This window comes from Sciurus vulgaris (genome assembly GCF_902686455.1).
Source record: "Sciurus vulgaris genome assembly, chromosome: 1".
Lineage (NCBI taxonomy): Eukaryota > Metazoa > Chordata > Mammalia > Rodentia > Sciuridae > Sciurus > Sciurus vulgaris.
This window is the reverse complement of record NC_136461.1, coordinates 100,095,613-100,238,472: the sequence shown is the minus strand read 5'-3', so window position 1 is coordinate 100,238,472 and position 142,860 is coordinate 100,095,613. Positions and strand designations below refer to the sequence as shown.

At 37.2% G+C, this 142,860-nt stretch overlaps 3 protein-coding genes across 11 annotated transcripts; 2 read left to right on the top strand and 1 right to left on the bottom strand.

The window, feature by feature from the left end:
- Positions 1 to 1,552: 1,552 nt before the first annotated feature.
- DENND2D (DENN domain containing 2D) lies at positions 1,553 to 19,066 on the top strand. Of its 2 annotated transcripts, none has more exons than XM_079147840.1 (12): positions 1,553 to 1,790; positions 6,191 to 6,366; positions 7,166 to 7,278; positions 8,135 to 8,204; positions 9,143 to 9,220; positions 10,265 to 10,405; positions 11,760 to 11,908; positions 14,219 to 14,396; positions 17,102 to 17,143; positions 17,549 to 17,633; positions 18,083 to 18,322; positions 18,568 to 19,066. In XM_079147840.1, exons 1-12 carry the CDS (start codon positions 1,733 to 1,735, stop codon positions 18,642 to 18,644), a joined length of 1,407 nt encoding a protein of 468 aa, XP_079003966.1. In that variant the 5' UTR covers positions 1,553 to 1,732; the 3' UTR covers positions 18,645 to 19,066. The 2 variants fall into 2 exon arrangements, with proteins under 2 accessions (XP_079003966.1, XP_079003965.1); XM_079147839.1 differs by lacking the exon at positions 1,553 to 1,790 and adding an exon at positions 2,451 to 5,613.
- A 2,118-nt stretch (positions 19,067 to 21,184) lies between these two features.
- Positions 21,185 to 58,277, bottom strand: CEPT1 (choline/ethanolamine phosphotransferase 1). Of its 5 annotated transcripts, none has more exons than XM_079147862.1 (9): positions 58,155 to 58,277; positions 50,777 to 51,186; positions 44,603 to 44,750; positions 42,730 to 42,871; positions 30,477 to 30,561; positions 23,780 to 23,911; positions 23,171 to 23,329; positions 22,538 to 22,663; positions 21,185 to 21,961 (listed from the first exon to the last, which is right to left on the bottom strand). In XM_079147862.1, exons 2-9 carry the CDS (start codon positions 51,113 to 51,115, stop codon positions 21,842 to 21,844), a joined length of 1,251 nt encoding a protein of 416 aa, XP_079003988.1. In that variant the 5' UTR covers positions 51,116 to 51,186; positions 58,155 to 58,277; the 3' UTR covers positions 21,185 to 21,841. The 5 variants fall into 5 exon arrangements, with proteins under 5 accessions (XP_079003988.1, XP_079003989.1, XP_079003990.1 ...); XM_079147863.1 differs by having other exon boundaries at positions 58,161 to 58,237; XM_079147864.1 differs by lacking the exon at positions 58,155 to 58,277 and adding an exon at positions 57,667 to 57,936.
- DRAM2 (DNA damage regulated autophagy modulator 2) lies at positions 58,262 to 80,916 on the top strand. Of its 4 annotated transcripts, XM_079147905.1 has the most exons (10): positions 58,328 to 58,396; positions 59,502 to 59,566; positions 60,446 to 60,516; positions 65,605 to 65,749; positions 71,039 to 71,106; positions 71,954 to 72,093; positions 78,566 to 78,743; positions 79,251 to 79,333; positions 79,946 to 80,038; positions 80,562 to 80,916. In XM_079147905.1, exons 4-10 carry the CDS (start codon positions 65,619 to 65,621, stop codon positions 80,667 to 80,669), a joined length of 801 nt encoding a protein of 266 aa, XP_079004031.1. In that variant the 5' UTR covers positions 58,328 to 58,396; positions 59,502 to 59,566; positions 60,446 to 60,516; positions 65,605 to 65,618; the 3' UTR covers positions 80,670 to 80,916. The 4 variants fall into 4 exon arrangements, with proteins under 4 accessions (XP_079004029.1, XP_079004031.1, XP_079004030.1 ...); XM_079147903.1 differs by lacking the exon at positions 59,502 to 59,566 and having other exon boundaries at positions 58,262 to 58,396; XM_079147904.1 differs by lacking the exon at positions 58,328 to 58,396 and having other exon boundaries at positions 58,430 to 59,566.
- The last annotated feature ends 61,944 nt before the right edge of the window (positions 80,917 to 142,860 follow it).

The window sequence follows — 142,860 nt, the reverse complement described above, 5'->3', positions numbered from 1 at the left end:
GGATGTATCTACTATCAGGTTAAAAATGTACATGACCACTCCCTGAAGCCCTGTGGTATACTGCATTACTTCCTTCTTCCTTCCTAAACGTAACACCATCTTGACTATACACTAGTTTTGTCTGTGTTAAATGCTATATAAATGGAATCTAGGACTCTTTGGTGTCTGGTTTCTTTTGCTCATTATGTTTGTGCAATGTAGCCATGTTAGTATACACAGTGGTGGTTTATTCATTTTAATCACTATATAGTACTCCATTATACGAATATACCACAATTCATCCATTTTACTTTTAATGGACATGTGAGGATTTTCCAGGTTGAGGCTATTTCAAATAAAGCTTTCACAGACATGCTTGTCCTTGTCTTCTTGGTGCACCCATGCACTTTTCTTCATCTGCTTTTAAGGAAAAAAAGTAGTTTGGTTGGGAAGATTGAGGGACAATAAAGTCAACCAATGGAACGAGTTTATCATGAGCAACTCCTGCTTTTACAGAGAAGCCCAAGACAAAGGTCTAGCCTAGAGAAGGTACTTAGGGAAGAGCTGTGTCCTTTCGTGCAGGAATCCAGAGAAAAGGGAACAGAAACGGACTGTGTAATTAAGTACAAAATTGCCTACGCCCAGAGTAAAGGGAACTTTTGGAGCCTCTGGGCTAAGAGTAGACAGTTTAATACTAGGGCTGGCTTCCCAACTTCTGCCTTCCCCTCCTCTTTGACTAGAGAGTCACCTTGAAGGAGAGGAAAGAGGGATGTTGGTCTGGGTGGGGGTCATTCCATGAATCCCAGACATCTGCCAAAGTCTCTTTCCCACTCTGGAAGCTGAGAGACTAGGACCTTGGTGAACAGAGAAACTTCAGATGGACTCCGCACTTCCTACTCCTACAGATGCATGTCCTGGGAAGGAATGGGGAGCCAAGGCAGATCCCCCCCCCCCCAGAACAAGTGGCACTTATCAAACTATCATGGTTGATAATTGGAGTTTGAAGTCTTGGTATATTTGAAAGACAGTGAAAGTGAGAAGAGAGAGGAGAGGCTGCAAGCCTGCACTGGGATTTGGGATTAGAGTGGAGATGGCTGCAATGATGATGGCAGTGTCCCTCGAATTTGAATCACATAACAGCTTGCAAAAAACTTTCCATTCCCTGACTTTTACATCTCTCTAGTAGGACAGATAGCACCCTCATTTCGTTAATCTGGAGATGGAAGGCAGGGTCAGGCCCCTAATCCACCTCTCCCGACAGCCTCCAGGGTGAGATGAAGAATATGGCAAGAGAAATGGCCCAGAGGCCAAAGCAGTTGCAAGGAGAGAAGTGGGGGGATTGAAAATTCTGCTCCCTTCTGGAGTTAGTTTGGTGCCATCTGGGAGCTGCACCTCCCAGCCCTGGTCCTGGAGGTCGGGGTGCCTTCAGCCAGGACCCTAAGCGTTCCGGGACTGCAGGGTTAGGAAATCGAGCTTCACTGGGGGGTGGAAGCGAGGTGGCACCGCCCCTCCCGGACGCGCGTCGAGCGCCCTCTGTCACCCCACACTGCCCTGCCAGGGGCCCAGGGAAGCGCGTCCCGCCCAGGTGCGCCGGGGGTTGGGCCGGAGCCCGGAAGGTGCGCCGCCCCGCCCCAGGCCTGTCCCCGCTGCCTCCCCCCCGCATGAAAGTGAAAGTGTCGGGGCCGCGGAGGTCCCGGACTGGGGGGCGGGGCCGGCGCGGACCTGGGAGCGGGCGCCGGGCACTCGAGGGGCCATGGATGGGCTCGGCCGCCGCCTTCGAGCCAGCCTGAGACTGAAGCGCGGCCACGGGGGTTAGTGCTGGCCAGGGCGCGCCGGGGAGAGGGTGCGGGGACCGAGCCAGGGCCCGGGAACCGGTTCTAGAGGCTGGCAGGAGTTGGGGACCAAGGAAGGAGGACGCGAGGGTCGAGACCCGGGAGCAGTTGGGCGAGATTCGGGAAGACAGGGTGATTGGACGGGATTAAGGGGTCATGTGAGCTGGGGACAGCGCAGGTAGAGGTGAAAAGGGTTAGGTGGGAGCAGGGTCAGAGGTCAGCGAGGTGGCCAGGTTTGCTGGGGCGAGGGGGAGGCGACCAGCCGTAGGAAACCGTTGTGGGGCCCCGGGGCCACGTGTCCTTTTATTCAGGAAGCTTGTGGTGCAACCGCAGTGTGCCTGAAGTGCCCGGGCTGCGGTGCCCTCGCGAGGCGCCGCCTCAGTCCCTCGTCTGCCAGCGCCGCGCCCCGCCTAGCAGCCCCGCGCCCGCCTGGAGCCTTTGCCCAGTTCCTGGGAGCCACCCTCCCCTGACCCTCCCAAGACTGCCGGTCACGAAAACTGCCCTTCCCGATGATCACGAACCCACCCCGTTTAGGGGCCCGAGTGCCCTGAAGACCGGCTGCGGGTAGGGAGAACTGTGCTGAAGCCTGTTCAGCTTCCTGAGTGACCCAGAGAAGTGGGACACTTCATCCCATCAGTAAGATGGGACTAATGCCCCTCTTCCAGATAGGGGGGATTACATTAGAAGTCAATGTTAGTTTTCTTTTCTTCTTAGAAGAGGGCTGGGCTTTGGAGGGAAGGCAATTAGGATTTCATTAGTTTGTTCATTCATTCAATAAACTTTTGTTGTTGCTTGTCCTACTGCTGAGCAGCCATAACCGTTTAGATTTTTTGCCTAAGGTCCTCTTCTGAGGAGAAACAAAGACTGGAAGGTGAGCAGGGGTCACTCGCAGACAGCCTACTCCTCCCAACTTTGACAAATGGACAGCCCAGTGAGTCCCTCTCCTGCTCCAAGCCTCAGAGTTGGGGAGACCCCAGGGTGAGGTCAAAGCCTCCTTCTCTGAGTTGCAGTATCTTCTGAGCAAGCTACTCTTTGTCCTGTTCCTTTTGATTCTGACACAGGTGCTTTTCCCCAGCATCCTTGCTGTTCTCTCCAGTATCTATTCCAGCCTGCACCATGAGGGAGAGGTCAGAAGCTGTAGACTGGAACAGAATGCAGTGTGAAACCTCTCTTCTCTGGAGAGCATTGGTCTGGGAAGTCTGAAGAATGGATAGGGTCTGCTTCTTGCAGCTCACATGAGACATTCCACTTGTTCCCACCCACTCACCCCAACATAGGTCTGGTGATTGTTTGGAAGAGGTTCCTAGCTATTGAGGAACTGGAAGATAATTAGTCTATATTATCTGTCCTGAAGTTGATCACCTGTCTGGCCAGTAGAGTGTGTCTTCTTCAGCTTCCAAATGGGACACTCCACCTTCCTGGGGATTTTCCCTTCCCTCTTTTGCCTTTCTGGCACCAAGGCAGTTGCAGATTAGAAGGATGTGTGTGTGTGTGTGTGTGTGTGTGTGTGTGTGTGTGTGTGTGAGAGAGAGAGAGAATTGCCTTGGTGGGGAGGAGTGTTGGTAGTAGTTCTAGGTTGAGCAGCTCAGTTTAAAGAGAAAGGTTCAGCTTTTCAGATCAAGGTCAGAAAATCCCCTTACCTATATCCTAAACAGTTCTGGGACTTTAGTCCTGTGGTTGTGGGAGGGGCTTCCTGGCGGAGAAACAAGTGTAACCAGCCTCCTGACTTCCCTGGAAAGGGTGACTCCCTCATCAACTAAAACTCAGAATGATAATCCGTTTCTAGGGCACTGGGAATTAAATGAGATGCTTTACAGGAAATGTGTGTGATGCATGCTAGTTTTCTCTCACATGTTTCTCTTGATAACCCCTTTTGAAAATGGGGAGGAAGAAAGCAGTCTTTTGATAGATTTTTTGCATGTCAGTCCAAAAGTCTAGTTACTTTTTATTGTCCAGGATTCCTGACTTTTTTGCTGTTCCCTTGGTCTCCTGGTAAAGCAGGAGAAAGGAGGCTTAAAATGCTGCTCGTGGGACTTAGGAAAGGGCATGATTTCTGTTCAGGAATGATCAGCGAGAATATTCTGGATCTCGAAGCCCTTGCAAACCTCTGCAGGTTGTTTGCCGTGGCATGCACATAGAAGGCAAGAGCCTGGACCTGGAGCTTTCATAATCCCCACCTTCAACAGATCCTGCTCATTTAAAACACTTTCTGAATTACTGTGTGCCTCAGTTTCCCCACCTATATCAGGAAGTTGCTTGTTCCATGCTCATACAGGCGATAAGGATTATTCAACAAGTCTGTGCAGGCTGTAGGTAAGGTGTGGCAATGTTCTGGTTCATGCTTCTCACCAATTATAACATTCGTAATATCCTTATTTACTGTGATTGGGGTTTCCCTCAGGAATCATGGCCACAAAAGCCCAGCTGATAGCTCTTAGGAGTAAGGCAGCCACGTCTCTTACCCCGGAATCCCACTCTCTCCCAGAGGGCTGCTCGTTCTTTGCGGGAGTGGCTGACACACCAAACCCCTCTGCCTGCTGCCTCTTCTTTGAGACAACTTCCTGACAAAAAGTTCTTCCTTCTTACCCTGTGCATTTCCTTATTCAAGGGTGTCTGTGAGAAGCCTAGGTGGTTTACTGCTATTTTTTTCCCTCTCTTCCTGGTTCTCTAGACACAGCTGTGGGCCTACAGTTCAGCCTTTGGCCTGACCCCACAGGGAGACAGGCTAAGCAGGACTGCGGCTGGGTGGAGATCACCCGGATGCTTTCTACTGCTACTAAGTGACCTTCAGGCTGCTGATGCAACCAGTCCCCTACTTTAGGCTGGGGACAATTTCCTGAGTCAGTGGTTCCTATTTGGAAAGAGGGAATTTGCTGGAGCCCTGGAATAGTCCTAGTGAGAGAATGCTCTGCCTTTGCATAGGACATGTTGCAGGGGGTGAAAGGGGGTTATTCCAAAAATAGCAAGAATTCCAAGCTCAGAGGTGGATTTTGTTCTCTACCTCATCAGGAGAGGAGGCTTTGGAGTCCATATTGGTTTCTAGGACTCCCTCTCCTGCTAGAGGAATTAATCCATTTACATCATTATTAGGCTAAGTGTGCCTTGATCTGGGAAAGGCAGAAGCATCATAGCTGCAGGGAATGCTTGGTTCTGTGAACTCATCTGAGGTCCTGAAGTCCTTGAAATTTGTAGCAGGTAACCTTGCAGGAGTTTTCAGCTGCTGTTGACCATGTTGAGAAGTGAAAGGTGAGCAACCAAAGCTATGGGGATGTAAGATACCTGTGCTGAGACCTGGAGGTTCCAGTGCCCACAGTCTGATGCTATCAGGCATTCCTCATGGCCCTGAGGTTGTAAATAAACTTGCTGTACAGTCTGCAGTCCAGAGTTACAAGCCCTTAGCCCAGAAGCAGCTGGGCTTTGGAGGTATTTGCTCATGACCTTTTCTTTCACCACACCCTGGGGCTTTTGGGAGGAGCCTGGAGCTGAGTTGCAGTGCCAGGATGCTGCCTCTGTCAGTGCCCACGTTCAGCTGCCTCCCGGGTCCCGTCACATCCTTCTTGCTCAACCACGGGGTGCACAGGATGGAAAGTGTTCTCCCTCTTTGGAAGATAGCGTGTGGCTTGCCTTTAGAGAGTTGTGGCTGGAGACCAAAGCAGTAGCCTTTCTTAATCAAGGCTCTGCTGGGGGAAAGGAGAGTACCCTATGCCCTGAAGGCACAGGGAGATGGAAGGACGACTGGTAAGCCGAGCTGTAGGCCGAGCTCTCAGGCGCTTCAGAAATCGACTGCCTCGACTCCGAGCAGGTCAGGATTGGATTGCCCACTTCCTATTTTTTCAGGAGAACCCTTTCAAATGGGGTTGTTTCTTTCTTGAAGTGCTCCTTCCTCTTTTTCCTTCATCTGTTGATCTCCACATGTTCCCCCATGTGACTGGGCCATGAGGTTTTCACTGCAGGTTTGTAGAGCTGATTGTGCCCTCTGTGATGGTTGGTGTGATCATAGCCATACGCCCCTTGGGCCTGTTCTGCTTATGTAGTACAAGTTCACTCAGGGCATATTGTTCCTTGACTCCTCAGGTAGGCAGAGACTCAGTGGTACCCCGGGGGATAGGGCCTCCATGAGCCTGTCCAGTATATTTCCTCGGCTTCTACCTCAGTGGTTTCTCTCCTCCTCTTGACTTATCCCAGTTTCAAACCTGCCAGGGTGTGTGTGGAAACTGCCCGCTTGGCTCTGGTTTTCTTTGGTGACTGGAGGTACTGGTCAGGCTCAGGTGTCTCAGTGTGGCAGGGCAGCCTTGAGGTGTGCAGGCTGCCCACATTCTCACAGGCTCCACAGAATGGATCAAAGAAATGCTGAAGGGACCTCTCTGTCTTGGTTTCAGGATCTCCCCAGGACAGTCTAGGGGAAGCTGCAAAGGAACCAGAAAGGACTCAAGATCACTCTCTGCCCAGCTTTGCTGGGGGACAACATTTCTTTGAATACCTTCTGGTGGTTTCTCTTAAAAAAAAGCGCTCAGGGAATGACTATGAACCCACCATCACCTACCAGTTTCCCAAGGTAAGGGCCGAAGGAGGGGGTTGGGGTTGAGAATTGGGGTGTTTGGAATGTGGCATGGGGGTTCCCTCTCGTTTTCCCCTCCCTGCCAGGGCTGAAGCTTTGGGGGGCTGCTCTTGTTTCCTTCTTTGCTCAGCCCTAGTTTTCTGTTATCACCCAGTGAATCTGGGTCTGCCTGCTTCATGAGGGACTGGCTGAGGCTCCCTGGAAGGGAAGCTAATGCTCTTGCCCCTTTTGGGACCTCAAAGTTGGCCCAGATTCTTCAGTCACCTTTCTGTGTAGAGAAGCTTACCTTCTAGAAGGAGTCCCTTCCTGCTGTGCGGGAAGGAGAGGGCGGGCTGCACAGAGTTAGTGGGAGGCCCAGGACTCCACCACAGCCCAAGCATCAGGTTGCTTCTTTTCTGATGCTGCTCTGGGGGAAGAGGTGAGAATACAGCATCTTTCTTGTTAACCCCTCTGTTAGCAGGTGTGACGAATGAGCTGGCTGCTTCTCTTTTCTGATGTGGTATCTCTGTGACATCACCCTCCCAGGGGCTTGGCCAGCTCAGTGCCTTTTAGTATGTGGTGTGGCCCCTGATCTGCTTCTTAACTATGTAGATCTTCAGGATACTAAAGTCCAACCCACACTTATGTTGATGTGGCCCAGAGACCTCTCTTGCCAGATCCAGAATTCAGACCATGCAGTGTGACAGACAGAGGTGCCCTTTGACCCCCTATGTCACTGGAAACACTTATCCTGAGATAACTTTAAAGCCTGCCATCCTTCCTGCTCTCACAGTTCATGCCTCCCTTTTCCTGACAGCGGGAGAACCTGCTTCGGGGCCAGCAGGAGGAGGAGGAGCGGCTTCTCAAAGCCATTCCCTTATTCTGCTTCCCAGATGGAAATGAATGGGCACCACTCACCGAATATCCCAGGTAACTGCTCCACCCTGGAGTATCAGATTGGGAGAGGAGGACGAGTATGGGCAATGTGTCCTCAGTGCCCCCCACCCCTTGGTGCGCATGCTGATTTCGTGCCAGGGTGTGGAGTTGATTCATTTATTAACATCTCGCCTGAGGGCCCTTAAGGCCAAGCATCTTAGCTGTGGTTCTACCTCTGTCCAAAGATGACTGGAATTCTCAGATGTTCAAGGAGCGATAATTGTATTTGACTGCCACTAGTGGAAGCTGGACTGGGCAGAAGGCCTGTGGCCTCCAAGAAGCAAAGGCCCTTATGACACCAGCCCTGGAAGTTGACTCCCTGGGTTTGAATTTGGCTTTACCACTTAGTATGGCCTTTGATAAGAAATACCCTCACAGGTCAGGTGTGGTGGTGCATGCCTGTAATCTCGGTGACTTGGGGATGTTAAGGTAGGAGGATTGCAAATTTGCAGTCAGTCTCAGCAACTTAGCAAGACCCTGTCTGAAAATAAAAAATAAAAAGGACTGGGGATATGACTCAGTGATAAAGTGCCCTGGGTTCACTCCTCAGTACCAAAAATAAAGCAAGCAAGCAATATTCTCTCACCCTCTCAGAGCCTCAGTCCTTCATCTTTAAAGTGGAAATAATAATTGAACCTACCTCAAAAGGTTTCTTTTAGAATGAGGTGATGCATTTAGGGCTTGACACCAAGGAGCACTTAATAAATTACTGGGGTTACTAACCCCAGTAATTTATATGACTAATCAGCAGCTCCCCTTTGACCTCCTCTCCATTTCTCTGATGATGACTACCTTTCCGTTTTAGAATCTAGTGAGTTATGCAAACCAAGTCTTGTTTGTTCTTTTGTAGGGAGACCTTCTCCTTTGTCCTGACCAATGTGGACGGCAGCAGGAAGATTGGATACTGCAGGCGCCTCTTGGTCTGTGTCACTCGGAACTGCCCCCTCCTCTCTGCAGCCTGCTCAGCTCCACAGCTGGGCTTGCTCAAGCCTCAGCTGGAAAAGCTCAGGCTCCCTGAAGTGGTGGTTGTAGAGACTCAGCCCAGCAGTTGCTGCTATATTAGTGCCCCTTCTGCAGCCCCTCGAGAGCGAGGACACTGCAACCCTTCTTTCCCACCTGTGATACCTTTGCTGGCCAGGTTCTGGACTGTGCTTTTCCTAACTTTTTTTTTTTTTTGCAGTGGGGCACTACCAGAGATTGAACTCAGGGGCATTCAACCACTGAGCCACATCCCCAGCCCTATTTTGTATTTTATTTAGAGGCAAGGTCTCACTGTGTTGCTTAGCACCTTGCTTTTGCTGAGGCTGGTGTTGAGCTTGTGATCCTCCTGTCTGTCTCCTGAACTGCTGGGATTATAGGTGTACGCCACCACACCTGGTGCCTCTTCCTAGCTTTTAACAGCTCCCTGCATTATGAGAGGCTCCACTTGACTCCTCTCCCTGTCTTATCCAGACTTGCTAACCTTGTTCCCAGGAGGTCCCCAGAGCAGAGGCTGGAATTCCAACAACTAGGTCCAATTCTTGGGCCTCCAGGATTCTCCAAGGCACCTTTACAGTGCTCTCCTCCTTATCCATTTCTTCTTCTTGAAAACATGCTTACTCCCTCATTTTGCTGACCTTCAGATTGTGTTGGCTTATGAACTCCAGCCCCCTGATGTCCATCTTCTTTTGACCTTGGTGACCATTCTGACCTCCCTGCTGCCTGTCCCATGAATGAAACCTCTGTCTAGCCAGGCCTTTCTCCATGTAGCCCACAGGTTCCCCTTAACCCCCACCCCCAGCCCTGCACCCTTCAGCCCCGGGTGGGAGAAGCCACTGGGAAGGCTGCAGCACTAAAGATGCCTCTTGCCCCTCTCCAGCCCGCTGGCCCTGGCCCTCGCCTTCCCAAAGTGTACTGCATCATCAGCTGCATCGGTTGCTTCGGCTTGTTCTCCAAGGTAGGGGTGGAACAGGATTCCTCAGGGCCTGTTAGGCCTGTTCAGCTTCTGGGTTTGGCCTGGCTGCCCACCCTTCCTGTGCCCTGAGTGGACCTCCTTCCCGACAGCTCAGCTTTCATCAAGGACATTTGGGAAAACTGAAGCAGAGAGGGGCTTGAGCCCAACTTGATTTTAGGCAAATCTAGAGAATTGTCTCCCCTGCAGAGAAAGAGTGCCACTGCTCCAGCTGTACTCAAGTCAGAAAGCAGAGGAGGCAGGACAAGGGAAGGGCCTCAGGAGTCTTCTGCCCTGAATTCCAATTTCTTCATCTGTCAGAGGATCTAAGGATCCTTTACTTTCCTTTCCCCTGGGATGCTATGAGAGGTCTCCTTATGAAAGAGGGCAGTAAACAAGTAGGAAGATAGTCATTGTACAGCAGGGACCCGAGTCTGGCTCTAACCCCTCGGAGGGGAGAAGTTGAGGTGCCCAGGTCTCTGTTGCTGGACTGATTGGAGCACCAGCAAACCGAGTCAGGATCAGAGAGGAGCCTTCAGAGTGCACCTATCTTGGTGGCCGTCAAGGGTTTCTTAGTGCTCTGCCCCAGCAAGACCCCTGGGGGACCAGGGGAGGACCTGTGTCAGCTTTGCTTGGGAGGAACTTTCATCTGAGCAGTGCTTTCGGGCTGGAAGCAGCCCCTGACCCTGACCTTGGAGATTTTCCAGTGGAACTGGAGGACAGAGTGACACTCAAGAGGTCACTGGCTTCATTCCAGTCACTGTTGTCATGGATGCTGAGTGCTCTAGGGTGACTTTCTGGGGACTGTAGTTTTATATTGGTGCGGGAAGGGAGGATTATGGATTGGTAGAGAGAGAATGAAAAGAAGGCTAGGAAATATCTGATTTTGTTCAGAAGATTGCAGATTATTTAGCCTGAGAGCAGGGAGGGAAAGAGCCCGTTGGTGGAAGGGCCTAGAAGATGCATGAGACTAAGCTGAACCAGCACGAGAGCCTTAGGATGACCAGTGGCATCCTCTGAGCCATGTCTCTTGTGGTCCTTTCTTGGCAGATTCTAGATGAAGTGGAAAAGAGGCATCAGATCTCCATGGCTGTCATCTACCCATTCATGCAGGGCCTCCGAGAGGCAGCCTTCCCTGCCCCTGGGAAAACTGTCACCCTCAAGAGCTTCATCCCTGACTCTGGCACGGAGGTGAGCTAGCAAATGGCTGAGACCCCTGGCTGGAGAGGGTGGGCTCCAGGGCTCCTCTCACTACTGTTCTTCTACTCACCAAGTTACAGTATAGGGAAACTGAGCCAGCCACGGACTGGAACTTGGTTAGAATTAATGGCAGAGCTGACAATCAAACTCAGATTTGCTGAACCTTACAGCCTGATGCCCACAAGCACCTAGTTATTGTTCAAGCCACTGAGATGTTTATCTGCGATCAGTAACCCATCTAGGTTGAGTTTTTTGGTGCTAGAAAGGACTTTGTTCCCAGCCTCCAAAGTGTTGCTTGCCCAGAACAACTCCCCTTTATTCTGTGTGTCTGTCCTATATTTCTATCTTACCTGCAGCCTTCACCTGCCTACTTCCTATCACCATCCCTGTCCCTGAGTCCCTGCCCATGCCACATGGGGATGCTGTTATTCTAAGGCACAAAATAGACTGAAGCAGCAAGTGGGACAGTGTTTGAAGAATTCTAGTCCTGACCCTTGGAATTCTAGTCTGGAACCATGGAGGGTCTATGTGCCCCTCTGAACTTTGCCTTCCCTACAGAAAAACATGGAAGCATCTAGGATTGTTCATTTACTTGAAAAATAAGTACTCAATGCTTTCTGTGTGCCAGTGTATGCAATTTTCTGCATACACAGTGGTGACCAAAGTGAATGTGGTCTCTTTCCTCAATGGAGCTAAAAGTCTGATAGGGAAAATAGACATTAAATAACTTAACTCTCAATGAATATATAATTAAAAAATCATATAATCAAAGAAAGAAAATACAGGGTGTTGCATGAGAAAAAGATGATGAAGTAATAGGTGGTCAAGGTGGGCCTCTGAGGCCTGATGGAGGGTAAAAGCAATGTGGGGCGAGGGAGGACCAACCTGTGAAGGGCTTAAGGTGAGAAAGTATGGTTTGCTCCTGGAATGGAGGTGGACAGATGTGGTGAAGCATGCTGAGAGAGGAGTATGCTCAAGGCAGGACCTCATGCACTATATTTTTTCTTAAAATTTTTATATGTATTTTTAGTTGTAGATGAGCATTTATTTTGCTTATTTATTTATATGCAGTGCTGAGGATTGAACCCAGTGCCTCACATATGCTAGGCAAGTGGTCTGCCACTGAGCCACAACCCCAGCCCCTTCATGTACCATGTTGAAGATTAGGTCCTGCCATCCTCAGAGCAGAGCAAAACCACCTGTGGGTTTTTAATAGGGGCAAAGAGACAGGATCAGATCTCTCCAGTTGGAGAGGAGCATGGAGTAGGGCTGGTAGAGGCTCAGCTTTCTGGGGTCTGAGGGATTTTGCAGTGTGATGACACCTCCTCTCTGATTTTCCCCACAGTTCATCTCACTGACACGGCCCCTGGACTCCCACCTCGAACATGTGGACTTTAGTTCTCTGTTGCACTGCCTCCGTTTTGAACAGATTATTCAGATCTTTGCCTCTGCAGTACTGGAGAGAAAAATCATTTTCCTGGCAGAAGGTCTCAGGTGAGCCCAGCCACTGAGTGGCAGCTCTGGCCTGCATCCCTAGGCCAGAGTGTTGCTCTGGCAACACTCTGTTGCCAGACAGACTAGAGGTTGTCGAAGGAAGTCAGACTGTAGGATCTGTGTTCCCACCCTCCCCTCCTGCTTCCTGTTCTTGAATCCTCATTTTAGACCTACAGAAACAGTTATTGCAACTCCCCTGCCCTGTCTCCAAACTCTGTTACTTCCTGGGTTTGAAGAAGTACCTGATTTAACTCTGAGAAGGACACAAAGTTCCTGGGAAAGCCTAGGCAAGACCTGTTAGGGTGGATGCAGGCATGATTATGCCTTTGCAAGGCTGAGTGAGAAGAGGGTGGAGAACAGTTCCGGGAAGGCATGGGATGCTATGAAGGATAAGCCTATCTATCCATTTATTCACTCATTCAACAAATATTTATTGTGTGTCAACTGTTACCAGATGAAAGCATTGGGAAGATACCAACAAGACATGGTTCTTGATCTTAAGGGGATGTAGGATTGTGTAGTGGTTGAAAGCAATGGTATTGAAATCAGCAGAATGAGTTTCAAATCTTGTTTTCCACCTGTAGCTATGAGGTTCCCCTCAGGTCCCCATCTTAACTTCCTAAAGACTTGATCTTCTTTTCTGTAGAATGGGAAATGATTGTTCCTACCATAATGTTGTGGAGAGAATGAAAAGAAATGTGCACATTATAAGCACCTAGCCCCAGGCCAGGTGATGAGGATTAGCTGCTATTAAGAAGTTCACAAGCAAGTATATCCCTGTGTGTAGTCAAAGAAGGGCATGGTCACATCTTGATTTCTACCTCTGAAGGGCTTCATACCTAAAAAGCACATGGGAGACATGTAACAGATGGAGAAAAAAAATCATAAAATAGGAAGAGTTTGACCTTCTATTTGTATCTAGACAGGGGGTGGGGGGACAGACCAGTGACATTGAGCTGACAGCCCTGGTTCTAACTTTTAGGGAAGAAGGAAAGGATGTTAGGGAAATAACAGAGGTCAGAGGTCTAGATGAGTGTCATGGGTTTCAGAGGAGAGGAAGCTTGGACAGGGGTTGGAGCTAAAGTAAACCAGTGACAACTAAAAAGGAACTAGTCTTAGTTTAATCCTTGTGGGAAGAGAATCATTTGCCTTAAAAAAAGTTCTTCCACTACTACACCTGTGTGGAAAGAAGTTTCTGTGGTGGCTGGATCTGGGGTTCTGGCCTTCCCCTCAGATCAGTGTTTGAGAAGTGAAGGAGGATTTACCTCTCAGATTGAACTGTCTCCAGGGAAATATCACCACTCCCCACTTCCTTCCCAGGTGGAGATTTTAGGCCTGGGAAGCTCCAACTGGGAGGGGACTTCCAGTCAGCCAGAGCTATAGCTACATGCTCAGAGACTCAAACTTTTCTCACTCAGGAAATTCTAGCTTGATACCAAGAATTGAAACAAGGTTTCCGCATCTGTGTTTTTATTGGCCTTGGCTTTGGGGCAATTTGGCTGGAGGAACGAAGAGCCATGAGAGCTAGTAAATAGAGAGGCCAGAGTGTGCACGTGTGTGTGCAAGGGGGGCGAGAAGGCTGACTGTGCTCGGGCAGTAACAACATGAGGGATGCTTTCTTGCATAGCTTAGAGGAGCTACCTCTGTGGGACTTTCCGTGTAGGAATTGTTGAGCCAGAGATTCCTGGAACCAAGGAATTTCCCAAGCTAACTCAGGCACTAACCTGGTAGCTTTTGCCCTCAAGTGGCCAGGGTGAGCCATGTGAGGTCAGGGTGGAGGATGAAGGTTTATAGACACAAGGACAAAAGGCTTTGCTCTGCACTGAGGCCCATGTTGACAGTTTGTCTCTTTACTACACTATGGGTTCCTTAAAAGCAGGCCTGGTGTCTAACTCTTCCTGGTATCTTCATCCTTAGCACAGCTGTCAGCACGTAGTTGTGGCTCCGTCACTTCTGTTTGATGACATCTCTTCTTCTCTTCCCTCTTCTGATCCATTTTTATTTTTGACCAGTAATGGGTTGAGAAGACTATTTGGAAAAAGAAAGATCAGTGAAGGCCCCACCCGGGGTTAGTGAAGCCTGGAGGGAGGCTTCTTGGTGAAGTGAGGCTCCTTAGTGGAGAGAGGGAGCCTCTCTTGGTTTCTGCCCTTTCCCTAGCAACAAGTGGTGGCAAGCTCTGTGATCTGTGTGGCTCCCAGACTTGCCTTTTTGCGCAGGTGCAGGCAGGACTTGTAGTAGCTGCTGTGGGTGCAGGGCAACGAGGGTGGAGGTGCAGGGGCCACTCTGACTCTCCTCTGTGCTCCATCCCAGTACCCTGTCTCAGTGCATCCATGCTGCTGCTGCGCTGCTCTACCCCTTCAGCTGGGCTCACACCTACATCCCTGTTGTGCCCGAGAGCCTCCTGGCCACCGTCTGCTGCCCCACACCCTTCATGGTTGGAGTACAAATGCGCTTTCAGCAGGAGGTTATGGACAGCCCCATGGAAGAGGTATGCTGCAGCCAGAAGAGTGCGTGATTTGGAGCCAGGTAGACCTGGATTTGGATACCGGTTCTGCTACTAACAGCTGTATGATTTGGGGCAAGTGACTTAATCTCTGTAAAATGGGGACAAGTGTTCCATTCTTAGAGATTCTGGGGGAAATATCCTGTGTAAAGCTTCTAGCCTGGTGCCTGCCACACAGTTGATGCTCAATAAGTGCTGGCTCTCTTCTCCTGAATGATTTCTCTTTGGGTCTAGGAGGCAGCATGTAGCTTATTCAGGGGTCATGAGACTGTCCTGTACAAGCTAGCCCTAATGAGCAATCTCTGGGGTGTCCCTTCTCTCAGCGCAGTGGATGATCACAGCTGGTCTATACAACACACACCCCACTGGAATTCATTCAAATTCCTTGGAAGGGAGCCCTCCTGCAAACTAAGTGTCTTGAGAATGCAGATTTCTGCAACAAGCACCATCTTTCTGAGTGGCTCAGAGCTCAGTTGGTTTATGAGGATATAGATTCAAATCTTGTTTGATTTTTTTTTAGTTTCTTCTTTCTTGGAAGTGCCACTGACATGGCAGAGGGCACCATTGTGAAAAAGGGCACTAATCACATAAATCTGTCTCCAATAGTTGGAAAATCCACTCAAAACATGTGTTCTGCTTTGAGTTGTCAGTAGGAACTTCAAAGATAGCATGTTACTGTATCTGAAGACAGGAGAGCTACTTGGGAATATCTACCCTGGCTAATTACTGATTCCTTCTGTGCAGAGAGAGGGCTACCAAGGGGAGAGGAGTCTAGAAGGAGGAAGCTATTGAAGAGGCCTGGAACCAGCCCTAGTGGGAGGACTTCCCCAATCTGCATAAGAGATAGCTGCAGTGCAGAGAACCCTGTGCTGAGGCCACACAGACACCTAGCACAGATAAGCCCAGTCCTTCTGTAGAGTGCATTGCTGGGAAGCTAAGAAGCAGTCTGCATTTCCTTTCTTTTTTCCCCCAGCTCTCCCACCCTTCCTCAGAGCTGCTGACTGAGTACACATGCCCTTTGAACCACCCTCAGCCTTGTGACTAACTGGGACAGAGTATTAGCCCTGTGTTTGGCAATAAAACCTAAACTGTCCCAACCCTAGAAGTTATGAAACTTCCTGACTCTGCAGCTCGAGCTCCTCGGAAGCTGTAGCTCCTCCCAAGCTGTAGCTCCTCCCTTCATGACCCAGCAGGAAGACACCCGAAAGCCAGTGGACTCTGCTCCTATGAGCCAAGAGCCTTGGCTTATTTCACTCCTCAGCATCTGCTCAGAGAAATGGGGGTGTGGAAGGAGGAGGGCTGTGTGGCCAGAGTACATATGGGGATCCCCTAAGTACCCAAATAGGCTCTAGGGAAGGGGTTAGTCCACAGACACCTATGTGCCTAAATACTGAACGGACTTCTAGGAGCAACTTCGAAAAAGAATTCTTCATATATACTCTTTCCTTCTAACCCCCCAAATGAACAGCTTTTCCTGCTGAAGGTGCCTGAGCCTATGTATACAAGTGGCTTCAGGCCTGGACTAGTTCAGCTTTTCTCCCCTGATGATGGATAATTATAGTGCAGGCTGTTTTCTGGTATACTTTTCAGTCCCTCTCTTTTCTTATATTTGGAAGAAGGGAGGATCCTTCACCTACTGTCAAGACTAAGGTCACAAACTAAAAAGAGGGGCCCAGTGCAGGATTTGGGGGGGAACTATGGTATACTGTTGACTGCATGTCCTGCCCAAAGGGGGCAGTTGCATGTTGCCCTTTAAAATTTGGGCAAGTTTAAGGACAATGTAAGTTCTTGACATTTTAGGAAGAGCCCCAAATCCAAATTTCAAGTAAAATATTACAATTTAAATATTGGGAACGAATCCAGGATTCCAACAGATCTTCTCATTGGAATCAGGCAGCAGCATGCCTGTTTGTTGTGCCTGATCTCCACTGCAGGCCCCTCAGGCCTCGATGGAGCTGGTTCTGGAACTAGAGTCCCCCATGTTCCAGCCCTATGCTTGATTCACCTGCAGCCACATGGTCTCCTCATTCCTGACCCTGCTGTTTTTTTGCTTTGGGGCCCAAAGTTCCTAGGTTATTGTTATTATTATTATTATTTTAAAGAACCTTAGGCAATTGTACATAAAGTTGCTGCGAGCATTAAGATGAAAACATGTCCACTCTGATTCTTAGGTTGACAAGTGAGGGGAGCATAGAGAGAGGAATGTAATCCCAAGGACAGCACAGTCTAGGCTTTGGAAGGGTCCTGCTGTTTGTCGGCAGTATGACCTCCAGCTTCTTTAGATCTGTTTCTTCATCTGTAAATGGAGGTAGTACCTGCTTCACAAGACTGTTGCCAGGATTAAATGAGAAAATGTGCAAAGTGCTTATGTACAGCAGGCACTAAAAGCTCCATATATAGAAGCAATTACTATGATCAATGTTTTATTCAGGCAGTGACTGGCTAGGATTTCCCCATATTGTACCCCCTTCTACCTGGGCTCTTTCCCTAACCCCTTTCTACATGTTCACCATTTCCCTAGGAAGAAAACTGAGAGGAAAATGGTAAGGAAGGAGAATGCCAGGCAGGAAATGAGATTTGAAGATGCCAATTTCATGGTCAACTAGGCCCAAAGGTGTAGCCAGAGGCAGAAATGTAGATGGTAAGTTCTCCTACGGTCTGTGAAGAAATAAAGCCATTGTTTCTTTCAGGTCCTGCTGGTGAATCTTTGTGAAGGAACCTTCTTATTGTCGGTAAGCATCTGAGTTCAGAGTCCCTGCAGACCCACCACCAGTGCAGCCACTCTAGCCTCAAATGGTTTTCCTTATTCTGACAAACATTTTGAGTGAGAACCTCTGGTAATAAGACCTCCCTGCTCTTGAGGAGATCACATAGAAACTGACCACTTCATTACCAGATCAGTGCTCATACCTCTTGAGTAATGGATATAAATCAAGTACCAAACTAGGGAATCCCTTGCTAATTTTAGAGCCAAACTGAAAGTCCAGAAGCAGCTTCTGTTGTTTCTCTATGTGAGTGATTTTTGTGGGTGGAGCAGGGGTGTGGAATTCATGATCCCCTCCTGGTCTTCTGCCACTTACTTCCTTCCACACCTCTTCTTTGACTGCTGGACCTCTGAGCTGACTATCCTCTTCTAGGTTGGAGATGAAAAAGACATCCTGCCACCAAAGCTTCAAGATGACATCTTAGACTCTCTTGGTCAGGGCATCAGTGAGTTAAAGAGTAAGTCCTGGGGCTGGGGAGATAGCTCAGTCGGCAGAGTGCTTGCCTTGCAAGCACAAGGCCCTGGGTTTGATCTCCAGCACCCAAAAAAAAAAAAAAAAAAAAAAAAAAAAAAAGAGTAAGTCCCAGGCCCCTCTTATTTGGGGGTTGTCCAAGGAGTTTAAGGGCAACTATCCCTTTTCAGAACTAAAATATACTCACTCAGCAGCCCTGGGCCAGTTCCAGAGGCCTAGATCTTGGGGAAAGTTGGAATGTGAGATTTCTCCTAAGCAATGGTAGAGAACCCATAATAGGGCTCTCACCTCAATCAGTCAATCAGTATCATGGATTGCTACCCCTCTGCTTTCTCTAGAAACTCTTGGCCTGAAATGAAAATTGTCCTTAGAGGAGAGATGGGTAATTTTATTCTTCTACCACCCTCTGAGATGGTCTTTGTATATCCCTGACAGCTTCAGAACAAATCAACGAGCATGTTTCAGGTCCTTTTGTGCAGTTCTTTGTCAAGACTGTGGGTCATTATGCTTCCTATATCAAACGAGAGACAAATGGGCAAGGCCATTTCCAAGAACGTTCCTTCTGTAAGGCTCTGACCTCCAAGGCCAACCGCCGATTTGTGAAGAAGTTTGTGAAGACGCAGCTCTTCTCCCTTTTCATCCAGGAGGCTGAGAAGAGCAAGAATCCTCCTGCAGGTAGTGACAGCCCCTACCAGCCTTGTCACCTGTAGGATAGAGGGGTGGGAAGAGCATTTCTTTCTAGAGGTCCATAAAAGAGCTGTAAATTTTAATAGTGGGGTTGGAAGGAAAAAACCTGAACCTAAGAAAATGCCTCATTGGCTGATATTTTGTAAGTTGGTTTGTGGTGTGTGTAGTGTGGGGTGCAGAGTTCATCAGTTTGCCTGACCACATGCCTCTAACACCTGTATCTGAACCCACAGGCTATTTTCAACAGAAAATACTTGAATATGAGGAACAGAAGAAACAGAAGAAATCAAGGGAAAAAACTGTGAAATAAGAGCTGTGGTGAACAGGAGTGACTTGACCTACAGGCCAGTTCTGGACTTTGGCCCCTGCCAGAGTGGTGGGGCTCAGCGAAGCTCAGCCCCCAGAACCCATGGCCTTCTCCAGAGTCCTGGTGACTAGGTCTTGCTTCATACTGGTATCTGAGTTTTGGGATCCCGGGTATGAGCTTTCTTGGCACTTTGAGGGCTCTTACCCCAAGCTCACAGAACTGGACTCAAAGCTGCCTTTTTTGTGGAGGTGATACAGAATGGGAAACTGTAGTACACATGTTGAAGGTGCTTGGTTAGAAGGTTGATGCAACTGATGCCTCCTGGGAACCACTACTACAAGATCCGGGACAGAGTTGAAAGAAGTTTGTGGCCCAAAGGTTCAGCTCTTCCACATGAGGATAATAAAGGTGAAAATCTCATTGTTTACATGAGTGTCAATATGTAAGGTAATATATGTGAGAAGAAACTGGATTAGAAGTGGAGGACTTGGTCATGGTGGTCTGTGATTAGAGTCACAGAATCACAGGGGTCAGCAGTATTCCACTTACTAAAACGGTAAGAGATCCAGGTAGAAAGCAGCAACACCACCAGACACAGGGCAGCGGAGTACAGGGCATCTTGAGTGGGGAATCTCAGTCAACAGAAGCCAATGAGGCACTACCTGACTTCCATAAATGCATCTGCCTGCCCATCACTTCCAATCTGGACTAGTACTTTACTTGCAGTCTTAAGCATCCCACCTCCAACTGCCTCTTCTTTTGAGAATCCCAGTGATTCTTTTACTAAAGGTGGAGGGATCTCTGCACTGACATTTTTTTGTTTGTTTGTTTTGGGAAAACAGAATCGCAACAGCAAGAGTCTAAAGGAGTTTAGTGGTTACCTAGTCCCTCCTCCCTCTATACTTCTACTGACAGCTTCTGTTTAAACATTGCAAGAGATGGGAAACATTTTTAGAAGCATCTTGTCTTTCAAAAATTCCACCTTTTTAATGTGTTTGAGAGTGGCCCTTGAATTTTATACAAAGAATACAAATTTTTGGAAGGTAGAATAGGGGGCAGGAACTACCAAATTGAAGTTAAAGCCAATGTAAATTGATTAGGAAAACAGAGACCCTATTGCAGGTGTCAGATGTTCCACTGTCCCCACAGTGCTAACTATGTTGCTATTCTTCTAAAATCACTACATCTTTTCAGGCAGTTTATGGCTTCTGTTCCTAAACTTAGTTGTACCTCAAAAGGATTCAGAGCAGGAAACAGTCCTGGGACGCTCATGAAAATACTGAGGCTTCATCCTAAATGTACCAAAATCTTCTTAGTGATAACATCTGGAAATCTATATATATTTTTAAAAGTTTCTTCAGGTGATTTTGATACTCTACTAGATAAATCAACACAAGAAGAATCAGAGCCAGTGGAGGTTTTCTACAAATGTACCCTTCATCTGATGACAATAATATCCAGGGCTGACGCACACACTGAATCTGAATGCTTTTCAGATTCCCTTTATGCTGAAAAAGACTCTAGGATATACATTTCAAGCCCTCAACATCTGAATTTACAGCTTTAGCTCACTAAAACTCAGTGTGGTGTAGGAAAAAACACTGAAGCAGGGTTCAGAAGACATGGATTCTAGTCTCCATTCTGAAGAATATCAATACAGTGTGCCATTGGTATAGCATTTAGGCTCGCCAGGCAATCAATGTCTCTCGATAATTAACACCTACTGTGCCTAGTGTGATCATCAACCAAGACAAGAGATATAACTGTGTCAAACAAGAGTTATCCTTTTTCCTGCTTTGTCCTAGCTTTCAAAACCTGCTGTGCCCCAGCACTTTTCTGTATGTTTCTCTATTCCAGATGTTGGAGAAGTTGCTAGCAAACGTAATGAGAAATTTCTTTCCTTATTACAGTTTAGGAAAGAAATTCAAGGTTTAACCTATATTGCTAATCCAGATCTACACTGAACTGATGGACTCATGAAGAGTGCAAGAAAATGCAGTTCTGGCTGCCAGTGAAGGCAGTGCAGCTACTGTTTATTCGGGATTATGGAACAAGGTATAAATAAAAGTCAATAATAAGATGGCTTATTTTAGCCCTAAAACATTTTTGCTGTCTCCCTCTTCATTTGAGCAACTGTACATCTATACACAATGGAAATAAATCTGGTTCACAAGGGTGCTTAGTTCCTATTCAAACTTTAATATAAACAAGGAAAAGGAGAGTGTCAGAAAAGGAGAGTGCAAAACGACCCTTAGAGAGACCCAGGCAATTACTGAAAATGGAGAGGAAAGGATTCCCAAATGACCCATAATTACAAGTGTAAGGTAATGACTGTAAAACAAAGAACCCATCAAAAGGGAAAATGAACGTAGTTCTCCTTCTATAAATAGTTTCTACAAGACAGGACTGTCACAGGACATAGTATGACAACACAGCTAACCAAATTTCCTTATTTATTAAAGAACAGAAATAAATTTTGCTTAAATTAAAAAAAAAAAAAACACATTAGTTTATCTTTCCACTGAATAAAACTGAGAAAAAGCTGGCTTTTAGATCATTTATTTATTTAAAAAAATAAAATGGATCGACAAAGTTACCACATTATTCTGCATGCTAATAAGATTTCCCAAGCCCACGAGAGATACCATTTCTTGAGCAATAAAAAAATTACATCCTCAACAATGTGAAGATAGGAAACCTTTCAACCCAAATTCCAGGTCTTTATCACTCATCTCACCTCACAAGCTAGTGGGATGTATCTGTGTCACAAGCTGAGCTCTTTAGTAAAGAAAGCTTGAGAAGACACTAAACAAGGGTGTTACTAAAAGATGATAATTTGTTAAAATTATAAAACAACCATCTTTTGGCCTGCAAATATTCTACATTAGAAATCTCCACCACTGGGGACCTGCTCTCCATGACAATATTTTTCTGAATCCAGGATAATTACAAACACATGGCATTTTTTCCTGCATGCTTTCTTGGGCCAAACCCTGTATGATGACATGTACAATTTACAGGATGGGACTTGAAATTCCCATTCTCACACAGGATAGTTAGGGAGTGTTACCAGTAACAAAGAATAAAAGTTACATAACATTGATTATAAATTATATTTGTTCTTATCCACCCCCATTCTCCTTAATATGTTCAGATTCTTTCCTGCAGAAACCATGAGTTTCCTACATAACATCAACTAATTAATGATGATTAGAATGAGCTGTAGAGACCTTGATTCTGAAGACATGTATGTGCAGATGAGATGCAATCTGATTGCAAACACTGACACAGTAGCGGATCAAATCAAAGAAAGAGAAGACCTGGAAAGAAAAGGAATTGTTAGATTCTCAGCACCTGCTTAGACACTCCCTAAGTTTACCAAAAGGAAAGAGGAGTGGCCTCTGACTTTTTTCTCTGTTCAAATTCACCTTCAATTCTATACAATTTTGTAACTCAGTTTCCCCATGCTCTTTCCTTTCCACTAAGGATCAACAAACTCTTCAAGAGGAAATATTTTAAGTTTCATGGGCCATGTTGTCTTTTGTCAAAACTCTTCTACTCTGTCACTACAGCATGAAAGCAGCCACAGACAATACATAAAAGAATGGCTATGGCTTGGGTAAACAGGTTGTGGGCCCACAAGATATAGTTTGAATTTCTGGCTTACAGTCAGAAATTTGGAACTTATGAGTCCCAACATAGGCAGAACTAATAAAAATAATGTAAAAACAACAACAAAAAAACCAACTCAAATACAAATTCACAAGGAATTTTCACTAGTAGATTTCTGGCATTCCCAATTATTATAATTCTATGATTCTATAATTCAGGAGTGGCCCACTAAAAACAAAAAACAAGGAGCTCCAAATCATGAAATAAGACAGTAGAATACCTACCAGGGCAATCCAAAGTACAATATATTCATCAATAAAGCTGTTAAAATACTGGTCCAGAAACAAAAGTGCTGGACCTATGAAAGCTGTATCATGCAAATGCATTTCACTTTTCGTCATGTGTGCAACCTATGAATAGAACAAAATGAATGATGTAGGCATTTTCATATTAGAGCAACTGGGAGCAACATGGTTAATCAGTACTGTGCTCACACAGAGTTTCAAAAATTATTTAGCAATAGTTGTTGAATTTCCAAAACTAAAAACTCATCAATGTGATGTGTGAGAAGGAAAGGAATTTACCATGTCAACTAAGCAAAAAATGCTTTTTCCAAAAAGACTTAACTTGAGCATCCAGATTGAAGACAATGCACTGCAGAGTGCAGATAAATTGACCAACTAAATTATAACAGTGCAGAGAACGGTGGGAAAGTTGTAGATGTTCTAAGAACTTCTAGTAATCTCAAATTGTAGCTTCACAAAAGAGCAAAAATAGCTTCCATAATGATGTCAAAAGAGGATTTTATTGTAAACTCTAATCTGCTTATTAGGAAGCTATAAAATAAAAACAAGGAACATAAAACCAAAGTAAGATGAAAGTTAAAAACAAAACAAATAAAAAGTTGAGGTGCTTACCACAAGCTTATTTGTAATTTTAGCTGATACAAAACCAAATGTCAATATATAAAGACAGGGATGCTTCTCAAAAAGCTGAACTGCTGATTTCTTGTAGATCATTACAGCTAATGCAATCACTGATCCAATATGGAGAAAAGGAGAAAGGACACTTGTTCCCTGTAAAGAGTGAAGAGAAGCATTAAGGGTAGTATTCAATGCTCATCAGATACCACATGGATCTATCATAAACAAGTTCATTTCAAACTTTCTAGGACTGCATGGTGCCTGACAGTCAATGATTTCTATAAACTGAACATTGGAAGAGCTAATGAAAAGCAGCAGCAAGAATGGTAAGGAATGAACTCAGGATTTCATTTAACAGGTCAGGCTTATTTTTTTTTAAAAGCAAGTCATACTTTCTAAAAGTGTGCATGCACAAAAACATGCACATATAAGCATTTAAATGTAAGTATGTATGTATAAAACTGAAAAATTTTGGACATTTTTTTAAGGCTAAGTAGAAATACTAAATTAACAAATGATTTTATGTACTTCAAATGAAAAACAAATTGACCACAAAACCAAGTCCTAGTTTGGAAATCAACAGAAATCTAAAGATATACTCACTGCTATGGTTGATCCATTTTTGCCAACACCACCTGTGAAGATTACACGGAAGTAATTTGTACAGGAAAATATGGTCCCTGCTACAGTACAAAGTGCAGGAAAAATTTTCATTTGAATATTCAGCACTGGAATCTTTAATAGGTAGAGAGAAAGAACAATTAAAATACATACAAACTAAAATAAACTACAAATATTTGATTCATATTCCCAAATATTCTTCATTCCCTCCAGTTTAGTTAATACTTAATGGGCATTTTCTTCTCTTCTTCATTATAAGCAATATGACACGTCTCAAGAGATGAGGGTGTATAAAAATTAACTTACTTCTGACACCCATAAAAATGGATTCAATTTTATTAATCTGTGTCATAGGCTAATGTTCCATAAAAGGGGTGTGCCTTGTCTTTTTCTTTGTGTATTTTTAAAATTCTTCCTTCAACCCGTAGTACATCCCTCATTATAGTAGGGACATATAGAGCATAAAAGAATAGAAATATTTGCAACTAGATTTTAAAATACACAAAGTAGAGAATGGAGGAGAAAGAGTTCTATTTGGAAGAGTTCCCAACTCCAAATTGTTAAGATATAGACAGGTAGTAAAAGCTGAGGGCAACTGAGATGGCATGCCTTTGCAGAAGAAAAACAAAAAACAAAAAACAAAACCTTGTCAAGCAAATCCAAAGAGGTATGGCTCTACAATCACATCTTAATTTTTAACATATTAGGTTTACTTTTCATAAAAGTAAATAACATTGTTATGGTACTGTATACTGAAAATGTGTATTGATTTACCTAAAGTGGGGGTTGCTGGGTAGATTGATAACACGCACTTAATCTTCCAAGAACAATATGTGTCATTTAAAAGGAAAGATATTTGCACTAAACTTTTAAAATCATTTAAGATTCTCTTTATTGCATTACTCCTTTAGTTCTCCTGGTTTCAAAATTTGTCTAATATTGATGAAAAAGAAACCAAGAGTAAGATAAATGATACATTTCAATAACAGAAACAAATGATTATGGGAAAAAGATTCCAAAAGCCCAATGGTTTGATAGGCAATGAGTTCTTAAAATAAAAACCTTTTTTTTTTTTGCAGTACTGGGGATTTAACCCAGGTGTCCTCTACTGCTGAGCTACATTCCTAACTCTTTTTATTTGATATTTAGACAGGTTCTTGCTAAGTTGCTGAGGCTGGCCTCTAATTTGCAATCTTCCTGCCTTGGCCTCCCCAGTAGCTGGGATTATAGGCACCTGGCTTAAAATATTTTAATTAAGGCTATTTATATCTTTCAGGGCTGTCATCTGCCTACACTTTTAAAATCAAATAGGAAATAGGACATTTTTCATTTATTTTTCTTTATTTTTGTATATGTAAAACCCTAGTAAAACTGACAAAAATAAATCTTAATGTTGGATACTCCATTTCTTTAAAACTCTGAAGAGCTCACTTTATTTACAATACTCTATTACTTCTTGCAAAACTACAGCACTAAAAAAAAATTGAAATGAACTGTTCAAATCTCAAGTTGTACCATAGCAGTGTTTAATTTTCTAAAATGAAATAGGTCAAGCTAAAATCAAGTCCAGAACTTTATTGTGCTTCCCAAGTGGTCCTATTCCTTCCCTAAATGATATCTAATCCCGACAGCTCAAGTTCAAAACTTGTTTCCAATAAAGGAGAAAACAACACCATGGTTGCTTTGAACTCTAAGGGATTTTTTTCTGCTCTTGTTCAGAAAACTGGGGACATTACGATCTAAATCTGATGCACCTGGATGTAACTCAGTACTTTGGCTAGACCCCTAATTCCCAGTATCTTCTGCACCCCTCCCACATTTTTCCTTCCATAGAGGCAAAGGACCTCTCTGGCAAAGGGGGAAATACTACACTTGGCCACATTCCAAAAGAAGCAGAGCATTTCTTCATTACAGGGGCATCCCTGCACTATGGCCAGAGTATCTGAGTGAGTGCCAGCTGTGTATAATAGTTATCTGTATCGCAATGGAACTGATAAAGCATCCTAACCGTATTTACAATTGGTGAACCTGCTTTAGGACCATGGAAATTGTTGCCCTTTGAAAGAAGAAAAGAAGAAATACAAACATTAGAAAAGCCACACAAATTAGTACATGGCTTGGATTGTAAAGTAAGCAAGCTAAGATGTAGGAGCAAAAAATCATAAACATTTTTAGGGTTCTCAATTACTTCTATTACATATGTTAGTTATATAACCAAAATATAAGCTCTTGAGTACAGGATTTTGTTTGAATTGATTTATGTACTCTCTCTAGAGCCCTAGTTATTGTAGATGCCTAATTTTTATTTGTTGAATGAAGATCAAGATCTTTTCCCTTTCTCTTATGTATGTAGAATTCCTGTTTTGGGAGTATATTATGAAACAACTTGCTTCCACATTAAAAATGAAAAAGGAAGTTAGCTATATGCATAGAAAAAAAGAGGCAAAATAATGGGAAAGATGGAGTCAGAGGAATCCCTAGTCTTACCAGGTAATTCTTTAAAAACTGGCACCAACTGAACCACTTCTAAAATATACTAGAGTTCCATGTTGCATTTTCACCCAACACTCAAGATTAAGGAGGGTGGGTACATTCTGTCTTTTCCTCCTGTCACAAAGGGTGGGGACATTCTGTCTTTCCCAATCTTTCTTTTTCTGTCATCATCTTACTGGAATTCATCAAAGGTGGCCAAGGTGCAGCTACTCCAGAAAAAGGCAAAGAGCTGTACTGGAAACCTTATCTCAGTCCTGCCTGAAGTTATGGCAGTCTTTAAGACTTGGGAAGATCAAGAACTCTCTTGGGCTATAGTGTCTGTTTAATAGCCAGGGGAAAATCTTCTGGACTCATGGCATGAAATAATGCACTCAAATTATATGAATCAAATGTAATTCACTTTTTAAAAGGTTAGAGATAAGAAAAAAAAACTTAAATTTTCAGCACCTTTAACAGATTACATGGACATGTTTAAGTTTGACAATTTGGATGAATACAGATTATTATCAGTTATTAACTATTAATCTTGTTTCCTTATAATAAAATGTTCTTATAGATTTTGTAGATTTCAGTAAAAATAGAAAAAGCATAATTTTTAGATACTTTCTTCCAAAGAATGTAGTAATGCCTGTTTGCAATTCACTTTAGTATTAGTGAGTTTCATCAAATACAGTCAATGTTAACATAATTGTTTAAGAAAAACTACCATGTCTGAATTATTTAAGTGGAAGGGTACTTTTTAAATTTTTAGTTGAAGAATGAGAAACAAATAATTTATACTACATATCAAGGCTTTTGGTCTTTCAGGATACCAAATGATCCTGAAACTTCACTTGTTGTAAAACCCAGTTGCTTAAACTGAATTCCAAAAGATTTACTGCATATTTAATCAACTATTACATTTAAGAGAATCAAAAATCAGTGAAAATAACCGTAAGTGGACTGTATTTAGGTCTTTTTCAAAGTGACGATTCTTTCTTTCTCTCCCTATCTCAAAGGATGAGATGATACAAGATAGTTCCAAGAGTTTCCCAAAAGAAATATTATTTTGGGAAGAATAAACAAGATTATTTTTTTTGTTGTTGTTTGTTTCTTACAATGCATAAACAAAGCACTAACTTGTTCATGAAAACAACTTCTTTCCTTAAAAAAAACAAACCATTTTCCCCACCAACATTTGTTGTTGCTCGTGTTCTTGATAATTGCCATTCTGAATGGAGATGAAATCTTAGTTTTGATTTGCATTTCTCTAATTGCTAGATATATTGAACATTTTTTCATATATTTGTTGACTGTATATCTTCTTCTATGAAGTGTCTGTTCAGTTCCTTAGCCCACTTATTGACTGGGTTATTTTGTTTTTTTGTGTGTGTTTTTTGAGTTCTGTATATATCTACTGTCAGGTACAACTAATTAGAATACATAAAAAAAAAAAAAAAAAAACCCAAAAAACCAAACCAAACAAAAAACCAGGAAACTAGCAACAACCTATACTAACTTCAAAGTTTAATAAAAACCCATCTTTTTGGAGAAAAAAAGCAGCAAGAAATAGGGAATCCAAATACAGTAGATATAAACTGCTTACCTTGGCAAAATAGCTGATCTTCAGGAGTGAGTTTATGAAGATATTTGTACTGTTTTTGTTTGCTTTTACAATAAATGTGCCTTCTAAATATAAGTAGGAGCTTCTTAATTTAATGAGAATTTGGAAATCAATTTTATTGCCTCAATCTCGAGAGATGAAAATCTCATGTCTGAATCCTAAATAAATATCTTTTCTCTACTTTGGCACATAAAATACACTACATGTAGTAACTGTTTCTGAGCTAACAACACATTTCAAAACAGTATATTTAGTAAAGAATCATAAGCCAAGAAAAAGAAAAGAAAAAACAGTTATACAGGTTGAGCATTCTTAACCATAATATCCAAAATTGATGCTCAAAAAGATTTGGATTTTGAAGCAGTCCAGATTTTCTACTTCTGGATTGGGGATGCTCAACTACTTGAGTCTATGAAAATATTTGCTAAATCCCAAATAATCCAAAATCTGAAACCTTTCAGGTCCCAAGCATTTTAGATACTCAACCGAAGGAGTGGTCTGAGGTCAATTATGGAAGTCTTTGCTAAGAGTTGCTCAAAGAACACAAAACATTTCACCAACCCTTCAAATACTACTTCAAATACTATTACAGAAAAGTCAGGTCCTTCCCCTTGAGTTGAAAGATGCTAACAGAAGTACTAATGAAGCTAATAGAACAGGGGCTTGGGAATCTGTTTTTCTGTTGCAATCTAACCTCATTAATTTTGTTTGCATTGCTTGGCCCGGGAATTGCATTTCAGTCTTAAATCTATGGGTTTCACAGATAACTTCTAAAAATATATGATAAAAAGGATGATTATATTAATTACAAGATAGAATAAAATATTTGACCTTTTAAATAAACTGTTACATACATATACAGATTATATGAATAAAGTGTATACCTGAAGCAATTTACTGTCAGATGTTCCCATAAAACATAAGGCTATGTATACAATATGTGTATAGATAACTTCATATTAATAATGCTTCATGCATTTCCATATTTAAGAATTAGGTATATAAACCAGATGTTGCCTTGTTTTCAAAATCCCATTTTTTGATACCAGTATGCTGAAACTTCATAGGCAATTTATATATGAAGATATAATTTATATATGAAGATATATTCAAGATGTTAAAAGTAGTTTTTTGGGAAAAATTCTGGTACAAAACGTCTATGAAAATAATAATGAATATAGTCAAGTGGGGGTTGAGGAAGATTTAGGATTTATGATTTCAGGAAACCAAAATTTATTCTTTCTTCTAATAAGATTAAATTATTAATAAAACCCTACTTAATCTACTAAAATATTACAGTAATAAAATTCATATCTCTACATATAATCTCATAAGCCTATAGGGGCTCTATAATGAAATCTAAGATTTATGAATGATAGTATGTACATGAATGGTTTTAGAATTTTCTTGGTTGATGGTGAATTATTTTTATATCTTTATCTCCTCTCTCCTCATAACCTTCCAACAAAAGGCATGAAATAATTATTTCTGGCAATTAATAATTAAGGAAATGTGTCAGTTATACGTCCTGAAGCCCCTCATTTACTTTCATAAAGTGAGTTCAGTAAGGGAAAGTCTTGTTCAATGTATTTTCCCATATACTTTAAAATTAATCTTATTATTAAGAATTATGTTCATTTCATTTAGGCTTAGTAAATCTTTTTAGTAAGATTACAGCAAATAAATGATACTATTCTGGAGGGGTGGTGGTGGTGGTAGCCAGCAATTAACTGAGGATCAGGAAGTACAAACTACTTTGACCCAAATATGGCAAACTGTAGTTTGTAGGAGCAGCATCAGCTTTCATAGAGTGAATTCTATTTGATAGGCACTATTTTAAGTGTTTAACACACTAACTCATTCAATCCACAAAATAACTTTATGAGAAGAATACTATTATTGTCCTCATTTTGCTGAGGAGCAAACTAAACCATAGAGTTCCAAAATAGATTAATTTCACATAGTATGCAGTGGAACCTGGATCAAATAAGGGTAGCTTGATTCTAGAGCTTGTGTCCTTCACCCTATTATTATATTCCTTCTCTCGGAGGTTCACGTAAAAAATTTATGTTTGAAGAGTGGCTGTTTTTCTGGTCAGTCTGAAAATCAAGGTCATGGTTGGTTAATCTTGTAACACTAACTTTATTCAATACATATTTGTCCTCTTTTTTAAGCCAAAGTCAATTTACATTCCCAAATTTGTTATCTGGTTTTAAGCACATGATAGAAAAACTAGTGGACTGACATAGTTCAGCAGAAACAAAATGTCTAATTTAATCTTGTCACTGGTTAACTTGTTGCATTACCTAGTCTTTCCTAATATACAAAATGGGATGACCATAATGATTCAGATTCTCAAAGGATTCAAAATTAAAGCCCTGGAATAGACCTAATGTACTATATAACCCCAAGTAGGAAAATTCACCCTGCTCTCAAAAGAAGTTTGTGTCCTACTGTGTGCTGTGAATTTTTATTTTCAGGAAAAATTATTTTAAACATTACCTTTATTGAATTATCCCATATTAGAAAACACAAGCAAAGACAGCATGCATCACATGGGATATACAATGTGAACAAAGTTACCATAGATTGCCAAAAAGGTGGTCCTCCAATCACTGCCAGCAAATGCATGATTATTATGAAGATTTGCACTTCAGTCACATCAATTCTGATTAGGTACAAAAAGCCAAAAAAAGCAGAATTACTCAAAACAATTTCATGTTAATTACTTGCAAGCATAGCAGCATTCCTCTATCATGCACAATAGAAAAAAAAACCTCAAATATTGAAGAAAGGAGAAAAGGAGGTGTCAAAAATTTGTTATGCGCAAAATCATATAAAATCCAGTCTTTTAATTTAACTTGATGAAATTCACAGAGCAATAAAAACCCCTCCTTTCCAAAGGAAATTTCTGACTCAGTAAATCACTGAAGCTGGGTTTATAACTGTAGTTTAACCTTTCCCACCAGAAATTAAAAAAAAAAAAAAAAAAAAAAAGGAAAAACAGTGTTTGTTTAAATTTTGAGTATCAAGCAGAAGATTATATTGCAGTACTATATGATATAAAATCTTAAGTGCTTTGTAGTATCAAATGAGAGAAATGGTGAGCTTTAAAATTACAAATCCCTAAGACCTTAAAAAAATGTACTGTTCTTCAGATACATTCATTTAATGCCTGCCATGTTATAGATGTGAAAAAAACTTTCATCCAATTCTCAAATTCTTATTCTCACTAGGTTAACGACCTTCACATTTCTGGAAAGAAGATACTGAAAGAAGCAAAGAAGTAGCTTTGAGATTGCTGAAAATGATCTTATAATCAAGAAGAAATAAACCTGGTGCAAAAAGAGGGTAGTAGAAATTAGAAGCCTAAAAGTATGGGGGGAAAAAAAAAAGAAATATGGGCAAAACAGTTGAGAAGCAAAGCATATGTTAGTGTTCTTTCCTTCTATAGACTAGCACTTTGTATAATCTTGATATTATTCTTAAGATTGCTGGATCCAAATGCTTTATGCCATTGAGAATTTATCCTACAGATATGCTTATTTATTAACCATGGTTATTCACTACAGATTTATAATAGCAAAAAGTTTTTTAAATTTCTCAATGAGGGAGTGGCTATATAAATTGATATTTCCATATAATAGAATACTTTGTAGCTTTCAGAGAATGGAGAAGAGCAGTTCCCTAAATATCCATATGGAAAAATAGCAAACATACATTAAGTGAAAGAAAGTTGCTGAATGTACGAGACAATTTTTTGTGTCAAAAAGGGAGAAAAATAATATTCTTTTATTTTTACCAGTAAATACATAAAACATTTCTGGGAGGATATATTACAAACTAAGAAAAGTGGTTACCTATTAGGTAGGACAGTATAGGAACTAGGCAGTTGAGAGATAAGGATGTGAAGGATATTTTTCACTGTATACCTTTTTATAGTGTTTGTTTTTCAACCAAGTGAATAATTAAGTTACTAAAAAAAGTAACTATTTTAAGTCTAAGAAAAGCAAGTATCAACAACAAGGGGGTTCAATTTCCACATTTCTAAAACTGATACTTAAAACAGATAACCTATAATGTGTACTTAAGATATGTAAGCTTTCAAGCCCATAAAAGATAGTTGGGTTGAAACCAGTCTCTTGAAACTAAAAAAAAACAAAAAACAAAAAACAAAAAAAATTACCTTTGATCAAAAATATTTTCAATAGTCTTATTTAGCTGCAAACAAATAGTGATGTAGTTATCTTGTTATACACACTTATTGAAAAAAAAAAAAGATGGACTGAATTAGGCTAAAAAGAATCTGTAGAGCTGACCTGGTGAGTGGTGTTGCCAATAAGGGAAATTACACTCAGTAGCAGACTCAGGAGACTAAGCAGGTAGGTGTCAAAGATGATCGATTCTGTCTTGGGTGGAGAAAGGCAGACATCTTACAACATTTTTTCTGGACATATGAAGCAGCCTTTTGGAAGGGGAAGGGCCAGAAGTATAGAATTATAAAATAAAAATGGAGGGAACCTCATGCAATTAATCTTTGTATTGTGGATGAATATAAAAGAGAAAAGGAAACATGAAAGATCTTTACAAAGTCTCAAATTGGGATTCTTAGGGAATGATCTGTGGACTAGCATGTTTCAAATTTTGGAAGACAGAATTTTATAAACTATTCAGATACTGTCCTGGTATTTAGTTCAACATGTCTTAATGTTAGGAAAGAGGGCCAAGGAAAACTTACCAGTTGGTAGATAGTTAGGAATATTTTTTCTTATTTGCTTATCAGAATTAGAGTAACCCTCTTAACTTCTAGGCTGAGCTCCTCTGCTCTGAATCAGGAGAGCTGCCTATCATCACTTCTGAAGTGTGGCTTTAATCTTTACTATGAATGAAAAAGAGTGCAGTGTGAAGCTATTCTCAGTGATGGGAACTGAAGCTAGCTGAGAGACAGGTGGAAGAAATGATGAATAGAAGAGCTAATGATTCTGTTTAGAAGAAAGTAGTAACCTGACAGTTTGTTTTGCCACCTGTCCACTAAGAAGTCTCTGAGTGTGGGCTCAATTTACTGTACTGCTTATTAGGAGCAGGTTCATTTTAATTTTTTTGGCCATGTGGGAAAAACATCTAGAAGGCAGAATATGATATGTAGGCAGGAATTTGGAATTTCTGTATTCACTTCCTTTTATTATTACAATTTAAAAAATAGAGAACCATGGGTGATAATATTCCCAAATGTTGGGATATTCTTTAAAAAAAAAAAATCAAAGAAGCTTACCACTACTACTACAACAAGGGAAGGGGAGAACTCTTCAAGACCTTAGGGGTATGTGGTATAAAGAACACCCCAAACAACTATGATTTAAAAACAAAAATGGAAAAAAAGGTCTTTCATCTACAGCATTCGATTTCTATAGCATAAAATTTTGGAGGGAAAAAGCATAATTTTCTTTACTTATGAAGATGTCTGAACTGCTTTAAAATAATTTCTTACTTCTACTTAATTTTAATGTGAGCTGTAAAAGGACAAAAATAATTCCTTCAATGGTTATAGACAACCCATAATTTAAATTCTGGTCAGAACATACTTAGATTACTACAAGCCAGAAATAAATATTGTTCTGGTTCTGATGGTTATCACAAGAATAAAAAAAGTAAAAAGCAAACCAATTGTGAAGCCTGAGCACTCCATCCTTCTAACAGGGAGGTTGTAAGTATGGCAGTCCAAGGTCAAAATAGCCTTGAAGATTGAACTTCTAAGATCAGCCATTCCTTAAAACAATACTACTGGTCTGCTGATTAAGATATAAAGAGAACAAACTGTCCTTAAATGAAGGAGTAATTTCAACTTCTAAACAAGGAATCTCAGGGGGCATTCATCACCACAGGAAGGTGGCTTAGAAATCTCACTGATGAAGACAGTGATTACATCAGAAGTATAAAATAGCCTTTAAAAGTGATATAGGAGGGGATGCAACAACTCCAAACTAAGTTAGCTAACTGTAAGATTTCTGTTTTTCTCAGTGCTGGGGACTGAGCAGGCAGGTGCTCTACCACTGAGGTATATACCCTGAGCCCCTGATTATTTTCCAAGTCTTATGTTCTGTGAGAACTAATAAGCACCTTAATCATCTTTTTGCAGAATTTTTAATGTCTTTTCCCTCTAAAAATTATGGGATAATCTACTCTTCTTCTACACCTGACACAAGCATTTAAAGATATACTAGCAGTTAATTTAGAAGCAAAAGAATTTCTGTTAAACTACATATAATAAACATAATTGTTATAATATGGATTGACTATTAGTTTGGTTAACATAAAATATGTTGTAGGGATAAATTCACAATGTCAAAGAAACCCTGGTTGGTACAATTTGACTTGTGAGTTTTTGTTAAAAAGAAGTCTTTTGCTTAAAAAGTCATTAGTTTTGAAGGCATCTAGGAGTGAATTCAAGGTTAAGACTACTATTAACTACAGCATTTGTTTATTTATAAATGGATCTGAATTTCCAGGCAATTTGTGAATAACCAGAGCATGGCATTCATTACATACTTTACCAGAAATACTATGGGCAGGGTGAAGTGTTAGCAACTGAAAAGAATATTAGTCTACAAATTCATCATACTGTCTTTCAATATTTTGTTTTCTATCCTTGATAAGGGATAAACTAGCAATGACTATCTTTGATCAGTGTTAATTAACCATACAGCTGAGTGGTAACTTAGTCTTTTTAATTCAAGTGTTTATAGAGAAAACAGACAAATCTAAGTGTCTGTTTTTGAAATAAGCTGAATTATTAAAAACCATATTATCTACCACAAGAATTACTTTATGGATCGTAAGATTTTTTGAAGACTAAAAGCAAAAGTCCATTGAATAACTTTGATAAAGAGGAGAAAAATATAGCCTAAAGCTAGAACAAGTTCTTGAACAGAAGGATTAGAGTGTAGGTCTAATTTAAGGGGCAGCTTATCCTCATCATTTTTGGAAACCACAAAAGGAGAGTACTCTCACCTCATTTAGTAACAATCCTGGAGTCAAAGGAATCATGAAGAAATATGCAAACTATTGGGAATTACTAACAAAGGTCTTTAAATTAATATAATAATAACAAAGACTTATTATGTACCAAACACTGTAGTCACCAGCATATTACATTTTCAGCACTTCTCATCTTCACAACTATCCTAGTAGGTAGGAAATATCATAGTTTATACATGAAGAAATTTAGTCAGAAAAATTAAAGACTTTTCCAATGTTACAGAGAAAATAAGAGGCAGGATCTTGAAAGACATTGGAAGTGCTGGTCCTAAGTTTTTAGTCTGCCAATCAACTGGGGCAAATATATATATATATATATATATATATATATATATATATATATTTTTTTTTTTTTTTTTTTTTTTTTTTTTACTTGCTATTGATAAGATATCTATACATTTCAGGATGATACTTCTGTATTCTAACACAATTTTACCAGAGGTGTTAGAATATAACAGGCAGTAGCTGATAGAAAGTTTAAATGCCAGTAAGTTAAATTCATTTAGAAACAAATTAGTAAGATAGGGTATTCTGTTATCATAAACAGGATAAAAATAATAGTCAACATTCTGGCAATCTCATTAAGATAACTGGTGAGCATAATCAACAAAAAACAAAACAATCTATCAAAAATTATAAATCTAGACAATTTTAATGAGCATAAAGCTGCAGGTCTTTGGAGAAAGTACTAGAGACAGGGTCAGGGTAAAGAGAGGATAAAGACACATATTGAACTATGTACATTATTTTACCCTATAAGTGAATCCCATAAATAAATATGTAAATATATTGAAAATTCAATTGGAAATGGCTTTGGTTTTGCTCCTAGAACGTCTATAGTAGTACTCAGTATTCTCCATATTCCAAGTTTATTTTGAAAAAAGATGTAGAATATCCCTCACTATTAAAGTGCTTGCATTTCTTTTTAGGGGAACCAGGGAACTTATGTAGGAAATTTAACAAAGTTCTGTATTGTGGGAACGATCTGTCAAGTTTTCATATGGATAATTCCTTAACATTCTCTGAAATGCAAAACAAATTGAATGTAGGCTCTTTGTTTTTACTTGTAAATAACCTTTCACACTAAAGTATGTAGGCTTCTGGATTTTTTTAATGAGAAAATATATCCTAACAAATATTTTTGAACTTCTAAAAGTCTGAAGGTCAAAAATTACATTTCTAATATGAGAGAAAAACAATATATTACACATAGCACTTCTTTAGGGAAATAAGTATTTACTAAAAAATAAATGAAAGAAGAAGATATTCAAAGGATGACTATAGTGACACGAAGAGCTAAGGCTATTTAATTTGAAAGCGCAACTAAGGGAGGAAAACATTAAATAAAACAAATAGAAATGAGAATAGTTTCTAGCAAAATTTTTTATAATACCAAGATCATTGTTAATATAAGCTGAAGAAACAGAATGCTTAAAGGATATGCTAAAGAAGTTAAGAAAATAAGCAGAATCTTTCCTACTTTAATATTGAGTTCTTTGAATTTATTTATCTAAGAAAAACTCTGCTTTGTTTTCAAAATAGAAATACCAAAAAAACCAAAAAACATAAACCCCCCTACACCCAAAATATATCTAATGGTGGAAAGGTATTTGTTTTAAAAAGTATTACATAGAGTAAAAATAACATTAGTCATAATAGGTAAGTGGAAGAGAGAACTGGGTTTAGCATCAAATCATCAGAAATATGATTTTCAAAATTTTTTTATATTAATAGGGTGGATTTTTATTGCCCTATTATGTATTAATATTATTTGATCTATAATAATTTGTAAAATATCACCAGGAAGATTTTTTATTTTTTAATTATCTGTGCATGACAAAGGTGCTGTCTTAATTATTGAGTTCACACATTGTTCATCAGACAGCATGAATATTCTAGCAGTTACCGTGATGTTCCAGAACCAAGGCCCCAGGGTTCCTGTGAGGAGCTGGCATGTTATAACTAGGATCTGGGACTCTGTAACATCAAATCTATGCATAGGGAAACAAACATTTCAAAATACTTTATTGAGAGCTTTTGCTAAAGAGCCTTACTAAAAGAGGTAACAAAACAGCATCCTCCTTATAAAGACACCTAAAAATTCAAGAATACAATTTACACTCTAGTGTACCATCCTTATGCAAAAATATTTCTTATCCAAATAAAATTAGTAGAAAAATTTAAAGAAATTAAAAGTGTAACACACTGAAAAAATGACTTGTAGGTTGGCAGTTGGAAATACTAGTCCTAAAAACAGTCAAATCACCATTACCTAGGAATAGCCAATACTACTTGCCAAATAATTACACTATGACACAAGTCCCTTCAGTGTCAGAACCTATCTAGACTTCCCTGTAGATAGCAGTTACATTCCCAGCCTCCAGTTTCATTTTTATTCTCAGGGTTCAGAGATACCCAACATTACACAAAAGCATTTGGATTTAGTTCTAATTCACTATTTAATGAGGGATATGAGGTAATTTAAATGACAGTCTATGAGAACTGGTAAGTGCATTAATCATCTTCCCCAAATTTCTAATGTGCTTTTCCTTTCCCAAAAAAAAAAAAAAAAAAACAAAAAAAAAACAAAAAAAAAAACCTCCGGAGAATAATCTAACCTATTTTCTTCCCAGAGGTCCCAGTACACATATGATAAAACACTAATCTTTTACTATACTGCCCCAAACTTTATCATACTCCTAACTCTGCTATCTCAAAAAATTAGCAGATGCATGTGAAAAAAGTTGGAAAGAATTCAGTCTAGTGATTTCTTATCTTTTTAAATAGTTTTTAGTTGTGGATGGACATAATACCATTTATTTATTTACTTACTTACTTATTTAATGTGGTGCTGAGGATTGAACCCACTGCCTCACGCATGCTAGGCAAGGGTACTACCACTGAGCTACAGCCTCATAGTGGAATGATTTGTTTTTGGATATTGATAGAACAAAAATCAAATTGGCCATTTTCTTATCTTATTCCCTGATAATCTTTAGTAGAAAATCTTTCACTTTTCCTCCTTCTCTTGGGGAATTCCACACCACCATTCTATCTCTTTACTACACTGGATTAATTATTAGTGGTTAAAAAAAAAATCCAGTTCAATCACTGTATTTTGCAACACAGGTGGTAACAGAAAAAGAGTAGTTTAGAACAGGCTTCAAATAAAAACTACAAAAACCAAAATTAAGAATACAGGAATACTAATGACATAGAAGGATGTTTGTGATTTTACCTGATGACCAGAGAGCCCAAACTGCAATCTAGGACTTATAATAATACAAAAGGTTCTTGTAGAATATTATATGTAACAATTGATAAGTTAAGTGGACAGAGTGGGGGTCCAAATGAATTAATCTTGGCAGAGAAAAAACCTCACGGGGAAACTAGAAACTCAAAGGAAGATTTTTAATATTTAATTATTCATGTGATGAATCTTAAAACACAAAAAGATATGCAGATTCTATACAGGTATTTGATAGCAGAGTTTCCTAATTCTTAAACAGAAAGTTATTACACAAGTTTTTTATTACAAGGAAGTCTTCAATTAATTATTCTTTAGAAAGTACTTGGATAAGAAGATAAACTATATTTGTTAAACTGCCAGTAGAATACACAGTTTACTGACTTTTTCAATTAACTATAGAAAGGAAAAAGTGGAATGTTATTTGCATAAATAGAAATAAATGTTCAGTGGTATGGTTTTTAGCTAATATGAAACCTTAGAGGCATGAATTGAAAAATTAAACATATTGTGAAGATCAATACACTACTATAAGCACACTAGAAAAAACATCTGTAAAATTAGTAGAGTCAGACTTATGAGGAGAAAGAAGCTCAGAGGTCATCTGCTTCAAAAATCTTATTTTAAAAATTAGGAAATGAAGCTTATGAAAGTTCTGAGCCTTGCTTAAGCTGACATAGACAAAATAATTTGCTGATAACATTTGAGTCAAGATACACTGAACTGAGTTCAATTTATCACAATTTCTTTTTTTCTCTTGAAAAGATAGAGTATTTTTCCTGAAATAATTTAAGCAAGAATTCTGCCTTTACAGTGTAGAAGATTTCTTAAGACCCATGTGTTAGTCTTATTAAAGGTTGCTTAGGGTTTCTAAGTATTTATTTATAAAAATGATTTTATATGTGCAAGTTATGAATTTAAAAATACCTAGATATAGAGGGTTTAGGACTTAAGTGTGGAAATGTGAACTCTCTCATTTTCTATACTCCACAATCACTTTTAAGAATATTTCATAAATGTTTAAAAATGAGCTTCGACTCATAATACTTATCTTCTTTTATCAACCCCATGCTTCCATAAGTTATCTAACCTCATTTCCCTCCCCAGTCTTTCACAGCTAGGTTAGGAAAGGCACTAAAGGCTAAATGAGATCTAGAAGACTCCAGTGAACAGTACTCATTTCTGTCAGGGCCCTACTTTTCAAACGTGTTAATATCAAATGAAAACAAGTGAAACAAAAATATTCTAAAATAAGATTCCTTATGTTCTTAAAGATATTTTCACTTTCCTCTAAGAAAGAGTAAGAAAAAGTGATTTTTAGAAATTTATTTAGTCAAGCTATATTTGAGAAATCATTTTGTTTCCTTTTTAATAAGTAAAATAAATTTTTACTTTATCCTCCATGTATATAAACTTTAGGTAAAATCAAAGTCTAAGCACATTTTAAAGACTTCTTAAGGAATATACTTATGTATTCTATAATCCTCCATTTCATTGATATTTTGATAAATATCTCCTTAAATGTAAAGCACTCACAGCATATTTCTATGAATGCTGTAGCCTGCTTTTAATTTAAAAAAGAAATTTAGTGTTGCTTTCTCTCTACCTGCTACTATAGAACTCCTTTGGTTTTGTTTCTTCAGCTATCTCACTCCCATAAATAATGCTCCTTCTCTCTGTTTTCAGTATTTTCCATCTCTTTTCTTATGTATGCTCAAAATATTTCATTGAAATTAAAAACCCTCCTTTCTTTCAGCTTATATTCTCTCCTCTAATCAATAGCTCTCTTCTTTTCATCACAGACACATATTACTAAGTAACATTATATTCTGTATAAGTAGTACTGTATTTATTTATTCTACTCACTACAATTTGGCTTCTACCCCACCATTATACAAAAACTACTATGGATGGCTCATACTGCCAAATTCAGTGTATATTTTCTGTCCTCATTTTGAGTCTTGCCAGCACTTAGAATTGTTCTTTTTTTTTGAATTGCATCCCTCTTCGTGTTTTTTCATTCTAGCATGCCTCCTACTCTGGCTATTCAATAATTTTCATGGGCTTCCTCTCTAAGTTTTCTGCTATTCTTATTCTCTTTGGATGCCTAACAACCACTACATACATTTTCTAGGTAGCTCATCCTTTATATAGTTCCTTTTCCTGGAGTCCCTTTTTCTACCTTCCATCCAATCACCCAAGGAGTCGTTCTAATTAATATCTGTGCTCTCATTCATTCCCTATACCCAGAGACTAAGTCTTACAGTTTCTACCTCTTAAGTCTTTCTCTAATATACTTATTCCTTTCTCTGCAAAAGCACTGATACTGTGTTAGTTCAGGCTTCGTCATCCTCATGTTAATTATGCTGAAGCCTTCTAATTGGTCTCTTTTTTTCTGTCACAGTCTACTCCAGTTTACTCTCTGCCATGTTGCCAGAGTGATCTTTCTAAAAGGTAGTTTTGTCATTTTCCACCTTTAGGCCTTGCAAAAGTTCCCTGCAGATTTGGGATAAAAGCCCACATTTCTTGGCAGAGCAGAGAAGGCCACCGATTTTCTGGATCTTTCCAGGTTTATCACCTGCTACTACCCCTGCAGGCATTTTATGATCCAACCATATGGATCTGTTTGCAGTTCTCTAAATACATAATTTCATCCTGGGAAAACAGAACAAGGGGAATTCTAAGTGTGATATCAAATTAATCCTACAAACACTATTTTTCTACTACTTTCATAGTTAATATTTTCTCCTTCCTTAAGTTCCCACACCATATGATTGGTGCTATGTTACTTAAAAGGGAAAGAGAATACATTAGGACTTGTTGGTAAATAAGCTTTCAAAATTAACTATGAGATTCAATTTGCAGTACCAAAAACCCGAAACAACAATGGTGTAAATAGGATCTATGACACTTAATTAAAATGGTTAACTATGAGATAATAATCAATGAAATATCAATTATGTGAAATCCAGATATAACAAATTCTACCATTTCTGAAAACAGTAGAAACACTAAAAATTAAAACTGAATTAAGACAAACCAATTGATCTTAGAGATCTACTATATTTGGTAGTTTTATCTAATGCAGAGAAAGACTATGAAAATATTATTTAAATAAATAAAGACTGGGAATAATACTGAGGAAAAAACAATTGTACATATTTTCAATTACTGATTCTTTTATATAAAAACTCTCCAATCTATTCCAAGCTCTGATCATTTTATAAACTGCTGATGGATACATACATAGATGTACTCTTCATCTGGATACTCATGTCTGCTGTCATATTTAATAATAAGGGTTCCACCTTAAGATGGGTCTTAAACACATTCTCTAGGCCCCTTAATTTTAAAATCATTCCAAGATATTTCTTTTAAATAGTTAACATCCAAAAGATTAGCAATTATTACGTTATTGTCATAAGGACATGTTAAGGTTAATAAATAAATTTAGGGAAAAAAACCATCAGAATTTGTAGTAAACAAGTGAATTTTTATATGTTGTCATTTTTTGCAAGGTCTAAAAAACTAAGTTTACTAAGGATCTAAAATTTTTTTTTTTAATTTTAGATGTTGATAGACCTTTATTTTATTCATTTATTCATATGTGGTGCTGAGAATCGAACCCAGTGCCTCACAAATGATAGGCAAGCACTCTACCACTGAGCTACAACCTCAGCCCAGGATCTAAAATTTTTAAAAAATCTATTAATGATTTATCTTTGAGACCAAGATGTTCTCTTGTTATCTGCCATCAGATATTTTTATTTTGATATTTCATGAAGTATAGAGTCTCTTCTCAAGTTTTTTCTCTGAATCCTATGCCATGAAAAAAGAAAGAATAACTTAAATGGTGTCAATAGGATCTGTGATACTTAATTAAAAAACAATGGGTGAGTGCCATCCTTAACAAAGTTCTAAGACTGGTATTCATTAATACTTATGGAAAAGTACTCATCAATAGATAGAGACTCTTCCTTTAGGAGTTTAAAAGATGTTTATATTTAATTTTTAAATTCTGATATTTTTGTTGTCAATAATAAACTATATGGTGTGCTCACATCAACTGAATTATTAAGAGTTTAGATTTCTACAGATTCATAAATAAAATAACGTGGGGAAAAAACTAAGCTATGAAATTTGGAGATGAAAATTGCTCTTTGCTCTCAGAAACTATCTTATCTTTCCTGAAAATATTTTTATAAATCAAAATAAAACATTGAGTAAGGTGAATAGCATTAGGGGGAAAAGTGAATTTGTCTAGGAAGACAAATGGAAACAAGTGAAAAGGGTCATTGTTTTTCATATTGCTTTCAACTATGCTTTTTAAAGCATAATTTCATATTGTTTTAGAAATCCTTCCTGGTTGGGGATGGTTTCTGATATTTCCTTTTAAAAAGAGTAAAAGGGGGACATATGACAGAGTCTATTAGCTACAATAGTTTATTTATTAAACTAATTTAGTGATTTGATCAATTCCTGATACTCAAATACCTACAAGCAACCCATTCTCCATATCTGAAAGTGAAAACAAAATTGTCATTAAGTACTTACATTCCAAATCGTAATGTTCCAGAAACATATGTTTGCCAGTGTGCACAATAGAACATGAACGTCCCAGCAAAACAACAAAAAAACATCCAATCAGGATTCGTCCCAAGTTGTACCGCAATACAAGTTCCAAGAACAACAAAAACTGCAGAAAGAAAAATCACAATGAAAACTGGACAAAATAAATAATGAACAATAACCAAGCTGGAAATGATTTTAGAAGAGACAAAACAAAGATATGCTGTGAATGTACTGTCTACTCTCAGTAATTGATGATAACAGGAAAAGTAGAATATAATCTTTTACATCACCTTTTATCTCATAATTTCAGTTTCTTTTTTCACTAAATCACTTAGTGGAACCAAAGTTCTTGAAAGCAACTAAAATACTTTGGTATTTTTTGAATATTCTCTCAACTTAGTGGTACTAATAAGCAGAAAAAAGTTCAAGGCAGTCCAAAAGAAATCAAATATGAATAAACAAACAACAACAAACCCCAAGGGACGTACTCGCTTCAGATTGATAACTGTCTTTTCTTATTTAGCAGATATCATAGGTGACATACATAGAAAAAAGAAATATTCCTATAAGTTTGGAATTCAAACTATAATGCAAAAATGATTGTCATTTTCAATAAAAAACAGGATACTGGTATTCTGCAGTCACATGGTTAAATTGTAATAGCCTTTCAAGATATTCAGCTAGGTTTTATTCAGACAAAGTTTTTGTTTTTTGTTTTTTAAATTTTTCTTGACCTGACTCTTAGAAGTTATAAGAGCTTAGTTTCTTTTTCTTCTCTACTAAGAAAGTTGCTGTCAGAATAAACTGAAGCAGTGATCCATCTTGACATGCATCTACATTTACAAACCTGAATTCAGGAGGTAAAGTCACCAAGGGCTTTTGTTTCCTTTTTAATGCCGCGCCAAACGATAAGAGAACAACTATGGAACTAAATTAAATAAGGAGGAAAACTTCCTGTCAAGAAGACGGGGATACTAGGGGTATAGTTCAAAAGCACAGAGCTTGCCTAGCATGCACCAGGTCCTGGGTTTGATCCCCAGCACTGCCAAAAAAATATCCCCCAAAAAAAACAAACAAACAAAAAAATAGAAAACAAACCCAAGCAAACAAAATTTTTCCCTCTAAAAATCATACTAAAATATTACTTGAAAACACTGTAACACTAAAGACATATTGCCCAGTAATTCATATACAGTACTTCACTGTATTTTTCCTAGTCTTTAAAAAAATTATATATATTTAAAGTACACAATAGGCTGTTTTGGTATGCATGTATGTAGTGAAATGATTACTAATGTTAAACAAATTAACTTATTCATCGCCTTTCATAGTTTCCTTTTTATTTCATGTAGGCATGCCTAAATCTACTCTTTTAGCAAAATTTCAATATACACTGTTATTAACTATAGTCTTCATATTGCACATTAGATCTCCAGCCTCATTCAACCTACTCTTTTTATCCAAGCCCCATCACATATCTATAATCCAAGACTAGAAAGTAATTTATATGAATAAGATTCATTTAAATATAAAGATCACAAATTACAAGTCTTCCACTATTGTGCTCTCATCTATAATTCATGAGATTTTTTTTATAATGACAATTATGCCCTAAAACTTCAAAAAGATGCCAAAAACCATACTTAAGGTTAAAAATAAATGACCTTAATTTCTAAATTTCCCATACTGTCAAAAAAGAACAAATATGAATCAGGTACACAGTCTTGAAAAACCCTAAAATTTAATCAAAAATAACTTATTCTGATAACCAAATAAACTCTTTTTTTATCCTGAAACTATTTATCAAACTGTTTTTATCAGTTACTAATCATTAACATTAAAAAAGCAACCATACCTGTTGATAATGAATCACAACCATGATCAAAAAGTTCTCCCAAAGGAGAACTACTATTGGTTCTTCTTGCCTGTTTCCCATCTATAGCATCCAAAGACTGGTAAATGAAAAGGCCACATGCACAAGCAATATACGCCCACAGAGGTGCCTGTGAAATAAATAAGAGGAAGAGTATTCAGACAAATTAGTTACTATGTTTGGTTACCACCTTTTTACCAGCAGACATTATATTTTCATTCTCTAGAGAAAGTACTACTGTTTGAAGTTACAGAAGATAGAAGTGCCACATAATTAAGAACGTAATGAAATAATTAGGATTGTTAGAATTAAATTTTAGGTGTGCTTAAACAGATGCTAGTTAATTATATGGGATCCTCCACATCCCTGGGGTTCCACATTCATGGAATCAACCATATGAGGCTCTATAATATTCAGTATAAAAAACTGTTTGTACTATGTACTGACTTTTCATTATTCCTTAATACAGTGTAACAACTATTTACGTAGACTGGCATTGTATTAGGTATTACAAGTAGTGGAGAGATGACTTAAAACATACAGGTAGATATGCATAGGTTATCTGTGAACACTACATTTTATATGAGGAATTTAAGTATCTGCAGATTTTGCTCTCTGCAGGGAGGTCGTAGAACCAGTTCCCTGTGGATACCATGGGACAGTCAACTGTACTTCTGAAACATTTTATAGAAATCCATGAGATTTCTTCCACTGGAGTCCTCCCAATATTTAGATTCTAAGAGTCAAAGAGTCAATTATTGCATTATCTAGTACAGTTTTTCCCAAGTTGTATCTTTCAAGATATTTAATATTAACTCATGTGGGAAACACTGGGTTAAACAATGTTAAACAGATTTCCCTACTGCAGAACTTTTTCCAACTCCTAGTTGGAATACATACTGTGAATACGCAAAAGGGGAAATAATATAATGATATTTTTCACATTTACTTGGGCAGGTAAATTATTTTTAAACATATTTCTTCAATGGTTCATGAACCAACACTAGGGAAATGATGGATCTACTGTAGAGTGCTCAGAACATTATTTTTCAAATATTTATAGTCAGATTTTCAAGGAATAGTTTCTCTTTTCTCAGAAATTGAACTGCTGGTATTGAATTTAAATATCATGTGTTTAAAAGAGGGCATCTATTTGTTTACGTTATCTAAGAATGTGGAAGAATGTTTTACAATACTTTTCACTATTTTCTCATGTTTAGGCCATGAAAAAATTTTTGTAATCATAGGTATCTTCTTAAATACTGGTTATCAGTTATACTGTGAGTATTAAACACTTACAGCTGCAAATAATATTTAGCATATTCTGTACTGCAAAGGGGTTTCTTTATGAAAGAGATCTGTTTAGATTATTAAAACATAAGGCTATTAAAAGGTCCATAGTATGTACTTCCCTTAAGCTACAGTTTCAAACTCTGAAAGCAATAATTATAGTTACACAACCACACTGTACTACAAGCATACTGAAATGGGCAATTAATCCTAATTAATCCCTGTTCTGGACTTTAGGTCTACTGCTTCTTGCTCCTAAAGTAATCCTATAACTCTCCAGGGCTGTGCAGTCTTATACATTAGCCATCAGTCATGTATAACTATTTTAGTTAAATTAAATGAAATTTAACGTTCAGTTCTTAAGTTACACTAGACATATTTCAAATTCTCAATAGCCACATGAGGCTATGGCTGCCATACTGGACCAAAGATACACAGAACACTCCCACCGCCTCAAAACATTCTATTAGATAGCTGTTGTAAGGGACTGACTAGAAAGTTATGTCTAAGCACAGGATTTTAATGGGGCGAAAAAGGAACTGAACAGATACTTCACAGAAGAAGAAATACAATTGATCAACAAATATATGAAAAAATGTTCAACATCTCTAGCAATCAGAGAACTGTAAATCAGAACTACTTTAAGGTTTCAACTCACTCCAGTCAGAATGGCAGTTATTAAGATTACAAGCAACAAAAATTGTTGGTGAGGATGTGAGGGGAAAGGTACACTCATACACTGCTGGTAGGACTGCAAATTGGTGCAACCATTATAGAAAGTGGTATGGAGATTCCTCAGAAAACTTGGGATGGAACCACCATTTGATTCATCTATCCCACTCCTCGGTTTATACCCAAAGGACTTAAAATCAGCATACTATAGTGATGCAGCCACAACAGTGTTTGTAGTAGCTCAACTCACAATAGTTAGACTATGGAACCAAACTAGATGCTCTTCAACAGATGGATAAAGAAAATGTGGTGTGTATACACACACACACACACACACACACACACACACACACACACACACGGAAATATTACTCAGCTTTAAAGAATGAAATTATGGCATTTGCAGGTAAATGGATGGAGCTGGAGAATATCATGCTAAACAAAATAAACCAATCCCAAAAAAACCAAAGTCCAAATGTTTTCTCTGATACGCAGATGCTAATTCACAATGGGGGTGGCTAGAAAAGAACAGAGGTACTTTGGATTAGGCAGAGGGGAGTGAAGGGAAGGGAGTGGTTCTGGAGTTAGAAAGAACAGTAGAATGAATTGGACATTATTACCCTGTCTACATATATGATTACAGAACCTGTGTGATGCTACATCATGTACAACCACAAGATTGAGGAGTTATACTCCATCTATGTATGATGTGTCAAAATGCATTCTACTGTCATATATAACTAATTAGAATAAAAAGAAATTTTAAAAAATGTTACTAGGGGACACAAATAACTTCAACTGTGTGAATACACAATCCTAGAAGACAATAATACCCATACATATAAAAAAGAAGAAAACTTTCTCATCTTTGAATCTTCTTTTCTTAACTAAAAATCTATAGTATACTAATCTAATACTTATATGCTTCTTGGTCTATATGGTCTCAGTCAAAAACCTGGGAAAGATACTGAATGAACAAAAGAACACATCTGAGCCAGGATATCATTAACCCTGACAGGAAGATATGGAATAAATGCAATTTACAAAATCTTGCAGATATTCTTATATGAGTCAATTCAGGTGAAAAATTATAAACATGGTTTTACCAAACTTTTGAAATTGTCTAAGGATTTATACACTTGCAAAAATATACATATGTTGGTAGATTTTTTTTTTCCTTCCTGAAACACCAAACAATTGTCAAACATTGTTATGTTTAGAAGAATTGGTGGAAAGGAAGGAAATGCAAGTAAAAAGAGAAGATTATGTTTTTGTTTATATCTTTCTGTATTTGAATTATGCTATGTAATTTTCCCCTCCCCTTTTAAAAGTCAGTAGAAATTAACCATGCAGTGAGATTATGGGCAATGTGGCATTTTTATTTTCTTTTCATTTTTCTATTAAAAAAAAAATCTAGTAATTTTATTTTTTATTTTTAATTTTTATTTTTTTGGTACTGGAGGGGCACTTTGCTACGAGCTACATCCCAGTTCTTTTTCTCTTATTTTGAGATAGGGTCTCACTAAGTTTCCAAGTTAGCCTTGCAATCCTCCTGAGTCACTGGGATTACAGGTGTACCAACATGCATCATTTAACAATTATTTTTTAATGAGTTAAATCAAAAGCATTAAACTTAGCCATATAAAAACAAAAACAAATCAGCATTTAAGTAAAAATTCTTATAATTATATTCTAAAAGTTCTATTTAAATTCAAAAAACTCTTACTGAAAATAACATAGCTTAGTTCTGGTTTTCATGTGCATAAAACAGATAACGCTACATTCCTTTGTCTTATGTGGCAAGGATAACTCAAGCATATTAACATACATCAAGTTGTAAGACAAAAATCCAAAACCAAAACTACTAAAACCAAAACTACTAGCTGAAGTTTAAATACTTAGTAACAAAAAGATCAAGGGGATATTGAAGAGAGAGTAGTTTACATTTCTACTGCAGGAATCTGCAAATGTAGGAATTTGAAAATTAGGAACTAACTCATTTTCTTTTCTTATCTACTAGGAAGCTAAAACCATTAAATGTGACCTTTTCTACCAAAAAGACAGATATCTTTAACAAAAAATCAATACACACACACAAAAATATGGGGAATTCCTAGTACATGTAGACATAAATCTTCTTGATCATTTACTGTTAAAAGGTCTAAAAGAACTACAGCCATAATGAAGTTCTATAAATTTATAAAACCTTTTGACTTCAAAAGGCTTGTAAGCAAAAATATAAAAAATTAAATAAGAACTTGCATGAATACGTGGCTTCATGTTATATATTATTAGAGGAAATCAGGAATGGAAGGGAGATTGTGAGAAAGAACAGGTTATACACTTGAATTTTTTTTTAAATTAATGAAACAAAAACAGTCTACCATTTATTAAGCATTATAGGCTAAGCACCCTAGAATACATGATCTTTCTTAATTCTTTATAATATTACAAAGTAAGATCTAGAAAGATAAAGCATGACTTAGATAATTTACATACTTACTGAAGATCATGGAGATGATAAAGAACTGTTACAGAAGATAGACATGGCCTATTTTAATGCATTCTGATTTGAGCATAACAAATTTCTAGCATGCATCTATAAATGCATCCAGGCATGTCCTTTGTAGGACATTATCATCCCTTGTAGACTATTGAACAGTACCTTTATTCTTCCTAGAAAAATTCTGAAAAGTTTACTGGGATCAGTTCCATTCTGGAACTCTCTCCAAAGTTTAACTAATTTTAGGCTTACGCTAGTAATTCCAAATAATTTAAGAACAGTGGACAAAGAAAAGCATCATAGGGGAACATGGAACCTGGTAGGTTCAAGGGTATTCAATAAATGACAATTACTGGTTGACTGATCTACCTTTGATCCTCATCCTGGATCTAACTTATGACTATTTGGAGGGCTTTAGCTGGAATCAACACCACTCCCTATTGTTCTACTATAAGGATTTGTAAAATTTGGACCAAATTCTTTCAGAAGTAGTCATCAGGTGCTCAGTAAGCTCCAGATGAACAGCTCAAAGAACATGCAATGAAGGATCCTAGGACAGGTTTAAATGATTATATTGGGTTTTGTATTTTAAGTGTCCTAAATGAGGTACAGGAAAATACTTAAGAAAACGAGGGAAAATCAGAAATATATTCATATAATCTGTATGAACTATATTTGAATAGTAAGAGAATTAAAATAAAGGTAATCAAAGTGGGAGAAAATAAGCATCTGGAAAACAAAAATCACATGCTTTATGGGTAACTGTGACCTTTAATAGTCATTCACTTTAAGAGATACAGGAACTTTATCTTAGTAACTTTATCTCAAAGGGCAAAACATCTGAATAATCTACTTTAAAAAATTACTTCAAGCCTAAAACAAGATAAGGAATGTTGTGGCCATTATGATTTCATGTAGTTTAGAGTCACTTTTACATGTTTTGTTCTTGAGTAACCTCAGACTGATCAGGTAGAACAGATATTTCTTATTCTTTTCCATCTACCTACCTTAGTTTTCTTCTTGATAAGAAAACTAAAAAAAGAAATAAACACCAATATACCCATTTGGATGAAGAGTTTTAGTTTTGTTTTTAAGTAATGGGTAGAGAGAATAATAGACTAAGAGCAGAAGAGAGATGTGGATTTGAGAAGGTTTAAGTACAGTCTGGAAAAATACCATACTTTCTTTCTTAATGGCAGTCAGAGCAGGACATGAAAAAGAAAATATATCTGAAGTCTATCAGCCACGTTTATAGGAAGAGAAAAGGGACATTCAACAATTCTCTCTGGAATGGACAGAAAAATGTTTTTGATAGTACTGGTTTACAGTCATGACATTTCAAATACCAGACTTTTCTCTTTGATCATTTTAAACTTTACTAAGATTTTTATTCAGACATTTGAAAAAAATAGCATCTCTTTTATAAAGAGATGAAATTTTACAAGTTAATTTCTTGCTAACCTTAATTAACCTACTAGTATCAGAGTATACCCCTTGCTTCTGGTTTCTAATAAGCATTAGTATATGTAATAGATTGTACTTATGAGCTTTATTACAGTATGTGTGACAAGATATTTTTAAATAATTTATAAATGGCTGTACGATTATCTTTATTTAAAATGGTTGAGAAATCCCTATTACAATGTTTCTGATATAAGAAATGTTATTTACTGGTAAGAAATTCCTCTTACCTGCTCTGTAGCTGTAGGGCAGTAGAAGACTAATAAAATAGTTGTACAGATGTTTATTGATAGTCCAATGATGGTGATGAGATTTGGTGCAATCCAGGATGGAACTCTTCCAACTAGCCATTCCCAATACCCTTGCATTAAGGGCTCAAGCAGGGACCGTCCAGCACTCTGATATCTGTGTTCCTCTAGCCGCTTTAGTTGGTGTCTTGACAATGGTGGTGTAGGTAACTGAAACAATTTATTTAATACACATCCTGTAGTACTCATATGCCCAAAGCCCATGGGGGACTCTGGGTGAGACTCTCCACATCGTTTTCTTGCTGGCCGATGCCCACTCATGGATCTTGGTTTTCTTTTATCTGGAAATAACAATTTACCTTGTCTTGTAGTTTTTTGTGGCTGGCGTTTACCTGAAAAAAAAAAAAAAAAAAAAAACCAAAAAAAAAAAGATTTATCTGTTAGCCACTATTTATATTAGTATCAGTAAAAAACAAACAAACAAACAAACAACCTGCTAATAGAATAATATCAAAGAGAAATCAGAAAACCAGGGGCCCAATTTTGGTTATAGTTCTTATTTAAGGTTTATATTCTCACTTTTAAGTGAATATTATTAAGGGGTTTTAATCATCAGTTTCATGTTACTTTACAGCTTGTCTAACTTTGTAGCCCACAATCTTTATTTCCATCTCACATACTTTTTTTCTACCTCAGTACTGTAACAGAACAAATGCTAGAAATAATCTCTTCATATTAAATATAGAAATTGAGATTCCAAGGCTAGCAAATTAGTATTACTATCAGAGGAATGACTTGATTAAAATGGATCTTAAATTAAATTTTTATTTAATGATATTAGCTAAGATTTAATATTGAGAACTTACATTATACCTAAAACCAAGCACTTTTTAATATGCTAACTAGTTTCTTTATATATAACAACTTTAGAAGATAGAGACTATTAATCACGCTTATTTCTACAGAAAAAGAAACTAAGGCAGTGAAACTGACTGACTTGTCCCTATCACAGATTATAAATGGTGTTCAAAAGAACACAGGGTTTCTGTTTAAGCTAAATCAAAAGACAAACCTCTTATTGGTGAAAAGGGATACAGATGATATTCTAGATGGACTAAACAGTAAGAAAAAAATTAACTCTAAGAAGACAATACCATATATTTGATCAACAGAATGACCTGATGAAATGAGGAAGTAGTAGGAAAACCAGATAAGTAGATAATAATATCTACTTGATATGATTGTTGATAAAAGACTGAATTTAAGCCCTGAAGACCTTGCTCTTGATTTAGAAAAGATTCATAATAATATACTTACTACAAGTAATTAAACAGCATAAGCATATAATTATATCTTCAAGTTTAACAGTACATAGATATATATATATATATATATATATATATCTACACACACATACACACACATGAATGGAGAAGGTAGTGAGAACAATTAAAAATTACCACAAAGCTGGGCATAGTGGTTCACCCTGTGATCCCAGTGGCTCTAGAGGCTGATGTTGGAGAATTATGAGTTCAAAGCCAGGTTCAGCAACTTAGTGAGGCCCTATACAACTTAGCGGGACCCTGACTCAAAATAAAACAAAATGGGTTGGGGATGTGGCTCAGTGGTTAAGTGCCCCTGGGTTCAATCCCTAGTACCAAAAGAAAAGAAAAGAAAAAAAAAGAATATTAGCAGATGATCTCAATGATTTTTAAGTGGTAAGCGCCTAGAGTAACTGGGTAAGAATGGAAATATGAAAAAGTCAAGTTTACAGGTAATTTCTATTTGGAAGGAAAAATCAGTAGAAAGATTTATGGATTAGCTATGAGAGGTGAAGCAGAGGAAAAAAGGAATCAACAGCTAGAGATCAGTAATACTGCTCTTAAAAGGGAAAATTAGAAAGGAAAATCAGTTTGTTATGTTTTTACTTTTGGGGTGGGAGATAACAGAGAAACTGAGGTGAAGTGTAGTGGGTAGGGCTGGAAGATATAACATGTAACAATTATTTTTAGGAATCCCCCCACCTCATGGAACTAAGGGCTTCTCACATGCTTGACAAGTGCTATATTACTGAGCTAAACCCTCAGCCCAATAAATATTTTTTTTGAAGCCTCTTACTATTTTGCCTAAGTTGGCCTTAAACTCTGGGGCTTGAATGATCCTCCTGCCTCAATCTCCCAAGTAGCTGGGACTACAGGCATGCACTCCCACGCTCAGTTGATACCTGTAACTTTTAAGTAGAGATATTTTAGAGAAAATCAAAAGACTAGGGCTGGGGAGATAGCTCAGTTGGTAGAGTGCTTGCCTTGCAAGTACAAGATCCTGAGTTCAATCCCCAGCACCGCAAAAGAAAGAAAAAAAAAAAAAAAAAAAAATCAAAAGACTAGAGTTTGAGTAAGAGATGAAGATTTCACCATTACTTAGAAGCTAAAGTCTAGTAAAGGCTAGAAAATAGAAAAGGTCTCAAAGGGATTAATTCTGGAGAGAAAAGCAAAAGAATGAAGAAAAGTGTGGGAAATACATAGTTAGTGAGTAGGAGGAGAAATAGAAACCCTAAAAGATTTAAAAAACCAGGAATAATCTTCATACAACAAAAAGGGTAGTGACACTGGACCAAGAGAGCTATATTTTGATCTTTTGGTCAAAAATTATCTAGAAAGCAATATGTAATTCCCAGAAGTGATGCAGTATGGGAATGTAGAATGTGACACAGAATCCAGAATATCTCAATAGTAGATCTGTTAATCTAGTATCAAAACATGCAGTTGAAAGTTTCTTTTTCTTCTTCTCCCATCCCCCCATGACAAGATCTGGTTTATTCTGCCTTAACAGGGTGGTCTTGAGAGTGGTAGGATCCACCTTGTACTGGGTTAAGGGATGAAATGAGGGCTAGCGAAGGCCAGTGATTGGAGAAGTTGAGAGATGATTGCAGTACAGGCCAGAGGGACAACAAGACATGGCTAAGCTGGACATGTAGATACAATGCTGGTGTCACATATGAACCAGGCCATTTCCCCCATATCCTCATAAATAACCAATTTCAAAATTTTCACATTATTAATGACCTAAGGTGGCATTCAACATTTCTGTCAATCATGTATCTTAGCATTTGGCTCAGAAAACAATCATTGTAGTCAAGCTAACTTCCTTAAATACATTTTCAAAAATCTCAAAAAAAAAAAAAAATTATCAGTGCTTCAATTCAACCAAGATGCTCCAAAGTAAAAATATTTAAATTCAAATCAAAAGGACAAATCAAAACTAACTTCTCAACTAAGAATTCTTCCTCACAGCTGTATCACAAAGCTATTGATTAAAACTACCTTTAAGTGGTGTCTGTATAATGCTAAACAAATGGTAATGAGATTGCTTGAGAGTAAATAGAGCAATAATCACCAAAACAGCTTTATAGTAGCCATATTTTCTAATCAAATTGAATGATGCATTTTCATATTTGGTAAGTATAATCAGCTCTGACAGAATTTCACTTGAAAGAGGAATAAAAAGTTGAGTCAACCCCATCTGAATTTTATTGTTGCAGTGTTCCATTCTTCTATTATTAAAGTTCACACATCTTGAAGATGCTAGCTTGCTTTTGGCACTAAACAAGTTACAAGCAATTGATCCTAATGGTTTTAAGTTTGAGCATTTGGCAGGACTAGTTGACAAACTGATACTTTCCTTTTGAGTTTCCCCTCCATGACCTAGATTTCTTTTGACCTTTTACTTTTCTTTTAGACAAACTTTTTTACTTTTCTTTTGACAAACCTTTGCAGATCCAATCATTATATAATTCAAACTTGAAAGAGACAATGAGTTTTTGAAGGTGTTCCTTGCCAACATTTCAATTTGGCAACACTGTCCTTGTGAAGGTATTAGCAAAAACACTGCAAACATGAATTCAGATACATGTAGCCCTTGACATACAGATGGCCACTTTACTTTCAACACATGTAAATAGCTACAGAGGTTACTGACACTACCACAGGTCTAACTCCATTCTTTTTCCAATCATATCTGAGGCAGGGACTATTGCCATGAAAAGCATCTCAGAAAAAACAGGTGCTTTTGAACTTCAGCTAAATGAAAAACAAGCATGTGAAGGGAGCAGATACAAAAGGAAGACACTATATGGACAACAAAGTAAAAAGGATGTGAGAAAGGAACTGTGGAAAGGAGGTCCAAATATAACAAAACTTATTTTAACCACTTGAGATTTTTTTTATGGAGTCAGGCCTGTACGCAGAAGGATAGAAGAAAATGTCCTTCCTCACTATAGGTGCAAGGAACTAAAACAATAAAAAAGTAAAAAAAATTAAATTATTGCTAGCTAGCCTTGAAAAAAATTATCCACTAGTCAAACCACTTTTTATGAGAAAATGTATTCCAAGTTCTAAATTCATTGAGCCAATGCCTGAATCCAGTGAATAATACAGATATGGTCCCAGCTTCCTTGTCCAGTGGGGAAATAACTGAAAACTTGTAAACAAGCAATAACATTGCAAGGTGTAATGGGTTCTATGATTGACAAAGTGCTGAGCCAGAAAATAGTTGGAGTACATATTTTAAATAGAGTGACTAAAATCTCTGAGGAAGTAACTTTTATACCAAACTCAGAGGAAAAGAAGAAATGTTTTAAGAGCAGGAGGAAGAATAGTTCAAGAAAATGGAATGGGTCCTAAGGCAGAAAAGAGCTTATTTTGTTCAAGTACCTGAGGAATCACAATAGCTAGGGCAGAAGTAAACCAGATGGAAGAGCTGGACAAATGAAGTTTGAAGAATCAGACAATGCAGAGGTTTACAGACTATGGTAAAGAGCTGAGATTTCATTCTGACTTCATGGAAAACCATCAATGAGTTTATAAAGAAACCTACAATTTTGGATGCATCCTAATTGTTAGCTGAGGATAGTTTTTATAAATCATAAAAGTGAATATTTTAAACTGTAAAAAACTTCCCACTGTCTTTAAGGCTCCAAAGCCCTGCACTCTTGTTAGCACTTAATGCACTTTGAACATTTTCTATTTGTTGTCTTTTTAAATTTTTCTGGTCTTTCCCTCACCACACACACACTGCTCAGTAATTTCCATGAGTGCAGAGACTATGTCTGTTTTGTTAACATTCTTTTCCCTCTATCCTGTACCATACTTAGCACTAAATAGTTTTTGAGTACATACTGAACAATGAACAAATATGATACGTCTAGTATTTAATGAGCACTTAGTTGTTCTAGATACTGGGGAAATAGATTGAAATATACTATTTCATCCTCTCAAGAAGCTCAAAAGGTGGGAGGTGTAGTCCTATAAATGGATAAATTATAACATTATGCCAACTAATTGTTTTGGGAGTCCAAAGGAGAAGACATTGTTTGACAAAGCATTTTCTTTGTACATGCATGAATATTTATGTTAAAGTCCAACAAAAGTACAAGATTATAATCAAAGATATTTAATGAATACATTTACTAAAATTACACACAATTGTGGGTCTTAAAAAGTCTATCATGTGAAACAATTGTACTTATGTTGAGGTTAATGACAACTGCCTACCATATTTCTGCTGACTGTAGCATGGGGTACATGACAAGTATCACATTAAAAAAAAAAAAAGACAAAAGATAAAAACCAAAAAATTTCAACAGCTGAGCAGAGCACAAAGTAAACTTACACAATATCCAACCTGTTGTGCGAAATTCCAGAATTTTCATTCCTCCCCCCACAGCTAAGGGTGCCAAGTTTTGATCTGCACTGATTCAGCATTATGTTTACAATCCTTTCACAGGGAATTGGGTAATACATAACTCCTTCCCACCTTTGTGGCACTGCTAGAAAGAAAATACTAATGGCTGGTACTACTAGGAAAAGAGGCAAATACAAAGAATAAGAAAAGAAAGGAGAAAAGAATAAAGTAAAAGAAAACTAATAGGATAAAAAGATTAAATTCAGCATTACTTAACAAATGATACAGCCAACCTTACAGAAACAAAAGCCTTTTCAGCAGACTTGGAAGCAAAAATACTACATGTAAAACGACTTGGATCTAGTGTTTTGCTTAAGTGGAATCTTGCATTCCTTAAGAAAGGAAATAACTTTCCGGAGCAGGGGGCCAAAGTCTGGCATTTTATAGAATATTTTTTTATTCTCTCAAAAGGATAGCACAGCACGACTCTCAAAAAGAATATTGCCAGCACCTTTAGCCAGCTTAAAGAATATGCAGCCTAGAAAATAAATTGCTATGCAATAAAATGTAACTGTCCTTAACATGAGCGGCAGAGAAGAGTTGTAATGACAAGTTGTACGACAAGCTTTTAACTAGTTTTCTCAGTACAGTACAAATATGCAGAAAAATCCTTTCAGAACTTCAATCCCTGGAATTTTATGCAAAAGCCAACTGTTCTAAATCGGTAATACTATAAACACCCTTACCACAATCTAAGTTGTTTTTTGAGCCAGTTAATTCAATACCAAAGTATTCGAACACATTCCTACTAGTTCGACAGTAGGAACTAAATATTTTGACTACATTCAGATAAAACATTAATATTTGTTAAAAAGCAACTATGAATTTGTCTACTATACGAAATTCCCCTAACTAAAAGATTTCAAGCAAAATCATACATCCGACATCAACGATGCAAAACGGCAAAAAAAAAAAAAAAAAAAAATTGACACAAAAATGCCATCAGAGTTCAAGAACACAAACAAGGCTAACCGTAAAGACCTCATTCATCTCAGCATTCCTGGGAACACTGGCAAACACCAGCAATCCCTCAGTCCATTCTCCTTCCAAGAACATTGCTGAAATTAAACCCTAGTTGGCAATCTCAGAGCTCGTCAATACGGGCTGAAATTTCTAGAAAAGTTGCTGACCAAGAAGCGAGGCCCAGCCACGAAACACCACCGCATTCCAAGGTGAAGGCAAGCCCGGCACAGGATGCCACACGGTTTGTGGACTCGGCAGCACCGGGGCAGAGGGTGTGGACCTGCCAGGCAAGGTCGGTTCTGCGCGGGCAGCGCCCCAGCCCTCGACCTGCTCAGGGTTAGCCAGGCGGTTCTCGTTCCCACAACCATCAGCTTCCACACAGCTCCCGGGCTCTCGCCCCCGCGCTCCGCCACCTCAGTCTCCTGAGCCCCCGAAGGGGCAAGCAGTCGCCCCTCATCCTCCCCACAAACCCGCGCGCGAGGCCACCCTGCTCGAGGAAGAAGACGGCGTTTGCCTCAGCGAGTCCATCCGCAGCTACACCGTAATGCCCACCCCTAAGCAACCAGTCCTCTCTTCACTCTTCCTGGGAGAAACGCCTCCCACTAAGTCCTCCACTTCCCAGCCGGTTCCCCAAGACCCATCCCCGCAGTCTTACCCCGACCTCAACAAGCACACCCCTAGAAATAACAACTCCGACTCCTGCCGACTGGATGACTGATCGGCGGCAGCACTTGCACGACACTTTCGCGATTGCCGTAAAGGTAGAAAGGGTCGGAAGGAGCGGCGGCGCGCACGGAGCTGGCCTGGCTCCTCGGGAGCGCGCCGCGGGGCCCCGCCCTGTCTCGGTGCTGCGGGCAGGCTCCGGAGCCCGCGGGCGGCACTGACGGGGCAACCCAGGTAAGGTAGGCCGGAGGTGGGGTCGGTGGGGGAGGAGGAGTGGTCCGAGCGCCCAGAGCCCGCCTGCTAGCTCTAGTGGGTAAGTCAAGGGGTGGAATCGGAGTTCGCCCATCACCCCGGCAGGCGGGCGCGCGATCCCCTTCTGAGTCTCTCTGCCTCCTTGGGCTACGCTGTGCGAGGCGCCGGAGAGGGGCATGTGGTGACGGGAGTCGAGGGCCAGCTCCGGGGGACCCGAGGGAAGCGGGCCAGGGCAAGCTGGGCGCGGGTCTCGCACTCCGCTTGCCCCCATCCCTGGACTCCCCGCTTGCCCCAAGCGGTGCTGAGGGCCAAGTTTGGTCTCCCGCAGCTTTCCCTGGCCCCAGGCAGCGCGGAGCGGTGACATTTGCTCTAGTGCTGCACTCCTAAGGAAAAAGGCAGTGGTCCAATTATTTCCTGTGGTTTTGTTTAAGCGGTTACAAATAACCTTCGCCCCTGTCGAAGAAAAACTGCATTTGAGTGTGCGTTCTTGCTGTCACTCCTGGGCGCAGATTCATTGGTGGTGGGAGCGAGAAGGGGAGTTTGAAATTGAGATCCTTGTTGACCTTGTGTTTACATGAAGCTCAGTCTACTATGTACAATTGTATTGCAGGGAGTGGTCTCAATAAGGAAAGGAAATTGCTTGTCCTGTGTGTCCTGCAACCGTTCTAATTTACCGTAGGATGCATTTGAAAAAAAAAACAAACCAACAAACAGCCTGGAGAAATAGTTTTTTTCAGTTCTCCCATATTTTAATTTATAAATCAGTACCCAAATGCAACTCCCTTTGTGTTTGACTATCAGATTCTCATTTCTCTTCCGTGTAATTTGTAAAGATGTTACTTAATTTGCTAGACTCTTTTAAGATTTAACCATTAGAAAATATTGCATTTGTCAGGAGGCCACGTTAGAGTTTAGAAAAACCATTTTCTATTATGCTTTGCTTTTTGCTTAATGGTTCTGTGTAGTTCTGAAAGAAGCTCAAGACTTAAAGAAGCTCAGTACTTAAGAGGAGGCTGCATAAAATTTTCGTCTTATAACTGAGACTTTAAATATTTGTGGAAAAATATTCTAACTGTAGTTCTGATAGGTGGAGCTTCAGAGAAAGCAGAAAAGATAGGTGAGAGATTCAAGAACATTCTGCTAGACAACTAGGTAAAATTTATTACTACATTTTCTCAAGTATTTTTAAGTGTTTCTGGAATCATTAACCAATAAAATTCTAATTTTGCTTAGTTGGGAATTACTGGTCATGCTTTCAGCTTTCCAAGGTAAAAATATAGAAACAATTCATACTTTTCCTCACCTAGTCTGTGCGCTTAAATTTTTCACTTTTCATTGGCAGGGTGGTAAACCATTTAAATCCCTGCCTCTCCTCTAAATTATCAGTTTAAACCACTAGAGCCTTCATGGCCTAAGGAGGTAGGAATACAAGATGATTCATGTATTCATGTACAAGATTCTACTAAATTAATAAATCAACTGTACTATTTTGTGCTTACTCTGCCCCACTCTAAGAAACAACCCTTTGAGGGTTTGACTATGTCACAAATTAGAATACTGTAACTCAGAAGTTAAGTAACTTTCCTGAAGTCACATAGCTGGAAAGTGGTAATGGTAGGATTTGCACTCAGATAAATCTGTTCTCACAACTGTGTTCTTTACATTGCATTTCAGGGACTAGGTAATGTTTTATTTTGCTTAATAATAAACTATCACTCTTCCCTATTTTTTTTTATCTTTCTCTCTATAGGAGGAAACCTTTATCTTTTTATCCTTTTTGAGGGCAGAGAATGGTGTCTGGTATAACAAAGGTTACGAAAGTTGATATCCTAGATTTAAAACATTATTTGATTTCATATATTTCACACCATTATAAAAAAATTCAAGTATCAACTCTTTAAAGAAAAATGACATGTTAATATTATAGCCTAGTGTTTTTCCATGAACAGTTATGGGTATGTTGGCCTAAAATTGTACTGTTTAAAAATTATGTAGATTAAAACAATAACTTCTTATTTTCTTTGTATATAGTTTTCAGGATTTACAAAAGGTGCAAATTTGGGCAGTTCTGAAGACTACAATTTTGTGAACTTGTAAAACAGGTAAATCATCTTTCATGATCTACAAAAGGAACAAATATTTATTGACTACTTATGATAGTACCCTACATGTATTATTTCATGTAGTCCTTGAATAAATCTCAATGAAGCAACTATTTATTGAGGCTATTTAACAAGTAATACTAAAAAACTACTATTTATTTTTTGCTACTGGGGATTAAAGCCAGGGACACTTTACATATATTTTTTGGTACTAGGGATTGAACTTGGGAGCACTTTACCACTGAGATACATCCCCAGTCCTTTTTATTTTTTATTTTGAGACAGTGTCGGCTTGCCAAGTTTTAGGCTGACCTTGAACTTGGGACCCTCCTGTTTTAGCCTCCTAATCACTGGGATTATAGGCATATGCCATCACAGCTAGCTAAAGCTACTATTTATTGTGCATCAGCAGTGTGTTAGGTTCTTTCTTTATGCTATTGGTGCAACCACTGTTAATAAGTACCCAGCACGGTTCAGTGGAATTTTTCCACGTTAAGGAAATGTTCTGTATTTTTGCTGTACTGTTGGCAACTGCTAGACACATGTAGCTTTGAGTATCTGAGATGCAGCTAGGGTAATAAGAGGAATCAAAAATTTTAATTTACTTAATCAGTTGAATTTTTAATTTAATTAGCTACATTTACCTATTGGCTGCTATATGGACCGTGTAGTTTGTGGTTTGTGCTGATAATATTCCCATTTTTTGAAGGAGAAACTGGTTTAGAGAAGTTGTGAAGATTGCCCACATGCACACAATTTTATTAAAAAAATTTTTTTTGATCAGAGGAATACTATATAATTTTTTTTTTTTTTGGGGAACAGGGAATTGAACCCAGGGGTTCTTAACCACTGAACCACATCTCCAGCCCTTTGCTTATTTATTTTTTAATTAAAAAAATTTTTTTTTTGAAACCAGGTCTCACTAAGTTAGTGAGGACCCCATAACTTGCCAAGGGTCTCCCTAAGTTGCCAAGGCTAGCTTTGAACTTGAAATCCTCCTGCTTCAGCCTCCTAAGCTGCTGGGATTACAGTCATGTGCTACCTAGTCTGGCTTTAGAAATGTAAATTTGGCAATGCAAATAGAATGGGTGGAAGGGAAGAAAAGCAGGTCAAGATAATTGAGAATGTGAATCAAGTGGTTACAGTGTACATAGTGAGTTTTTATAAATGACTTGTGGAGATAAAATTGTTATCACTAAAGGACAGTATATGAGGGCTTTGGAGAGATAGCCTAAGGTTACTCAGAAGTCTTAAGTGTCTTGATAACCTGGAAAAAATGGTAATGCTGCTTATTAAAGTATAAAAACCATGAACAGTTTTTAGAATTAAGAGGATTTGGTTTTTGGTATTTGTTTATTCAACAAATATTGAGTGATTACTGTGGGCAAGACCCTCTGCCATGATTAGGTGCATAAGTGGAGTCCCTCTGCAAGGATTTTACTCACTTAAGGCACACTCCTAAATGTTCATACTATAGAAAAAAAAGAGTCGTAGGAGATGTGCAAATCAAATGATCTCAGAAGAAGGGAATGCTTACTTCCAGATAAAAGGGGATTAGGGAAGATTATATGTGAAAGACAGCATTTGAGCTCTGTTTTGAAGGAAAGATGTAGACATGTAAAAACAATAAAGTATGGAGGAAGTTTTATTTCTCCCAGTGTGGTGGACTAAATATTTGGAAAATTCCTTTTACCAAAATATCTAAATGATTTATAAATCACATAATCCTTAGGGTTCTCAAACTGGGAGCTGAAGTTGGAATGGCATACTAGCAGCATGACTCCATTGGGTGCATTTGACAGTAAAATAAAGCACAACTAGGGACAAGTGATGAGCTCTCTCTGCTTCCTACCAAGATAAATATCCATCCTGGTGAATTCCCAAGTACACAGCTTAAGCAGGCACCATTCACATGGTAGTTCTTAAATTTCTAAGGACTTTAGATGAGAATTATCAGAAACAGAAACTAAAATAGCATTTAAAGAGATGGAAGAAGAAAATCACTTTAGCAGTGATTCAAATTCTGTAAAAATTGAGAATTATTGTCCCAAAAACATGTGCTGGAGAAAGCACCTATGGCTTCCTGGCAAGGAATTGCTATGATTAATTAAACTGATGAAGGAAATAAGTGATGGGATGTCTTGTCTGTCCTTTTATCAAGCCTATAATGATGACTTTAGGGATAAAGGAAAGAAACTTATTTAGTAAGTTGTAAATGTTCCTTTTGATAGCAAGTCAGATAATCAGAATGAATGTCATGTGCAAGTCACAATGACTGAGATTTCATTATTTGGGAAGTCAGGCTGCGATGAGGAAACTGAGCACAGTGGAGGATTAAGGAGAATCGGGGCAGTAAGAATATACAAAGTTCATGGGAAATACTAAAATTTTTTTAGGTTCTCCAAATAATTCTCAGATACATAAGGGCAATTTCTTATAATTGAAAAGTATTTTTATATATTTAAAATTTAAACAAATTAAATACATGAAGTTTTATGTTTTCTAATTCATGTTATTAGCTCATTTTTACATAACATCTTCAGTCTGGAATTTAAGGGAGAAAGTGATGTGTGCCATATGTGTGTTTAGGTCCTCTTTTTTTCTCCTTCATGTGGAGACTGGAAATATAATGGTGGGAAAAAACAAAACAAAACAAAACAAAAAAAAACCAGTTTCCTGCCCTCACAGAACTTAAAGTTTAGTGAGGAAGATAAAACCAAATAAGGAAGTGTGATGAGTGTCCTGATTGGGGAAGGACAGAGTGCAGCTGGGAATAGCAAACACATTCAGCTGGAGCCAGAAGGATTGAGACCTGAAAAATTTGTGAAATTAACTAGGTAGGTATTTGGCAGAGGCAATAGCATTGTGGTTGAGTCGTATACACAACAGTATGCATGAAGGTCTGAAAGTGTGCATATTGGCACATTTGAAGATCTATAAGAAGTTTGCTGTGGCAGTGTAGCATTTTGATGGTACAAACTCAAGAATCAAATTCCTTGAGTTTGAGTCCTGTCTCTTATCATATTCCAGCCTACGGCCTCAGACAGTTCTCTTAACCTCTCTAACTTTATTGAGAGGAATAAATGGAATCATGTATTTAACATGCTTAGTAACATTACTAACACATAGTAAACACTAAGAGCTTTTATAGGGAGTAATAAAGATGATGTTGGTTAGAGCAAGGAATTATGAACAAAGAATAGCTAGAGGTAAATACAGAAAGTAAGTAGAGAGTAGATGATGCAAGGACCTTATGGGTCACATTAAAATAAGAGATAATTTGTTAGAACTTAGGGTAACCATGGAAGAATTCTTTGTAGGAGAGTAAGCTGGTCAGATTGCTATTTTAGAATTAGAGGGGTTACTCTGGTTTTAGAGTGGCATCTAGATTGGTTATGCTTAAGACTGGTGGAGGACAGAGTGGTGTAGAAAACCCAATAATCAACACAGACTACTTCTCTGGTCACCAAGAAGTATGAAGGAATTTCTCCCCAGAACAGCCAATCAGTTCTGCAGAAGAAAACATGAATACTATTTGATTCAATTAATTCTAATAATATCTAGGAGAGGATAGTATCAGGTCCCACAGGTTGAGTGCTCAGCCCAAGACTGCTTCCATTCCCAGTGCCAATCATAAGACCCAAGTTATTTACTTGTGCTTCTCACTAACCAGCTTATAAATGGGGATTTCTAGGATCCCCTCTTTGGGTTCAAATATTTTTCTAGAGTGACTAAATTTATTTTATAAAGGATATTACAAAGGATGCAGCTAAAGATAATGCATATAGTAAGGCATGTGGGGAGTGCCAAGGAGCTACCATGACCTCCCTGGGCTCCTACCCTCCAGAAACCTCTATCTACATGTTCAACCATCTGGAAGTTCTCCATACCCAGTCCTTTTGTTTTTACAGAAGTTTAATTATATATGCATAACTGATTAAAAATTAATCATTGGTCATCAGCTTAAACCTTCAGTCCCTCTTCCCTCCTTGGAGGTGGGGTGGTATGGGGCTGGAAATCCTAGCATTTTTGGGGGGAGGGGTAGTTACTGGGAATTTAACCCAGGGACAGTTTACCACTGAGCTATGTCTTCAGCCCTTATTTGTTTGTTTGTTTGTTTTGAGAAAGGGCCTCAAAAAGTTGCTAATGCCTTCCTAAGTAGCTAAGGCTGGACTTGAATTTGCCGTCCTCCTATCTCAGCCTCTTGAGCCACAGGGATTATGGCAAATCCCAGCACTTTAAGCGTACTGTTATTTTTCCTGTGATCAGTCCCCATCCTGAAGCTACCAAGAGGCTGCCAACCCCCAGTTATTTCATTAGCATGTAAAAGACCATGCCAGAGGTTCCAAGGATTTTAGGAACTTTTTGCCAGGAAACAGATGAAGACCTAATATATTGGCCCTATGCATCCCTGGGTTCTGCATCTGCTGATTCAACCAAGTGTGTTTTGAAAATATTAGGAAAAAAACTTAATGTGTACTGAACATCAGCCAACTTTTTCTTGTCATTATTCTCTAAATAATATAGTATGTAACAACTATTTACATAACATTTATATTGTGTTAGGTATTATAAGTAATCTAGAAATTATATTTAAAGTATATGGGGGAAAGTTCATAAGTTATATATAGATACTGTGGCATTTTATATAAGGGATTTTAGCATCTGCAGATTTTTCTATCTGAGGTGTCCTGGAACCAATTCCCCGAAGTATACAGAAGGATGACTATAGATACTTACCAATATCACAGGGACTCTACAGAGAGTTAATGATAATCATCTGGCTAAATATGATAATGGTTTAGGTTGAATAATGTATGTAAAGGTGGAGAGAAGAAACTTAGGGGAATAAGCAGTACTTGGTTATGTGTGGCAAAATGGGAAAGAAAGTAAGTTTCTGGCAATGGCAAGTGGGTGAATTTTTGGTTCTATTTACTGAAAAAGCAAAGAAGAGCAGGTGTTGGGATGGTGTGTGGGATGCTTTTAGAAGGGAACATCTCAGGGTGACAAGGACAAGGTCATAGGAATAGATGGCTAAAGTAGAGTGGAGGAAACTTATGAATTATCTTTTTTGTTTTTCTACTTCAGACAATCCGTTTGAAATGTGGTGGTTTCAGCAAGGCCTCAGTTTCCTTCCCTCAGCCCTTGTAATTTGGACATCTGCTGCTTTCATATTTTCATACATTACTGCAGTAACACTCCACCACGTGGACCCTGCTTTGCCTTACATCAGGTCAGTGAAATGTATTCTTTGTGTAGGAGAATCTTGTTTTTTTTTTTTTTTTTGAGGCAGAGTCTTCCTAGGTTGCCCAAGCTGGCCTTGAACTTGTGATCCTCTTGCTTCAGGCTCCTGAATAGCTGGGATTATAGGGATGCAACACCATGCTGGGCCTGTATTGAAGAATCTTTATGTCTCTTTCATATTTTGCATTGGCACTGACATTTTATGTCAACATTTTAAAATTCTTATTTTTATGTAGGCATTTAACAACAAAGGGAATGTAAATGAAACTTGTATTTGGCTTTTTCTATGTGATAGAGAAATGTGGAGAGAATGGGATAAGATTCAGTCAGTGAATCGATTAATGAATTCATGCCTTGTCTTCTAAGTAAGCATTTGAGGTTGTCTCAGAACCTCAGAATTGGAATTATTCTTCCCTTAAAATTCAAAAATGCTGCAAACAAATGACAGTAATAATAGGAAAAGGTGATAGTAATAACAAAAATTTATTCATCTGTTTACTGTGTTAAGGTAACATTTTAAGCATTCTTCATGTCTTAGATAATTGAATCTTTACAACATGCATATGAGGTAGATAGGAAATGTTGTCCTCATTTGAGGGAAGAAGATATATTGTCACCTTTTGTTACTGTGAAAAATACTGAATCAACTTATAAAGGAAATAGGTTTTTGATGCATGGTTTTAGAAGTTTCAGTTCATGATCAGTTGGCCCTGTTACTTTGGGCCTGTGACAAGGCAGCATATCATGGTGGTAGTGAGTGGGAAGGCAAAACCACTCACCTCATGACCCAGAAGTAAAAGTGAGTGAGGAGAGAACCAGGGTTCCTTAATTCACTTCAAGGGCATATCCCGAGTGACCTAAAGACCTCCTGTTTGGCCCCACCTTTTAAAGGTTCCATCATTTCCAATAGCACCTTTCTGGGGACCAAGCCTTGAACAGGAACTTTGAGAGACCTTCAAGATCTAAACTGTAGTAGAAGAAATGAGGTTTAGGAAGCTTAGGTGATTTGCTCAAGGGCACCCAATTTGGGTAAGTGTTGGAATCAAGATGCAGCCTGGGCAGTTTGACTCTGAGGGGCTGTGTTATTCTTTATGACATGCTTCCTAGATATTTCTGACATGTTAAATTTCAACAATTACTGGTAATATTTTTGAAATTTCAAAACTACTAATGATGTGGTTGTGGGTATAGGTATTTAGTTACATGTGCTATGTTCATAACACTTTTTTTTTTTTTTTTTAATTATAAAAACAGAAGTCCCTCCTTGACTCTTCTGGTTAGTTCTTGCTCCGAGGGGTGACTAATGGTTTGATAGGTTTCTTTCCAAAGTTTGATTTGTTTTGTCATCTGTATTTATACAAAACTCTTTCCCTCTTTTGTTTCTTCTCACTTTTAATATATTTTTTTGGGGGGGGTTAGTTTTATTGTATTTATTAAAAGTGATAGCTTATTGATAATCATTCTTACCCCCTTTTTTTGACTGTTAGAAACAACACTATAATGATAGTCTCATAGCATATAACTTTGTACACATATGCTGCTATTTATATTTAGGTAGATTCCTAGAAGTGGGATTGCTAGATAGGTAATAATATACCAACAGTTTTAGTTGGACATCGCCAAATTCCCCTTTAAAAGCATTTCATCAATTTGTGCATTCATAAAGAGGATATGAGAAAAATAATAATCATTATGAATGGTTTCTGAGCTTTTAAGATTTGAACTTTTATGTAAAAGTTAAACATTAAATAGGGAGGGAAGCTGATGAAAACATTTATTAAAATACCATTTTAAATATGAACATCTACCAATGTTTTAATCTAAATGATTCTACTTGGAATATAGTTAGGTCCATAAAAAGAAGTATTCAACTTCTTTATGACATCTTGGAAACATCATCCTTCATAAGAGACACCGAATCAATTGTTTTTGTTGTAATTAAATAGTGTTATTTACTTTGTGTTTGTTATGGTTGTTTCATTTATTCATTTGTTTACCTTCTGAAAAATAACCTTTCCAATACAAAAAAGTAAACTTTTAAAGGTTGATAAACAGAATGTTCATTTTTTTCTTTTTAAAATGTCAAGGAAAGATCTGGGCATTACCATCTACATTTGTTATTTCTGCAATGGCAAGGTATCAAACAAATTATGAAAGCAAATTGGATACACTTTGAGACTACTTACAAAACCACCAAATTTTATAATTTAAGTTTCTAAATTCTAGGAATAATTTGATTGATAACTACCACTGTGTTAGAGATATACCTGGCCTAAGGAACTAGACCATTCTTTAGTAGCTCCTAGAGAAGGTATATATTTAAGATTCATGAGGGCCTTTCAGTATTTTTATTTTCCCATCTAAGAACTTGTCTTTTTTCAATTTAAAGAAGGTTTAAGTCATTTAGGAGGCCACTGAGTTCTTTTTGAGAGTTTTAGTTCTCTGATGGTATTCCATGTGACTTTCTATTTGTACCCTGGACACTTCCTTTTCTCTCCATTCTCTTCTGCTTTTTAAAATTTTTCTGCTGATGAACTTAGTGTTACTTTGGAATCTTTCTCCAACATTTTAAGATATTTAAACTCTAGTGCTTATTTTTACTTCTCCTAGGCTCATTTCCTTCATCTACAAAATACTTAAGATAGATAGTATGCAAAGTTCCTTTTAGTTAGTAGGTCCTATTCAAAAGGTTTAGTTGTCACAGCCCCAAAGGTCAGAACTGAATGTAAATTGCCCTTACAGGCAAACATTGTTGCAAGTTCACTTCTGCTTTTTTCCCCTTTGGTTCAAGTGGTAGGTGCCCAAGTGAGGTGGATAAGACCAGCCACTGGAGTATGGGAAGAAAATATTAGAATGTCTATTTATACTTCTTAATAAAAAATGCTTAAACTTTATTAATATCAAATAATAATACAAATATATATATGTGGAAGTTACATGGTCAGATTTTTTATGTGATGGTATGTGATCTAGATACTCTGGGTTGAAGTTCTATGCTAGTGAGGTGATGGGCATGGCTCTTTTCAGTGTTAGCCAGTTGTTCACATACTGTTTTAGAAACATATCTACTTGAGTCAACCTTCTCAGAAGTACATGGTATTTCTTGCTTATGACCTAGTCTAAAATAGGAGCATCTGTTAAAATTGTTGATTTTGTTTTCTGATTATAACAGAGATATAATTGTGGAAAATTTGAAAAATAGGGGGAACAAAGAAATACTATAACTCCTATTCCTAAAGATGGCCAAAGAGTAATAAAATCTCTTGCATGTGAAAGATACATTTTATTATTTTACAGTTATTTCTTTATAAATACATTATTTTATTTTTTGACAGTACTGGGGGATTGAACCCAGGGCCTCGTGCATACTAGGCAAGTGCTCTACCACTGAGGTACATCCCCAGCCATTGTAGATTTTTTTTTTTTTAAAGAGAAAGGTTCATAGTTATAGAGTTAAAGGAGCAATGCGTAGAATTTATGTTTGCTGCTTTCCTTTTCTTAAACTTCTAACCTAAACATTCATAAAATCTTACTGATTCTGCCAAATCTTGCTGATTTCTTGCCAAACATAACTTTCCATTTCTTTTTTATTTCTAGTACATTGTCTTAGCTGAGATATTGATTATCTCTTTCCTATAATACTTCAAGGTCAAAGACTGTCCTTTTAATCCCTGTAATAGTTTGAGGGAAGAAAAAGGTACTAATATTGAATGGATGTCTCCTCTCTGCTAGATAGATACTTTATGAACATTATAGAATATTTCTTTTCATTTTGATATTGAGCTAATAAGACTGAGAGTGAATAAACAGCTCCATTTTGCAAATGAAAGAATGGTCATAGGGAGATAAAAGAATGTGCTCAAAGTCCTATAGTTAGTAAATAGTGTATTTTCTGTCTGGGTCTGAGTATTGCACAGTGCCCCTAAGGGACAAGCCTGTAAACAGATATATTGCAATGTGGTGTGGCAAGTCATTCTGATAGAAACCTGGACAAAATGTTTTGTTACTCTCCTGGAGGAGTGGTTCAAGGCTGTAGAGTAGAGAAACCTCATAATTGGTCTTGAATATATGCTTCATAAGGCCAGGGACTTCTGTTTCACTTCCCTTCATAGTCCTGTCTCAGAAATGATGTCTGGCTAACGGTAAGTACTTGATAAACTTTTTTTTTTCTTTTCGTACTGGGGATTGGCTTAAGGGTAAAGCATCCCTGGGTTCAACATGCCCTCAGGGCATGTTTTTAAGACAGGGTCTCACTGGGGGCCTCTCTAAGTTGCTGAGGCCGGCCTTGAACTTTTGATCTTCCTGCCTTAGCCTCTTGAATTGCTAGGATTACAGGCATGTGCCCCTGTGCCCCACTTGATCAACTTTTTTAATTGAACGAGTATTAATTAAATTTCAGTCAAAGTCAACAATAGGTGCAAAAAGGCAAGAGTTGTGAAAGGGCCTGTGGTATTCAGGGAATATTCTGATGAGACAGATAAATGCATGTGCTTGATTCATGGTAAGTCAGCAACACAGTCTTAAAATAATGAGTAGCTTTTTAAAAAATCAGTTTATGTTTATTTCTATTATGTGGAAGGAAAATAATCTTAAATGATGTTAAAAAAAGAAAAGTGGGTAAATGTTTGTAAGCTCAAATTATCATGTTCTCTGTATAAAGTGATAGAAGTTGAGTTCACGGGTTTTTAAAAGGTAAAGGGTTTGAAGTAACTCCTGTTACTACTTATTCCTTAGAGGAAATACACACATATATCTAGTGTTATGGTTTGGATCTGGAATGTCACCCAAAATTGCATGTGTTGAAGGCTTGATCATCAGTGTAGCAATGTTCAGAGGTGGGACTTTGGGGAAGAAATTGGATCATGAGGGCTCTGACATGATCAATGGATTAGTCCATTGATGGACTTATAGCTGAATGAACTATTTGGAGGTGGTGGAATTTGTAGGAGGTGGGGCCTGGTTGAATTGTACGTCCTTCCCTGTGGGAATGCCCTTGGGGATATATCTTGTCCCTGGCCCCTTTCTCTCTCTGCCCCCTTCTCTTTCCTGACCTCCTTGAGGTGAGCAGCTTTGCTTTGCAACACTCTGCTTACCATGAAGTACTGACTCTCCACAGGCCCAGAAACAATGGAGCCCAGTAACAATGGAGCCTTTGAAATTGTGAGTTGAAATAAATCGTTCCTTCTTTAAGTTGTTTATCTCAGGTATTTTGTTGCAGCAATGAAAGCTGGCTAAAACATGTAGTGTGAGAAATTCACATTTTCTTCTTTTCTTTCAGTGACACTGGTACAGTAGCTCCAGAAAAATGCCTGTTTGGGGCGATGTTAAATATAGCTGCAGTTTTATGTAAGTAATGAGAAGGCTTTTATCAATCAAACTTAATAGTAGTTGCTATTTTATTCCTCAAACACAATTGTATTTTATTGTTATAATTGAAGACATGTTTTTTGAACCAAAAATTTATTGATTTACTGAAATATGCTTTTTTCAAATATGATTGTTTTAAATATTTGCATTCATTTTTGTGATATTTATTGCTTGTGTCAAAAACAGAAGTGAGGAAAATGATTCAATTTATAGAAATTCATTTTATAGCTGAACTCTTCAGAAACATGTCTATAAAAGCATATCTTTGGTATGTTTCTTGAGTTTTTTGGCAATACTTTTGCAGTGGAAAGTTTGATTTGACCCTTTCTTGACAAGTAAGTATGGAAAGTGGGCTTTTTTCCTGTATAATTTGAATGTTACATCTGATTGAGCCAAGTTGTAGTAATTTGAAATAAAATGATATGAGAATGAGGCATATAAGCTTTTGGATTTTTTTCCTGTGCTTATTTCATTCAGATTCTAGAGCAAGTTAATTTTAATGCTAATCATGAAGATATTTTGTGTTTTATATAGTTCTTTGACATCACACATCTCTTGAGTTTTATACTAAATATTTGTAGATATGAGATAAACAGAAGACAAACAACTTGCTCAGACACACAGAGATAACAGTAGTTCTATGATGCAGCCTTAAAATTAGTTCTTAAAATCTACAGCTTTTTTTTTGTTGTTGTTCTTCTCTCAGATTAACTTTGAAAGGAAAATCTGTACTTCTGGATAGCAGTGACCTTTGTGAACTCTTCATTGGCAACTTTATTCTCTGGTTATTTATTACTTTGTTGTTTTTCGGATTATCTCTTCCCAGGCATTGCTACCATTTATGTTCGTTATAAGCAAGTTCATGCCCTGAGTCCTGAAGAGAACATTATCATCAAGTTAAACAAGGCTGGCCTTGTACTTGGAATACTGAGTTGTTTAGGACTTTCTCTTGTGGCAAACTTCCAGGTTTGTGTTTTAGCCCAGCATAGGTATTTTCCTGAAGTGCCTAATTATACATGTTTAAAAAAGAAGCTTGAAACATTCAGTTATATGCTATTATTGTTTCTTTACCTTAATAAAATGAAATCTACTGCCTTATGTTGTTTGACTCTCAGAAATAGCTACTTTCATAATGAGAAAAATTCAAATGCAATAATCAAAAAAATATACATTATTCTTTTTTTTAAGAGTCCACAGGACAGTTAATTAGCCTTTTTATTACTACATAATTGGATATTGTTTCAAGACCAGAGAATTGCTATAAGTGACACAATCAGAGATTTAAACACTGATTGTTTTGTTTTTCATATGCTTGATAAGTTACAATCATTATCCTATTATGTATACTTGTTTGGATGTTTCCATTGGTTCCCTTCCCATTCTTCGGTGCCTAGCCCTGAAAGGAAGTGAGGGAGGATCTGTGGCTTTTCTAGCTTTTTCTTGGGAAATTTCTAATATTACTATTATTGCTAATATTAGTATTAGCAATAACAGTTACTAGTATTAGCAATATTCCTAATAGTAATAATCAGCTTCACCAAAAACACTCATGTGAAGTTTGACAGTGGGGTGCTTTTTGAGAAATATTTTGATGGACAGTTTTGTTGTGCAAACATAGATTGTACTTATACAAACTAAGATGTCAGTAGGTAATCTAATCTTACGGAACAACCATATATATATTCGGTCCCTCATTGATGGAAACACCTATGTGGTGCATGACTATTTGTAAACTCTCCACATTCCTGTCTGTTAATGCTCTTCAGAGGAGTCAATAATATTGGCTATATGCTCGGTATGTGGTACATTTTGATTAATCTCTCTGCAATCTTTAAAAATTTTTGGATTTTTGTAGCATTTCAGATTTCTAGTTTTTAGATTAGGGATGGTTAACCTGTAATAAGCTCTGTAAGCATAGCCCACATGGACATTAAGGTAATGCTGGCTGCTATAACAAAGTCCGAATTTTCAATGGCTTATCACAGTAGCAGTCTATTTCTTACACATATGAATTCAACGTGGTATTTTTTTTTGGTTGTCAGGTGGCTTTTCTCCCACAGTACTTTAAAGCCCAACCTATGTCCATCTTTGGGCTTTGTCATGCCCTGGGGTCTCACTGTCTTCAGCAGCTATCTGGCTGAAACAGTAAAGGAGATGGCAAAATTCATACCTGCTTCTTAAAAACTTCAGCCTATGTTAAAAAAATTATTCAGTGAAGCTTTTTAAAGAATGGGTAAGATGGACTTTTCTTTAGGGCCATCTTGATAGGTGAAGGGACTACAGTGAGATTTTGCAGTAGTGGGAAGAAATTGGGTTCACCTCTAAATACAAAGAAAAATGGAATTTATAGCCAGAAAGCAGAGTGGTGGGCAATGAATGGAAAATTCTGAGAAAAATTATCAGATAAAGAGGGATTCTGGCTAACCTCACCTAACAGGATTCTTGCTAAAGGCAGGCTAGCATGATTAGACATCACTTGGGGGGTTGTGGATATTGAGGAACCTGATTGGGATGATCAGATGTTTAAGATGGGACCTTCTAGGTAAATTGACTTAGGCAGGACTCTTGCTAAAATTGGATTGCAGAGATAAACATGGAACCCCAGATATTAGGCCTAATTGAGAAGAAAGTTCAGAGTATTATGGGGTCAGGAAAAAATTTCTTGCTACCTTATGGTGACTCTCATCATTTTACAGACTTCCATTTGCTAGAAGTGGGGGTTAGAGAGTAGGAGATAGCTGGAAAATGTAGTTTGCTGGGCATTAATGTCCAGAAGCAGTACTGTACTATGTATGAAAGGGGAATAAAATTTTTGGTGGACAGATAGTTAGCTATCTGCGATGTAAATAGAGTCCTGCCTTTTTTCATTGGTTTTTTAGTTCTGTTTAAAACATTTTTTGGGAACTGGGCACAGTGGTACAAATCTGTAATCCCAGCAGTTTGGGAGATTGAGGTTGGAAAATGGCAAATATAAGACCAGCCTGGTCAACTTAGTGATACCCTGTCTCAAAATAAAATTTTAGAAAGGCTGGAGATGTAGCTCAGTGGTATAGTGCTTGCCTGGGGTCAATGAAGCCCTGGGCTCATTTCTCATTACCCCCCACCCAAATACAAAAAGTTTAGGGGAACTTTTAGGGCATGGCTAGTGATTCATTGCTATAGTTGTCATTAAATTAAATTAAATTAATTATAATTTTATATCAGATTCCTCTTTCTCTCTTGATTACATCTCTTCACGAAACTTTGGCCCTGTTGAATGTCCTCTTCATCTTTCACTGTTGGTTTTGCTGACCCGGTTCATCAGCAGACCCTGCAGCATTATCCAGATGTCTAATAGCTCACCTTCCTCTGTAATAGGAACTTTTCCTACTTATGAATAGTGGGGACTGCATTGCCTCCTCCTTCCCCTTTTCTTTTGCAGAGATAAACTAGTTGATTTACACAGGAAAAATTATATTTGAACTATGTCTGTAGCTTCACTTGAGAGTCCAGCACTATATTTTAAATAGATTAAGAACCTGCTTGTTTTATCTATTAAATACTTTGTGTGCATCTGCATCTCTATTTCCACCTGTTTCCCTCTCTTTTAGTCAGCTTTTTCATTGCTCTGACAAAATGACCTGAGAAGAGCAATTTTAGAGGAGGAATAGTTTATTTGGGGGTTTAGGGTTCCAGAGGTCTCAGTTCGTAGACAGTTGACTCCATTCCTTGAGGCTTGAGGTGAAGCAAAACATCAGGGCAGAAGAGTGTGGTGGAGGGAAGCAGCTCACATTATCATCAGAAAGGAAAGAGAGGTATAAAATATATACCCCAAATGCATGCCCCCAATACCCACCTCCTCCAGCCACACCCTACCTGCCTTCAGTTACCACTCAGTTAATCTCCCTCAGGGGATTAATTCACTGATTGGGTTAAGGCTTTCATGACCCAATCATTTCACCTCTGAATATTTTTACTTTGACTCACACATGAGCTTTGGGGGACACATGCTAGCTAAACCACAGCACCTTCCCTACCATCTCTTTTTTAATCAATTTAGATTTCATTGTCTCATCCAAACTGCTGCCATAGCCTTCTCAGTGCTTCCTCTATAGTCATTCTTATTTTCCTTTAATCAGGTCTTGATATTTATTATAGCCACAGTGATGCTTTGGAAATGTGTATCAGTCTCACTGTTTTTATTGTACTCTTGCTTAAAGTTTTACAGGTTCAAAAAATACATGAGAAAAGATAGAATCAAGAGAGGAAAAATAATTTGACCAATTAATTATTTAACTCCAAAGGTCTTAATATAATCTCAGTTTTGTCTAACCTCATCATTCTTGTTCTTAGAATCTCTGGTATATACAATGCTAGCCTATTTTTGGTTCCTTAAATAAGACAGATTTATTTAACTCTTTTTTCGTGTGCTATTAGGCATGTGACAACCCCGAGCCTACAAAATTTAGGCATCCTAAGATCTCAGTGTACACTGTAATTTTCTATCAGTTCCCACTCTAGAATATTTTGAGTTTTCTTTTTCCATGTGTATTCTCTAAGCTTCTGAAAACTGATTCTTCATAGCTCTTATTACAGTCTAATTTTATATCAGTGTTTATTTAAATTTATTGAATTTTTTGATTGCTAATGTTTCTTCATTAATTTTAAGAGCAGTGGTTTTGTTTACTATTGCATCTCTAGCACCTAACAATAGTACTTAGCACAAATACACTCTGATTAATTATTTAGGAACTTATTGAGAGAGGCCAAAGGTTTTTTCCAACTAAGCAGGTTGGAAAAAAAAGAAAAACTTTCTTACTACTATGGCTGCTTTCATTTTAAGAGATGCCTAATAATTACTATAGTACAGTATTTGTAAAATGTGACTTAAAGATTAAATATTTTGAAAACAAATGTATACACAATGTTCAACAAAATGAATACATGGTTAAGTGTTCTCAGTGCCCACAGAGGGATTTTTACCTTCTAGGAAATTTATACTCCAGAAAATTAGAAGGGATTACTATTTTTTAAAAATATTTTTTAGTTGTCAATGGACCTTTTATTTTATTTATTTATTTATATGTGGTGCTGAGGATCGAACCCAGGGCCTCACACATGCCAGGCAAGTGTGCTACCACTGAGTCACATCTCCAGCCCCATAGAAGGGACTAATTAATAAGCAGAAATATGTTAGTTTCCTAGGGTTATCATAACAAAATAGTACAACCTGGGTAGTTCAAGATAAATTTATTTGCAAAGCTGGAAGGAGGCTGGAAGACTAAAAATCAAGGTGTTGGTAGGGTTGGTTCTCTCTTGGGCACTCAGGGAACATCTGTTCCCAATTTCTGGTGATTGCAGATAATTTTTGGTCTTTTTTGATTTGTGACAGCATAACTCTAATTTATACCTTGGTCAGCATGTGACATTTTCCCTTCCCAGAGAGACTTTGGAAAGATTAAGTAAGTGGAAAATTAGTTCCTAAGTTTTATTAACTGCTTTTAGGTAAAGATTATATAGATCACTTACATGTAACGTATATATAAGTTCTTTGTCTAAAATTTGTTCTTGACCATACATCTATAATTTCTTGTTTGCCTTTATTTCATCAAAAGATAAATTTTTGAGTTGTTTTGTTAAAGGATACATTTTTAAAGGGATAAAATCATGCCTTTTGTACATGTGTCAAAAATTTTATTGAATTTGTTAATTACTGAGGGAAACAACAGATATTATAAACCAGTTCAAAAGAATAGTCTAAGTACCACACATTTGTAGTTAGAGAATGTGGGAATGAATTTAGAAATGTATGCAAAATTAGCAAAATTGGTCATATTTCACAGGGTGATAGTCAATTGTATTCAGCAGGACATAATTTGCAGTTTTATTGTTTGGGATTATTTGATTATTATAATTTTCTATAAGTTAATTTCTGTTCCTCTGTATAACTTCTGTCATTACATAAGTTTGCTCTGTAACATAGCCTAGTCAAAGCCAAATAAAAGCTTACTCCTGTAGGCTGTACCCTGATTCCTGTAGGGTCAACTAATTGCCAGAACCTTTAGCATTCCATTGAAATATTCATAATCTCAAGATCTTACCTTATATTTTCTTCATCTCTAAAAATGATAAAACTAAATGTATTAAGCAGAAAAATTGCCATTAAAACCGGTTTTATGTACACCCATTTCAATTAAATTATTACTCTCCATTCTTTATTTTTACTTTTTACCTCATAGGGTTTTGTTGAGGAACTATGTTCTGACATTGATCAGGCTATATCTATACTTAGCTTCATCAATATATAACACCCAAAACCACATAAAAATAGTCCTTTCTCTCTCTCCAAAAGAAAGGCGGTGCTCTTGGCAAATAATTTATAATCTCCTATTTCTTTATACTAAGAATCTTCTCTTACCTTCAACTAAGAGAATTGAACTCTATGTTCATGTATTAGTACAGTTGATTATAAAACAGGAGAACTAAGCTCCAACACCTTTTCTTTTGTTGTCTTAGTTATTAAGTATTTTCTGTGCCAAGTACTATACTGGATCTTTTTGAACAAAGGAAATATAAATGACACCAGTTTAGAAAAACAGATCAATTCAATTGAAAACCTTTTGATTATAGAATTGTGGAGAGCCACTGTTGTCTTTTTAAAGCAGAGTGTACATGTACATGTATGATTACAACGAATGGTATGAAGCTACATTGTGCACAACCATAGAAACTAAATAATGTACCCCATTTGTGTACAATGAATCAAAATGCAGTCTGTAAAAATAAAAAATAAAAAAGTAAAAAAATAAAATATAAGCAGATAACTATAAGAAGGAGAAAAAATTATAATTTATAGTATTCCCTGTTGCATAGGGCCAAAGGAGAATATTTTAATTTCTTGAGCCCTTAAAATACATTTAAATTTAAACTGAATTTAAATAAAATTTCCCCACCCCCAGCATTACCAGCCATCTTAATCCTTTTCTTGAGCTATTCTATTATCCTTATCACCAGGTAACATACTATGGAGTTTCCTTATTTCTAAAATTTATTATTTATTGTTTGGGTATCCTCACTAGAATATAAAGTCTGTGAGGGCTGGATTGTGTCTGCTTTTTTCACTTAGGCCTCTGAGGACTTAATTAGTACATGGCACCTAATAAGCACCCAGTAAACATTATTAAATGAGTAAAAGAACAAGTAAGTAATTACTATCATATTTTCAGTGGTAGTATAGGAAATCATTTGATTTTACTATAATCTTCAGGTTCATGTTGAATATTAAAAGAAAATTCTTTTAGGAAATAATTCTTTTAGGAAATTTTTTGTCAAATCTGCAGAGCTTCTCCACTTAGCGAATGTCCTATTGAAATCTCTGGTTTGTGCTTTTAAATATTGGATTGCCAATGTATTCTGAGTTTCCTTTATTGATTTATTATTTTTTTTATCTACCTCTTAGAAAACAACGCTTTTTTTTGCACATGTAAGTGGAGCTGTGCTCACCTTTGGTATGGGCTCATTATATATGTTTGTTCAGACCATCCTTTCCTACCAAATGCAGCCTAAAATTCATGGCAAACAAGTCTTCTGGATCAGACTCCTGTTGGTTGTTTGGTGTGGAGTAAGTGCATTTAGCAGTATCCTTCACTGTAAAGTGTAGCTACACTTGGAAGGGGATTGAATAACAAAATTTAAGTGAATGCTATTGATGTACAATGTAAACAATTTTGTTTTTTATTTTGTGGGAGGGAGTCTTAGGTTATTAACCCCAAACAAAGGACTGGAAACACAAAATTCAGTAACTGAGCCAAAAAATTAAGATAATATTTAGCCCAATCATACTCACTTTAAAGAAATGAAGAATGCCCTCCCTATAAATATCAAGTAGAAGTTTATGATAAAATTATAGTTTCTGAGCAAAGAGGAAAGGGATTTACTATGCGAATCATTTCGTGGTGATCCTCTGGGCACTTTTTGAATTTTACTACTGCTATGTGACATTCAATCTTTAAGAAATTTAGTTTGAACTTTGGCAGCAAATGTATGAGTTACCCTTTTGGACCTTCAAAATGATTTTTGTTTTGGATCTAATTTAAACTTACAGGTTTTCTCTGAGATTCTTCCTTGACTTATTTTTTTTATAGTGCTGACTTGCTCATCAATTTTATACAGTGGTGATTTTGGCACTGATTTAGTACAGAAACTCCATTGGAATCCTGAGGACAAAGTAAGGACTTAGAGCTTACAAAACTTAGTTTTATATCAAAGATAATTCTTTGGGTTGATTTTGATGTATTTTTCATTTTATCACTGACCAGTGAAACTTTTAGTAAAGTAATCTATTATGAGTTGGGATTTTTTTCTACATATTATATAGTTTATGTACAACCATCCATATTTTCCTGTCACCTGTGATATATGGATAGCTTCATAACATGTAGAGAATTGTAATGGCAAAAGTGTTTTCTCAGAAATTGCCCTGAATGTGTATAAAGTATACAATATACCTGAGATTTTTCTGTTATTAAAATACTTGTTTTCTGAATTGAAAAGATGTCTTCTCCCATATTTAATTATTTTGTTACATTTTCTGGAAATTTATTATGAACACTTGGGCTCTACTTAAGTGGAATTTTTATTTGTTCTAGGTGAGATTAAGATAACTATTGTGATTTAGGAGAAATTCCTGTCGTCTACTTTAATTCTCAATATATGTTAAATAAATCAGAGTTGATTTTCAGAAGGCAAACTTAGTTTATAAGAATTTGTTTTGTTTTGAGAAATATTATAGATTAAATGAAATTTCACAAAGCTATATTTTTTTTCTCCTGTCATTCAGGGATATGTGCTTCACATGGTAACTACTGCAGCAGAATGGTCCATGTCATTTTCCTTCTTTGGTTTTTTTCTGACTTACATTCGTGATTTTCAGGTAAGAAAACACAGTCTTGGATTTATATAGTCAAACTTCCTTCAGGTGGAGTAAGAGAATATTCCATTGGAAAGTCTCCAGTCTTTGGAAAACTGTTCAAAATCTGGCATCACAAACAAAATACAAGAAGATTACCTTCACTAGTGAAATTGTTTCTGAGTTTGGGCAAGTGGTGTGTTGCTAGTGAGGTTCAGGCCTGAAAATGAAAATGAAAACATACTTTAATTCTTTTGTAGAATTTTCATACACTCTATACATTTACATAGACCATGCTCAAATTTAGCTTCACTGATTCTTAAGAGAAAAACAGGAAACTTTCTGATGAGAGAAGCTCTGTTTTCCTAGATCACTTGATACTAAGGGGGATAACTTTGTTAGGGCAATAGTGCTCTCGTTCTTGTTACTCATTAGATTGATTTATATCTTGAATCACAGAAATTCTACAGAACGTATTGAAGAGGAAGTTAGTCTTTCTTTATGGAGTAAACTTCTCTATGTAATTTTCTTTTCTGTTCTATTCCAGAAAATTTCTTTACGAGTGGAAACGAATTTACATGGATTAACTCTTTATGATACTGCTCCTTGCCCTGTTATTGATGAACGAACACAACTACTTTCCAGAGATCTTTAATGAAAATATAAAATATTTCTGTGCTGATTATGATTCTCAGGGATTGGGAAAAGATTCAGAAAAGTAGCTTACTACCCTCTGAAATTTTCAACCAGTTAATCAAGACTGACAGTGACATGAATCCTGATAATCAGGAGGCATGAAATAAGTCATTTGATAAGTCATTTTAAGGATATCAAGAGGACTATTTAAAAACATTTATGCCTATACTTTTTTATTCCAGGAAATAAAGGACTATAACATTGTAGTTTTTTCTACTTTATTTATGAGAAACATCCTGAAGTACACCAAGCAGTCTATAGAACCTAGTCTTTCACACTTTCACATTTTATTAGTCACTGTAAAAATATGTTTTGATAGCACTTTTATGAGAGACATTTTCCACTTTTCCAAATAATCAGTATTGGTCAATAAATCATTTAGAATTGGGCTTTAAAGTTTGGAGTTTTTCCACATTAGTACATTTATTATTAGTCTTTTAGAAAGTTGAAAAAATATATATTTTTGGGGAATCCACCTACAAATGGAAACAGACCTGATTTTTTTTTTTTTTTTTTTATGGTGTAAGCTTTGCACAAGAGAATCTGTAGGAATTGATTTAATTTTGGCCACAATACCAGATAACTATGCTGATTGTCACATACGCTTGCAATAGTTTGATGAAGCCTAGTCTCTCGTATGAGATTTTAATTCTCAGTGAAGGAGAAAGGTAACTAGTAAATTTACTCCTGTCATGTTTTACATAAAACAAGGGTTAGTATTTATAAATAAGACTAGGCAGTTTGTAACAGCAGGTATCATTACAATCAAACAAAAGTAAGCCTAGATGATAATTACTAGTAAAAGTAGTCATGACAGGTAAATACTGAGCCCAGTTAAGAGAATGTGACCATTTTAGAACCCACATTCTGAACAAAGAACAAAATAAGAGGTCAAAAGGCAAAAACTTAGTCATGCATTTTTAAAACAATTTTCTCTTTTTCATGTGAGTGATTATACAGTTTCTACTTGAATCTCTTATTTGTGGAAAGAAATAATGCTTTACAGATCTCTGGTAAGATTAAGGGGGAAAAATGCTCATCTGACTTTCCCAGTGGCAAACTGGTTTGCAAGAGAATGTTTGAAGAAGATTAAAAGGTTTATTATATTTTTAGAAGAGATGCTTCCAATGCCAGAAGAAAAAAAATGATGAAATGGTTTCAAATGTTAAGAAAGAGCAGTCTAAGGGAAAATGCTTATGTGATGGAACTAGAGACCTTGATTATAAATAAGTTGCTAAAGAAATCAGTAAATAGTATTTCTAAAAACATTTGTGGACTAATAATGCAGAATATGGAATAAAATATTATCAAGCAATGTGAATATAGGAAGCATTTTAACACATTGATTGGTTAAATGCTGGCATTATTAGAAAAACTGGATACAAATCACAAAAAGTTATGTCTTTGAAAAATCATGGTGCAGCCACACCTGGAAACTATCCAGTTCAGATTGCTACAATTCAAGCAAACTCTTAATTCTAGTTATGAAGAAGCTACAGTGTGATGAGAAGATATTGATGGAATCAAGAGTTTTACAAAACTATCAATTATGTGTGGGAAAGGTGGCTCAGGAACTAACATGGACTTGTTTGTCCATTCCTAGAATGTCAGACTTAGAAATACATACCACACATTAACAAAATGGTTTTAAGACAAATATTATGTGGATAGAATTTAAATTCAGTTAGTTGACTTTTACCTTTAGAAATTACATAGACTGAAAATAAAAATAGGTTTAAAGAAGTCAAATTTGGAATGTATAATCACCCTAAGTTTAAGGCTGAAGTCATGGAAGACAACCACGCTGTCCTTCAAATATACCTTTCCTCTACTGTCAAGTGCAATAGCTTGGAAGAACAGGTAAGACATTTCTCTTTAATTCTATCAGTATTATTTTGTGTTGAATGTTTTAGCTTTCAGAGTAAGATGTTTTAAGGCAACAATTTGCAGGTATTGTGAACTAATAATGAAAAATCTATTTCTTTTCATCTTGGGTGTATAAGAAGATACTATTTTCTAACCCCCCTTGCAATTAGTTGTAGGCACGAGAGTGAATTTTAGAAAGTGGGGTATGTTTACTATTTTTGTCTTCAGGTTTTGAGAAATGAGATATTCCCACCCAGTTTTTCTTTTTGTATATTGAATATCTATGACAACAAGATTGTAAGAGATGGCAGAATCACAAGTTAGAAGGAACCAAAACTACTTTGGTCAGATTTTAGAAAATCAAACTTGATAGCTAATATAATTTGAAAACTTAATTTTCACCCAAGTTACTAAGATTATATTGTATATTGCTGAAATGTGTTATATTTTGTAGGTGTTATTGCTGGAATGGTGTCATGTGTTGTAGGTGCTCAATAAATGTATGAAAGAGAAAGTTGATATTTCTTCTGTCTTCTGCAGTGTCCAGTACAGATTCCCTGCAAACTGAAATCTCAATAAATATTGGCTTATTAGTACCCTGTAAACCTCATTATATACATCTTATTTGTTTTAAAACAGCCAAAGTGCTGGTTTTAACAAAGGTATTCTCATTTTTTTAAAATTTATTTTTATTGTAAACAAATGGGATAAATATTGTTTCTGTTTGTACATGGAGTAACAGCATACTATTTGCATATTCATAAATTTACATAGAGTAATGATGTTTGATTCATTCCATTATTTTTTCCTTCCCCCCCACCCCTCCCACCTCTCTTTTCCCTCTATACAGTCCCTTCTTCCTCCATTCTTGTCCCACTCCCACCCCCCATTAAGTGTCATCATCCGCTTATCAGTGAGATAGGTATTCTCATTTATAAGGAAAGAAAAAATATAGAACAGACCTTAAAAAAGGAAAAAAAAAATTCTGAGGTGTTATAGGTCTTAATAGTAGATGATATGACTGAGAGTTCTCAGGATGCACAGAAAGCCAAGGACAGGAGTAGATTTAATATCCCCAGATATCCTAAAATATGCAATTGTCATATAATGCAAAGAGAAATCTATAATTTAGAAAGCTGGCAGTGCAGGTGAAAAGTACGAAGAGTCTACTAGAATTTCACCAATGCTCAGATTCCAGTTCCTGCTGAGAAATCCTGTTTATTCACCCAGAATTTTTGAAGGGAATGATTAAGTGAATCAAACTATAACTGCAGCATAGCCCAGCTCTTCCTCAACAGCAAATCAGATTAATTCAACCTTCCATTCTAGGAGTCTGACTAAAGAAAGGCATACCCTTTTCTAGAGGTAACTATTATTTCTTTTTATACCTACTGTCCTTTTATAGAAAATATCCTGCACACAGTAAGAAATTATAAGAACTTATTGAGGAGGAGAAAATTTGGTCCAGAAAGGAAACTGTCAGTACAAGCAATCTTGGAAATTACCAGGCTGTTTGAATTATCAGAGGTTGATAACAATGATAAAAATGCTGGAATATCTAGAAAAAAGTGAAAAACATGTATGAATAATTGAGGATATTAGCAGAGATATGGAAACTTAAAAAAAATGGAAGCAACCCTAGAATATGATCTAAGACAACATGGATCAATAAACTTGAAGACAGGACAATTGAAAGTATACCAAGTAAAAATCAAAAAGGAAAAGGAGTGAAAATAAAAACAATAGATCATCAAATTTGAAGGAAAAAATCAAGTGGCCTACCACCTGGTATAAAAGAAAGGTTTGAAGACATCTTGACTAAGGGCTCCTTTGAAATTGATGGAAATTAACCGAGAAAAATCAACAAAATCAAGAGTGAATTTTTTTGCCAAGTATGGTAGTGCACACCTGCCATCCCAGCAACTCAGGAAGCTAAAGTAGGAGGATTGCAAGTTCAAGGCCAGTCTCAGCAACTTAATGAGACTCTAAGCAACTTTTAATGAGACTGTGTCTCAAAATAAAATACAAAAAGGGCTGGGAATGGGTTCAGGCTGTAGCTTAGTTGCAGAGTGCTTGCCTAGCACATATGAGGCATTGGGTTCGATCCTCACCAGCACCATATAAACATAAAAGTATTCTTTCCCTCTACAACAGAAAAAAAATTTTGAAAAAGGGTGTGGGGCTGGGATATGACTGAGTGTTAATGTACCTCTAGGTTCAATCCCCAGTACAAAAAAAGCGTATTTTAAAAAATACTTAAAATTGATAAACATCTTACAAGACTGATACACGGGGCTGAATAGTATCTCTCCCAAAATTCATGTTCACCTCAAACTTCAGCGTGTCACCTTATTTGGAAATAGGGTTTTTCAGATAAAAATAGTTCATACTGTATAGAGCTGGATCCTAAATCCAATAACTGGGGTCATTATGAGGCCACGTGAGACATGGACATAGACGACTATGCAACAATGGAGGTAGATACTGGAGTGATGGGACTGCAAGCCAAGGAATGTCAAAGATTGTCTGCAACCAGAAGCTAGGAAGAGGCAAAGAAGGAACCTCTTCTTGACCTTTCAGAGGGAAACTTGATTTTGGATTGCTGACCTCCAGAACTGTGAGAGAATAAGTTTCTGTTTTAAGCCAGCCAGTTTATGATCATTTGTGATGGCAGTCTAGGAGCCTAAGAAAACTTATCAAGTTGAAAAGAGAAAACATCAGTTGCTTATATCGAGTGAAAATGAGGACATCATTACATAGCCTGTTGATATTAAAGATAATATGAGAGCATGTTATGAACAACTTTGTGCCAGTAGATTCAGTAACTTAAATGGACAAATATCTTTAAAACATAACTTATCAAAAATGATGTAAGAAAAAAACATAGATCTAAAAATAAATATTGAATTGGGAATCCCAAACCTTGACAAAAAGAAAACTTCAAAATCTGATTACTTCAGTGACGAATTCTATCAACTATTTAGCAGTATTATTAAGTTCTGCACAAACTTTCAAAAAGTAGAAGAGAAAACAAACATGTTATGAAGCCAGTATAACTCCAGTAACAAATCTTGGATAAAATATTAACAATAAAAGATCAGTATCCCTTGGGAAAACTCCTGCAAACAAACTAAAAGGAAATAGATTTTAATGCTATATATATATATATATATATATGTATGTATATTAAGACCAACTGGTGCTTAGCATAGCAATATCATTTGAAAAAAATCTAAGATTTTATTTGCTTAAAATCAAAATCATTTGTAAAAATTGTTGAGGAAACCAGATAGTCCCATAGTACAAAAGGGTTAATGAATAGATTATTTGCATATTTCAGATGGAAAACATGCCTTTATATTGATTTGAGAGGACTGGTTGTCATCACATTAACCAAGTATATTCATCCTTTTTGTTGCTTTAACAAAATGAGTACTTTGAAAAGAAAATAGGTATATTTGACTCACAGTTTTGGAGATTGAAAATTCAAGATTAGGTGGTTCCATCTGTTCAGTCTGTGGCAAAGTCTACTTGGCTGCATCGCAACATGGTGGAGAAACAAAAGGAACTGGCTATATGCAGAAAGAGTCAAGTGAATGGGGTGGCTTTGTTGTATAACCTTCAGGGAACTACATTAATGCCTTCCAAGAGTGATGCCTGCCAGTAACCTAACTACCTCTTAAAGGTTTCAACACCACCACACTGTCACCCTGGGGCCAAGCTGCCAGCACATGACCCTCTAAGGAACAAATCATAGCACTAAGGGATCCAGTTGAGTCTCACCAAAGTTGGGATAAATTGGCACAATATGTGCCACATGATGGGATGTGCTCGCATCACCTATTAGACCTTATAGAAATTTATTAATCTGCATATAATCAATTTATTAGACCAAATTTTATTTTACCAGAAATACTGAGAATAGAGAAAAAAGTTAAATGAAGCAATGAAGTAAAAGACACATTATCAATGTGGTATTTTAAAGACTACACTACCTGGTGTAGTCTTAAAAATTGTCATGTATGTACACTTCTTGGTAGAATCTCAGATCTTGGAAGGGCTATGGTCCCATCTCAACAACTTAAAAAAAAGAAATATTTTTTAAGAATTATGTTTTCAAAGATAATAAAGTTCTATGAAAACAATATCATACCAATTAGAATTGTGGAGAGGATGATCTTGCAATAGCCATTTTCTACTCTATAGGTGTCTTTCACTGATTCTAGTCATGAGCAGGGGTTTATTTCACACAAAAGGACTGCATTGTATAAATGGGACACAAGTAGGCATTTAACACTTGCCTGACTATAGGAATAGATTAGAAAATTGAAGTGACTCACATAAAATTTTTATCAGTTGCTGATATAGCAAGCACACCACAAATAGTCTTTTTGAGTATTTGAACAGCATACTATGTAAATAAAATATAATTAAGATACATAGAACTTGCATATAACAATTTCAGAATGTACATTCATTGTGTGTGCATATAGGAAATTTACCAACACACGCAATGCAATAATGTTCAGTCCAAAAGCAAATTTCATGATTTTTCCCTAAGACCTTTTTAAATTTTGGACCTGAAGGATCAGATTAGGGAGTTAAGCAGTGGGCTTGTTAAATAAAGCTGGAAATAAAATGTATACAGTTAACTCATTATATGTACTTCAGAGAATAATAAAGGATAAGAAAATATTAAGGATGATATAAAATATACAAATTGAAGCACCTAGAGAAAATAAATGGAAATGAATAGAGCAATCTAAGAAACATGTACTGCAGTCACACCACCTAATGTATAGAGTCCCAGTAGAAGAGAGGGGTAGTGAAGAAAACAAACAACATTTAAAAGATGAAGGTTAAAGATTTTCAAATAGTGGCAACTTTAAATAAGATAAATTTAAGAATTTCTACCTCCAAGAGATAAAATCCATATATATGGACAAAATGGTCAAATTGCTGAAAACTAAGTAATGAGAAAAATCTTAAAAGCAGATGGATAAAAGATACATTATATTGAAAGGTGCAATAAAAAATTTCACCTGACTTTTCAATGGAATAAATGAAAGAAAAAGAAAATGGCATAGGATTTTTGTTTTTCAAAAAAAAAAAGTTTATGTTGAAATGTACAGGTCTTACATGTTCACCGTTTGAAAAATGTATATGCTCGTGAAACCCAACCCCCTAAAAGAACCTTTTCATCATTCTGGGAAGGTCCCTTGTATCCCTTCCTGGTCTCTATTCTTCCACAGAGACAACTGACTTCTTTTTTAATAAGTATTAATTTTTTTAATATATAAAACATTAGGTTACATTTTGACAATTGTCTTTTGACCACAGATTAGTTTTGCTTAGTTTCAGAGAAATGCCATCATACAATATGTACTATTGTCCATCTGTCTTAATAATCTCAGAATAATGTTTCAGAGATTTATTCAAGTTGTTTCTTGTGTCAGTGATTTCTTCTTATCGATGCATGATTTCATATTTTGTGAATATATTGCAATTTGTTTATGGATGCTCCTGGTGTAAATTTTGATTGTTTGCAGTTTGAGCTGTATGAACAAAGATACTACAGACATTTTCATACTCTTCTTTTTGTTAAAGTGTTATCATTTATCTTGAGAAGATATCTTAAAGAATTCCTGGATTATAAGGTTGATATATATATGTGAATTTACAGTGAACTATGATACCAATTTCCAAAGTGATTGCACCTTTTTACCCTTTTATCACCAATATATGAATACTTCAGTTACTCAACACTTTTTGTCAACTTTGGTATTTGTCTGCAGATCAGTTTTGTGGATGTTAAAAAACCCTACAACTAATATTTTATATAATTAAAGGAAAGCGATCAAATTTAAGAAATTAACCTTGGCATAACAGTATTTAACTACAAAATTCATTCAGATTTCACTAATTTTTTTCACTAATATCCTTGTGTATTCTAGATCCAATCTAAGATTCCAAGTTACATTTATTTGTCTCCTTAGAGGTAGGGTGAGGATAAAAGTGAAATAAACACTTTAAAATGAACACAGTAGACACCCCCCCCCCACATATCTGCCATTTTGCTTTTGATGGTTTCAGTCACCCACCCATTGTTGACTTTTGTCTGAAAATATTAAATGGAAAATTCAGTATATAATCTATAGGTTTTAAATCATGTGCCATTTTGAGTAGCATGATGAAATCTTATCATTTCACCTGGTGTGAAAGCCATTACTTTGTCCAGTGTGTCCATGCTGTCTATGCTACCTGCTCATTAGTAACTTAGTAACTGTCTCAGTTATCACATCAGCTGTTGCAGCTTCATACTGCTTATGTTCCTGTAGTTCTTTCTTTTCTTGATAATGGTTCCACAACTTAAGAACAGAGATTCTGGAAATTCAAATATGCCAAAGAAAAGCAGTAAAGTGCTTCCTTTAAGTGAAAAGGTGAAAGTTCCCTAATTTAGAAAAGGGAAAAATCACATGCCGCGTTTACTAAGATCTATGGTAAGAACAAATCTATCTGTGAGATTGTAAAGAGGTAACAAAAACTTCTTGCTAGTTATGCTATTGCAACTCAGTCTGTAAAAGTTACAGCCATAGTGTGATAAGTGTTTAAGTAGAAAAGACTTTGAATTAACTTATGTATGTATAGGATAAAACATAGTATATACAAGGTTCAATACTATCAGTTTTCAGGCATCCACTGGGGGTTCTTGGAACGTATTTCCCAAGGATTAGGGAAGACAATTAAAAGACAATAAGGCCTTTATTTTGTTCTTATTTCTTATTTTATTTACATTTTATCTTTTTATAGTCAAATAATTTTATACCACAGATATTGCCAGAATAGTGTAGAATCCCAATTACCCTACACCCTGTTTTCCCCAGTGATTCTAGCTTATATAACTGTAGTAAAATGTTGGAATTAGGAAATTGCCAGTGGTACAATACTGTTACGTAGGCTACATTACTATTTTTACCTTTTTTATGTGCACTGATTTGTGTATAATTCTTTGTCATTTTATTGCAAGTACACAATTGTAAAACCACCACAATTAAAATACAGAAGTATCACATAATCACAAAGGAAATGCCTCATACTAATCCTTTATAATCAATCATACCTCATCTCTGTCCTCTTGAAACCACTAATCTTTTCTCTTATCTCCATAAATTTGTCATTGGAGGAATGTAATATAAATAGAATCATACAGTATGTAGTCTTGTGACTGTTTTCCCACCATACATAATGCATTTTGATCTATCCACATTGTTCATGCATCACTAGTTATTCTGTTTATTAATGAAGGATATTTCATTGTATGGATGTGCCAGACTTTATTTAGCCAGTCACCTATTGAAGGATCTTTGAGTTCTTTTCTTTAGTTTTTTTTTTCTTTTTTTATTTATTGTAAACAAATGGGATACATGTTGTTTGTCTGTTTGTACGTGGGTTAAAGGCATACCATTTGTATAATCATAAATTTACATATGATACTGTTGTTTCATTTATTCTATTATTTTTTCCCTTCCCCCCCACCCCTCCCACCCTTCTTTTCCCTCTAAACAGTCCTTTCTTCCTCCATTCTTGTCCCCCTCCCTAACTCTAACCCTAACCCTAACCCTAACACTAACTCCCCCCACCCTCCCCCTTATGTGTCATCATCCACTTATCAGCGAAATCATTCGTCCTTTAATTTTTTGAGATTGGCTTATCTCACTTAGCATGATGGTCTCCAATTTCATCCATTTGCCTGTAAATGCCATAATTTTATCGTTCTTTATGGCAGAGTAATATTCCGTTGTATATATATACCACAGTTTCTTTATCCACTCATCAATTGAAGGACATCTAGGTTGGTTCCACAATCGGGCTATTGTGAATTGAGCAGCTATGAACATTGATGTGGCTATATCTCTGTAGTATGCTGATTTTAAGTCCTTTGGGTATAGACCAAGGAGTGGGATAGCTGGGTCAAATGGTGGTTCCATTCCAAGTTTTCTAAGGAATCTCCACACTGCTTTCTAGAGTGGCTGCACTAATTTGCAGCCCCACCAGCAATGGATGAGTGTACCTTTCTCCCCACATCCTCGCCAACACCTGTTGCTTGTATTTTTGATAATCGCCATTCTAATTGGGGTGAGATGGAATCTTAGGGTGGTTTTGAATTGCATTTCTCTTATTACTAGAGATGTTGAACATTTTTTCATATGTTTGTTGATTGCTTATACATCTTCTTCTGTGAAGCGTCTGTTCATTTCCTTAGCCCATTTGTCGATTGGACTGTTTGTATTCTTGGCGTAGAGTTTTTTGAGTTCTTTATAGATTCTGGAAATTAGCGCTCTATCTGAAGTATGAGTGGCAAAGATATTCTCCCACTCTGTAGGCTCTTTCTTCGCATTGCTGATAGTTTCCTTTGCTGAGAGAAAGCTTTTTAGTTTGAATCTATCCCAGTTATTGATTCTTGCTTTTATTTCTTGTGCTATGGGAGTCCTGTTGAGGAAGTCTGGTCCTAGGCCGACATGTTGAAGATCGGGACCTACTTTTTGTTCTATAATCTGCGGAGTCTCTGGTCTGATTCCAAGGTCCTTAATCCATTTTGAGTTGAGTTTTGTGCAGGGTGAGAGATATGGGTTTAGTATCATTCTGTTGCATATGGATTTCCAATTCTCCCAGCACCATTTGTTGAAGAGGCTATCTTTTCTCCATTGCATATTTTTGGCGCCTTTGTCTAGTATTAGAAAGTTGTATTTATTTGGGTTTGTGTCCGTGTCCTCTATTCTGTACCATTGATCTACCTTTCTATTTTGGTACCAGTACCATGCCGTCTTTGCTACTATTGCTTTGTAATAAAGTTGAAGTTCGGGTATTGTGATACCCCCTGCTTCATTTTTCCTGCGAAGGATTGCTTTAGCTATTCTGGGTTTCTTATTCTTCCAGATGAATTTCATGATTGCTTGCTCTATTTCTGTAAGGTACATCATTGGGATTTTAATTGGAATTGCATTGAATCTGTATAGCACTTTAGGTAGTATGGCCATTTTGACAATATTAATTGACAGTATTAATTCGGCCTATCCAAGAACATGGGAGATCTTTCCATCTTCTAAGGTTTTCTTTAATATCTTTCTTTAGTGTTCTGTAGTTCTCATTGTAGAGGTCTTTCACCTCTTTTGTGAGATTGATTCCCAAGTATTTTATTATATTCGATGCTATCGTGAATGGGGTAGTTTTCATAATTTCTCTTTCTGAGGATTCATCACTTATGTATAAAAATTATTGGATTTATGAGCATTGATCTTGTAACCTGCTACTTTACTGAATTCACTTATGAGTTCTAAAAGTTTTCTGGTGGAATTTCCTGGTTCCTCTAAGTATATAATCATATCATCCGCAAATAGAGATAGTTTGAGTTCTTCTTTTCCTATTCGTATTCCTTTAATTTCCTTGGTCTGTCTAATTGCTCTGGCTAGAGTCTCAAGAACGATATTGAATAGGAGTGGTGAAGAGGGCATCCCTGTCTTGTTCCAGTTTTTAGGGGGAATGCTTTCAGTTTTTCACCATTTAGAATGATATTAGCCATGGGCTTAGCATAGATGGCCTTTACAATGTTAAGGAATGTTCCCACTATCCCTATTTTTTCTAGTGTTTTGAGCATGAAGGGGTGTTGTATTTTACCAAATGCTTTTTATGCATCTATTGAAATAATCATGTGATTCTTGACTTTAAGTCTATTGATATGGTGAATTACATTTATTGATTTCCAGATGTTGAACCAACCTTGCATCCCTGGGATAAAACCCACTTGATCGTGGTGCACTATCTTTTTAATATATTTTTGTATGCGATTTGCTAAAATTTTGTTGAGAATTTTTGCGTCGATGTTCATTAAGGATATTGGTCTGAAATTTTCTTTCCTTGATGAGTCTCTGTCTGGTTTAGGTATCAGTGTGATATTGGCTTCATAGAATGAGTTTGGGAGGGTTCCCTCCTCTTCTATTTTATGGAATACTTTGAGAAGTATTGGAATGAGCTCTTCTTTAAAGGTTTTGTAGAACTCGGCTGAGAACCCATCTGGTCCCGGACTTTTCTTTGTTGGTAGGCTTTTGATGACTTCTTCTATTTCAGTACTTGAAATTGGTCTATTTAAATTGTTTATGTCCTCCTTGTTCAGTTTAGGCAATTCATATGTCTCTAGAAACCTGTTGATGTCTTCGAAATTTTCTATTTTGTTGGAATATAGATTTTCAAAATAGCTTCTAATTATGTTTTGTATTTCAATCGTGTCTGTTGTGATATTTCCTTGTTCATTCTGAATTTTAGTGATTTGGGTTTTCTCTCGTCTTCTCTTTGTTAGAGTGGCTAAGGGGTTTATCAATTTTGTTTATTTTTTCAAAGAACCAACTATTTATTTTGTCAATTTTTTGTGTTGTTTCTTTTGTTTCAATTTCGTTGATTTCAGCTCTGAGTTTAACTATTTCCTGTCTTCTACTACTTTTGGTGTTGGTCTGTTCTTCTTTTTCTAGGGCTTTGAGCTGTAGTGTTAGGTTGTTTATTTGTTGATTTTTACTTCTTTTATTGAATGCGCTCCATGAAATAAATTTTCCTCTAAGTACTGCTTTCATAGTGTCCCAAAGATTTTGATATGATGTTTCTTTGTTCTCATTTACCTCTAAGGATTTTTTAATTTCCTTCCTAATATCTTCTGTTATCCATTCATCATGTAATAGCATATTGTTTAATCTCCAGGTGTTGGAGTAGCTTCTGTTTTTTACTCTTTCATTTATTTCTAATTTCAATCCATTATGATCTGATAGAATACAAGGTAGTGTCTCTGGCTTCTTGTATTTGCTTACATTAGCTTTGTGGCATAATATATGGTCTATTTTAGAGAAGGATCCATGTGCTGCTGAGAAGAAAGTGTATTCGCTCTTTGTTGGATGGTATATTCTATAAATGTCTGATAAGTCTAAATTATTGATTGTGTTATTGAGATCTATGGTTTCCTTGTTCAATTTTTGTTTGGAAGATCTTTCCAGTGGTGAGAGAGGCGTGTTAAAATCACCTAGCATTATTGTGTTGTGGTCTATTTGCTTTCTGAAATTGAGAAGGATTTGTTTGACATACATGGATGAGCCACTGTTTGGGGCATAGATGTTTATGATTGTTATGTCTTGCTGATTTATGGTTCCCTTAAGCAGTATGTAATGTCCTTCTTTATCCCTTCTGACTAGTTTTGACTTGAAGTCCACATTATCTGAAATGAGGATGGATACCCCAGCTTTTTTGCTGAGTCCATGTGCATGGTATGTTTTTCCCCATCCTTTCACCTTTAGTCTATGGATATCTCTTTCTACGAGGTGAGTCTCTTGCAGGCAACATATTGTTGGATCTTTCTTTTTGATCCAATCTGCCAGTCTATGTCTTTTGATTGATGAGTTCAGGCCATTAATATTCAGGGTCATTATTGAGATATGACTAGTATTCCTGGTCATTTGGTTCATTTTATTTATTTATTTATTTATTTTGAGACGACTTGGTTCTTCCTTTATTTGACAATTCCTTTAGGATAGTTCCTCCCATTGCTGATTTGTTTCTCTGTTTTTCATCTCTTCCTCGTGGAATATTTTGCTGAGAATGTTCTGTAATGCTGGCTTTCTTTTTGTAAATTCTTTTAGCTTTTGTTTATCATGGAAGGATTTTATTTCATCATCAAATTTGAAGGTAAGTTTTGCTGGGTATAAGATTCTTGGTTGGCATCCATTTTCTTTCAGGGCTTGAAAAATGTTGTTCCAGGCCCTTCTAGCATTTAGGGTCTGGATTGAAAAGTCTCCTGATATCCGTATTGGTTTCCCCCTGAATGTAATTTGATTCCTCTCTCTTGTGGCCTTTAAAATTCTATCTTTATTTTGTATGTTAGGTATTTTCAATATAATGTGCCTTGGTGTGGGTCTGTTGTAATTTTGTATATTTGGAGTCCTATAAGCCTCTTGTACTTGATCTTCCATTTCATTCTTCAGATTTGGGAAATTTTCTGATAGTATTTCATTGAATAGATTGTTCATTCCTTTGGTCTGTTTCTCTAAGCCTTCCTCAATCCCAATAATTCTTAAATTTGGCCTTTTCATGATATTCCATAGTTCTTGGAGATTCTGTTCATGATTTCTTACCATCTTCTCTGTTTGTTCAACTTTGTTTTCAAGGTTAAATATTTTGTCTTCAATGTCTGATGTTCTGTCTTCCAGGTGTTCTATCCTATTGGTTATGCTTTCTATGGAGTTCTTAATTTGGTTTATTGTTTCCTTCATTTCAAGGATGTCTGTTTGGTTTTTTTTCAATATCTCTAACTCTTTATTGAAATGATCTTTTGCTTCCTGTATTTGCTCTTTTAACTGTCGATTGGTGCGATCATTCAGTGCCTGCATTTGCTCTTGCATCTCGTCATTTGTTTCCCTGATCATTTTAATTATGTACATTCTGAACTCCCTTTCTGTCATTTCTTCTGCCATGCTGTCGTTGGGTTTCATTGATGTAACATCTAGATTTGTTTGGGGCATTTTCTTTCCTTGTTTTCTCATATTGTTCAGGTATCAGTTGACCACTGTGATATTGCAGATTTCCTCTATTGTCTTATAATATCCCTGAAGATTTCTAGTATATCCCCTCTTAGCCTTCAGTAGCCTGAAGTCTTGGAGGAAGTTGATAATGCGGTGCTCCACAAGGAAGCTGACTCCCTAGGGGTAGTGGCCTTCTGGTGGGGTATATTCCCTGCTATTGGGCAGAGGTACCTTCACTTGCTGATGAATGGTAATTGAAAGGGGAAGTAGGATGTGGGCTGATGCAAGGCCAGTTTGGGTCTGTGTCTCTGATTTTACAGTCCTTTTGGGAGAACCTCACCCGACAGGGAGGACTCACCCGGTGGGGAGGTCTCGCTGGTTGGTTTCCCTCCCAGAGGTTCCGTTCAATTCACAACTACCGCCTGGGCTGGGCAGCCTTCTTCTGCAATGTTCCCAGGGACCCGGACCTACCTCCTGGGCCTGGAAGCCTCGCCCTTCGCAGATGAATCTCCTTAGGCTGCCTCTCCTCAGAGAAGCTGCCTGCAGTCCTGGAGCCTTCGCTCCGCCCCTCAGTTTGTCTGTGGGGCTCTTCCACCAAGAAGCCGCCTAGGTCCTGGGACCCTGCTCTGCACTTTTTGCCTGGCTATGCAGCCCCTCCTCTGAGCAGCCACCTGGAGCCCCTTAAAATTGCTCCGAGTCCCAGTGACCCGCCACGCGCCTTTTCCTCCGGCAGCCACCTGGTGTTCTGTGCGGTCACTCTAAGTCCAAGTGACCCACCACGCACCTCCTTCTCCACCAGGCAGTCACCCAGAGATCTGGTGCGTTCGTCACGAGTCCCAGGAACTCACTGTGCACCTTCTCGTCCCGACTGCCACCCGTAGCCCTGGTGCAGTCACTTCGAGCCCAAGCACCCCGCCGCGCTCCTCCTCCTTCTCCAGACAACCCCCCTGTGTTCAGGAGCGGATGCTCTGGGTCCAAACCACTCACCACGCTGCTCCACCAGATAGCTGCCCAGAGCCCTGGCGCAGCTGCTCCAAGTCCAAGTGACGTGCCGAGCCCGTATTTCTCCTTCTCCTCTGGGCAGCCCCCTGTGTTCAGGGGTGGTCGCTTTCAGTCCAAACAGCTCACCGAGCACCCTCTCCTTTGGGCAGCCTCCCAGAGCCCGGGTGGGTTGCGCCCAGTCCAAGCGCTGTGGTGACCAGCCACCTCTCCAATGCTCCCAGTTGTCCGCGTTCACTGCTCCAGCGGGGGGAGTGGCGTCTCGCCGGCAGCTCTACTTCACAAAGTTCCCTGCATTCGGGGACTACTGCCCCATCTGGGACGCCTGCCCAATGGGAGACACTCACCCGGCTGCTTTGAGTTGGTCCCAAGTCTCTCAATATCTCCTCTTCTTGAGTCCTGAGTCCACGCTGCTCCTCCGGATAGCCGCCTGGAGCCCTGGCGCAGCTGCTCCAAGTCCAAGCCACGTGCTGAGCCCGTATTTCTCCTTCTCCTCTGGGCAGCCCCCTGTGTTCAGGGGTGGTCGCTTTCAGTCCAAACAGCTCACCGCGTACCCTCTCCTTTGGGCAGCCTCCCAGAGCCCGGGTGGGTTGCGCCCAGTCCAAGCGCTGTGGTGACCAATGCTCCCAGTTGTCCGCGTTCACTGCTCCAGCGGGGGGAGGTGTGTCTCGCCAGCAGCTCTACTTCACAAAGTTCCCTGCTTTCGGGGCTACCGCCCCGTCCGGGACACCTCCCCAATGGGAGACACTCACCCGGCTGCTTTGAGTTGGTCCCAAGTCTCTCTATATCTCCTCTTCTTGAGTCCTGAGTCCTGGAGCAACACGAAACGCAGCCACCCTCTAGTCCGCCATCTTGAATCCCCCCTTTTCTTTAGTTTTTTTTGTATAAGTTTTCATTTCCTTGGGATAAACGCTCGTGATTGTGACTTCTGGGTTGTGTAATAAGTGCCTATCTAGTTTTATTAGAAATTGCTTAAGTGTTTATCCAGTGTCATGGCTATACCATTTTACATTCCCACAAGCAATATTGAGATACCAAGTTTCTCTACATCCTCAAAAGCCATGGTGACATTGCTATTTTTAAAAAGTCTTCTGAATAGTTGTGTAGTGGTATCTCATTTTGACTTTAGTTGGTATTTTCCTCATCCTAAACATATTGAACATTTTTCAGAATGCTTATTACCCATTTATCTCTCCATTTGTCTCTTACATTTATCATTCTTCATGACTCCTGCCCTTTTGTACTTGAATTTTATTATTTCTGTTGAGTTTTGAACATAATATTGTATAGTCCTTATTATTTCTGATACCTGGATCTGCACATCTATTTATACTTGTTTTTAAAATCTGTTATATTTTATTGATTTTAGTTTTATGATAATTAATAACATATACTGATTGTAAAGATTAAAGGGATTCACTCTGATATTTTCATCCATGGGTATATCACACATTGATCTTGTCCATCCATCCTTCCTATGCTGCACTCTTCCCAGCAATTCATCTTCTATGTTCAAGTCTTTTTTTTTTTTTTTTTAATTTCCACATATGAGAGATAATATGCAGTATCTGTCTTTCTGTGTTTGGCTTATTTTACTTAACAGAATGTCCTCCAGTTGTATCCATTTTCCTATAAATGACAGGAGTGCATTATTCTTTATGGCTGAATAACACTCAATTGTATAACTATGACATATTTTCTTTATCCATTTATCTGGTGCTAGGCACCTGGGCTGATTTCACATATTTGCTATTGTAAATACTATTGCAAGAAACATGGATTTGCAGGATCTCTTTTGCATTCTGACTTAATTTCTTTGGGTTATATCCCTAGGAGTGAGACAGCTGGATCCTATGGTAGTTCTAGTTTTAGTTTATTGAGATACCTCCAAACAGTTTTTCAATGGTGGTTGGATATTCCCACCAATAGTGAATAAAGACTTCTTTGACTTCACCTCCTCATCAGTGTTTGTTTTATGTGTGTTGTTGCTTTTCTTTGATAATAACCCTTGTAATAGGTATGGGATGATATTCTATTGTAATATCAATTTGCATTTCCCTGATGGCAAATGGTATTAAGTAATTTTTCCATATATTTATTGGTCATTGTATTTCTTGGGAGAAGTGTCTGTTCAGATCGTTTAGATTATTTGCCCATTTTTTTTAAGTGGAGGTGGGTGGGTACTGGGGATTGTACTCAATGGCACTCAACCACTGAGCCACAACCCCAGCACTATTTTGGATTTTATTTAGAGACAGGGTCTCACTGAGTTGCTTAGTGCCTTGCTTTCACTGAGGCTGGCTTTGAACTCTTCATCCTATTGCCTTAGACTCCTCAGCCACTGGGATTACAGACATTTAATAATGTCTGTAATTATTTAAAAAATTTGATTATTTACTTTTTTTTTTAGAGCTTCATAGTTACACATAATAGTTGGATTCATCCTGACAAACTCATACATGCATAGAAATTGATTTCAGTTCATGATATCTCTCCTTTTCCTTCTCACCTTCCTTCCCCTCTCCCATTTTCCTCCCTCTACTTTACTTCCTTTCAATCCTCTACTAATTTATATTGATTGGTTCTTTATATTATCCTATCCTATTCTTCCCTCCTCCTTCCCTTTATTTTATGCTAGCTTCTGCATACGAGAGAAAACATTCTCTTCTTTTTTTGTTGTTTTTTGAGTTCTTTATACTGTGAGTTAATCCTCTGCAGATGAATAGCTAGCAGATATTTTCTTACATTTGGTGGGTTTTCTCTTCACTCTTGATAGTTTCCTTTGCTCTAAAGAAGCTTTTTGATTCAATATAATCCTGTTTGTCAGTTTTTGCCTTTGTTTTCTGTTTGGAGTCCTATCCAGAAACTCATTGTCTGTACTGTTTCCTCTGGTGTTTTCAGAGTTTGGATCTCTACTTTATGTCTTTCATCCACTTTGGGTTGATTTTTTAATAGGGTGAGAGAGAGAGTGTTCAAGCTTCATTTTTCTGCATATGGATATCTAGTTTTCCAGCACCATTTGTTAAGAGGTTATCCTTTCTCCACTGTATGGTTTTGGCAACTTTATTGAAAACCAGTTGGCTAAAAATGTGCGGATTCATTTCTGGATTTTTTATTCTATTTTATTGGTCTACATGTCTGTCTTAATGTCATTACCATGCTGTTTTTGTTACTGGGGCTTTATGGTATGTCTTGAAATCAGTTACTGTGATACCTCTAGCTTTGTTCTTTTTGCTCAAGATTCCTTTTGTTATGTAGGGTCTTTCATACTTCAAATGAAATTTAGAATTGTTCTTTCTAGTTCTGTGAAGAATGTTATTGGTATTTTCAGAAGAATTTCATTGAATCTGCACATTGCTTTGGATTGTATAACCATTTTAACAGTACTTATTTTTCCAGTCTATGAACATGGAAGATCTTTCCATTGTGTATGTGTGTGTATGTTTCCAATTTTTTATTACTCTTTGATAATTTTCATTGTAGAGTTTTTTACTTTGTTGGTTAAGTTTATTTCCAGGTATTGTATTTTATTTTTTGTAGCTATTATGAATGAGGTTGCTTTTATGATTTCCTTCTCAGTGAATTTGTTATTAATATATGAAAATGATACTGATTTTTGTATGTCAATTGTGTTTCTTGCAGCTTTGCTGAATTAATAGTCTTCATGGATTCTTTAGGATTTTTCTCTCTATAGAATAACATTTGTGAACAGGGATAATTTGACTTCTTCCTTTCCTATTTTTATGCCTTCTAATTTCTTTCTCTTACTTTATGCTCTGGCTGATTATTAATTGAGTCCTAGTACTAGATTAAATAATACTGCTGAGAATAGACACCCTTGTCTTGTTCCTGCTCTTAGTCTTCATTCAACATGATGCTTTTTCATATATAGCCATGTTTTTCATATGTTTCATGTTTGTCTTATATAGCCTTTATTATGTTTAGGTATGATTGTTCTATACCTAATTTTTATTCAGGGTTTTTATCATGAAGGAATATTGAATTTAATCAAATATTTTTCTATGCCTGTTGAGATAATTATATGACTTTTATCCTTCATTGTATGTTACAATAGGTTTATTGATTTGTGTTTGTTGAACCATCCTTGTGTTGTGAAATTGGTAGTGAAACCAATGTGATCATCATGTCTGATTTTTTTCAATATGCTGTTGAATTTGATTTTCAAGAGCTTTGTTTAGGATTTTTCCGTATGTTTCAGGGATATTGGACCGTGTTTGTATTGTTGTTGTTGTGTCCTTGTTAGTTTTAGGTGTCAAAGTAATGATGTCCTCATAGAATATGCTGGAAAGGGATCCCTCTCTTTTAATCTTTGGTATGTTTTCAGGAGCATTGTTCCTTAAATGTTTTGTAAAATTTCGGCAGTAAAGCCATCCAATCTTGGCCCGTTGTTAGGAAGTTTTAAAATTGCTGGTTTAATGTCACTACTTGTTATTACTTTATTCAGACTTTTTATATTATTGGTTAAATTTTGGTAAGTCTTATGTTTCCAGAAATTTTTACATTTCTTCTATATTTTTCCAATGTTAACATATAATATTTTATAATAATACCTAATGATCCTTTGAATTTCTGTAATATTGGTTGTTATGTCTCCTATTTCACCTCTAATTTTATGTATTTGGCATGCTTTCTGTCTTTTGGTTTGTCTAGCTAATTGTTTTACAATTTTGTTCATCCTTTCAAGGAACCAACTCTTTTTTTAAAATTCATTTTTATTGTAAACAAATGGGATACATCTTGTTTCTCTGTTTGTACATGAAGTAGAGACATACCATTTGTGTAATCATACATTTATCTAGGGTAATAGTTTTCGATTCATTCTGTTATTTTTTTCTCTCCCCCACTCCTCCCACCCCTCTTATTCCTCTATAAAGTCCCTCCTTCCTCCATTCTTGCCCCCTTCCCACCCCATATATGTGTCATCATCTGCTTATCAGTGAGATCATTTGTCCTTTGGTTTTTTGAGATTGGCTTATCTTGCTTAGCATGATATTCTCCAACTGCATCCATTTGCCTGCATATGCCATAATTTTATTATTCTTTATGACTGAGTAATATTCCATTGAATATATACACCACAGTTTCTTTATGCATTCATCAATTGAGGGGCATCTAGGTTGGTTCCACAATCTGGCTATTGTGAATCGAGCAGCAATGAACATTGATGTGGCTGTATCTCTGTAGTATGCTGATTTTAAGTCCTTCGGGTATAGGCCAAGGAGTGGGATAGCTGGGTCAAATGGTGGTTCCATTCCAAGTTTTCTAAGGAATCTCCACACTGCTTTGTTTCATTGATCCCTTTATTGTTCATTTAGGACTCTTATTTATTTCTGTTCTGATCTTTAAAATTTTTCCTTCTATTGATTTTGTTTTTTTTTTTTTCTTAAGACCTTGAGATGCATTATCAGACTGTTTATTTGAAATCTGTTTTTTTAAAAGTAGGCATTCATTGCTATAAACTTCCCCTTATTTACTGCTTTTGTTGTATCCCACAGGTTGGGTATGCTATATTTTCATTTTAACTTGTTTCAAATAATTTTTTTAACTTTTCTTCTGACCTCAGTGACCCACTGCTTATTTATAAGTGTGTTTAGTCTCCATGTATTTGTATAATTTCTAAAGTTTTTCTTGCTGTTGATTTGTAGTTTCTATTATGATAGATAAAGTTACAGAATACAGTTTCAATTTTTTAAATTTCCTAAGACTTGCTTTGTGGCCTAATATGTGATCTGTTCTAGATAAAATTCTATATGCTGATAAAAATATTGTATATTTTTCAGCCATTGGAATGTTCTGTAAATATCTGTTAAGCTCACTTCATCTAGGGTGCAGTTTAAGTCTGATGTTTCTTTTTGTATTTGATTTCTTTGGTCTGTCTGATTGCTCTGACTAGAGTTTCAAGGACAGTGTTGAATAGAAATGGTGCAAGAGGGCATCCCTGTCTTGTTTCAGTTTTTAGGAGAAATGCTTTCAATTTTTCTCCATTTAAAATGACGTTGGCCATGGGCTTAGCATAGATAGCCTTTACAATGTTGAGGTATGTTCCTACTATCCCTAGTTTTTCTAGTGTTTCAAACATGAAGAGCCGCTATATTTTGTCACATGCTTTCTTTGTCTATTGAGATAATATATGATTCTTGTCTTTAAGTCTATCGATGTGACGAATTATGTTTATTGTTGAACCAAACTTGCATTCCAGGGATGAACTCCACTTTATCATGGTGTACATTCTCTAAAATTTATTTTGTGTGTGCAATTTGCCAGTATTTTATTGAGAACTTTTGCATCTGTGTTCATGAGGGATATTGGCCTGAAGTTTTCTTTCCTTTATGTGTCTTTATCTGGTTTTGGTATAAAGTTGATACTAACCTCACTGAATGAGTTTGTAAGAGTTCTTTCCTTTTATATTTCATGGAATAATGAGGAGTATTGGTGTTAATTCTTCTTTGAAGGTCTTGTAGAACTTGACTGAGAATCCATCTGGTCCCAGACTTTTCTTGGTGTATAGCATTTGATGGCGTCTTCTATTTCATTGCTTGAAATTGATCTGTTTAAATTATATATGTCCTCCTGTATCAGTTTGGGTAGATCATATGTCTCTAGAAATTTGTCAATGTCTTCACGTTTTTCTATTTTATTTGAGTATAAATTTTCAAAATAGTTTCTAATTATCTTCTGTATTTCAGTGTTATCTGTTATGATATTTCCTTTTTCATCATGAATTTTAGTAATTTGAGTTTTCTTTCTCTTTCTATTTGTTAGTGTGACTAAGGGTTTATCAACTTTATTTATTCAAAGGATCAACTTTTTGTTTGTCAATTTTTTGAATTGTTTCTTTTGTTTCAATTTCATTGATTTCAACTGTGATTTTAATTATTTCCTGTCTTCTGCTGGTTTTGGTGGTGTTCTGTTCATCTTTTCCTATGGCTTTGAGGTGTAATGTTAGATCATTTATTTGTTGATTTTTTTATTCTTTTAATGTATGAGCTCAATGCACTGAACTTTCCTCAGCACTGCCTTCATAGCATCCCAGGGATTTTGATATGTTTTATTGGTGTATTCATTTACCTTATTTTTAAATTTTCTCCTTGATTTCTTCTTTTATCCATCCGTCGTGCAATAGCATGCTATTTAGTCTCCAGGTGTTGGAATAGTTTCTACTTTTTTATTTTATAATTGATTTATAGTTTCATTCCATTATGATCTGATAGAATGTAGGGTAGTATTTCTGTTTTTTTGTATTTGCTGAGAGTTGCTTTGGGGCATAACATGGTCTATTTTAGAGAAGGATCCATGTGCTGCTGAGAAGAAAGTGTATTCACTCCATGATAGATGAAATGCTCTATATATGTCCATTAAGTCTGAATCATTGATTGTATCATTAAATTCTATAGTTTCTTTGCTTAGTTTTTGTTTGGAAGATCTCTCCAGTGGTGAGAGAGGTATGTTAAAGTCACACAGGATTATTATGTTGTGGTCTATTCATTTCCTGTAATTTAAAAGGGTTTGTTTGGTGTATGTAGATGCTCTTTTGTTTGGGGCATATATATTTACAATTGTTATGTCTTATTGGTGTATGTTTCCCTTAAGTAGTATGAATGTCCTTCTTTATCCCTTCTGACTAAATTCGGTTTGAAGCTCACTTTGTCTGCTATGAGGATGGAAACCCCTGCTTGTTTATGTGGTCCATGTGAGTGATATGTTTTTTCCTAACCTTTCACTGTCAGTCTGTGGATGTCTTTCCCTAGGAGGTGAGTCTCTTGAAGACAGCATATTCTTGGGTCCTTTGTTTTAAAATCCAGTATGCCAGTCTATGTCTTTTGATTGATTAGGCCATTAACATTCAGTGTTATTATTGAGGTATGATCTGTATTCCTGGTCATTTTTATTTATTTTTGTTTTTTAACTTGACTTAGTTTCTCTTTTGATTGACCTTTCCTTTAGTGTAGTTCCTCTGCTGGTTTTCAGTGGTTGTTTTTCATTTCCTCTCATGGAATATTTTGCTGAGAATGTTCTATAGCACAGGCTTTCTACTTGTGAATTCTTTTAACTGTTGTTTATAATGGAAGGTTTTTATTCAGCTTAGCATTTGAAGCTTAATTTTGCTGGATGTAAAATCCTTGGTTGGCATTCAAGCTCTGAAATACAATGGATGCCAACCAAGGATTTTACATGGATACCTATACTCTAGTGCAGCCTGAAGCAGAAGGCCATGTAGAGAGCTACTGGACCATGCCCATCTACCCTACCTACAATGAAGTGCACTTAGACCAGAGGCCTTTCCTTTGCCCCAACATCATTTCTGGAAAATATGAGAGCACTGCTGTCTATCTGGATACCCACTTCCAACTCCTAAGAGAAGATTTTGTCAGAACCCTGCGGGAAGGCATTTTGGAACTTCTCCAAAGCTTTGAAGACCAGTGTTTGAGGAAAAGGAAGTTCAATGACATCCGGATTTACTTTGATACGAGGATTATCGCTCCTGTGTGTTCATCATCAGGCATTGTCTATAAGGTTCAATTTGATACAAAACCCCTGAAGTTTGTTCGCTGGCAGAATTCTAAGCGATTGCTGTATGGGTCCTTGATATGCATGTCCAAGGACAACTTTGAGACATTTCTTTTTGCCACTGTTTCTAACCGGGAGCAAGAAGATCTCTGCCGAGGAATTGTCCAATTCTGTTTCAATGAGCAGAGCCAACAGCTGCTAGCAGTTCAGCCCTCTGACTCTTTCCTCATGGTGGAGACAACAGCTTACTTTGAGGCTTACAGGCATGTTCTGGAAGGACTCCAAGAGGTCCAGGAAGAAGATGTCCCCTTCCAGAGGAATATTGTGGAATGTGACTTCATGTGAAGGAGCCCAGGTACTTGCTAATGGGGGGCAGATATGATTTCACCCCTTAATAGAGAATCCTTCAACCACAGGGGAATCTTTAAGGACTGTTGAGGGTCTGAGACGTCCTAGAGTCAATGTTTTAGACCTTAACCAGTGGCCCTCAAAAGAAGTCTTTGTTTTTTATTTTTATTTTTGTGTGTGTGTCTTCTCATTTAGCAGTATGGAACTGAGGCAGTACAGATTCTACTCTGTAATCTTTTAGTGTCCCTGAAGGCTTCCAATACCTCACCTTTAACAGCACCCAATGCAAATGATATATCACCTTAAACCAAATGGCTCCTATTAAGTCATTTACAGTTTTGTCACAATAAACAGAAATGAAGTTTTCAATTATTTTCTACAATATAAACAGTAAGTTTGCTAAAAGTGTTTACCTTTTCTAATGATGGACAGTGAGGGAACAGAAGTAGTGTAAGATGTGATGTTTATGAGGGAGAGGGAGAGAAAATAGAGATAACAATTTATAGTAAGAGTGAGGGAGGAATTAATTAGGTTGGCTGTTAGTATTGGAGAAGTGAGAAAGAGAATCTAGGGAGACAGGTAGGTGAGAGAAAAAATATGTACAGATGTTTTTTAAAAAGTAAAAATATAAGAATATGCAATAAAACTGCCATATTCTATTCAGACATCCCATTCCACAATAAATTGATGCATGAAAATTATTTGGATTCAAAGATGGTAGAGTACAAGACAAAGGGCTTAGAAAGAAAAAAAAGAGGAAAGTCTCAATGGAATATTGAATGATTGCTTCCATTGGCTTTCAAAAATTTTCTCAGTTTTCCTTCTCCAGTGATAGGTGGGGTTGTATGAAATTTGATGTTAAGCTCCAGTCCAGTGGGTGCGGACTGGTTGCGTGGGTGATCCCCCTTAGATCCTCTTATAATCTCCCCACCCATTGTAGCTGGCTCCTTTCACACCTGCACACTTCAGTACTCATGAACTTACTGAACTGGAGAAAACCCAGTTTTCTCCAGTTTCTTCAACCTGGGAACTGCCCTAGTCTCTGGCTTTCCTTGGACTTGCCAGACCCAGACTGACCCACACAAACCCAGCTGCAATCTGATGGACCTGGGCTTCAGCTTCCCCAGACCCTGTCTTGCTGCAGTCCCAAGATTTCAGTGCCCTTTTAACTTGCAGAGAGACCACCCTGCATGCACTCATACAAAGGAGTGACCCTGCAAAGAGGCAACCAGATGGCAGCCACTACCACACTGAGCTGGTGCAATCAGACCTGCAGGTACCCCGATATATCTCCAGGCCCTGGCCTGAGTCCCCAGACCAAGGTGGCCATTCCCTGATATGGTGGTGGCTACCATGCAAACCTGCAGGTCCTGGCTGTTGTCTCAAAATGGCAGCAACCACATGAAACTAAACCTGTGGGTACAATAATGATGAAATTCCAGGTAACAATGGGCAGCAGGTGATCCACTGGCAGTCTGTGGTCTAACAGTGGATGATTGGTGGGTGTACGTTGGGCAGTGGGAAATGGGTAGGTGAAAGGCATGCAATGGGCAGGCAAGAGGCAGGCAAAGGGGCAAATGGAAGATGATAGGCAGCAGTCAGTGAACTGCATTAAAAAAGTAGGTGATATGCTGACAGTGGTAATGGTGGTGGACAAATGGGGTAAACAGCAGGATATCGGTGGGCAGCACAAGGACTGCCTCTCAGAGAAACAGTATTTCCTCTGTTTGAATCCTGAGTTATGGAGTGACAAGGAAAGCAGCCTCTCTCTAGTCTGCCATCTTTGATCCTTAATGGTTTACTATATTGATAATATTTTATTCTTCTTCATTCATCTTTCATGTGACTATTCTCATGGGATTTATACTTCCACTTGCTTTCATTGTAGCTGTTACCTTTCTTTCACTTCTGGGCCTAAAATCCCTTTAAGTATCTTTGTTTTAATAAAAATAATTTTAAAAACATTCTTTTATACAGATGTAAAAATATAAAATACCAATTTTATTTTAAAGCACAAAATTCTGATATAATTTCCAACTCAAATATAACAGTACTTTTTAATAATTAGATTAAGACTATTTGTTGTCAGTGACATGAGAATGGGAATGGGAAATAGAATATCATTAGGTCAATGATTTATTTGTTTATTGTTTGTATTTGTTCTTTTTAGTTATACATGACAGTAGAGCCTATTGTAATATTTATACCAAAATGGAGTATATCTTATCCTAATTAGGATCCCAGTCTTGTGGATGTACATGATGTTGAGATACACTGTGGTGTATTCATATATGTACATAGGAAAGTTGGGTCAGATTCATTCCACTGTTTTCATTTACCTATTCCCCTTCCATTCTCTTTATTCCCCTCTGTCTAATATATTGAACTTCTATTCTTCCCCTGCTTACCTCTCATTGTATGTTAGTATTCACATATCAGAGAGATCATTTGACCTTTGGTTGTGGGGGATTGGCTTATTTCACTTAGCATTATAGTCTCCAGATCCTTCTATTTACTGGCAAATGACATAAAGTTATTTTTCTTTATGGCTGAGTAATATTTGATTTTGTATATATACTACATTTTCCTTATCCATTTGTTTGTTGAAGGGCACCTAGGTTGGTTCCATAGCTTAGCTATTGTGAATTCAGCTGCTGTGAACATTGATGTGACTGTGACACTATAGTATGCTGATATTAAATTCTTTGGATATATCAAGGAGTGGTATAACTGGGTCAAATGGTGGTTCCATCCCTAGTGTTTTAGGATATGAGGTGGCACTTTTTCTTTTGCAATGTTTAAACTCTTTTCTTTGCCTTGTATTTTTTTTTTTTTTAGGAGAAATCACAAGGGACATTTGAAATTATTTTGAAATTAATGAAATGAGAACAAAACATCAAAAATTACAAGAACCATTTAAAGAAGTATTCAGAAGGAAATTTATAGCTTTGTTACCTTATTTCAGGAACTTTAAAACTCTAGAAAATTATTTTGAAGTGTAAAAATGTGGGAAATAAAGTAGAAAAAAATCAATGAAAATAGAAAACAGATACACAGGGCTAGGTATGTAGCTCAGTGGTAGAACATTTGCCTAGCAAGTTTGCATTCCATTCCCTGGGCTCCATTGCCAGTATCAGGAAAAAAAAAAAAAAAAAAAAAAAAAAAAAAAAAAAAAAAAAAAAGGAAAGAAAAGAAAGTAAAATAGACAAATAGATAAATAAGCAATAGAGAAAAATAAAAAATCAGAAGCTAGTTGTTTGAAAAGTTGAATAAGCTTAATAATATCTTACCAAGACAGATCAGAAAAAGAAGAGGGGTGGGTAGAAGAGACAAATTTTTTTTTTTTAAAGGAAAATATCTAGAATGAGAAAGGGCACATCACTATGGAACATGTATGTTCTTAAAGAACAAGAAAGGAATGTTGTTAAGAACTAAATTTCAACTAACTCAACAAGTTCAAAGAAATAAACATTATTTGAAAGACAAATTATTAAAACTAACACAGAAAGATATTTAAAGAGAAAAAGCAGAATACCCCTTTATTTGTAAAAGATAATGAATTTGCAACTTAAATCCTTCATGTTAAATAAATTCTAGTCCCAAATGGGTTCAACCAGTGAATCCTTTCAAACTTTTGAGGAAAAATTAATATTAACCTAGAATCTTTCAGAACATAAAAAGAAAGATAATTTATTATATGACACCATCATAACATAGTAGCAAAGCCAGATAAGGAACTCACAAAACAAGAAAATTACAGACCTAAATCTCACATGACTATAATCTCAAAATTCCTTAACAAAATAATAACATATTAAATCAAACAGTACATAAAAAGGATTATATCTCATGTTCAATCCTTCAAACAAAGTAGGGTTTATCCCAGAAATGCAAGGTTGGTTTGCCATTCATAATTAAATCAATGCAATTCACTTTATTAACTGGATGAAATGATTACTTCAATAATTACCTCAAGAGAAGCAGAAAAATCATTTGACAAAATTGACAATTTTTCCCAATTAAAAACTCCCAGTAAACAATAACAGAAGGTAATTCCTATGTATTTGTACTAGTCTCCCAAATTTAGCTTTTATGTTATTACTAAAATTTACTCCCAAAAGAGCAACAAAATTATCTTATTAAAATATAATCAAATGAATTTATTTTTCAAAATACCATCTGCTTCCAAGTTTAGCTCCTGTATTTTACTTGAATTGGAAAGATATTAGTAGTTATTTATATCATAATCTCTAAAGTAAGCACTAAAAATATACAAAGAGATATGGAAAATAAGCCAATAGATCAATTAAAAATATATTACCAAAAATTAATAAATAAATAAAATAAAGCCATGTAAAAAAGGAGAACAAAACCAGAAAGGACAATAATGATAGTAATATAAAGATAGACCTACTACAATCACATCAATAGTTTTATTAAAAGTAAATGATCCACACACTATTTAAAAGACAGTAGTTGTCAAATGGGAAAAAAAAAAAGATTGTTAACAGCCCAAATGCGTGTGATCAACAAAAATCCCACATTAACAGTGAAACAATAGATTCCTACTATGATCAAGAATAAAGTATGCCTGCTAATTCTACTGTTAATTAACATTGTTCTGGGAAAGTGAGCCAATGAAATTGGATAAGAAAGCAACTTGAGAAATATGAATACTGGGAAAGAGGAGGAAAGACTAAACTTATTTGGAGATAGCATCATCCTCTAGGTATAAAACTCAAAAGAATAAAATGAGAAGTAACTAGGATTTATAAGAAAGATTAGTAGAGTAAAAATTACAAAATAATTAAAGCTCAATATTTTCCTACATCCCAGCAATAATGAATTAGGACATAAATTACATTCCTAATAGCAAAACAATATGTATCACCTAACAGTTAAACTTAATAGAACTTAAATCCATTCCATTTATTGGTTCTTGATTTAACTTCTTGTGCTTAAGGGATCTTGTTAAGGAAGTCAGATCTAGGCCAACATGGAGAAAATTTGGGTCAACTTTTTCTTCTAGTAGGCACAGAGTCTCTGTTATAGTGTCAAAGTCTTGCATTTTTGACAGTTTGATTATATTATGTCATGATGAGGGTAGTTTCAGGACATGTCTATTTGAGGTTCTATAGGCCTCTTATGCTTGAATATCCATGTCTTTTCTTAGATTAAGATAGTTTCCTGTTATTAACTCATCAAATAGTTTTTCTTAAACTTTATTTCTTCTCTTTTGGGTGTGCCACTGAGGTAGACATTTGAGTTTTCAATGGTGTCCCAAAGATCTTTTATTTTGTCTTTATTCTTTTTTATCCCTTTAATTCTGTGTGAATGTGATATTTCAAAATACTTGACTTCTGTATTAGGATTCTCTAGAGGAACAGAATCAACAGGAAGTATGATCATAAAAGGGGATTTATTAGATTGGCTTACATGATCAGAAGCTGGATAGTCCAAAATTGCTGTCTGCAGCTGGAGAGCCAGAAGAACCAGCAGCTGCCCAGTTCAAGATGCAGAAGACCCAGAACAAGAAAGATCAACAGTGCTACCCTAGTCCGAGAACAAGGCTTCTGGAAACTACCTGGAGAATCAATGGCAGAGTCTGCTTTGGAAGAGTGAAGAAGTGAGTCTGATATATTTTTTAAAAAAATCTGACTTCTAAAAAGAATAAATAAGAAAAACTAATAAAAAACTGACATATAATTCTTCATTTCCAAGATTTCTGATTGATTCTTTTTCAAAATTTCTTTTTCCTGAATTTCTTATTCACATCCTGCATTTTCTTCCTAAACAGTTGACTGTTTATCTATATTCTATTGGATATCATTGAATTTTTAAAAAAATCATTCCTTTGAATTCTTTACCATGCATTTCATCCACCTCAATGCCTTTGGAATCTGTTCCTGGAGATTTATGAACTTTTTTGCATTACTTTGTGGTTTCATATTTCCTGTGTTCCTATGTTATGATTTGCACTTCTGGTGAAATGGATATGCCTATCATTTTTATGGGTGGTCATCATAGTAAGCAGCTATCTCCTAGAGATGTGCCTTGTAGTTTTGGGTTTGTTTTGCAAGGTGGAGTTTATTTCCATCTGACTACCATAGTGTAATCTGCGTGTAGTTTCTTTGTGATTCATTTGGGTGCCATGTGTTCCATGTCAGAGTTGGAGAGACCCACAATTTCTGTGGGTCAAGTAAGAGTGTGGACATTTAAGCAATTCATGAAAGTGTGTTATAGATAGCAGAGGATATATCCTGTGCTTATTCCTATAGTGGAAGTAGTGGCTCCTATCAGGTGATAGGAATTTTCTCAGGCACTATTGGTAACAGGCACTGTTACTTGAATGGGTCTCTAGTAATTGACTGCTTCCAAAGTGATGAGGGTCCTAAAGCACATGTTCTCTGATTTGACATTATTGAAGATTCAAGTGCTTCATGAGGAGAGGAAGGGGCAGGAATTATGGCTTCTTTTTTTCTGGTACTTATATCAAGTCTTATCAGCAGTGCATGATCAGACAAGGTGCAGAGGTAACTTGTACAAAGTGTGGAGTCAGGAAAACTGGTATTCTCTACTGCTACCTTGTGCTACTACTGAGGGTCCAGAAATGGGACCTCAGAGCTCCTCTAAATATGCACTCCTGGGACTGGTGTGAAGGTAGTGTCTTTTCTCCCCTTATTCTTTTAAATGTACTAGTCAAGGATTGACCAGAGTTTGCTGTTGGAACTTGAAAAATTCCTCTCAACTGAGTTTCTCCAAGTAGAGTGAGAGTGAAATGTAGCTGGTTCTTTTGGGCAAAATTTCTCTCCAGACCTTCTTAGGCTATGCATCCAGAAGGTGGTGTGATGGTCAAGGGTTTTTCTCTCCTTTTTCTTTTATTTATGGTGGTAGTAGGTTATGGCAGGTGCTAGGTAAAATTCCTCTTAGCTTAGATTCTCATTGGAGGGAGAGGGAGTGGTATGTGACTGGCACTGCTGGGTAGATATTTTTCTCAGGCCCTTCCTAGGCTGTGCACCTTGAGGGAGATACTCCAGCTAGTACAGCAGCAGTATTGCCGGACTCTTCCCCAGTATGCATTTGTGGGTTGGGGGGCAATGGGAACTCAGAGTTCTTTCACTACCAGCTAGTGATAGTTACCTGTGCTCTGTATTGGGACAAGGGGTAGGAACCATGCAGGCAAGAGCCCTCTGTCCTGTCCAAAGTTAACTGTATATAACTAGCCATGTTCCAAGTTTCAGAGGATAGCCCCCCCAACCCCTGGATCTTGTAGATACCCATCTACTTCACAATACCCATTCTTCACGTGTAGCACTATCTCCACTAAGGCACATATGATTTATGGGGCATCCACCCACTGAACCAGAGCAGTGGAATATCTGTGGGGTACCAGAGATGGAAATAGTAGAATTTTCTGGCCTCCAAAGCATACGGATGTCCAATTGTTTCAGCAGCATTTAAAAAAAACTATGTTTTCCCCATTACCTTTTATTATTTGTCAAAAATTAATTGACTATATTTATGTGGTTGTCTTTCTGAATTCTCTATTCTGTTGCATTGATCTATGTGTATTCTTTCACCAATACCACACAGTTTTGAATATTTGAGCTTCATGATAAGTCTTGAAGTTGAGTAGTATAAGTCTTCTAACTTTATTGTCCTTCAGTATTATATTGGCTATGCTGGGTCTTTGAAATCTCTGTATAAACTCTAGAATTAGGTGCTTTTTAAACTAATAAAATATTGTATTCAAAGCATTCAGAATGTCAACAAACAGCTGCATATTTTTGACAATTATAGTGCTATTCAGTTAACTAGACAATTATTTCATATAAGGTATATTTGAGACAATTGAAGATGAAAATCCTACTGTCCTCACATATAACAATTTGTGCTGTGCACCAACAAGAACCTGCTGTAAATTCTTTGCAAACAATCGGATGACCTCTGGGGTTTTAAAGGCCTGGCTAATAGCGGCCTGAATAGCCAACTACATTCCATTCAGATCGTCTACCAGAGTCATATTTCCAGACATGATTTTTTTTTTCAGTGAATCATTAAATTCACTAAGCTGCTCCAGGGTTTCCTTTTTGGTTTCTTCATATTCATTGGTATCAAGTTCTTCTCTGTATTCCTTCAGATCTTGTAATTGCTGCATTAGTCTATCCAACTGTTCTTCTAAAGTCTGCTTTAATTTGCTTGTCCCTGTCTTTCCTCTGGAAGTCATTTTATTCTCTGGCTGTTAGCACTCCGAGCGCTTCACCGTGTTCGGACGGTCTCAATTTGCACAAACCTCCAATTCTCGAAGTTCCAAATGTCATCAACTTGAAGAAATCGAAACTGTTCATCAGGATAATAGGCTCAAAGTTCAAACCATCTGGGGGTGGAGTTGGCTTAAAAAAAGGTACACTCTTAACAAGTAGTTTTATTTGCTATACACGAACTTGGCCTAAAGCCGTCCAGACCGCTTCCACCTGGGCAGCCTGTCCCAGGTTTTCCCACAGCGGTCGAGGCTCCCGCACAGGCCAGGAGGGAAACGTCAAACCCAAAAGCACCAACAGGGAGAGGGCGCTGAGCACCCGGACCCGGACGGCCAGGCAGTCGCTCAGGCCACCGCCGCTACCCCAGCTCCTCGCGGGCACTTGAAGCTCCGGCGTGTTCATTCCCGCCGGCTGGGCTTAATCGCCCCGGCTGCTGCCAAAGGGAACACGAACCCGCCGCCCCGAAACTCTCGACCCTCCTGGATCAGAAGCGGACAATGTCCTCAGCAACCCCTCCCGGCGGGTCCCTCTGTCTGCCTCCAGCCCGCCTGCCGATCCCGGAGTTCGGAACCCAAGAACCTGCTTTAAATTTCCATGTCAGTTTACTGCCCCATACTCAACCAGACAAGGTTAGTGGCTATTGAAAATAAAGGCTGTCTAAAGACACATTCAGTAGTGTGTTAACTATATATATATAAATGTTATACAGCTTGAAAACAAATCACAACCTTAAGTTGCAATTTTTTAAAAAATGGTGAGTTGTATATGGGTGTGTGAAGGTAGTGCTATAAAGACTTGTCCACAACAAACTGTTCAGACCAACTAGTTTATCCTCTTGATCTTCCTCGTCTTTCTCCTTTTTTCGCTTTTTTTAAAGCCTTAACAACTTCATTTTTAAGTTTTTATTTTTTATTTATTTATTTTTTAATTGCATTAGGATTTCCTTTCACTCAGTAGGCAGCAATCTTTTTCTTATGTTTCCTTAAACCTCACAACCTCTTCATAAGGTGGTTTTTTTTTTTTTTTTTTTTTTTTTGGTCATCTGCAGCCATGCTACTCCACATCTCTCCCAGTTTCTTAGTTTCTTAGCAATATCACCAATGGATAGACTGGGATGCCTTCCTTTGATTTTGGGGTAATACTCAGGACAAGAAGGCTGAAGGAGGCCTTTGGGTACATTGGGATTTTTGTTTGTTTGTTTTGTTTCCCTTTTAGAAGGTGTATGAGTTTTTATTTCTGTTTCATAACATGCCTCGTCCACCTTTGCTATGTAATTTTCTTTCTTTTTAGCATAAGTGTTCTTCTACCTCTCTGTGCATTTCTTAGAAAACTCTGAGAAGTTGACTAAATCATCTGGGTGCTCCTTGAACTCTTCTCCTCAGGTTTGCAGAAAGAAAGCATATTATACAATGCCTTTTGGCTTCATAGAATTTCCTCTCCCTTGTTTGGATTTTTTCCCTCAGTGAGGCAGTTTCCCAGTGCCCCAGCATAGCACTGTCTCTATGGAGTATTGCAATGACTGTCTTGAATCAAACTCTTGATATCCACAAAACAACTTGCTGGGATTTGGGTTGGGACTGTAATGAATTTGTAGATCAAATACTACTATTAGAAAGTACTGACATCTTGACAATATTGCATCTTCTAATCCATGAACATAAAACATTTTTTCCATTTTGTTCTTGAAGTTCTTTCATCAGAGTTTCCTAAGTATTTCATTTTGGGGGTATGCTAATGTAGATAGTACTTTGTGTGTGTGTGTGTGTATGTGGTGCTGGGGATTGAACTCAGGGCCTTGTGCATGTAAGGCAAGCACTCTACCAACTGAGCTATATCCCAGCCCAGTACTGTATTTTTAAATTTCAAATTTCACTTGTTCATTGTTAGTAAAGTGATTGACATTTGCTTGTAAACATTTTATATTGCAACCTTGTTATGATAATTTATTAGTTCAGGAGTTTTCACTATTATTAATAATCTTTCAGATTTTCTACATAGACAGTCATGGCATCTATGAACAAAATATTATTTCTTACTTTCTAATTTATATATTATTTATTTTCTTTTATTGCACTATGGAGGACTTTCAGGATGATGTTGAAAAAAAAGTGGTGAGAGGAGACATACTTGCAATGTTCCTGCTCTTAGTGGGAAAGTTTTAACTTTCTTAACCATTACATACTATGTCAGCTGCAGATTTTCTGTTATCTGAATTGAGGAAGTTCCCTTTTTTTCATAGTTTTCAGAACTTTTTTAAAAAATCAGGTGGGATCCAATATGGCAGACTAGAGGGAGCCTGCGTTCCTTGTTGCTCCGAAATTCCGATTTCAAGCAGAGGATATCTGTTTCTTGGTGAGGCAGTTTTTGCTGCTTATCGATTCCCTGGTGTTTACCCCATTTGTCTGCTGTGCTGACCTGTAGTCTGCCAGCATATCAACGTCTTTTTTGAGTGCAGATTGCTCACTGTCAGGCGCCTATCATCTGCCATTTGCCTGCCTCTCGCCTGTTCATCGCCTGCCCTACACCTATCCATCACACAACGAGGTTCACCTCCCGATCGTCCGACAACAGTCAGCAAACTGATCACCGACCGCCAGTGGAGCACCAGTTGCCTACTGTTGCCTGGAAGTTCACTGTGACAGTACCTGTAGGTTTGACTACACGTGGCTGCCGCCATTTTGAGACAACAGCCAGGCCCTGTAGGACCCCTGGCCGGACTGACTGAGCCCCATCTCCAGGATCCCTCAGCCCGACTGATCACTCCCTGCCTCTGGGACCCTCACATTGACTGACTGCTCCCTGCTGCCAGGACCCCCAGACCAACTGACTGCACCCTATCACTGGGACCCCAGACCGACTGATCGCACCTGGCCTCCAGGATCCCACAACCACACCAAACACACCGACCTCCAGGACCCCTGCCTGACCAACCACATCCCGCCTCCAGGACCTCCATCTGACCACGTCCACCCCTGAGCTGCAGCTCCCCATTTGCCAACACATTTCGAAGCCAGAGTGGCCACCTTGGATAATCCTGGAAGCCGTAGCTCCGATCTTTAGGTGGGGCAAATCCCATCCTGAGACGCCTGCTGGAGTCTTGAAGCTCATTGTTAGGTACCTCTCATGCATCAGGCTACTGCACACTGGGAGGTTTCATAACTATATCACTGTTATACTGTAGATTTTCTTTTTTCTCCTTATAGAAAAAATTTGTTTTTATTTCTTTACTTTTCTTGCTCTCTTTTCCTTTTGTTTACCTGTTCCCTCAGAGTCTCTTTCTCCCTTTTTTGCATGCTAACATCCAATTTCTTTTGATTACACTCTCACCCTTTCTATTATCTAGAACTTCTGTATAATCTTTTCTTATCCCATTAACAGCCACATTCTACATCCCTCTGTATCCTTTTTGTCCTCCATTAGAAACTTATTGCAAATATGTTTGTTTTATTGAATATAATATTTTAACTCATTCTGTTTATTATGACAATTTTGTTATTGTCCTCATAGGGGCTATTTGGTCTAGGATTGCATAGTGTCTGAATTGGGCACTGCTCATATTGATCTCCCCTTAAAAAAAGGGTTTGGAAACCTGTAGGGCCATTATAAGCCTATAGGGGGAAATCTGCAACACCCACCCCAGATCTGCACTGCTAGAGGGCAAGATACATGAACAACATGAAAAAACAAGGGAAGAAAATGATCCAAACAAATCTAGATTCTATATTAATAGAATCCAATGACAGTATGTTAGAAGAAATGTCAGAAAAGGACTTCAGATTATACATGATTAAGATGATTTGTGAAGCAAAGGATGAGATAAGAGAGCAAATGCAGGCAATGGATGATAACACCAATAAGCTGAAAGAGCACCTGCAGGAAGCAAAAGATCATTTCAACAAAGAGATAGAGATTCTCAAAAAAAAAAAACAAACAGAAATCCTTGAAATGAAGGAAACAATAAACCAAATAAAAAACTCAATGGAAAGCATCACCAAAAGACTAGACCACTTGGAAGACAGACCCTCAGACAATGAAGACAAAATATTTAATCTTAAAAATAAAGTTGCCCACACAGAGAAGATGGTAAGAAATCATGAACAGAATCTCCAAGAACTATGGGACATCATGAAAAGACCAAATTTAAGAATTATTGGGATTGAGGAAGGCACAGAGATACAAACTAAAGGAATGAACAACCTATTTAATGAAATAATATCAGAAAATTTCCCAAACCTGAAGAATGAAATGGAAAATCAAATACAAGAGACTTACAGAACACCAAATGCACAAAATCACAACACGTCCACACCAAGGCACATTATAATGAAAATGCCTAACATTCAAAATAAAGATAGGATTTTGAAGGCCGGGAGAGAAAAGCATCAGATTACATATAGGGGGAGACCAATACGGATAGAAGCTGACTTCTTAACCCAGACTCTAAAAGCTAGAAGGGCCTGGAACAACATATTTCAAGGTCTGAAAGAACATGGTTGCCAACCAAGAATCCTATACCCAGCAAAAGTAACCTTCAGATTTGAAGATGAAATAAAATCCTTCCATGATAAACAAAAGTTAAAAGAATTTACAAATAGAAAGTCTGCACTACAGAATGTTCTCAACAAAATATTCCATGAGGAGGAAATGAAAAACAACAATGTAGGTCAGCAAAGGGAGGAACTACCTTAGAGAAAAAGCACTCAAAGGAGAAACCAAGTCAACTTAAAAACCAAAAATAAGCCAAATGACTGGGAATACAAATCATATCTCAATAATAACCCTGAATGTTAATGGCCTAAACTCATCAATCAAAAGACATAGACTGGCAGAATGGATTAAAAAGAAAGACCCAACAATATGCTGCCTGCAAGAGACTCATCTCATAGAAAGAGACATCCACAGACTAAAGGTGAAAGGATGGGAAAAAACCTACCACGCACATAGACTCAGTTAAAAAGTGGAGGTTTCCATCCTTATATGAGATAAAGTGGACTTCAAGCCAAAGTTAGTCAGAAGGGATAAAGAAGGACATTTCATACTGCTTAAGGGAACCATAAATGAGGAAGACATAGCGATAGTAAATATTTATGCCCCAAACAATGGTGCATCCCTGTACATCATCAAACAAATCCTTCTCAATTTCAGGAATCACATAGACCACAACACAATAATTCTGGGTGACGTTAACACACTGCTGTCACCACTAGATAGATCTTCCAAATAAAAATTGAACAAAGAAACCATAGAACTCAATAACACAATTAATAACCTAGACTTAATAGACATATATAGAATATTCCATCCATCAACGAGCGGATTCACTTTCTTCTCAGCAGCACATGGAATCTTCTCGAAAATAGACCATATTTATGCCACAAAGCAGCCCTTAGGAAATGCAAAAAATTAGAGATACTGCCTTGTGTTCTATCAGATCATAATGGACTGAGAGTAGAAATCAATGACAAAATAAAAAACAAATTACTCCAACACCTGGAGACTAAATAATATGCTATTGAATGAAGCGTGGATAACAGGAAACATCAGAGAGGAGATAAAAAAATTCTTAGAGGTCAGTGAGAATGATGATACAACATATCAAAATCTCTGGGACGCTATGAAAGTGGTGCATGGAGCACATTCCAGAAAAGAATGAAAAGCCAACAACTAAATGACCTAACATTACAGCTCAAAGCCCTAGAAAAAGAAGAATAGAATAACAGCAAAAGTAGTAGAAGACAGGAAATAATTAAAATCAGAGCTGAAATCAATGAAATTGAAACAAAAGAAACTATTCAAAAAATTGACAAAAGAAAAAGTTGGTTCTTTGAGAAAGTAAACAACATAGACAAACCCTTAGCCACACTAACAAAGAGGAGAGAGAAAACTCAAATTACTAAAATTCATGATGAAAAAGGAAATATCACGACAGACACCACTGAGATACATAACATAGTTAGAAGCTACTTTGAAAATCTGTATTCCAACAAAATAGAATCTACCGAAGACATTGACAAATTTCTGGAGACATATGCTCCTCCCACACTGAACCAGGAGGACATACACAATTTAAACAGATCAATATCAAGCAATGAAATAGAAGAAGCCATTAGAAACCTACCATCCAAAAAAGCCCAGGACCAGACAGATTCTCAGCTGAGTTCTACAAGACCTTCAAAGAAGATCTCATTCCAATACTTCTCAAAGTATTCCAGGAAATAGAAAAAGAGGGTACCTTACCAAACTCATTCTATGAAGCTAATATCACCCTCATACTCAAACCAGGCAAAGACACATCAAGGAAAGAAAATTTTAGACCAATATCCTTGATGAATATAGATGAAAAGATCCTTAACAAAATATTGGCAAACCGTATCCAAAAGCATATTAAGAAAATCGTGCACCATGATAACATGGGGTTCAGCCCTGGAATGCAAGGATGGTTTAACACCCACAAATCAATAAACATAATCCATCATGTCAATAGACTTAAGGATAAGAATCATATGGTTATTTAAATTGAGACAGAAAAAGCGTTTGACAAAATACAGCACCTCTTCATGCTCAAAACACTAGAAAAAATAGGAATAGTAGGAACATACCTGAACATTGTAAAGGCTATTTATGCTAAGCCCATGGCCAACATCATTCTTAATGGAGAAAAACTGAAATCATATCCTTTAAAAATGGGAACAAGACAGGGATGTCCTCTTTCACCACTTCTATTCAACATTGTCCTCAAAACTCTAGCCAGTGCAATTATGCAGACTAAAGAAATTAAAGGGATATGAATAGGAAGAGAGGAACTTAAGCTGTCACTATTTGCTGATGACATGATTCTATATTTAGAGGATCCAAAAACCTCCTCCAGAAAACTTCTAGACTTCATCAATGAATTTAGCAAAATAGCAGGCTATAAAATCAACATGCATAAATCTAAAGCATTTTTATATGCAAGCGATGAAACATCTGAAAGGGAAATGAGGAAAACAACTCCATTTGCAATAGCCTCAAAAAAAAAAAAAAAACAAAACAAAAAAAAAAAAAAACTTGGGCATCAATCTAACCAAAGAGGTAAAAGATCTCTACAATGAAAACTACAAAACATTGAAGAAAGCAATTGAGGAAGACCTTAGAAGATGGAAAGATCTCCTATGTTCTTGGATAGGCAGAATTAATATTGTCAAAATGGCCATACTACCAAAAGTGCTATACAGATTTAATGCAATTCCAATTAAAATCCCAATGATGTACCTTACAGAAATAGAGCAAGCAATTATGAAATTCATCTGAAAGAATAAGAAACCCAGAATAGCTAAAACAATCCTTAGCAGGAAGAATGAAGCAAGGGGTATCGCAATACCAGAACTTCAACTATAATACAAAGCAATAGTAACAAAAACGGCATGGTATTGGTACCAAAATAGACAGGTAGATCAATGGTACAGAATAGAGGACATGGACACAAACCCAAATAAACACAATTTTCTCATACTAGACAAAGGGGTCAAAAATGTGCAATGGAGAAAAGATAGCCTCTTCAACAAATGGTGCTGGGAAAACTGGAAATCCATATGCAACAGAATGAAACTAAACCTCTATCTCTCACCCTGCACAAAAATCAACTCACAATGGATCAAGGACCTCAAAATTAGACCTGAGACCTTGCATCTTATAGAAGAAAAATTAGGTCCAAATCTTCACCTTGTTGACTTAGGATCAGACTTCCTTAACAGGACTCCCATAGCACAAGAAATAAAAGCAAGAAACAACAACTGGGATAGATTCAAACTAAAAAGCTTTCTCTCAGCAAAGGAAACTATCAGCAATGTGAAGAGAGAGCCTACAGAGTGGGAGAAAATCTTTGCCACTCATACTTCAGATAGAGCACTAATTTCCAGAATCTATAAAGAACTCAAAAAACTACACCAAGAATACAAATAGTCCAATCAACAAATTCGCTAAGGATATGAACAGATGCTTCACAGAAGAAGATCTACAAGCAATCAACAAACATATGAAAAAATGTTCATCTTTAGTAATGAGAAATGCAAATCAAAACTACATTAAAATTCCATCTCACCCCAATTAGAATGGCAATTATCAAGAATACAAGCAACAATAGGTGTTGGCGAGGATGTGGGGAAAAAGGTACACTCATACATTGCTGGTGGGGCTGCAAATTAGTGCAGCCACTCTGGAAAGCAGTGTGGAGATTCCTTAGAAAACTTGGAATGGACCCTCCATTTGACCCAGCTATCCCACTCCTTGGCCTATACCCAAAGGACTTAAAATCAGCATACTACAGAGATAAAGCCACATCAATGTTCATAGCTGCTCAATTCACAATTGCCAGACTGTGGAACCAACCTAGATGTCCTTCAATTGAATAATGGATAAAGAAACTGTAGTATATATATACAATGGAATATTACTCAGCCATAAAGAATGATAAAATTATGACATTTGCAGACAAATGGATGAAATTGGAGAATATCATGCTAAGTGAGATAAGCCAATCTCAAAAATCCAATAGGCGAATGATCTCACTGATAAGCGGATGATGACACATAATGGGGTTGGGAGGGGGGCAAGAATGGAGGAAGGAGGGACTGTGTAGAGGGAAAAGAGGGGTGGGGCGGATGGGAGGGAAGGAAAAAATAACAGAATGAATCAAACATCATTACCCTATGTAAATGTATGATTATGCAAATGGTATGCTGTTATTCCATGTACAAACAGAAACAACATGTATCCCATTTGTTTACAATAAAAATAAATTAAAATAAAAAAATCATCATTATGTGTTGAATTTTGTCAAATACTCTTTTCTGCATAATGTAGAATATGATTCTTTTTATGTATTGTTAAGCTACATTTGTCAACATTTTATTGAGGACTTTTGCATGTATGTTCAGAAGAAATGTTTGTAGTTTTCTTTCCTTGTAAAGTGTTTGATTGTAGCATTAGGCTGATGCTAGAACCATACTTAAGAAAGTTCTCCAGGTAGCAGAATTCGTCAATTTCCCCTGTTGATTTCCTGTTCTTAATTTCATTGATTTATCCTCTAATTTTTATCTTTCTTCTGTTTCCATTGAGTTTGCTCTTGAGATCTTTTTTCTTTTTGAAAATATGCATTAAATGCATATTTTATTTTTTATTTTTATTGGTTCATATTGGCTATATGTAGCATTTGTATTCATTTTGATATAAATACATGAAATATGATTTGCTGCAATTCAGTCTCTAGCACTTACCCTTACTCTCTCCTTATTCCTTCCTCCTGTTCCTTTTTCTCTACTACTGATCTTTCTGCTATTTACTTACATTTTTAAAAGTTAGGATCTTGTAAATATATTTAATAGTGAGATTCATTGTATATTCATATATATATGTACACATAGGAAAGTTAGGTCAGATTCATTACACCTTTTTTTCCATTATTCTGTCCCTCTTCTTTCCCCTTCAACCCTCTTCTCTGATCTTTCTTTTATTTTGATGAAATTATCCCCTCCCCATATCTTTTCTCTGTTTTCTTTTTCATTTCACACCAGCTTCGGTAAATCAGAGAAAACATTTGACCTTTGACTTTCTGGGTGTGACTTATTTCACTTAGCATTATAGTCTCCAGTTCCGTCATTTACTAGCAGAAAAATTGATTTTATCCTTCTTTATAACTGAGTAATACTCCATTGTACACGCATAACACATTTTCTTTATCCATACATTTGATGAAGAGCACTTGGGTTGGTTCCATCTGAACCAACTATTTTGAATTGTGCTACTACTGATGTGGCTGCATCTCTATAGTATGCTGATTTTGGATATATACCTAGAAGTGGGATAGCTGGGTCATATGGTGGTTCCAAGTCTCAGTTTTTTGAGGAATTTCCAAACTGCTTTCCAGAGTGGTTGCACTAATTTGCAGTCCCACCAAAGCTGTATGAATGTGCCTTTTTCTTCACATTCTCTCCAACACTTATTATTTATATTCTTTTTTTTTCTTTTGGTCCCGGGGATTAAACCCACAGGCACTCAAACATTGAGTCACATCCCCAGCCTGTTTTTGTATTTCATTTAGAGACAGGATCTCACTAAGTTGCTTAGGGCCTTGCCAAGTTGTTGAGGCTGGCTTTGAACTCACAATTCTGCCTCTGCCTTCTGAGCTGCTGGGATTACAGGCGTGGGCCACCACTCCCTGCCTATTATTTGTATTCTTGATAATTGCCCTTCTGACTATAGTGAGATAAAATCTTAGTGTGGTTTTGATTTGCATTTCCCTAATTGCTAGAGATGTTGAACACTTTTTTCGTATATTTGTTGACATTTGTATTTCTTCCTTTGAGAAGTATCTGTTTAGTTCTTTTGCCCAATTATTGATTTTTGGGGTAAGTTTTATGAGTTCTTTGTATATTGTGGATATTAATGCCCTATCTGAGGAGCAGGTGGCAAAGATCTTTCTTCATTCTGTAGGCTCTTGCTTCACCCTCTTACTTGTTTTTGTTTGTTTGTCTTTGTTTTTTGATGTGCAGAAGCTTTTAATTTGATGGCATCACACCTGTTGATTTTGTTTTATTTTTTGTGCTTTAGGTGTCTTGTTAAGTTGGTTTCTATGTTGATATGTGGGAGTGTTGGACCTATATTTTCTTCTAGTATTTCCAGAGTTTCTGGTCCAATTCCTAGACCTTTGATCTACTTTGAGTTGACTTTTATGCAGGGAGAGAGATAGAGGTCCAGTTTCATTCTTTAACATGTGGATTTCCAGTTTTCCCAGCACCATTTATTAAAAAGACTGTCTTTTCTCCAATGTATGTTTTTGGTACCTCTGTCTACCATAATTGTATTTATGAACTGTATTTATGTGGGTTTGTTTCTGTGTCTTTCGTCCTGCTCCACTGATCTTCACGTCTGTTTTGGTGCAGTGCCATTCTGTTTTTATTACCACTGATCTATGGTATAATTTCAGGTCTGGTATTGTGGTTCTTCTAGCATTACTTTTTTCATTCAGGATTGCTTTGACTATTCTGGGTCTCTGATTCTTCCAAATGAATTTTGGTACTGCTTTTTCTTTTGTTTTTAAATTGTTCTATTTAGTTGTACATGAGCAGAATGTATTTTGATTCATTGTACACAAATGGAGTACAACTTTTCATTTCTCTGGTTGTACATGATGTAGAGAATTTGAGTAATCATATATGGACATAGGGTAATGATGGTTGTCCAATTCCACCATCTTTCCATCCCCCCCTTTCCCCTCCCCTCATTTCCCTCTACAAAATCCAACATTCCTCCATTCCCCAACCCCCATTTTGTATCAGAACTTACTTATCAGAGGAAACATTCAGCCTTTGGTTTCTTGGGATGGGCTTATTTCACTTAGCATGATACTATCCAATTCTATCTATTTACCTACAAATGCCATAATTTTATTCTTCTTTAAGGCTGAGTAATATTCCATTGTGTGTGTATATACCACAGTTTATCCATTCATCTATTGAAGGGCATCTAGTTTGGTTCCTCAACTTGCTATTGTGAATCGATGTGGCTGTGTCACTGTAGTATGCTGATGTTAAGTCCTTTGGGTATAAACTGTGGAGTGGGATAGCTGGGTCAAATGGTGGGTTCATTCCAAGTTTTCTGAGGAATCTTCATACTGATTCTGGAGTGACTGCACCAATTTGCAATCTCACCAGCAATGTATGAGTACACTTTTCCCCCCACATCCTCGCCAACACCTATTGTTGCTTGTATTCTTAATAATAGTCATTTTAATTGAAGTGGGATAAAATCTTAGGGTAGTTTTGATTTGTATTTCTCTAATTACTATAGATGTTGAACATTTTTTCATATATTTGTTGATCGGTTGTTTATCTTCTTCTGTGAAGTGTCTGTTAAATTCCTTAACCCCTTTATTGATTGGGTTATTTGTATTTGTGGTGTTAGGCTTTTTAAAGTTCTTTATAAATCCTGGAGATTTGTGCTCTATCTGAAGTGTGTGTGGTAAAGACTTTCTCTCACTCTTTCTTCACATTATTGATTGTTTCCTTTGCTGAGATAAAGCTTTTTAGTTTGAATCCATCCCTTTTACTGAATTTTGCTTTTATTTCTTGTGCTTTGGGAGTCTTGATAAGGAAGTCTGGTCCTAAACTGACATGATGAAGATATGTGCCTACTTTTTTTCTATTAGTTGCAGGGTCTCTGGTCTAAGTCCTAGGTCTTTGATCCATTTTTAGTTGAGTTTTGTGTAGAGTGAGAGAGAGGGGTTTAATTTCATTTTGCTGCTTATGCATTTCCAGTTTTCCCAGTTCCATTTGTTGAAGAGGCTATCTTTTCTCTGATGTATGTTTTTGTCACCTTTGTCTAGTATGAGATAACTGCATTTATGTGGGTTTGTCTCTGTGTTTTCTATTTTGTACCATTGGTCTACCTGTCTATTTTGGTGCCAATACCATGACATTTTGGTTACTATTGCTCTGTAAGTATAGTTTAAGATCTGGTGTTGTGATACCTCCTGCTTCACTCTTTCTGCCAAGTATTGTTTTGGCTATTCTGGGTCTCTTATTCTTCCAAATGAATTTCAAGATTGCTTTCTCTATTTATATGAGGGATGTCATTGGGATTTTAATTGGAATTGCATTGAAGCTGTATAGCACTTTTGGAAGTAAGGCCATTTTGACAATATTAATTCTGCCTATTCAAGAACATGGGAGATCTTTCCATCTTCTAAGGTTTTTAAAAATTTCTTTCTTTAATGTTCTATAGTTTTCATTGTAGAGGTCTTTCTCCTCTTTCATTAGATTGATTCCCAAGTATTTTATTTTTGTTGAGGTTATTGTGAATGGGGTAGTTTTTCAAATTTCTCTTCCAGAGGATTCATCACTTATGAATAGAAATGGATTAGATTTATGAGTGTTGATTTTATATCCTGCTACTTTGCTGAATTCATTTATGAGTTCCAGGAGTTTTCTGGTGGAATTTTTTGGATCTTCTAAATATAGAATCTTGTATTTGGCAAAGAGTGAGTTCTTCTTTTCCTGTTTGTATCCTTTAACTTCATTGGTCTGTCTAATTGCTCTGGCTAGAGTTTCCAGGATGACGTTGAATAGGAGTAGTGAAATAAGGTGTCCCTATCTTGTTCCATGTTTTAGAGAGAATGCATTCAGTTTTTCTCCCATTAAAATAATATTGGCTCTGGGCTTAGCATAGATGGCCTTTACGATGTTGAGGTATGTTCCTACTGTCCCTATTTTTTCTAGTGTTTTGAGCATGAAGGGGTCCTGTATTTTACCAAATGGTTTTTCTGCATCTATTGAAATAATTATGTGATTCTTAACTTTAAGTCTGTTTTTTTTAATTAAAAATCATAAATTTACATAGGGCAATTATGTTTGATTCATTCTGTTATTTTTTCCCTTCCCCCACCCCTCCCACCTCTCTTTTCCCTCTATACAGTCCTTCCTTCCTCCATTCTTACAACCCTCCTTATCCCTAACCCTAAACCTAACCCTAACACTAATGCTAGCCCCTCCTACCCCCCATTATATGTCCTCATCCACTTAGCAGCGAGATCATTCGTCCTTTAGTTTTTTGAGATTGGCTTATCTCACTTAGATTGATATCCTCCAATTTCATCCATTTGCCTGCAAATGCCATAATTTTATTATTATTTATGACTGAGTAATATTCCATTGTATATATATATATATATATATATATATATGTCACAGGTTCTTTATCCATTCATCAACTGAAGGGCATCTAGGTTGGTTCCACAATCTGGCTATTGTGAATTGAGCAGCTATGAACATTGATGTGGCCGTGTCTCTGTAGTATGCTGATTTTAAGTCCTTTGGGTATAGGCCAAGGAGTGGGATAGCTGGGTTAAATGGTGGGTCCATTCCAAGCTTTCTGAGGAATCTCCATACTGCTTTCTAGAGTGGTCGCACTAATTTGCAGCCCCACCAACAACGTATGAGTGTACCTTTTCCCCCACATCCTTGCCAACACCTATTGTTGCTTGTGTTCTTGATAATAGCCATTATAATTGGGGTGAGATGGAATCTTAGGGTAGTTTTGATTTGCATTTCTCTTATTACTGGAGATGTTGAACATTTTTTCATATACCTGTTGATTGCTTGTACATCTTATTCTGTGAAGTGTCTGTTTATTTCCTTAGCCCACTTGTTGATTGGATTATTTGTATTCTTGGTGTAGAGTTTTTTGAGTTCTTTATAGATTCTGGAAATTAGCGCTCTATCTGAAATACGAGTGGCAAAGATATTCTCCCACTCTGTAGGTTCTCTCTTCACATTACTGATAATTTCCTTTGCTGAGAGAAAGCTTGTTAGTTTGAATCTATCCCAGTTGTTGTTTCTTGCTTTTATTTCTTGTGCTATGGGAGTCCTGTTAAGGAAGTCTGATCCTAAGCCAACAAGTTGAAGGTTTGGACCTATTTTTTCTTCTATAAGATACAGGGTCTCTGATCTAATTCTGAGGTCCTTGATCCATTTTGAGTTGAGTTTTGTGCAGGGTGAGAGATAGGGGTTTAATTTCATTCTGTTGCATATGAATTTCCAGTTTTCCCAGCACCATTTGTTGAAGAGGCTATCTTTTCTCCATTGCATATTTTTGGCCCCTTTGTCTAGTATGAGAAAACTGTATTTATTTGGGTTTGTGTCCATGTCCTCTATTCTGTACCATTGATCTACCTTTCTATTTTGGTACCAATACCATGCCATTTTTGTTACTATTGCTTTGTAATAGAATTGAAGATCTGGTATTGGATACCCCTGCTTCACTCTTTCTACTGAGGATTGCTTTAGCTATTCTGGGTTTCTTATTCTTCCAGATGAATTTCATAATTGCTTGCTCTATTTCTGTAAGGTATATCATTGGGATTTTAATTGGAATTGCATTGAAGCTGTGTAGCACTTTTGGTAGTATGGCCATTTTGACAATATTAATTCTGCGTATCGAAGAACATGGGAGATCTTTCCATCTTCTAAGGTTTTCTTTAATTTCTTTCTTTAGTGTTCTGTAGTTCTCATTGTAGAGGTCTTTCACCTCTTTTGTGAGATTGATTCCCAAGTATTTTATTTTTTTGAGGTTATTGTGAATGGGGTAGTTTTCCTAATTTCTCTTTCTGAAGATTCATCACATGTATAAAAATGCATTGGATTTATGAGCATTGATCTTGTAACCTGCTACTTTACTGAATTCACTTATGAGTTCTAAGAGTTTTCTGATGGAATTTCCAGGTTCCTCTAAACATATAATCATGTCATCAGCAAATAGGAATAGTTTGAGTTCTTCTTTTCCAATTCGTATCCCTTTAATTTCTTTGGTTTGTCTAATTGCTCTGGCTAGAGTCTCAAGAACGATGTTGAATAGAAGTGGTGAAAGAGGGCATCCCTGTCTTGTTCCAGTTTTTAGGGGGAATGCTTTCAGTTTCTTACCATTTAGAATGATATTGGCCATGGGCTTAGCGTAGATGGCCTTTACAATGTTAAGGAATGTTTCCACTACCCCAATTTTTTCTAGTGTTTTGAGCATGAAGGGATGCTGTATTTTATCAAATGCTTTTTCTGAATCTAATGAAATAATCATGTGATTCTTAACTTTTAGTCTGTTGATATGGTGAATGACATTTATTGATTTCTGGTTGTTGAACCAACCTTGCATCCCTGGGATAAAACCCACTTGATCGTGGTGCACTATCTTTTTAATATATTTTTGCATATGATTTGCTAAAATTTTGTTGAGAATTTTTGCGTCGATGTTCATTAAGGATACTGGTCTGAAATTTTCTTTCCTTGAAGTGTCTCTGTCTGGTTTAGGTATCAGGGTTATATTGGCTTCATAGAATGAGTTTGGGAGGGTCCCCTCCTCTTCTGTTTCATGGAATACTTTGAGAAGTATTGTAATGAGCTCTTCTTTAAAGGTTTTGTAGAACTCGGCTGAGAACCCATCTGGTCCTGGACTTTTCTTTATTGGTAGGCTTTTGATGACTTCTTCTATTTCATTACTTGAAATTGATTTATTTAAGTTGTGTATGTCCTCCTCGTTCAGTTTAGGTAATTCATATGTCTCTAGAAACGTGTTGATGTCTTTGAGGTTTTATGTTTTTTTGGAGTATAGATTTTCAAAAAGCTTCTAATTATATTTTGTATTTCACTCGTGAATGTTGTGATATTTCCTTGTTCATTCCGAATTTTAGTAATTTGAGTTTTCTCCCTTTGTTAGTGTGGCTAAGGATTTATCAATTTTGTTTATTTTATCAAAGAACCAACTATTTATTTTGTTAATTTTTCCGATTGTTTCTTTTGTTTCAATTTCGTTGATTTCAGCTCTGATTTTAACTATTTCCTGTCTTCTACTACTTTTGGTGTTGGTCTGCTCTTCTTTTTCTAGGGCTTTTAGCTGTAACGTTAAGTCGTTTATTTTATTGCAGATTTCCTCTATTGGCTTATAGTGTCCCTGTAGATTTCCAGTAGCCTTCAGTAGCCTGAAGTCTTGGAGTAACTTGATAATGCAGTGCTTCCAAGGAAAGCTGCCCTTAGCCCGCTACTGGTTCCAGTGCTTGGAGCTGGCTCCGTGTGGAAAGGCTCTCACTGGGGGGCCTGCTCCGAGTTGCTGGCCATGTGGGAGGGCCCATTGCCGGAGTGCGCAGGGCTGCCTGGAGAAGACTCTAGCTGCCCTGCACTACTCTAATAAGCCGCCCTAATCCGGGCCTGCTGCCCAGGCCGAGCTTCACCAGGTGGGGGAGACTCACCTCATGGCTCTATTTTAGTCTGAGTCTCTCAATTCCTCCCCTCTTGAATCCTGGGTTCTGGAGCGACTGGAGATACAGTCACCCTCTAGTCCGCCATCTTGGATCACCCCGTGGAAAAAGCCTATGGCCGGAGGGGGCAGGGCCACCTGGAGAGGTCTCTGGCTGCCCTGCCCTGGTCCCAGAGGCTGCTTGCGGGCCGGAGGACTCCGCTGGCTGGGGGACTTGTGGCTAGCTCTGTGTAGAAAGGCTCTCACTGGGCAGTCTGCTCCAAGAAGCTAGCCTAGAAAGGTGCTTCCCGCCGGAGGGAGCCGGGCTGCTTGGGGAAGTCCGTCTAAGTCTGTTGATATTACTGATTTCTGAGTGTTGAACCAACCTTGCATCTGTGGGATAAAACCCACTTGATCATTGTCCACTATTTTTTTATTATGTTTTTGTGTGTAATTTGCTTAAATTTTGTTAAGATTTTTTGCATCTATGTTCATTAGGGATATTGGTCTGAAATTTTCTTTCCTCGATGTGTCTCTGTCTGGTTTTGGTATCAGGGTGATATTAGCTTCATAGAATGAGTCTGGAAGGGTTCCCTCCTTTTCTATTTCATGGTATACATTTAAGAGTATTGGAATTACTTCTTCTTTGAAGGTCTTATAGAACTTGGCTGAGAATCTGTCTGGTCCTGGGCTTTCTTGGTTGGTAAGCTTTTGATGGCTTCTATTTCATTGCTTGAAGTTGTTCTGTTTATATTGTCTGTGTCCTCCTGATTCAGTTTGGGTGGATCATGCCTCTAGAAATTTGTTGATGTCTTTGAGATTTTCTATTTTGTTGGAGTAGAGATTTTCAAAACAAAGCTTCTAATTATGTATTTCAGTGGTGTCTGTCATAATATTTCCTCTTTCATCACAAATTTTCGCAATTTGAGTTTTCTCTCTCCTCCTCTTCATTAATGTGCCTAAGGGTTTATCTATTATGTTTACTTTTTCGAAGAACCAACTTTTTGTTTTGTCAAATTTTTTAATATTTTCTTTGTTTCAGTTTCATTGATTTCAGCTGTGATTTTAATTACTTCCTGTCTTCTACTAATTTTGGTGTTTTACTGTTCTTCGTTTTCTAGGGCTTTGAGATGTAATGATAGGTCATTTATTCATTGGCTTTTTATTCTTTTATTGAATAAGCTCCATGCAATGAATTTTCTTCTTAGTACTGCTTTCACAGTGTCCCAGAGATTCTGATATGTTGTATCATTTTTCTCATTTACTTCTAAGAATTATTTTTATCTCCTCCCTGATGTCTTCTCCTATTCAAACATCATTCAATAGCATATTATTTAGTCTCCAGGAGATGGAGTAGTTTCTTTTGTTTACTTTATCTTTGATTTCTAATTTTATTATATTATGATCTGATAGAACACAAGGTAGTGTCTCTATTTTTCTGTATTTGCTAAGAGTTGCTTTGTGGCATAACACATGGTCTATTTTAGAGAAGGATCCATGTGCTGCTGAGAAAAAGGTGTATTTGCCATTTGATGGATGGAATATTCTATGTATGTCTGTTAAGTGTAAATTATTGATTGTATTATTGAGTTCTATGATTTTTTAGTTCAGTTTTTGTTTGGAAGATCTATCCAGTGGTGAGAGAAGTATGTTAAAGTCACCCAGTATTATTGTGTGGTCATCTATTTGATTCCTGAAATTGAAGGATTTGTTTGATATACATAGATGTTCCATTATTTGGGACATAAACATTTACAATTGTTATGTCTTTTTGATGTATGATCCCTTTATGCAATATGAAATATCCTTATTTATCCCTTCTGATGAACTTTGGCTTGAAGTCCATTTTATCTGATTTGAGAATGGAAATTCCTGCCTTTTCACTGAATCTGTGTGCATGGTATGTTATTCCCCATCCTTTCGCCTTCCATCAGTGCATGCCTTTCCCTATGAGATAAGTCTCTTGAAGGCAGCATATTTTAAGGTCTTTTTTTTAAACTACAATCTGCCAGTCTTTGTCTTTTGTTTAATGAGTATAGTCCATTAACATTCAGGGTTATAATTGCGGTATGATTTGTATTCCCAGTCATTTTGATTTATTTTTGGCCTTTCAACTTGACTTGGTTTCTCCTTTAATTGGATTTTCCTTTAGTATAGTTCCTACCTTTGCTGACATTCATTGTTGTTTTTCATTTCCTCCTTATGGAATATTTTTCTGAGAATGTTCTGTAGTGCCAGCTATTTGTAAATTCTTTCAACTTGTGTTTATCATGGAAGGATTTTATTTCATTATCAAATATGAAGGTTAGTTTTGCTGGGTGTAGGATTCTTGGTTGGCAACCAAGTTCTTTTAGAGCTTGAAATATGTTGTTCCAGGCCCCCCTAGCTTTTAGGGTCTATGCTGAGAAATCTGTGGATATCTGTCTTGATTTCCCCCTATATTCAACCTGATATTTTTCTCTCATAGCCTTTAAAATTCTATCTTTATTTTATATCTTAGGCATTTCCATTATAATGTGTCTTAGTGTGGGTCTGCTGTAATTTTGTACATTTGGTGTCTTTACAGCCTCTTGCATTTGATTTTTCATTTTGTTCTTCAGGTTTGGGAAATTTTCTGATATTATTTCATTGAATAGAATGTTCATTCTTTTGGTTTGTTTCTCTGTGTTTTCCTCAATCTCAAATTTGGTCTTTTAATGTTATCCCATAATTCTTGGAGGTTCTGTTCATGATTTCTCACTATCTTCTCTGTGTGGTCAACTTCATTTTTAAGATTAAAATTGTGTCTTCATTGTCTGAAGTTCTGTTTTCCAAGTGATCTAGTCTGTTGGTGATGCCTTCTATTGAGTTTTTGGTTTGGTTTATTGTTTTCTTCATTTCACAGATTTCAAAACTATAATATTCAATATATTCAATAATTCAATATAATATATTCAATATTCAACTATAATATTATTCAACCCTCCCAATCTTCTGTAGCCTGATGCATGAGATGTACTTGATTTCAAAGATGATGAGGATGTGAGAGCATTTTTTTCTTTCTAGAATTTCTATCACTTTATTGAAATAATCTTTTTCTTCCTGCATTTGCCTTTTTAACTATGTTTTTGAAGTGATATTGTCTGCATTTGGTCTCTTATATCATCCTATACTTTGTGGGTCATTTTAATTATGTACATTCTGAACTTCTTTTCTGACATTTTCTACCATGCTGTCAATGGATTTTATCAATAGCCTTTAAGAAGGAGATCAATATTAACAGTACCCAATTCATACAATATGCTACCTTAAACCAAAAATCCCCTATTAAGACATTAAGAGTCTTGTCATAATAAACAGAGTATGTGTTTGATTAATATCTATAGCATAAACAGTATGTTTGCAATAAGGTCTACAATTTCTAATGGTGGACAAAGAGGATGGAGGAGGGGGTGTAGGATATAATGTTAATGAGGTAAGAAGTGAGAGTGTAGAAGTACTAGATCATAAAAAGAGTGAAAGTGGAATCAAAAGAAGTTAGTTGTTAGCATGAGAAAAGGGAGAAAGAGACTCTAAGGAAACAGATAAATAAGAGGAAAATAGATTGTGAGAAAAATTTAAAAAACCATCTTCATCAAAACTGTAATATACTATTCAAACCTCCCAATCTTCAGTAGCCTGATGCCTGAGGGGTACTTGATTTCAAAGATGATCAGGATGTGAGAGTGGGAAATGTAAAAAGAAATAAAAATGGAGAAAAGATATAGAAAAAAAGAAAAAAGTCTTTAATATCGAACAATTATTTTTGTTGGAGTTCAATATCTTCTCTGCCTCTCTTCTGGTATGTGGGATTGTCTGGAATTTGCTGGTAACTCCACCCTGAGTATGATGACAGTTACTAATTTGGGAGGATTGGACTTGGAGGCATGATTCCTGGAGGCAGGTATAGTAATTACCAGTTCCTCTGGAAGACTGCATCCCAGGACTCTCCTTGGGGTCCACTCGTGTGACACAGGAGCCTGGTCTTAGCCCCTTCCCTCACTTGTGGACCCCATAATTCCCATTCTATTATTTAGGTTCTAAATTGTATCTTTCCTACCCCTGCCCTTTTGATTTCCCATTCAGGAACCTCTCTTTCCAAATGACTTGAGGGATGAGAGCCAGAACCTCTGCATCTGCCTTGGAAAACTGTTCTGTATTGGGCAAATCAGGACGAGGTGTTGAAAGCTGTGGATCAGCCACATAGTTGTAGGCACTGGACCAGTTGGTGGCTAGGGAATGGTTGGGAGACTGGAGATTGAACAGCCAGAGGGCCCTGTTGATTGACAAACCAGTGGGACCAGATGCTCAGTGGAGTTGTATACCAAACTGATGTCAGGTCCTAAGTACTCCCAAGTTGTCTCTGGGATCACGGTGGGTGCCAGCCTGTTGGATGGATGAGCCAGGATCAAGATGCCCTCACATCTCTTTCCCACCCACACATCCCTTGCAAGGCTCTCTCTTGCCTCTGAAGCAAGATGGTGGCTATTAGCTTACCTAGCAAGGATAGCTCAGATGCAACCAAGACTGCAGGGTCCTTGGTGATGATCTTTCAGGTCCTTGCTGTTATCCCTGGATGTAAGCAGCCACATCCCAAGTTGGTGACAGTAGGAGTGGTTAACCTGTAGGTACCTTGATAATGAGCTTCTATGCTCTGGCAGGTGTCCCAGATGGAAGCTACCCCAGCTAAAGATGGTGGCAGCAGTAGTGGGGATAATCCAAGATGGTGATAGAGGTATCCCATGGCATTCTAGATGGTCAGCTGCAGCAAGGCATGTCCGCATGGGGACACAGGGCCCTCGTGGGGGCATGGGGTGGGGTCCATGTGGGGCGGACCAGCCCAGGAGATCTGCCTGGTACTGCTCTTTCTATTTCTGTGAAGAATGTCAGTGGTATTTTGATGGGGATTGTGTTGAATTTGTATAACACTTTTCGTATTTTGCCCATTTTGATGATATTAATTCTGCCTATTCAAGATAACTGGAGGTCTTTCCATTTTCTAAGGTCTTCAACTTCTTTCTTCAAGTGTTCTATCATTTTTTGTATTATAAGTCTTTCACTTCCTTCGTTAGATTAATTCCCAGGGTGAGTTTTTTTTTTTTTTTTGAGGTTATTGTGTATGGAATAGTTTTCCTAATTTCTTTTTCAGAAGATTAATTCTTGGAGTATAGTAAAATGATTGATTAATATATGTTGATCTTGTATCCTGGTACTTGGCTAAATTTGTCTTTCAGATCTACACCTCTTCTGGTATAGTTTTTTGAGTCTTCTAAATATAGAATCATGTCATTGACAAGTAGATAAACAAGTAGATAACTTGACTTCTTCTTTCATTGATAAATTTTAAAGGTCCAGTAGAACTTGTCTGAGAATGTTTCCAGTCCTGGACTTTTCTTTGTTGGAAGGCTTTTGATAGCTACTTCAATTTTATTACTTGATAATGACCTGTTTAAGTTTTCTATATCTTCATGGTTTATTTTGGGTAGGTCATATGTCTCTAGGAATTTGTCAATATCTTCAAGGTTTTCTAACTTATTAGAAATTTTCAAAATAGTTCATAATTATTCTCTGGATTTCTGTAGTATCTCTGGTGATATTTCCTTTTTTGCCTCTAACTTTAATAATTTGAGACTTTTCTCTTTTTATTTTGGCTAGTTTGGATAAGGGTTTATTAAGTTTAGGTTCTAAATTGTATCTTTCCTACCCCTGCCCTTTTGATTTCCCATTCAGGAACTTCTCTTTCCAAATGTTTTGAAGGATGAGAGCCAGGACCTCGGCACCTGCCTCAGAAAACTGTTCTGTATTGGGCAAATCAGGACCAGGTGTTTTTTTTTCTATACTGGGAATTTAACTGATGGGATCTTTACTACTGAGCTACAACCCCAGCTCTTTTTTATTTTTTATTATGAGAAAAGGTTCTTACTAAGTTGTTTAGGGCCTTGCAAAGTTGCTGAGACTGGGCTTGAATTTATAATCTTCCTGCCTTAGCCTCCTGAGTTGCTGGGATTACAGGTGTGTGCCACTCCACCCAGCTCAATCTTTTATTCTCCCAATAAAACCAACTCTTTGATTTACTGATTCTTTGTATTCTTTTTTATTCTCAATTTAATTGATTTCAACTCTGATCACAATAATTTCCTGTTTTCTACTTATTTTGGTGTTAGTTTATCCCTAGGGTCTTCAGGTATGATGTTAGATTATTTATTTGGTTTATTTCTATTTTTTAAATGTGTGAACTCAGTGCTATAAATTTTCTTTTAAAACAGCCTTCATATTGTCACAGATGTTTTGATATGTTGTATCACTATTCTCATTTCTCTTTTTAAATTTATTTTTATTGTAAAAAATGGGATACATCTTGTTTCTCTGTTTGTACATGAAGTAGAAGCATACCATTACTATAATCATACATTACATAGTGTAATGTTGTTTGACACATTATGTTATTTTTTCCCTTCCCCCTACACCTCCCATGCCTCTTTTCCCTTTATACAGTCCCTCCTTCCTCCATTCTTGCACCCTACCACCCCTCATTATGTGTCATCATCCACTTACCAGCGAGATCATTCTTCCTTTGGTTTTTTGAGATTGGTTTTTCTTACTTAGATTGATATCCTCCAATTTCATCCATTTGCCTGCAAATGCCATAATTTTATTATTCTTTATGGCAGAGTAATATTCCATTGTATAAATATACCACAGTTTCTTTATCCATTCATCAATTGAAGGCATCTAGGTTGGTTCCACAATCTGGCTATTGTGAATTGAGCAGCTATGAACATTGATGTGGCTGCATCTTTGTAGTATGCTGATTTTAAGTCCTTTGGGTATAGGCCGAGGAGTGGGATAGCTGGGTCAAATGGTGGGTCCATTCCAAGTTTTCTAAGGAATCTCCACAATGCTTTCCAGAGTGGTTGCACTAATTTGCACCCCACCAACAATGTATGAGTGTACCTCTTTCCCCACATCCTTGCCAACGCCTGTTGTTGCTTGTATTCTTGATAATCACCATTCTAAATGGGGTGAGGTGGAATCTTAGGATAGTTTTGATTTGCATTTCTCTTATTACTAGAGATGTTGAACATTTTTCATATGTTTGTTGATTGCTTGTAGATCTTCTGTGAAGCGTCTGTTCATTTCCTTAGTCCATTTGTTGATTTGGTTATTTGTATTCTTCGTGTAGAGTTTTTTGAGTTCTTTATATATTCTGGAAATTAGCGCTCTATCTGAAGTATGAGTGGCAAAGATTTTCTCCCACTCTGTAGGCTCTTTCTTCACATTGCTGATAGTTTCCTCTGCTGAGAGAAAGCTTTTTAGTTTGAATCTATCCCAGTTATTGATTCTTGCTTTTATTTCTTGTGCTATGGGAGTCCTGTTAAGGAAGTCTGATCCTAAGCCAACAAGTTGAAGGTTTGGACCTACGTTTTCTTCTATAAGATACAGGGTCTCTGGTCTGATTCTGAGGTCCTTGATCCATTGTGAGTTGATTTTTGTGCAGGGTGAGAGATAGGGGTTTAATTTCATTCTGTTGCATATGAATTTCCAGTTTTCCCAGCACCATTTATTGAAGAGGCTATCTTTTCTCCATTGCATATTTTTGGCACCTTTGTCTAGTATGAGAAAACTGTATTTATTTGGGTTTGTGTCCATGTCCTCTATTCTGTACCATTGATCTACCTTTCTATTTTGGTACCAATACTATGCCATTTTTGTTACTATTACTTTGTAGTATAGTTGAAGATCTGGTATTGCGATACCCTCTGCTTCACTCTTCCTGCTAAGAATTGCTTTAGCCATTCTGGGTTTCTTATTCTTCCAGAAATTTCAATATTGCTTGTTCTATTTCTGTAAGGTATGTCATTGGGATTTTAATTGGAATTGCATTGAAGCTGTGTAGCACTTTTGGTAGTATGGCCATTTTGACAATATTAATTCTGCGTATCGAAGAACATGGGAGATCTTTCCATCTTCTAAGGTTTTCTTTAATTTCTTTCTTTAGTGTTCTGTAGTTCTCATTGTAGAGGTCTTTCACCTCTTTTGTGAGATTGATTCCCAAGTATTTAATTTTTTTTGAGGTTATTGTGAATGGGGTAGTTTTCCTAATTTTTCTTTCTGAAGATTCATCACTTATATATAAAAATTCATCAGATATATGAGCATTGATCTTATATTCTGCTACTTTACTGAATTCACTTATGAGTTCTAAAGTTTTCTGGTGGAACTTCTGGGTTCTTCTAAAAATATAATCATGTCATCAGCAAATAGGGATAGTTTGAGTTCTTCTTTTCCAATTCTTATCCCTTTAATTTTTTTGGTCTGTCTGATTGCTTTGGCTAGAGTTTCAAGGGCAATGTTGAATAGAAGTGGTGAAAGAGGGCATCCCTGCCTTGTTCCAGTTTTTAGAGGGAATGCTTTCAGTTTCTTACCATTTAGAATGATATTGGCTATGGGCTTAGCATAGATGGCCTTTACAATGTTAAGGAATGTTTCCACTATCCCTATTTTTTCTAGTGTTTTGAGCATGAAGGGATGCTGTATTTTATTAAATGCTTTTTCTTCATCTATCAAAATAATCATGTGATTCTTGACTTTAAGTCTGTTGATATAATGAATTCATTTATTGATTTCTGGATGTTGAACCTACCTTCCATCCCTGGTATAAAACCCACTTGATTGTGGTGCACTATCTCCTTAATATATTTTTGTATGGGGTTTGCTAAAAATTTGTTGAGAATTTTTGTGTCAGATGTTCATTAAGGATATTGGTCTGAAATATTCTTTCCTCGATGTGTCTCTGTCTGGTTTAGGTATCAGGGTTATATTGGCTTCATAGAATGAGTTTGGGAGAGTTCCTTCCTCTTCTATTTCATGGAATACATTGAGGAGTATTGGAATGAGCTCTTCTTTAAAGGTTTTGTAGAACTAGGCTGAGAAGCCATCTGGTCCAAGACTTTTCTTTGTTGGTAAGCTTTTGATGACTTCTTCTATTTCATTACTTGAAATTGATTTATTTAAGTTGTGTATGTCCTCCTCGTTCAGATTAGGTAATTCATATGTCTCTAGAAACCTGTTGATGTGTGTTCAAGATTTTCTGTTTTGTTGGAGTATAGATTTTCAAAAAGCTTCTAATTATATTTTGTATTTCACTCGTGAATGTTGTGATATTTCCTTGTTCATTCCAAATTTTAGTAATTTGATTTTTCTCTCTCCTTGTTGTTAGTGTGGCTAAGGGCTTATCAATTTTGTTTATTTTTTTCAGAACCTACTATTTATTTTGTTAATTTTTTTCTATTGTTTCTTTAGTTTCAATTTTATTGATTTCAGCTCTGATTTTAACTATTTCCTGTCTTCTACTACTTTTGATGTTGGTCTGTTCTTCTTTTTCTAGGACTTTAAGCTGTAGTGTTAAGTCGTTTATTTGTTGATTTTTTCTTCTTTTATTGACTATGCTCCATGAAATAAATCTTCCTCTAAGTACTGCTTTTTTCATGTTCCAGAGATTTTGATATATGTTTTTGTTCTCATTTACTTCTAAGAATATTTACATTTCCCTTCTGATGTCTTCTGTTATCCATTCATCATATAAATAGCATATTATTTAATCTCCAGGTTTTGGCATAGTTTCTGGTTTTTATTTTGTCATTTATTTCTAATTTCAATCCATTATGATCTGATAGAATACAAGGTAGTATCTCTATCTTCTTGTATTTGCTAACATTAGTTTATGGCATAAAATATGGTCTATTTTAGAGAAGGATCTATGTGCTGCTGAGAAGGTATATTCGCTCTTTGTTGGATGGCATATTGTATATATGTCCGTTAAGTCTAAATTATTGATTATATTATTGAGATTTGTGGTTTCTTTATTCAATTTTTGTTTGGAAGATCTTTCCAGTGGTGAGAGAGGTGTGTCAAAATTGCCTAGTATTATTGTGTGTGGTCTATTTGATTTCTGAAATTGAGAAGGATTTGTTTGACGTACATTGATGAGCCAATGTTTGGGGCGTAGATATTTATGATTGTTATGTCTTGATGATTTATGCTTCCCTTAAGCAGTATGTAATGTCCTTCTTTATCCCTTCTGACTAACTTTGGCTCGAAGTCCACATTATCTGAAATGAGGATGGATACTCCAGCTTTTTTGCTGTGTCCATGTGCATGGTATGTTTCTTCCCATCCTTTCACCTTTAGTCTGTGTGTATATCTTTCTATGAGCCTTGCAGGCAGCATATTGTTGGATTTTTCTTTTTAATCCAATCTGCCAGTTTATGTCTTTTGATTGATGAGTTCAGTTCATTAACATTCAGAGTTATTATTGAGATGTGATTTTTATTCCTGGTCATTTGGCTCATTTTTGTTTTTTTTTTTTTGACACAACTTGGTTTCTCCTTTTTTTGACTATTCCTTTAGGCTAGTTCTACCCATTGCTGATTTGCATCATTGTTTTTCATCTCTTCCTCATGGAATATTTTGCTGAGAATGTTCTGTAATGCCAGCTTTCTTTTTGTAAATTCTCTTAGTTTTTGTTTATCATGGAAGGATATTATTTCATCATCAAATCTGAAGGTAAGTTTTGCTAGGTATAAGATTCTTGGTTGGCATCCATTTTTTTTCAGGACTTGATAAATGTTGTTCCAGGCCCTTCTTCCTTTTAGGATGTGGATTGAAAAATCTGCTCATATCTGTATTGGTTTCCCCCTGGATGTAATTTGATTCTTTTCTCTTGTAGCCTTTAAATTTCTGTCTTTATTTTGTACGTTAGATATTTTCATAATAATGTGCTTTGGTGTGGGTCTGTTGTAATTTTGTGTATTTGGAGTTCTATAAGCCTCTTGTACTTGATTTTCCATTTCATTCTTCAGATGTGGGAAGTTTTCTGATATTATTTCATTGAATAGATTGTTCATTCCTTTGGTTTGTTTCTCTAAGCCTTCCTCAATCCCAATAATTCTTACATTTGGCCTTTTCATGATATCCCATAATTCTTGTAGATTCTGTTCATGATTTCTTACCATCTTCTCTGTTTGGTCAACTTTGTTTTCAAGATTAAATATTTTGTCTTCAATGTCTGAGGTTCTGTTTTCCAGGTGTTCTATCCTATTGGTTATGCTTTCTATGGAGTTTTTAATTTGGCTTATTGTTTCCTTCATATCAAGTATTTCTTCTTGCTTTTTTTTTCAGTATCTCTCTTTATTTAAATGATCTTTTGCTTCCCGTTTGCTCTTTTAATTGTTGATTGGTGTGATCATTTAATACCTGCCTTTGCTCTTTCATCTCCTTCTTCCATGCCTGCATTTGCTCTTTCATCTCCTCATTTGCTTCTCTGATTGTTTTAATTATGTACATTCTGAACTCCATTTCTGACATTTCTTCTGCTGTGCTGTCATTGGGTTTTATTGATATAGTATCTAGGTTTGTTTGGGACATTTTCTTCCCTTGTTTTTTCATATTGGTCAGATATCTATGGGACTCTGAGATATTACAGATTTCCTCTATTGGCTTATAGTGTCCCTGTAGATTTCCAGTGTATCACCTCCCAGCCTTCCGTAGCCTGAAGTCTTGGAGGAACTTGATAATGCAGTGCTTCCGAAGAAAGCTGCCTCTGGCCGCTTCTGGGTGCAGGAGTGGGGGATAGGTGTGCTCAGAAAGCCTCTCACTATGTGGGTCTGCTCCGAGTAGTTGGCTGTGGACCGGGCCTGCCACTGGATGGAGCCAGGCTGCTTGGGAAAGCCTCTTGTCGCCCTGCCCTGGTCTAAGGAGCTGCCTGAAGACCGGGGGGGGGGGGGGGGGCCCGCTGGGTGCTGGGCTGGGGCCTGGGTGTGCTCCGAAAGCCTCTCACTGGGTGGGCCTGCCCCAAGAAGGTGGCTGTAGATGGGCCTGCCCTAGATGGAGCTGGGCTGCTTGGGAAAGCCTCTGGCCCCTCTGCCCTGGTCCAAGAAGCTGCCTGCAGACCGGACTAGGGCCTGCTGGTGGGGGCTGCATGTGCGTGGAAAGGCTCTCACTGGGCAGGTCTGCTCCTAGAAGCTGACTGTGGACTGGGCCTGCCGCCAGATGGAGCCGGGCTGCTCAGGAAAGCTTCTTGTCACCCTGCCCTGCTCTGAGAAGCTGCTCACTGTCCCAGCCTGCTGCTCGGACTGAGCTTCACCCAGTGGGAATGACTCACTCAGCATCTCTGAGTTGGTTCGAGTCTCTCAATACCTCCCCTTCTTAATCCTGAGTTCTGGACCAACAGGAGATGCAGTCACCTTCTAGTCTGTCATCTTGAAAATCCCCACTACTTTCATTTCTAAGCATTTTTTTATTTCCCTGATTTCATCTGCTATCCATTTATCATTCAAAAGAGTATTTTTTAATCTCCAGATGTTAGTGTTGTGTCCATTTATCTTACTGATTTCTAATTTCATTTCAATATGATCTGATAGGACGCAAGGAATTTTCTAGTGCTAAGATTTGCTTTGTGATTTTAAATATGGTTTATTTTAGAAAAAATAGCATGTGCTGCTTGCTGCAAATAAAGTGAATTCAGTCTTTAGATATCCATTAGGTCCATGTAGTATTTTTTTTTTTTTTAGTAAGGAAGAATCTTTGCTTAATTTATGTTGGATGATATATCTGTTGGTGAGCAAGTTGTGTTGAAATTGCCCAGTATTATTGTATCGTGGTCTATTTGATTCTTTATATGGAGAAGGGTTTGTTATGTGAATGTAGATGCATTATAGTTTGGGGCATAAATATTTACAATCATTAATTATTGTTGTTGAATGATGCCTTAGGCAGTATGAACTCACCTTCTTTGTCTCTACTGATTTAATTTGGCTTG

Coding starts and splice junctions, on each gene's coding strand:
- DENND2D (XM_079147839.1), top strand. CDS start 5,535: ATGGAAGGACGACTGGTAAGCCGAGCTGTAGGCCGAGCTCTCAGGCGC. Junction 14,397..17,101: donor TGGACAGCCCCATGGAAGAG/GTATGCTGCAGC, acceptor TGTTTCTTTCAG/GTCCTGCTGGTGAATCTTTG. Junction 17,144..17,548: donor AAGGAACCTTCTTATTGTCG/GTAAGCATCTGA, acceptor ATCCTCTTCTAG/GTTGGAGATGAAAAAGACAT.
- CEPT1 (XM_079147861.1), bottom strand. CDS start 56,504: ATGAAAATTCTGGAATTTCGCACAACAGGTTGGATATTGT. Junction 42,872..44,602: donor TTGTGATTCATTATCAACAG/GTATGGTTGCTT, acceptor TTCTTTCTGCAG/TTTTTGTTGTTCTTGGAACT. Junction 22,664..23,170: donor AAATTACAAATAAGCTTGTG/GTAAGCACCTCA, acceptor TTCTATTCATAG/GTTGCACACATGACGAAAAG.
- DRAM2 (XM_079147903.1), top strand. CDS start 65,619: ATGTGGTGGTTTCAGCAAGGCCTCAGTTTCCTTCCCTCAGCCCTTGTA. Junction 72,094..78,565: donor CTCTTGTGGCAAACTTCCAG/GTTTGTGTTTTA, acceptor TCTACCTCTTAG/AAAACAACGCTTTTTTTTGC. Junction 78,744..79,250: donor TGGAGTAAGTGCATTTAGCA/GTATCCTTCACT, acceptor TTTTTTTTATAG/TGCTGACTTGCTCATCAATT.